This window comes from Platalea leucorodia (assembly GCF_965183815.1).
Source record: "Platalea leucorodia genome assembly, chromosome: 7".
Classification (NCBI taxonomy): domain Eukaryota; kingdom Metazoa; phylum Chordata; class Aves; order Pelecaniformes; family Threskiornithidae; genus Platalea; species Platalea leucorodia.
Window position 1 is genome coordinate 17,036,210 of NC_138829.1, and position 144,179 is coordinate 17,180,388.

General features: G+C 40.2%; 2 protein-coding genes across 15 annotated transcripts in view; both read left to right on the forward strand.

The window, feature by feature from the left end:
* Positions 1 to 947: 947 nt before the first annotated feature.
* CLMN (calmin) lies at positions 948 to 73,522 on the forward strand (the record flags this gene model as incomplete). Its single annotated transcript, XM_082316865.1, has 13 exons — positions 948 to 1,052; positions 53,355 to 53,416; positions 56,025 to 56,120; positions 57,655 to 57,738; positions 60,496 to 60,588; positions 61,851 to 62,041; positions 63,252 to 63,445; positions 64,426 to 64,508; positions 65,951 to 67,264; positions 68,303 to 68,484; positions 70,026 to 70,086; positions 71,146 to 71,207; positions 73,369 to 73,522. The coding sequence occupies exons 1-13, from the start codon at positions 971 to 973 to the stop codon at positions 73,520 to 73,522; spliced, it is 2,658 nt and encodes an 885-aa protein (XP_082172991.1). The 5' UTR covers positions 948 to 970.
* A 13,647-nt stretch (positions 73,523 to 87,169) lies between these two features.
* DICER1 (dicer 1, ribonuclease III) overlaps positions 87,170 to 144,179 on the forward strand; it is a 69,101-nt gene continuing 12,091 nt past the window's right edge. For 3 of the 14 annotated variants that reach the window (XM_082318247.1, XM_082318248.1, XM_082318249.1), the window contains exons 1-25: positions 87,170 to 87,337; positions 105,988 to 106,053; positions 106,206 to 106,228; positions 106,996 to 107,096; positions 114,997 to 115,189; positions 116,141 to 116,303; positions 116,738 to 116,868; positions 116,996 to 117,130; positions 117,965 to 118,125; positions 119,527 to 119,695; positions 121,841 to 122,313; positions 125,865 to 125,997; positions 127,079 to 127,321; positions 127,417 to 127,571; positions 128,987 to 129,119; positions 129,631 to 129,706; positions 130,830 to 130,969; positions 133,369 to 133,548; positions 135,423 to 135,636; positions 136,016 to 136,169; positions 138,390 to 138,572; positions 138,918 to 139,023; positions 139,122 to 139,297; positions 139,588 to 140,371; positions 141,804 to 141,959. In XM_082318247.1, coding sequence (XP_082174373.1) covers positions 115,046 to 115,189; positions 116,141 to 116,303; positions 116,738 to 116,868; positions 116,996 to 117,130; positions 117,965 to 118,125; positions 119,527 to 119,695; positions 121,841 to 122,313; positions 125,865 to 125,997; positions 127,079 to 127,321; positions 127,417 to 127,571; positions 128,987 to 129,119; positions 129,631 to 129,706; positions 130,830 to 130,969; positions 133,369 to 133,548; positions 135,423 to 135,636; positions 136,016 to 136,169; positions 138,390 to 138,572; positions 138,918 to 139,023; positions 139,122 to 139,297; positions 139,588 to 140,371; positions 141,804 to 141,959 — 4,209 coding nt within the window. In that variant the 5' untranslated portion in view covers positions 87,170 to 87,337; positions 105,988 to 106,053; positions 106,206 to 106,228; positions 106,996 to 107,096; positions 114,997 to 115,045. Of the gene's footprint in view, positions 87,338 to 87,394; positions 87,560 to 88,106; positions 88,316 to 102,901; positions 102,950 to 105,987; positions 106,054 to 106,205; positions 106,229 to 106,995; positions 107,097 to 110,205; positions 110,354 to 114,996; positions 115,190 to 116,140; positions 116,304 to 116,737; positions 116,869 to 116,995; positions 117,131 to 117,964; positions 118,126 to 119,526; positions 119,696 to 121,840; positions 122,314 to 125,864; positions 125,998 to 127,078; positions 127,322 to 127,416; positions 127,572 to 128,986; positions 129,124 to 129,630; positions 129,707 to 130,829; positions 130,970 to 133,368; positions 133,549 to 135,422; positions 135,637 to 136,015; positions 136,170 to 138,389; positions 138,573 to 138,917; positions 139,024 to 139,121; positions 139,298 to 139,587; positions 140,372 to 141,803; positions 141,960 to 142,985; positions 143,014 to 144,179 lie in introns of those variants that run through there. The other 11 variants (XM_082318252.1, XM_082318250.1, XM_082318256.1 and 8 more) reach the window with 11 other exon arrangements.

Below are 144,179 nucleotides of genomic sequence, written 5' to 3' on the forward strand. Positions count from 1 at the left end.
GGCACAAAAGTGCAAATAGTGGTACATTGTAATGAAATGCCTTGTATGTAAAGAAAATGCTCATGCTGTTCACCAAGTTTGTAGAGCGCAGATCTTAGTGATATTGAAGCACCTTGATAACAATTACTGTCCGATTTTGATGGAAAATGGTGTAAATTAAGATATTCGATGTGGAAATTCACCACAAAGGAAATTTGACAGCCTAAATAGACTAGCAAGAGCAGGCTAAATGAGTATGCAAAAGTATATTAGTGTTTTAATTTATAGCGGCGCTTATTTCATCTCCACAAGAAAAAACCCTCTGCCGTTCCTACTTTCTTCTTCCATTTCTGCCTGGGATGCGTGACCCTTATCCCCGGGAGGACACGTCCCCCGTCCCAGCAAAGAGGAAGCGGGCAGGAGCTCCGTATTGCGTGCAGACCCCCGCCGCCTCAGCAAGAAACCCGCATGTATTTACAGTGCCAACAGGCCGCTCCCGAGCGGGACGGGGCGAGGGGCAGGGGGCGGGCGCTGCCGCCGGGGGCAGCGGGCCGCCGGGCCGGGGGTGGCGGGGGCTCCGCAGCGGCGGGGCCGGACCCGCCTGCGCCCGAGGGGGCGGCCGGTGCGGGGGGGGCGCTGCCGCCCACGCCGCGCGCCGGGGAGGCGCTGCGGGAGCCCCGCCGCCGCTGGGAGGGGAGGGGAGCAGGGGGGCGGCAGGCGGGGAGCTGCCCGCGGCGGGGGTACGGCCCGGCCCGGCCCGGCCCGCTCCGCTCCGCCCCGCTGCGCGCCAGCGCTCCGCCGCCCCCGGCCGGCGGAGGGAGGCGGGCGGGCGGGAGGGGAGGGCCGCGGGGCGGGGCGGGGCGCGGCGCGGAGAGGGGCCGCCCCCCCCGCCCGCTCCGCACCGCTCCGCGCCCGCCGTCGGTGCCGGTGAAGGCGGCGGTGGCGGTGCCGGTGCCGCCGGCTCCCGCCGCCCCCCTCGCCGCGCGTCCCCATGGCCGGGCAGGAGTGGGACTGGTTCCAGCGCGAGGAGCTCATCGGGCACATCAGCGACATCCGAGTGCAGAACCTCCAAGGTAAACCGACACCCCCGGAGAAACCCCTCCCTCCGCCCCCGCGCCGCCCCGCTCCCCTTCCTCTCCTGCTCCCTGGGCCGGTCCTTCCTCCTCCTCCGCCTCGCCCCGTGCCCTGCCGCCGGGCTGCCGCGGGCTCCCCGGGCCGCCCCCCCGGGCCGCCCGGTGCGGGCTCCCCGAGGCGGGGGCGGTGCGGGGCCGGAGCAGCCGAGGGGGAGGGCGGCGGGGCCGGAGATTCCCCCGAGCGCGGCGCCGGGGCCGCCCTGCCCGCCGAGAGCCCCGGCGCTGGGGCGAGCGGCGCCGGGCCCCGCGGGAGGGACGGGGCGCGGGGGCTCCGCGGGCGCCGGGGACGCGGGGGCGGCCCAGGCGGGGTCCCGGGCCCGGGGGGCCGCTGCCACCCACAGCCTCCTCCCGAGGGCCGTCGGGGAGGGGGCTGCAGGCTCGGGCTCAGCTCGCTCCCTGCCGGGCGGACCTGGGCGGCGCGGGGGGCGCGGTGCCGGGGAACGGGGGCTTTGCCTCTTCTTCCCCGCGGAGCCTGGCAAAGGCGCCCGCAAGCGGGGGCAGAGCCCGCCCCGCCGCTCCCACCTGCAGATCTGGAGGTACACGGCCGCAGTCAGGGTACGGCTCTAGGTCCGTATCAACGCAATCTGAAGGGAAACTGATGGCTATCTGAGTACTCGATTCGATGTACCTTCTCATAAGCCACTGTTGAATAAACATGGGCAGAGCTTTCGGATAAATCATCTACAAGATGCTCTCCTGTTCTGCCACGGGCTGTGCTGGCGGAAAGGATGCAAATGTCTAGGTTTGACTGTAGTCTGGTATCAACGTAGTAGTTCCTCCAAAGTTGTGTTTGCTCCTCACCAGCTAACTCTTCGTGATTGGCAAGGACAGCAAGAACTGATGAAAGAAGAAAAAGCAGTAGCGGTTTATGGGAGAACAGTTCATTTAATGTACCTTACCAGTCTTAATCAACAGCTCGCATTATACTGCAATGTATCTTCATGTTCCATAAAAATAATAGACTTGAATTATAGGTCATTATCTCTTCCTGTTTATGCATAATGATACTAAAGCACTGTCTACTGGCAGAGGCAGTGCAGTTGCTAGAAATTAGTTTTGGTTTGGCTTGATTATAGAAGATGTATAATTTATCAGAAGAGAGACTCAAATTAACTGATCTTTCGGCTCCGATGTTGTATTAATGCAGTTAACTGCTGATGGGGTCACTCTGCAACATTTTCACCTGCATCATCATAACCTCTGAAATTCAGATTTTGAGTACAGCCAGGGCTGTTGATTCCAGGTTGGACTCCCCTTGGGTTCTGACAGTCTCTCATTACAGTGTAATTCTACATTTCTGACTCCTCGCTCTGTCTCTGTCAATTCTCTGTGTTAGCATGGATGGCCTGCATCTAATGACTTGTCGCTCAAAACTGTAGTGATTAAACCAGGTTTAATCGTTAATTCATGGGCCTTCTTTTGAGAAGGAATAGAAAAGAAATCCCTTCTTAAAAAGAATAAGATGTTTTTCGTTTTGCCTCTCATCATTTGTGTAAGAAGGAGTTAAACTCATTTCCCTTTCTGGACTTAAAATGCATTTATACAGATGCACACAGCCTTCTCTAAAATTCCAATAGTCCTGTAGGAGAATGTCATCCTACAGGGCAAATTCCTTTGAATAACATTATGTTCGTGAAAAAAACCGCCTGTTCCCTTCTTACTATGTACAAGAGGAATTTTGAGAGATATATTAGTTGTCACCTTGCTTGCACTGTTAAATAGGGTTTTAAGAAGTTTTATGCCTGGTGTGGGCTATTATAGGGGAGAAAAAGCATTTGTTCGGAGGTGCCGCTCCAGAGCAAGTGATAATATCTATCACTTACAGTATATATGATTTGTAACACATAGTTCGCACATTATCTTCTGGAGATGAAAAACATTTTACAGATGGTGAGTCTGATACTCAGGAGGGTGTGATTTTTGTCACTCAGGAGCTCGGTGGCAAAGCGTGTTGCTTCTCTTCAGGATAGTTTCTTGCAAAATGGCAGCATATGCTCTATGTTCATACGTAGTAATTAAACTCGCTCCTGCCTTCTAATTCAAAATTCCTTCTCTCCCCTCAAAACAATGAGATCTGAATCACCACTAGTGTCGTTGTCAGTTGCAGAATCAATAGCTGTTTTGATGTGCTAGAAAGTCGTGAGTCTAGGATGGACCACTAGCCGAGGATGGCGCAGGGTTTCCAGCAGCACCAGCAGAGCTGCTGCTCAGGGCCACATGAAGGACCTGGGGTGGTGAGGGTCCCCGTCTGCTGCTGCTGTGTCTTCCGCTCCTACGGCGCTCTCTTGCAAGACCAGCTGTGTTTGGGGGCGGTGCTATGAAGCTGATGGTTTGCCTTATTCCAGAACGCTTCCTTTCAATGGGGCATTTTACATACGTGAAGGTGCTTCCCAGCCTGAGGGGACCCTATGATAGGAATACAGACTCAAGGGGGAGTATGTTGTAAGGAGAGGACAGGAGGCAGCAGCTAAATATTTGCAGATATGAACAACACGTGAAAACACCGGCATGTCTGCATGCAGAGATGGAGACTGACCACCTCCTTCTGCTTGATGCACAGAACCAGCCAAATACGAGGTCTTTCAGGTCTGGAAGGCAGATCGGGGCATTACTGTTACGCTGTGTGTGAGCCGTCCTGCCCAGCAGCTGATGGAAGAGCCCAAGGAGATGAGCCCAAGTGGCGATGACCACGAGAAACGGTACCACTAGCACCTGAGCAGCCTACCTGGTATTAAAGTTTCTGCAGGCATCATATAGCCATCTGCTGTAGCAGTTTTCCATACCCTTTCTGCCTCCGTTTTTAAAAGCTAAAATTGTTCATTTCTCTTGAAAAGTTCTTCATTATGTCTTAGCTAAGCTATAGAGCACTGCTGGCATACAATACTATTTGAAGATGGCATATGCTGTTTCAGTCTGTTGCATCTTCCCTCTCTAAATTGGTAGATCCACATCCAGCAAGGATCCAGGATGCCGGTTACTGCGAAGTGTCTGCTCTCACTGGGGTGCTTTTGCAGTGGTATGATCCCACTGAATTCAGGAGTTGTTCTAGGTGCATGTGCTGGGTGCAGAAGTAGCCTCAGGAATTGTATGTTCTGTCATGTAAGTGATGGGTGAAATTATGGCATGTGTGGGCTTTTCAGCTTTTTTCACAGGGAGGCTAAAACTGACAGCCAGGGCTGAAATTCGCTAAACTGACTGGACATAGAGGAGAAAAAAAAGGATGGTTTTAAAAATGGAATTACATCTGGATATTTAGATATAATTATATGATAATGGGCTTTTCTTTTCCCTTTCCATCAAGATCTGAGATTTTCCATTTTATTTTTTCAATGAAGGAAGTGATAGTTCAAAGCTGTCACAGGTAAGTGATGCTAAAAGCCAGGCGCACTGCTTCTGTTCTCGACAGAGGTAATTTCAGAGAAGAGAAGCAAAAGTGACAATCTGATGGAGGAGAGGAGAGGGGAATGTGAAGAGTGAATAAGCGCCAGGTGTGGTGATGCACAAACCGAGTTCCTCGCTCCAGGTCTGTTCGGTTTCTAAATGCATTTAATAAACTGATGTTCTTGTGTTCTTTATTCTGTTTGTATATTCTCCATAGTGAATTTCTCCACATACTGAAAGAGAAAAATGGAAAGCCTGTGCAGAATGTAGGAGCGCATCATCAAGCAGAGGAATGCTTAATAATTAATTTCCTGCCAGGAGATGGGTTTTTTTTCTCTTTCTTTCTTTCATTACAACACCAGCGGGAACATTTTATTACAACGCAAGAATATTTTAAAATCTTCCCTACTGGAGGCTTGATTTAGGATCATCAAAAATATACTCCCTTATGTGGTGAATCGCACTCACTAGAAAGAGGCAACCTCCTCAGCAGGAATTATTCTCTTTTAGATGATATTTTGGTCCTGTGCTTTGCAATATTCTGAATATATATTTAGTAGTATGTATCTTTCCTTACATTCCTTGGAATGAAATATGTGGAGATGAATACTTGTGCAGTCAGATGTTTTGTCCATCTCTGGCAAATAAGTGCTGTTACCACCATTTTAAAATAATTATGGTTTGAATGTTAATTTCGTATATATACATAAAAAAGAATATATGGGCTGGGATGGTACAAGTCTACCTTTCTTCTGTCAGAGGCTAGACAGGGAGCCCGAAGTCCTGCTACTTGTCATTTCGCTACTCACTCAGGGTTTGATCCAGAACCCACAGAAATCCATGGATGTTTATTCCTTGATTTCAGTAGATTTAAATACTTTCCTGAGTCTCAGGCTTGCTTTGCTGAGGGTTGCATGGCCTTCAAACATATTTGGAGGGCTACACAGGAGTATACTGTAGCATTGTCAGAAGTAATGCAAAAACCAGTGACGACAGGCTGAAAGAAATAAACTAAGCAATACCAGCCCCACTGGCTCCCCATCCTTGCCCTAGTTTGTACCTTTGGGTGAATCACTTAGCCCTAAACTCCCAGCGCGCTCTGATTTTGCTTTTCTTCCCGTTTGGATGCTTAAGATCTAGACTTCTATAAGCTTTAGACAGTGGTAACTATAGTTGTTACTGATATGAACCTCAGCTTTCTCTGAGATAACAGGTTCTGAAGTCTATGTCTTAAGAGGTAATATGGGTCCTTGACTAATAATAGTTAACTCTCTCTGTCAGTGAGAGTATCTGCCTATCTTTACTTTGGGGGGCTTACGCATCTCTGATGGACATCCAAAGGCAGGTGCTCATAGTCAGTCAGGAGCTCTTGAAAATTTTTCTCTCTGTATTTTTGTTCATCCTTTTATGTATGAAGCATAATTCTTATGACTGTTGCACTGAACTACAGAGAGTAGTCTTTTTTCTTAATTACAAGTTACAGCAGCATTCAGCCTGTTTGCTATAGTTTGACGTGCCTTTCGAACACATGGAAATTTTATAAATGGAAGGGAACCTTTTTTTAATGGATCCATTCATTCTGACAAAAGTAAGGTGCTGTAACTGTTCATTACTTTAACTCTTCCGTAACTTGTGCCCATATTCAGCAGGATTTCTTTCTGCCTGTAGACATGTAGACAGTGGAGCTCCTTGTAGATTAAGGTGACATTTGGAAAGATTATATTGCCTCGAGAACCTTAGATGAAGCCCTGTAGAACCACAAAGCGATCCTATTCTATATAAAAGTGAAGTTAAATAAGCCTGAGGGTCATAAATGCAAACACCCAAAATAAAGATTCAGATCCAGGTATAAGAAACCAAAGATAATGCTGGAAACATAAGTCTTCTGGTGGAGATGGTCTCCATAAGGGCACTCATACCTGATAGTGTTTGTCAGCAATCGAGGGAAGCTTTACCTGCTCCAGATGTAGCAAACTCTGGCAGTGAAAGAAAGGAGCAGTGAGAGGTAAGCCAAAGTACAGATTGCATGTTTCAGCATGCAGTTTGAACAAGGTCAATGCCTAATTTCTCTAACAAATTAGAAGTCTGAGCTCTCTGTCCCATTGCATGGATGAAATTACACCAAATTCAAATCATGCCCAGTAGCTCTGCAGTCAAATGAACTCTTACACCCGCGTGTTAACACTTCATCATAAGAGACTGTTTGTGTTTGGCACCCAAGCATGGACCTGACTCGAGGCATGGGGTTGATCTGCTGTCGCTCACCAACATCACCTCGTTCTTGCCTTGGCGAGCTGTTCAAGCACTGACCAGCCGCGGCGCTGGGAGAGCTGGTGACGGCTCAGACTGTATCACTTGCCTGAAGTTGAATGGCGTTAGTTTAAAAAGGACAGTCTTCAAAATACTGTGTTAAAACTAATGCTGGTTTGAAAATACAGTGTACTTCTCATAGTTTCTCCTGCTTGTTTTTTGTTTTGTCCACTCAGCTGGGACAGAATTTCAAACAATTTTCTTTCTCCTAAAGACAATTTCAAGGTTATGTCACTTGCATCCTGAAGTATTTGTAGCATTTACTTTGAAAATATTACAAAGGAATGACTTTGTTTCCTTTTTCCGTTTTAAAGACAGCTTTCTGTTGGACTAGAAAAAACAACCTTGGGCATTTTGGCTTGTCAGTGTCTATTTAAACATGATTTGTTTATGTCCTGTGCTGTTTAAACTTACTGTTATTGCAGAATGATTGTTAAGGGCATATGTCTAAAGGGGAAGAGCCAAATGTTATCTGTCTTGTCATGCAGAAGTCAAAAAGATTCTCAAAATTATGTATTCAGGAGAAGAAATTACCAGATAAGCAGTCACATCTGTGTCAGTGCTGGGGTGGTGAAGGGCATCACAGCACCTTTCAGTGTGTTTTTCTACGTGTCTCTTTACCTGCTATTCTATTTTTATCTCTCCCCAACTGGTTAAATACAGGGACTGTAGGTGGAGGATTGCAGGATGGATTTTACTTCATTATAATTGCTGCATATTTCTGTGCAAACAGCTGAGCTGTATTTTAGCTGTAGTTTGAGGCTTTATAGCCACAAACACAAGTTTAAATCTGCACCTTCTAAGGAGGCTTGTAGTAGCAACAGCCTGGATGTCTTACAGAGTGAATGCCTATGGGCATGTAACCTGCAAGCAGAGAGGATTTCTTCCTAAAGCCAGAAATCCCACTGAATCTGAAAAGATGTTATCAAAAACACTTAAAAGGTAACACTCATCTCTGTGCTCATTACTTAATTCGATGGCATGATTCAAGACATATTTGTTGAAATAGTGTAACACTTTGAGGGATTCTGTTAATTATTTTCCAAGAATTCAGACATATATAGAAACATATTTTATGCTGTAGTATCTTGAAAGTTACTTCTGATATATATCAGTGTAACTCATATCCAGTGAATCTATGAGCAACGAGTTACCCTGGTTTTATACTTTTTATGTTAGCATCTTTTGCTGTTTCTAATCAGAAACGAGGCCTTTCTAGACCAGTGTTGTTGATTGCTTCATTACGGAAATTTCAATGTTTTTCTCTTTTGGTAGTATAATTCTAGTTGTTTACAAAATAAATGCTCACTAAATATGTGCCACAGGATTAATTTCAAATAGAAACATTTATATTGCAGTCCTTGTTGTCTTTAATGCATGTATCCCTTTGGAACTTCATCCTATCCTAATTAAGACTGGGGATGAGTGCATCTTGTAGTGTCCCAAGCTGGGCAAAGAAGCCTCTGCTCTTGCGCAGTGTCCATTACCAGGAACCAGGGCTGTTCAGTGGTGCGTTTAGATTTACACGCCAGCCAGACCCCAGCCCTCCATTGCAGACCCCATAGGCTGCGATGATGGCTTGCACACTCCGGTGATGCTCCATACATCTGAGTCCATCCAGAGCCCTGCTAAAGTCAGGGATGCTCTACCCATACCCACCAAATGGCCCAGCTAGAGCAGATTGTGGCACCACTGCCTTCGTGTGCACAGGGATTTTAAGTAGAAGACCAAATCTTGTCTGAAGGCAGTAAATCATATTCTGCTTCTCTGTACTGATGGGTTTATGGCGTTTTTGGCAACTGGACTTCTCAGTTTTCTGTTTCATGTTTGGGTTGGGTTGGAGACTCTTGTAGCTACCTGGCTGTGAAACAAGCCTCGAGTGTCTAATTAACCTCCATCATGGTGATGCCATGGTGCCCGTGTTCTTATACTGGGACCCCCAGGGCAGGTGCGCCACGTTTTAGCCAGACTTACATGGAAGGTCAGATTTAGGTCTTGCACCTGGGATTGTCCCTCAGAGGGACCGAAACTCTCTCGAGCAGTTGTCTGATACCTCTGAAAGGTCTCTGATGTGCACTAATCTTGCTAGTGCCTCGTAAGTCTCAAGTGCTTCTGGTAAGCTACATTTTTATTCTTCCAGCCTGTTTTTCCTATGTTTTCTTAAAGAAATCCAAATAACAGTACAATAAACCCCTTGATGATGAGGCATCCATGCATCAGTTGTATGTTGTGAGAGCCATATCGCAGCTTGAACTGTCTGTTTCACGGGGCTCCAGCTGAAGCTCTGCCAAAGCGCAGGGGCTGGCTGCCTGCACGGGCTGTCCTTCTCTTGTGCAGTAATGCTCGGAAGTACTTTGCCATTTTGTCGTAGTCTTTGCAAAGAGCCCCCTAACGTCTATCACTAGGTGTTTTGCGTATGCAGTCAGCGTAGTTCACAACTAAGGGCTGATTATGCTTCTCTTGGCTTAGTGAAAAATGGGGAGGGCAAGAGAGTCCTGGCACCACGACAAATGAGAGCAATGCCAATGAAGATAACTTTGTTAAAACTGATCCTTCATGTGACTGTGTCTGGACACGTGATTAAAGCTTTCTGGCTCTTACTGATGTTTATGATAAACATGAACTGCAGTTATAACTTAATATAGTATTTATAAATAACATAGTATGAAATGTCCACTTCAGACTTATTGTCTGGGATATATATAAGGAAAGAAACATAAATCTGTTTGGGCTGTTTGCCCAGGGAGAGTAACAAGGCAAACAAAAGTAGGCAAATGGGGAGGAGCGTGGTCCTCAGAAACCGAATGATAGCGCAGGAGGGACTGCGGCCAGCATCTTCATGTGATACTTAAAATCGGTGAATCATAAAAATCCTGCCCAAATGAGAAGACGAGGTTTCAGAGACAAAACTCGCATTGACTCTCCCTTTTTGACAAGGTACTCAGTAGGCCTATTTCTGGTACAAATCCTGAGCGAGTCCAGCAGTTACTGTTCAGAGTAGCTGGGAAGCATTCGGTCCCTGTTCTTGTTCTCAGGTTCCACGCCAGGTAAGGGACTTCCCAGCTCCGATGATTAATACCACTGAACAACATTTAGTTCCTGTTAGGGGTTTTTTGTCCTTTTTTTTTTTTTTTTTTTAGATCTCTCTGGATACATGACAAGGAGTGATTTGAAGTTATAGGGACTCTTGCGTGAGTTTTTCCATTTCTGCCCATTATAAAGAAAAAAGTTTTTAAAGGACTGTTGGTTAAAAAGCACTCGTGCTCAGCCTTCTTCCAGAAGTTAATACGATTATTGACCTTGGCTGAAAGAAGACAGAGCATGAATTTTTGCTGGCTAAGCTGCATTTCTTCTTTTGAAGAGATGGTCTTTTTGATGTATGCAGTGTTGGCCTTTCAAAACTTTAAAACATTGTGTGTTTATCAGAAGGGTCAAAGAAGATAGGAGAGTTAATTGTCTTAAACTATGTGTATCAAGAGGAAGCACCATGTTTTGGTTGCTAATACAGCTAAAGGACGCTATAAAATCCTCTGTCTGTAATGCTAGAGTCGACAGTATCACTCATCATGAGTTTATTTTAATTTAAGAACTTGGAGGTCACACCAGTGTGACTTCTCTGAGGCCAGGAAGCGGTTGTGACCCTGGTGATGGTGGCCCGTGTCTGCAGGAGAAGGGCAGCGCGCGCTTCCCGTCCAGTCCCGGGCGTCACTGAGGGGGCCGTCCTCAGGTGCCGAGAGATCCAGATGTAGCCGCTGAGGTCTGGAAAGCTGTACCCATCCGTCTCTCAGGACTATTTTGAAACTGATGAACACAGCCAGTTATATTCAGTTTTGGTTCAGCTGGTCAGTCTTGAGTACCTTTCAAATCCTTGACTTCCTTTAATTTGGGGGGGAGTCTAAGCATTTTTTCATTATCTATCCCACAGCTGGCTCTAGAGCAAATTTTTTTCATGTATATTGAGTCTTTCACTTTTATGCTGAGACTGATGATGAAAGCTGGTTGCAGAGGTGGTCTGGATGCCTACAGCCAGCTCAGACGAGACCCTTATGTTGTGTCACTCAAGCCAGTAGACAGCTTTGTCATTCAGGTGCTTAATTATGAACCAAATGTTCACTTGACCTCTTATATTCTCATTTCACTAATGAACCAAAACTTACAAAGAGTGACTGACTGCAGAGTTGCTGCAGTTTGGGCTCTATGAGCCAAAGTTTTTGCTCATTTAATTTATCAGACCAATGATCAGCTTCAGAGCCTGAACACAGGCTGCCTCTCAGGAGCTGCATGGAAAACACAGCTTAATGTGCTAACGTAATGTCCACGTGACAAAAAGATTGGTGTGGACTGCCCACTTCATTTTGGCTTGTCGGTCCTGCTACGCGTGTATGTTCTTGCGCGCTGCATCCTTACAGAAGAATGGGGCTGCTCTGGCTGTGGAAGTAGCATTTAATGACTGTGGTTTTACAGAAGGGGTTCAAGCTTGAGTTCTGGTACTCATATAATATTGATGCACGTAGGCTTTCTTTCCCATTGTTTTGTGTTTGTCTTGACTAAAATTCAAATGTGTTCTTTATACATTCTAGCAGGGATTTATTTCTATTTCTTTAGTATTTGAGTGTCTCATGGTTTTGATGTGTTTCTCTAGATGACACTCCTATGTTAGGGTTAGGGATCTGGCACATGAAAGCTGGAGGAGTTATTTCAAAGTTATCCAGACAGCCTAATGACATACTTTTCTGTGTGTGAACATGGGAAGTTTTGGTGGAGCAGGCCTTGAACCTTGGTCTTCTCTTTCCAAGGTGACCATTGTAACCACCTGACCAAATTCCTCGCTTCGCACCTTTTTCTCTCCTTCACCATCTGACAGCAAAAGCTAACGACGTCATCTAACAATTCACATGACCTGTAATACAACTATGCTGCCTTGTCTATCGTAAACTTTTACAACTTGATAATTCACATGAAGCTACCAACCCATCTTTCGTCCCAGCATGTGGTGATCCCGTGTTTGGCAGCAGGCAGTTTCCTTCTGGGTTTGCTCGTGCTTGTTGGTGTTCTCTCCAGCACACCCCAGTTGGTGTGAAGGCTGACTGAGTGCAATCAGATTCATTTTGGCTTGGCTTAGGGTTTTTTTTCATGCAAGAAGAACAAAATGTTTGTGGAATGGGATCAACCTGCTTTCTTCTACTTCTCCCTATGTGTGAAGATGTATTTTTTGAAATCTCATGTTGATCATCTTTATAAATGACTATTTTATCATCTTCAGGTAAAACCCTTTTTTCTCCAAGTGCTTTGGAATTATCTCAGTCAAGATCCAAATCAGCTGTGCTCCCTCTGCCTCTTCTTACTATGCTTTCAGTTCACTGAGTTTGTTCCAGCAGTTTTGTTTGCTTTGCTTTGAGTATGTGTTGCTAGAAAGGAGATAAAGTAGAGCTGGGGAAGGAAAAAAACTTGCTACTAGAAGCTGGAAGAGGGTAATTCATGGTGAACATCTCCAGGAACTATAATTTGTTTTCTTTGAGGAATGTATGCTAATAAAAGCTTTCTATTTGCATGCATAAATGAATCAGATTAAATTTTATCCCAGGCTGAACTTGCTGTCAAATCATACTCTTCAGTTCAGTTCTCCAAATCATCCAAATGTTATTTTAACAGGGAGCAGTGCTATATCCACTGTCCTGAAACCCTGTCTCCTTTGTGCATGGGTCTGAAGAGCTCGGCGGGGTAGCGAGGAAGACCAAGGGAGAGCTTGCCTAGGGCACGGATGAGACACATTAATCCTGCATGAATGTAGAGAGAGATCTATCTAAAGATGTCTGTCTGCCCTGGATGATTATAAGGATATGTTCTGCAAGAGAAGGAACTCAGAGAGTTAACAGAAAACAGGAGAGCAGTCAGGTTCTGTTTTTCCTTTCTGCAAAGGTCATAGAGGAATGAGGCAATTAATTGCCTCACCTTGAAATGCGGTTTACAATGGAAGCTCTGCGATACCTGAGAGCGTAAGCTGCCTTGACTTGAAGCCAGTTGCAGCGGTGTCTTGTGGAGTTACAGCTTGATAAATAAGCCATTCAGACCTGCTCCTGGAAGACGCCTTTTCTTCTTTGTTTTCTTCCCAGTTTCTCAAGCTCTTTGGTATTTGTCTGGTGTTCTCCATCTAGGCTTGGCTTCATGGCATGAGCAGAGGAAAGCATTGTTATTTAGTCTCATGATTCTTAGAGATGAATTATTAATACGTAAAGGAATGAATAGATGACAGGTGCTTTGCTGAGCCCTTTCCCCCCACTTTCTCAATCTTTCCTCTCACTGGAGCATGGGAAATGCTGAGACCTGGTAACTCCTGAAATAGCCCCGAGTCTTCCCTGGGCAGGACCTCCCCACTGCACAGGGGTGCTGACTTGCGATCAGCATGTGCGTAGGAGCTGATCCATTGCTTAAGGCTTCTTTGGGAACCCCAAAGAACAATAATATCCTGTTGACTAGGATTTTACTATTTATATCCATCAGCTGAGCAGCCGCCTCCTCTGCCTGCTCCCTAGTTACCAGTCTGTAAATCTCTTTTTGGACCACGGTGTCTGTTGCATGGTTGACGATGTGATTTTTGATTTCAAGACCAATTTGCTTGAGATACTTAGAAGGGCAAATGCATTGATGAAGAAGGGCATCAACTTTTCTTGCTTTATTAACTTGTTAGCTTTTTGGACATCAGACAAAGAGACTGGCAGGAAGCTAACCTAAAAATACGGGGTATCATTAGAAAACAGTACAAACCTATATCATTGCAGAGAGGAAGACAATTAGATCCCTTATAGGTATGTTTGTGGAGAAGTGCTGACATACACCTGTCAGATTAAAGACTGAATCCTGCCACCCACATACTCTCCCAGCAGTTTATTCCGTTCTTTTTTCTTTTTGTCTGTCTTCTTTTTCCCCCCTTTTTTTTCTGCAGCAGATTTTCAATCTACTTGAGTAGAAAAGGTGTCATCTTCTTCCAGAAGAACCCTTCCCTGGCTTTGAAACATAGGGAAAAACATGTCAAATTTAGCCTGATATTTTCTAGGCTGCTTTTTAAAGGTGAGCCTTTTAAGAGAGGCTGTACAATTTACTTCGAAGAGAAAAAATACAGTCAAACCTGTGGGAGTCTGCTAGGGTGAAGTGAAAAGAAAGCAATTATTTCACTGTGAGCTTTTTATGAAGATTTTTGAGGCTCGTATCAGAAATGAAATTGTGTTCATAATGGGACTTAGTTATAAAGTCCAATTGCTTTGGCTCCAATATGGATAAACCCCATCACAGAGGGAGGGGGTTAAACCTGATCTGAATCAGAAGCAGCCACCGCTCCTAGTTCAAGCTATTTTTGACACTATGAACATGGGTCACGTAGTTCCCTAGTTTTGCTGCGGTGCCATCCAGCATGCAGGTCTGTGGACATGCCTTCCAGAGACCAGGTCTCTTCTGATGACCTTGCTGGTGTATCCACCAGGGAAGCACCATATCGCTTTTGGCTTCCCAGTTCCTTCTTCTTCACACTTTGGGAATGCGATGGTCCTATACAGCTCCCCTCTTCTGCGCTACTGCTCCCCAGCACTGCCTTTTGAGGTTTTCTAGTGCATGCGCCTCCTCCTTGTTAAACCGCTGCAAGCAAAATACAGGGCATGTTCAGCAGTTAAAAGTGAACTGGGAATACTCAGAGAAACCAGTATATTTTCTGAAACCATTTTTTAATTATAGTGAAAGCTTTGTGCTTGTAGAAAGTTTGGAGTATTTTTGGCACCATCTGGATACCTAAGCTTGGACCACAAATCACTTCTGACATAATGACGACAGTGTATAATACCGTGTTCTTCTAACCCGTGTCTCATTAATGTGGAAGCACATGGATTTTCCTGCAAAATGTTGATTCACCATCTGTGCCTGTATTCTTTGTATGAAGTGAAAGACTGCCCTTTGTGTTGCAATTGCAATGGACCCATTCTGCTTTTAATGACTTTTCTCTCTTGGACCAAATGAGTAGGTCACAGAACAAAATAAAACACCACCAAACAGTACTTACTGCTAATGCTTATTTACATGACTTCCAATGTGGGAGCTATCAAAATTTATTAAAGGTGGAACTCACAAGATTAAGTGACATTTTTCTGTTGTTCTCACTTTCTCTTTCCCATGTTTTGGCTTTAATTTCTTATTTGGGCTGTAAACCCCTGGTCTTGGGGAAACTGTGAATTCCTTGTCTGCCCCTTGTAGATGTCAAAACCTAAACTGGAGAGTGTGTAAAGGACAGTAACATTGCTAGAGTTAAAATGGTATAGGTAGATTTAAAATTATATAGGTGAGAGTTGCCCATTTAATGGTTTGCAGCTTGATTTGAGTCGTGTTGCTGCTCAATTATAAAATAGCTTAGAGGTTATTTACCTTCAGAGCTAGGCATTGGCATTTTGAGTCTGGTCTAAGTCTGGGGATCCTCAGCTTCACTGTACTTCTCCACTGATGTTTGAACTGCCCTTTAAATTCTTCTGCCTTCATTGTGAGGCCTTTTATATTTACAGATTAATAGTTAAGATTCTTATATAGAAGGTGTTGCAAAGCAGTCTGTCTCTTCACTATCATGTGATTTGAAATATCACAAAAAGGATGTTTAACTTGCTCTGAAATTTTATTCCATTATCATATAATCGGTAGCTTCATTTATACTACTGACTGTCACAAGCCTGTACTGATGGCTTCCAGATGAAACCAACCAAACCCAGGGATCTTTAATCATCTTATTTTTTCTTAATCTCTCTCGAGTCTTTCTGCTTTTCCAGATTCTTGACCCTGAGAAATAGATGGAACATCTTTAAGTAAGTAAGTATATTAACAGTAAAAATTTAATCTGCTTTAGTAAATTCATGAACATAGTATGACAGCACAGTACGATTAAGGGACAGATTCTGTTTTCTTGCACTTTCAGTAGTTTTACTTCTGCAACCTCATGGAGATAAGCTGCTTTATGGAAGATATTGATCTGCATTTTATTAATGAGTTTTAAAGGTAATTTTGATATATCAGTAAATAATACCAAAGGGAAAGAAAGGGCTTAAAAAGGGATTCTTTCTAATGTGTTGTGAAAGGGATGCAGAGTATCAGTCAAGGGGTTAGACTTCTCGAAGGATGCTGCAGGGGAAGATGGTTACAACAGGACACAGCAAGAGGAAGACTGCTCTGGAGGGGCTGGAGCCAGAGAAGATGGCGGAGCAGGGAACGACTGATCCCCATGCTTTAGAGGCAAGTCCATCTCTCTTCAGACACAGTGAATGACTCTAACTGGATTCAGTAGCAAATTGGAAACAGCAATAGCAAAGCCTTTCTTAGCTCCTTGAGGCTAACTTCTGGTGGGGTCTAACAAAGTAGAAGCAGCAGTGGCTGGCGGCGGTCGGCAGGATATTATCACAGAATTGGCTGGAGTAGCGTTTTCTGAAGCTAGAGAATGTGAATCGGAGAGCCTTGAACATGTAGGTAGATAAAAGCCTATGATTTTGCCTGCTGGGATGAGAAAATCCAAGAGTGTTCACTGGGGACGTGGAGGAGGAGGAGGAGGAGGTGGTTATGGCATAGGAAGCTAAAAGATATTTTGATGCTTTGTTCATGACTTAGATCCACCAAATTATGCACATGCGCAAACCTCTGTAACTATAAGCCGTTACACTTGCCTTCATCCTCCCTACTTGTCATATTAATATCTTTGCCTGCAACTGGGATCTGATCTTGCACCCACTGAAGTTTTTGCCATTGAGCTCAGTGGGGCTAAATCAGGCTGCTGCAGTGGAGGAGCTGCTCATCTCTGCCGGTCGCATGTGCATGGAGTTGCATGCTAAGGCTCTGAGCACACAGTGAGGGTCCTCCAAGGGCTACAGTATGGCTGCAGGCAGTTTATATAAATATATCTGCCTGCAGTCCAAAAACCTGAATGTACAGAAATGCGTACCAGAATTAGATCCAGATCCTCGGATCAGCCTGATACCCCATGCAGTTGTCCTTGGTTGGCATGTTGTCAGGTGGGCCAGCAGCACATCTGGGCAACAGGGTGATGTGGAAGCCCCTAGGTAGATGTTACAACAGCTTTATGCTGTATTTGCCTAGGTGTAGGAGGCATTATTATGGCTTTTGGCCTACTTCTCAGCAAAGCAATTAGCAAGTCCGAAAGGTCTTGCCTCAAGGCTCTCACAAGCCATGAATTATACATTTAGTTCTGTATCCTGCCTTCCATCTCTCTAACACGCTCTTTCAGAAGATTGTGTACTGTCTTATTTTCCCCTCACATAAAAATTCGACAGCCTGGTGCCCAGAGCAGGGGCACAGGAAAGCCTTTGCGTCATCTCTTTGCAACATACAATTATACAATTTCTTTTTTTTTTTTTTTTTTTTCTTTCAGGTGGTGTTTATGAAAGAAAATGCTTGTTGCCAGACAATAATATCGTAAGGCTATTCAGTACCTTCCCTGATGAGAGTCCCGAGAGCAATAGCAATCTGCTGGGCATTCAGCAGCAGCAGCTGCTGCCTGCCTGATACTATTAAAACACAGATTTAGCATTTATTTACAGTACCATGCAGCAATGAACCTGGCCACTGCCACTCTGATATGATGTAGCTAAGGAATAACATAGAGTACGTCTACATGAGTACACTCAAAAGTTAATCCAAATTAACGTTCCTGAAAGTTGATTAACTAAACCACTCTGGTTGCTGGCATGATGGTTCCTCTGCAGAACAACGGTGGCTCTACTTTAGCTGTTAAATTGAATTAAGGATGCTTTTTTCCAGAGGTGGATTACCTCTGCTAGCGTTTTCCTTGAGACAAGTTCCCAGCTGTTGGTGGTTCGGGTCCCTCGCTGCCTGTTTGAAGTCGACCAAAGCCCTGGCAGCGGAGGCAGACGCAGGGCAAGCAGTGAGGGTGGCAGAGGAGAGGACCCTGACCTCTGAGTTCGGACCATCGGGCCAAGCGTGTGCTTTGTAGCAGGATCAATACGTGTGGCGCTGGGCTCAGTCACAGCCGCCGGTGCTGGAGGCTGCGCCGGGAGAGGTAGGCAGAGGAGCGGTTTAGCTGGAAAGGCTGAATGCAGAGCCCTGTCCTGCCGGAGCATGGGGCTGAGGCTAATTTGTGTGTAATTCTTGCTTTTGCTTTTGTCGTCGCCTTGAGGCAGTGAGGAGGAGTTGTGTGGCTACTCCAAACAAAAACAGGCTAGAAAAGAAATTAATGAGTATTTCCCTGCATTCCTGACTCAACAAGAAGCTCACTGGGGATGCCTGGGCTCTTCTTAATAACAAGGATGCTTAGAAAGGGCCAGATGCCTGTGTGTGTGTATAGGTTTACTGTGCAGTTGACAAGGCAGAATTATATACTTTAATGTGCTTGTTTCCTGAAAGCAGTTTATTAATCCTCTCCAGACTTTGAGATGCTCCAGGGAAACTTCTGCTTCCCTAAACTGTCCTGGGTATCCCTACACTGCCCCATGGCTATACATTACCTGTTCATCTGGTGATCCATGGGATACAATTATTCCTCCAGCCTCACAGAAAATGCTCTCCTAATTCAGTGCCATGACAGTGAATGTGGAACGAAAAATGGCTTTCAGCCGCTTCAGGAGCTCGCTGCTGCTGCCGCCTCTCAGGAGTCCCCGAGGAATCCTGTGCGCCTGCAAGGGAGCCAGCTCGTCTCTCAGATCAGTTATTTGGGATACAGACCCACCCACACTAGCGATGGTAATTCCGGGCAGTGTCAGCTGAGAGGTAATTTGGTCCCAAGGCCCATCGTTTTGCCTCTGGGGATTCTCCGCAGATGCCGGGATTGCAGCATGTGGGGGTGGAACTTGCAGATCCAATGCCCACGCTGGCAAAATTATACAAGCTTTGTTTCCAGTACTGGTGTTCCCGTGCTCTCTTTGCCCTTCTGCACTGAAAATCTTGTTCAGTTACAGAAGTAATTTATAAACTGAGACTGGAAGTCTCTGACTTCCAGCAAATGTAAAATTTAATTGTTAGGATGAGAAATGTTTGGGTAGTGAAGTTGCTGCCATGACATAAGCAAGGCAGGGTTTGTAGGGAGAGGTAATGTCTTTTATTAGGCTGGCTGATAAGTTGCTTTGTTGTTTTTCCAACTCCTGTTTGTTGGCCTAATAAAAGCTACTACCTCACCTCAGACTTTTTTTTTGTGGCACATTTATCTGAGTAATAGAAATCAATGAAGTTAGCCTGGTGCAAGTGGTCATGTTTCCAGACTGCAAGCTATGAAACAAACAAATTCAAGGTTAATTTGTATAAATCCAGATTATTTATTGCATTGCATATGTTGCTTTTGTTCTCTAATTTGTGACCATTGAGAAAAAAATATGTTCTTTCATTTATACAGAGTAATCTTTTGAAAATACATCATTCAGTAGCACAACTATAAATAAATAAGATTACAGCAGTGACTGACTGAGAATGACAAGTAACCCAAAAGCACAGCCAGGGCCTAGCCTGACTGCAGTTGCAAAATGTGAATTTTTGGCCTTGATAGGTAGGAAATGGATGGATCAAACTAAAATGGTAGGTGGGCGAACATTGTTTAGCTGTGCTGCCATAACCTGAGTTTGCTGGGGTCTGCTTGGTCCCTGAACAAAGTCACGCAGCAGTGTTTCATGGTAAAAAGCAATGCATAAAAGGCACCTATCCAGTTTGCAGTCTTGTTAGTAATTCCAGCATGTATAATATATCAAAACAAGAAGTTTTATTGCTTGAAATGTAAATACTACAAATCATACATACATTTTCCCTAGCTTATTTGACTGTGTAGGGCGAGGCCTATTTGAAGTTCATCCTACCTTAGTTTATTTATGCATGGAAAGCATTGGAGGAGTACTCCAGGGAGGGGGTACAAGCGAAGGCTGGGAGATGCCTGAGTGTTTCGCAAGCCCTTGCCAGGTTGTCGACGTTGTTCCAGGATCGGACGTTCCCGGGAGCAGCCACAGCGTTGAATTCATCTTTTCTGTTCTCGTGATGGCTAGCAGAGCAAAGTGGAAAGGTGCTTTAATTTATAAAGCAAGATTCGATTTACTAACAAAAGAACCACGCTTGGGAGAGCGTTGGTGTAAAGAGTAGGGAGGTTGTTTGGACTGCCCGCTTCAAAACTATTTTGGCAAATGTTTCCTTGATGAAAATACAGTCTACTCCTATCTGCAGTCACCAAAACTGCTGGTATTACATGCCTGGAAGGTCCCTCGTGTTGACTTAGCCCTCAGTAAAGCTGTGCATTTTTCATAGCTGCAACTCTTAATGACAAACACCTTGAATCGTGGCACTTTGCAGTGGCTGGATGTGATTCCTGAACCTAGCTGTCCTGTCTCATAAGACCCCCGGGACTCCCTTTACAATTTTGGCTTAATGGGTGGGATTTCTCTCCCTTAAGCCCTAGCTGTCTGGAAGCTGGATCCCCTCAGTGAATCATGCAGATTTCCTCTGGAGCCATGATTTTTCCCTGTCTTTGATGGTTGGTTGCAGTGAGAATGTGAAATGCTAAATGCTGGGAAGAAGAAAGGACTCTCATTTGCTGTGAGAGAATTAGGCTCAATTTCTGCCTCAGCTGTAACTCTGCAGACACAGAAAAAGATTTGGGGTCAGCAATGTAAGCACTGCAAACTACAGTATAAGCCCTGCTGGTACCGGGCTGGCAGGAGCGGCGGGGGAGGCAGAGGTGGCCCCGATCTCCTTTTGACAGAGTCGGCAAACACTAATCCTTCTCTGCCAAAGGGAAGTTGCCCCGCTCGCTCGCGGGGAGCCCTCGGTCACGTCAGCCCATGTTTATGCGCTGCACACAGTACGAGAGCAAATAAAAGGGCAGAGTGTTCTCAGCTGAGCCCCCCACCCTACATAAACCCTGCCTTGTTTAGGCAGCTTGGCTAGTCATTTTTGTTTCATTTTGCCAGTGCAAGCTCCTTTCCTTTTTTCCCCTGTGGTGTTTATAGAAGAGTGTGGTCCTTCTATTAATTGCATGTGGTCCTTGCTCTCCGTGTCTGCCTTGGAAACCTCCAGGCTTGCACATCTGCACTGCCCTGGGTGATGACCGTAACGTTACCAGCGAGAGTCCATTCCCCCCTGCCACTGCGGATTCTGAATTCAGCCTTATCTGCTTATCCACATTCCTTGTTTTCCTTCCTAATGCAGATTGAATATCAAGTGGTAAAACTGTGTTTGTTAGCATTGAGTCAATCAGGTTAATGCTGAATTAACGGTACAACTGAGTGAAAAAATACCTGGGTATGGTTGGGATGTTCATCTCTGAGCAAGGCAGGGTGCTCTGACTTACTTGGCAGAGATCTGTCATGTTTTATGTAGGCCCAAAGAGCATTTTGCTGTGGAAAAGAATAAACAACTCTACCAAACTCTACTGAGTTTCTGTTAATCTAAAAAAAAACTTGTCAGGTGATTTCAGTTTTTGGTCTTTTTTCCATGCTTTTACATTGTTCCCTTGGCCTCTTCTTCCCCATCCCACCAGCCTGAAATCATAAAATATCATTAAATAACTTCTGACAAAATCGGAGCTCTGATGGTTGCAAACCTGTCCTTGCAGAGCTCATTGCTTTTCATAGCAAAGCATGCAAGTGTGGAGCAGAAGGCAACTCTAGTCCTTCCTCCTTGAAAAAAACCTTTCCCAGGTCAAAGAGAGAATTTTCGTTTGCAGAAAAATAATACTCAAAAAGTAACTTTGTTCTAGTGATGTTAACTGTTTTTAAACAACTACTGAAGTGGTATTGCAAAAAACAACAGTGGAAAGCCCCCACAACACCCATCACGTAAGTGCTAGCTCTTTTCAAGAGCCACCTGGCTCCGATCTCCCTGTCACTTCTACCTTAGCGTGGTGTGCCACCTTGTACATGTCTAAACTATGTTGAACTTGTCTGGAAAGAGACTGGAAGTGCTTCGGGGTAGTAGCTTTGTGTGCGTGTGTGTAGCTATGCAGTCTGGATCAAACTCTCTTTGATTTTAAGCTCTGCTAATAATTAACCCTCAGCTTGTAATAACTAGGCAGCATAATGATAACCACACCGCTGGCTCTTGTCCACAAGGTTATTAGGTGTGTACTGCACAGCATATCCCTTCCACTCCGTGTCTGAGAGCTGATGTCTGTGAATGTGTGTGAAATCATCTAAATTAGGGACACTTTCCAGTATCTTTTTCCGAATTCTGTTACTTTATAGGTAGATGCCAGTTCATCTGTCCTTTGACCTGTTACGTCAGGCTTGGGGAGCTTTCTTCTTGCAGAGACTTCATTAAAGCTCTTGAGCACACATTGTGGGCTATGCTCTCATGTTTGCATTAGTGATGGTGCTTTTCCATGTTAAACTGGTTTGACAATAAACTGTGCGAGATTAAGTCCACATCTCTTTTATCTAGATAATTTTTTCGTACTTCTGTTACGTGAGGGTCAGTAAGCAAAGTAGTAGTTGGGTCCCTCTGTTTCTAATCCCTCTTTCTCTCTGACTCCTTGAGGTACGGGAGATGCAAACAGGCAGCAAGCATGTTTGTTGCTGCCAATCACCGATGCTTTGGCAGCTCACATAGAAAACATTACTAAGAGGTGCAGAAATTAATGTAATTTTTGCTTAAAATATCATCTGCTTTAAGTATCAGCTGCGCTTTCTTGTCAGATGCTTATTTCCTTTGCCCTAGCTGCATTCCCTCAACCGACTGTCATCAGAGCCGAAATCCTGGCACAGGCGATTCGGCTGCGGAGCTGCATGATTGACTCTCGTTCTGGCGGCTGAAACTCGGCGAGGAGAAACTTTTCATTGCAAACCGAAGGGAGCTGGCACAGCCCGGGAAAGGGGCAGGGGAGCAGAAAACTTGCCTTTCCCCCCTGCCTGCTGCCTGACCTGGCGCGGTGACCCCGCGTCTCGCTCCGCAGATGGACTGCCCTGAGTCTCCCAAGTAGCCGATTTACCGCCTCTCCTTAAGTGCCTGTGCAAGGAAGGGGAAAACTGAGCTGTAGTTAATGCCATGTTTCTAAGCAACCAGGTAATTCTCTGCAGCCAGTCCCTAAAGGGAAATTCCTGTTTTCCTGCACCCCTGCGCAGCTGCGGCAGAGGACACCTTCCCCTCTGCCTTCTCCAGCTCCAGCGACCCGGGGACCCGGGGCAGTGGAGTCCAAGGACGGTTACAGCTTCTCAGCGTTTTTCCAAAATGTCATGGGGGAGGGCGAGGAAGCACAAAAAGGGAGCTTTGTTAATGGTTTGTAACAGGTAAGGGGTGTTCATTGCAAAATCAGTAGAATAGAGGGGGTGTGAAAAGTTTAAATGTTTTACCCAGGGCTAAACTGAAAATCAGTAGCAGGTGGGGGCTTCCTCTGCTCCAAAAAGCATCAAAATGTCTGAATACTGTATTGCAAATCCTGTTTACAGTGAAACCTCTGTTTGCTGTGAAGTGATAAAAATGACTGAATTCTGTTTTGAGTCTGTTTGAGCTCCTCAGGGTGACTATAAGGGATTAGCCTTTTATTAATAAAAGATTCCTGAACTTGAGACTGTATAAATAAGAGTTAGAGGAAATAGAGATCAAATGAGATCTCTGAGCTTTTCCACCCCCTGAAGAATGCAGATGCCTGGTTGGGGCTCCAGAATAATAATGGTTAGACCTTTTTTTTAAGGAAGCCACATGAACAATACACATGCAGTTATACTGCAGGGGCCTAAATCTGCTCAGCTCCACTCGTGAAGGTGATGTGTGGTGAACCCAGAAAAGTGCTGGGATGGTGTGGGAAACTGGGCAATTAACCCGAGCCCCAGCTGCAGCCCCAGCGGGGAACCTCAGTGCCTGCTCAGTGAAGCAGGGCTGGAGGACTTGATGCTCCTGTGCATCTGGGGACATGTTTCTTTCATGCTGAAGGCTGCCCATTTGACCAAATATAAATGCTGGTTAGACTGGGAAAGAAAAACCTGAAGGAATACAATGGTAGTCAACAGGAGGGAATATAGTTAAGAGAAACAGGCATGCCTTCGCCATGTAGGACAGATGCATCACTGACTCGGGGTTTGGGCTTTTTGACTTGCTTGGTGTTTGATAATCTGAAGCTCAACTGAGAACCAGTCCCCGTTGTCCTTTGTCCTGTGTATTGACAAATATGTGCTCTCAGCAGATGAGATCCTGGGTCAGATGGACATTTAGGTCTGATCCAGCCTTAACACTGTCCAGAGAAATGCACACTAAACCACCCTGCATGAAGGTTTTATAGCTTGGTTAACCAGATGCTGGGAGCACACTTCTTCAGAATAAGTATACAAGCCTGATGCATTTAAGCCTGTAACAGGCATGCGCTTTTACAGGGTGGAGTATTGGAGTAGGTAAACTTTTGACCATATTGCTTCAAAGTGCTTTGTATTTTGAGTTGTAACCTGTGGGGAGGGTACTCGTGAGATGGACATGCCTTTGGCTAAAGTGCTGACCAAGCACAGCGCCTCATCTCACGTACCTCCTCACGGGCCCCAGGAGAGCCACACAGCACACTTCTGCGATGGCGAAGTAGCTTCTTCGCCCACCCATCGCCCTGGCACCTCACTGGTTTGCCTACTTGTAACGCAACTGGAGGTTCAACCAGACACAACCGACTGAATGGCTGCCCTGCCCATCGTGCAGCCGTGCACGGGCTCACCTCGCATGGGGATACGCGGAGGAACGCAACCAGGGCTGCCTGGGGCTGGATGTTTTTTTATTTCAAGACAGGAAATGTTGTCAGGGCAGATTACGTGAAATGGCCAGGAAATCTTCCAGCAAACTCATTTTAATCTTGGGTCTGGATATGTTGATCTGTTTTCATGTTGCTGTAGAAAAGCGTGCATCACAGAACAGTGTGGTTCACAGGCTTCCGCTCCAGGTTCAGTTGTGTAACTACTATCAGCGTGGCAGGTCCTGTGCCATTACATGAGGCTACGTGTAGATACCAATGAGTAGCGTCTGGCTCGTATCTGGCAGCGTGTGTGGAGTAATAGGAAGCGCAATGAGTTTCTTCCTCTCTTGTACCTTTGTTGAGGATCTGACCATGGTCAAAGGGAAAGATTAATGGGTAGGAAGTGCCTGAGAAGACAGAGAGATAAAAGCTGTTGTAATTTTGGTGTGGGAACACGGCAGAAATATTCTAGCTGACACCACTGGAGCTGCATTTGATGTAGCTGTTTTCTGTCAGGCGTGTCTCCTCTCAGCACCAACGTGGGCTTTCATCTGTCCTTAAATTAGTGTTAATTACAAGTCATTAATTTTTTTTAAAAACAGCAAAATGCAGCTGAAAGCAATTACCCCTAATTGCTAATTTGTGTACATACACCCAAAATGGTAATCTCTTCATCTGAACAGCCAGTTCTCACTGGAGTCAGTTGATGTGTTTTGCTACCATTTTTTACTTTAAGTTTGGATCGCGTGATAGTTATTCGTTTTAGTGGCATCTCTGAAAGCTATAAAATCTCTTCCCACAAGTGCTGTGATCTTCTTGAAAGTGTGACCTTGTTAACTGTTAATGAATAAGGCTACAGTAGAGAGAAGATGTTCTTTGGTTTTGGAAGTAAAGCTCAAATGGCAGTCGTTGACATTGGGAATTACTCAACTGAATTCTTGCAAGTTGTGCGTAAAATGCACCTGAATTTCTGTTGGATCTCAATTTCATTTGTGAACAACATCATCCTTTTTCAGTAAGCTAAAGGCCACACAGACTGCTGTTCTTGTGCTGATAAACTCATGGTACAGTTCAACGCTGACCTCTGCAATCCTAGGTCTCAGATTGTTTTGGACTTGAAAAATTCAATTCAGAGATATCATGGCTTCTCTTTCCATCTGTGTGTTTTCATCCTTGCCAGTGTAGGAGAGATTCAAAGCTGCCAAATTCTGCCAGTGGGAAATGGCCTTTCTGATACTGCAGACACAATCTGGTGGAACAGATTGTTAGGTGGGTTGAAGGCTGATGGGACCACCTTTGGCTGGACTTCAGGAGATCAAAGGGCTGACATCCAGCTGGCACCAAGTAGTGCGCAGAGTACTCTGGGCTCAATGCTGGGGTCTATGCTGCTTGACATTTTCATCAGCAGGCGGGTGAAGACACAGAGCGTGCCTTCCCCAAATGTGTTGATGACACTGAATTAGGGGGAGCCACTCACGTGGCAAATGGGAGAACCTAAATCCAGAGGGAGAAACCTGGGGACGAGGCCAACATGAAGCTCATGGAGTTCAGTAAGAAAAAGAAAAATGGTTTGCACCTCAGCCAGAACAACTGCTTGCATTGGTAGGGGCTGAGAAGTGACTGTATGACTTGCAGCCCAGCTGATATGGACGTGGGCATTACTGTGGATACCAAAAGATGCCAGTAGATATGAAAGTTGCAAACAACCCAACAGTGCACCCTGACTGCGAGTAAGGCAAACCCTCTACTAGGCTACATTGAGGTGGTCACGGCCAGCAGATCGTGGAAGTTATCATGCCCCTCTAGTTGGTTACTGGGGAGGCCACAGTTGGAGGGCTGTGTCCAGTTTTGGTTGTCCCCCCCCACCTGCCCCGCCAGGTCAAGAGGCATGTGGAGAGGGTCCAGTGGGAGACTACAAAGATGGTAAGATGACTAGAGCACGTCCTAGGAAAAGATAATGTGGGATATGGGCTTCCAGAGGTCCTTTCCATCCAGCATGCCTGTGACCGCATGAGGAGTGACCCCATGTGCATTTGCGTGGTCTGTGTTTTCACACTGTTCTTCTTGAACACTGCCTGTTCGCAGTTCCAAAGGAGACCTGAAAAATTTTTAATATGCTAAGGCAGGAAAAATGTTAGTGGATAATTACCAGTCACTAAAACAATGGCTTTTCTTTGTCTAAAATAGCCCAGCTTTTAAAAAGAACTGAAGGAGGAAATACAAACGATTTTTATGCCACCTAATCTTAGTGATGTTATAGAACCCCCTGCCGTGTTTAGAAGAAATGCAGTGTTGCAAGTGCTTAGGAATTTCTTTCCTGATGCCAAGACCTGTACCTGAGCCCAGTGCCCGCTCTGCACGCTGCCCTTCAGGCTGCCATTCCCACAGCCGGCAAATGCCAACTGCAATGTGACCGCTCCTCGGAGAATACTGGTTGTGGCTGACGCTGCAACACTTCATCCTGTAGTAGTGAGGACACATGCGTAAGTGGAGGCAGACAGAGGACTCTTCCATGATCTATCTTCAGGTGTTTTAGTTCAGTTTAGTAAACTGAGTATTCAAAGGGACTTTGTCTTCAAAAGCTGTTCTCTGATTTTTCTTGTTATCACATCCTTGCCCCAAATAATAGATCCACCTCTTAGCCTGAGGTATATCCATAGTACTTTTCCTCCCTCTAATAAGGATAAGAGGACTTCTGACTGCCACTGGCACTTCAGAGCTGTCAGGACATTAAGGAGGACGGTGCAGCTGCTGGCTCTACTACAGACCTCGCACGTGTCTGTGGGCGGCAGAGCCAGCCTCCGTCGCCCAGCTGTAACACAAAGATTCCTGGAGCAGAGAAGCATTTGTTGCACCTCTCGTCCTGCCTGGGTCGGTGTGGATCGCGCTGTGTGTGCCCAGCCGATCTCAGTGAGCCCTGGCAGAGCTGGCAGCACTGAGCCCCTTCGGAGGGGCTGCCAGGACGGCAGCTAGCAGCAAGCTTTGCAGCTTCAGTGAGAGCGGGGATTTTTGTAGGCTTCACCTATGGAAAGTGATTTTGCAGGCATGGTCTATATTTAGCCAGCTTCTGTTTGTGCAGCATTAAGTCATTGGAACAAGATAAGTTTATTGTTTCATTTCCAGTGATGTGGCATCTTGCAGCTAATGAAAGTCAAATCCCACAGCCTAAGCGCAGCTCATGTTTAACCACGTGGCACGTTTCATCCTGGAGCAGCTTATAAAATTAAACTGAAAAAGAGGGAATCTTCATCTGCCTGTAACATGCCACCAGCGTGGGGAAAACAGGACAGTTGTGCGAGTCCTGTGCGAGGCGGGGACATGCCTGTGCAATGAACACGCCACCCAGCCGAGAGCCAGAGGGACTCAGGACCAGCGGGAATGCGCTTTGCATGCCAGCCCTCCGCTGCCAGCCTGCTCTGCGTACGCCTGAGTGATTGATCTTTGGCTCTTCTAAGCTTTTTTTTAATATGTGAAAGTCTTGATCTGTTAGATGTTGTTCTGCTCCTAACTAAAGATTTAATTCTTGTACAGAAAACTTACTGCCTTTTAATTATTCATTCCTTCAGATATGAAATAACCAATATAAAGGATCCTTTTATGGTTAGCTGGATTTAAAAGGTAGCAGCCCCTTGTGATTCTGATATTTAATGCATGAGCAGGGACTGAATCCGGCTATCAGGCCTCCTGAGATGGTGCATCAGCTGCTGCCTTTGGGCAGCATAATGCATAGATGCCTGAGGGGCATTTTGTTCATTTTGTCGTGACCTCAAATGTTATAGCTGGAGTGACTAGGTATGTGTAACGCTCCTCTGACCACAGCTGTCTCAGAGCCGCATCAGAAATAGGTTATGGATCATTCTGGTTTTCTAACTTGTTGTCTGGTAAGGAAGGGAACTACCTCTGTAGATCTGTGCTACTTTATCTGCTGTGAGGTGGAAAAAGTAAACAGAGAAGGGAAGAGGAACAGATAACTGTGTACCAAGATTGCAGACAAGATCAAAGACTGAATGGGGAAATCAGCACCAGCAAAACAGAGAGGTGGGAAATATAAATGCAAAGAAGGCAAGGAGGAGGGTGGTGCTTGATGCTTATGTCTTCAGCTACTTGTGAAAAACAAGTTCTGCCATTTACATGGTTGGGAGTAGGATTCGGATGAGCAGCTGACAAAATGTGCAATTTAACTCTTCTAAGTCAACAGTACATGTACTTTATTCTGTGGCTTACCACAGGATAGGTAGAGGTAAGGATTAGGGACAGAAGGGAGGGAGAAAATGAATGAACTCTTAAGATAAGGGCTTCTCTTGTAGTGCAGGCATGGCGTCCCATAGCAGCCCTGCAAATACACAGGAGGGAACAGAGAGCCACCCTGTTAACATACATACACTTATTTGGTTTGTATCACAGCTCTATGTTACATTTTTTAATGCTTTTAAGAATCTCAAGAATCTTAAGTTTTTTGTCCGTTATTTTCTCATAGACATGCAATCAAAAGATTAGCTCCCATCCTGAGACCTTACCAAGTGCTTATGAAAGATGGTGACACCGGGGCATGGAGACAAATTCATTTGCTTCTCTCATGCTGGTGGCATATCTCAGCAATCCTCTGCTCTAGGTACTGGACTACAAATATTTCTGAGAATACAACCATTAGATACAACCATCAGATCGCTGAGTATTTGATTAGACATATCATAATTTTCCATCCTGTGTGAGGACTCATGCTTTGTTTATGAAGTGTCTCCAGTCTGGACAGCAGCGAAAATCTGTGTGATGTATGTGTGACTCAGGAGACTAAATAAAATGGCTCAAGAGCTATTAAGACATACTTTTGCATACAGTTTAAATAGAAATAAGCCAGTGCTGCTGCCAAGACAGGCAGAGCTATAACACACCCTTTTCCCCCTTGGCTCGTACAGGCACAAGTGTTTGTGTGACTGTGCAGTGAATTGGATCGAGTGGCCAAGTTAAAATAAACCCTTTTGTCCACCAGGTTAATTTTATCTGGCATCAAATCTTGCGTCTGGTTTCTCATAGAATCACAGAAGGATTTAGACTGCTCTTCCCTATCTCCCACTTTCCACAGGCCGTTTGAGTTTGTGAACTGCTGGAGAACATTAAGCAAATCTTTGCGCAAGGGCTATCTGCATGCCCTCATCGAGTATGTAAACTTTGAATCTGTGATAAAGGTAGGGAAAAACTGATGTGGCACTACGCGTCGAGTTTAGTCATGTAGGACTAAAGGACGAAAAAGAAAGCAGGTCGTCATTCTGTTGGGCCTTTTCTTCCTGATGAGATACCTGATTGGTATTGCAGACTTGCAGTTGTGGAATGAGATACATATTACGTGGCTGATGAAGCCTGTTGTAGGCAGTTATTTCTCCGTTTCTGCATTTCTGCTTTTGATTGCTTTCCAGGATGAAGATTTGAATCCATCTACATTAACATTTCTAAGTTAGAGAGATGATAGTTCAATGTTTTAGTTACAACCGCTGTTTCCAAGACCAGGTAATAATGAATGACATGTGATTGGGTAGATAAACTTCTTTGCTTTTAAAGACTGTCTCTCACTGCCTTCCATGAGAGTATCCCTTTCCTTGCAAATAAGCTCTGATGCAGGCTCTCCCCAGCCAGTATATTTACAGGTGTAAGGGCTGCCAGACCTTCATTGGCAAGGAATTGAGGGCAAAGTGGGACAGGCAGAATCTGCTCTTCTTGCTCTGCGTTCGGATACCCTCAGTGGGTATAAAAGGAAGTCTGAGGCTGTCCTGGGTTGGATCGCAACTGGCTGTGCTGAAGTACAAAGTGAACCAAGAGCAGACTCGACATTAAATTTTTCCCTCCTCTTTGATGCCAGGATATGGTGCACAGGCTAATGGGTGACAGCCTAACTCTGGAAGGAAGTGTTTCCTAATGCCCCAGCTCATTAAAACCAGTGTTATTTTAACACTACCTGGCCCATAGCTGTTAATATTGAATATATATTGTTACTGTACGATAAAGCAACACAGGGGTGATCGAGATCACACGTGGGCTCACAGTTGCTTCTCTGCCGAAGCCACCAGAACGTGCAATGACGAGTTTGGCAGCTGTACGCTTACATGCTGGCTGCAGGAGACCAGATAATAACTGATGTGGTCTCAAACTTGGTGGTACAAAGTTAACTTGCAACTTGTTTTAAATAATAAAGCTGCTAGGTTAAGTTCATATTAGTTCAGCATTTTGTATGATGTGGGTTTAAAAAGAAATCTGGTTCTACAAGCTTTAGGATGGATTTACTGTACTCTTGAACTAGTGTTGTTCTTTGCTGCTTATGCTATTAAGTTACTATGTTTATCTCTGAAGATAATGAAAATGAACTCAAAATTGACTTTGCTTTGCAAAGCTTTTAGGAGGCAAACTCTTGGCTAGGGAAACCAGCCTCAACCCAGCGTTAAGAGTATCTTTTTGAATGATTTCCTGGAAAAATTATAAAACCTACATTTGGGATCCAAATTACTGTGGGAAATAATAGAGAAATTGAAGGCATATGGGGAAAAATCATGCTGTCTCTAACTGCTTTTCTTGTCATGTGTCTTGGAACATCAATAAATGTTTAAAAAATGACATTTTTTATAAGGGTAGGGGTGCATTTTTCTGAAAGCATTAAGCAAGTACTTCAGCTGTTTCAAAATGCAGCATAAAAACTAAGCTGGCAAAGGAATAAAAGATGATGGAAGTAATCTTATTTAAAAAACATGTCCAGAAAACACTGGCAGCTTACTAAAGAAATATCCACTGAGTCATTTCAACAGTTTGTTAAACAACAGGTATATTGTTTGGGCTCCTAACATGTAGGTGACCTGAAATCTCCAAATAATGCTTCGGGCTCCGGAGGTGCACCAGGATATCTTTCCTTTCCCATGAACGCCACCAGGCTCCCTGTGGCACCTTCTTATCTCATTTTTTTCCAGCTTCTGTGCCAGCAGAGGAGTCTAAGGTGTCTCTCTGCAAATGTGGCTGCAGGGCTTATATACTGTTCACAGTTTAACAATATTTTGTGACTAGCAGGATTAGATTTTGGGTTTTGTAATAAAAATGTTCCTTCTGATAGGTAGAGAGAATAAACTAGTTAAAAATTGAACAGATCTTTTCATTCCTTGTGATTCAATAAAACTCAGTACACTTTGCATTTAAAAAAAAAAAATCGGCAATGCAGTATAATTTCAACCAAAACTTACAGAAACTTAATGCTTCAATGAATTGCAGTTGGATTGGATAGTCCTTCTTCGGAGCTACAGCAATATCTGAGATGCTGACACCGATACGAAGACAAAATCTAGAGACTGATATATACTTAATAATGTGCATAAATCCTTCTTTTTCTCTCTTCCTTCCTTTCACCCAAAATCTTTTTGGCACAGAAAGTGTTGTTTTCCATCACTTTGCGATTGCGTAGCTCTTTTTGATGCATCCCACTTGCACACTTTCCACAAGCTCTGAGCTGCTGATTAATCTTATTAAGGAGTCATACCCAAATTATACAACAGGAGTCAGTGGTCCTTTTAGAAATCTTAATAAATAGCATTTAGTCAGCTGAGGAATAATGTGCTTACTGATGAAAGTGATGCTTTTAAAAGAAAGTGGCAGACATAGCTGTTTCCTAATTGTTGAAAATATTTAAACTGAAACCAGCTTAAAACATAATGATGCTTCTGTGGCTGCTTCTGTAGAGGAACCTTTCATGTCCCTGCATTATTTACAATGCTGGTCTGCTGTGCTTGCTTTTCTATCTGCTTTTCATATGTATACAGAAAAAATGAAATAGAAAATGCTTGTGATTTGCATCCACATTTTTTCCTTGCCCTTGAATAACAGGAGATGATTTTTTGTCACAGTGGTGTAAAGGGACGTTCCTACTGGAGGTCAAATTATCTAACCTGGAGAAAGAGCCAGTGAAGTAGTATGTCTATAGGGAACCACAAGAACTGCTAAAAAGCAAGATGAGGCAATTTGCATTCAACTTTGAGGAAGAAACACAGGTTACAGAGGGGAGGAATTTGGAGAGCACCAACAAGAGTCTGTGTGCACCTAGTGAGAGACAAGCTATCCTTGCAGTGCTTCCATAAGTTAGTCTTGGGATTAGCTCAGGTCTTTCTGAAAACATCCTTTTTGATCTTTTCTGAAACGTATTTTCTGGTACTTGGTATGTGTAATAGAGTTGAAGTCATCAATTTAGCAAATAAAGAATAGAAAAGGAAAGCAAAGGAACAATAACTAAAAAGACTATACATCCAGCAGAAACTGCCTACAAAAAGGGGCTTCTTGACAAAAAATACTTGCATGCATGTGGAAGGAAGAACAGAGCCTGAGTGCAGAGAGGACCACAGGAAGAAAAAAAATTAAAAAGCCTTACTTAATTCTATTGTCTAGTGGTAGAATGGTGGAGCAGATGACAAGCTGGTGAATCTGCGGTATTTCTGCTGTTTGAACTATACATTGCATCAATTTTTAATGGGATAGAATGTACTTTTTGGGGAGAGAGAAGTATACAGGTTGTTTTTTCTTTTCTGACTTGATTCAAGAAGCAGAAGAGGGATGGATGGTGGGATAATCTGTGGAACATGTGACTTTATATCCCAGGAAAAACTGAGATTCAACCCTAGAGAAATGCCTGTAAATAGCAAAGGCAGCTGAACTCTTCAGGGAAAGGATAAATTAATACCAGCCACTAGTGTGGAAAAAGCTTCCAGGCTGCAATTAAAGGAGCCCGAAGAGATTAACAAAGACAGAAAAAGTAGCATCTTATCCACCGTGCGCATTTTAGACAGTGGCACGCCAAGTATGAAGTAAAACTCCTCATTGTGGGTTGGGGTGAGGGAGGGCGGGAGGACAGCACCACACGTGTCCCAGGCTGGCAGAAATCCCCACAGGGCAGCACTGGTTGTCTGCAGGGTCTGGGGAACCCAGCTGTGGGCAGGCGTGGTGCTCCGGCCACGGCACTGCTGCTCCCGCGGGTCTGCCCTGCCGTGTGCCCGGGACCTCCTGTCACGGCTTGGCCGCTGTGGTTGCGCAGGTGGTTTAGCAAACGGGGATTGTTTCGACAGAACTGGGTTAGCAGTGAGCATTTCTGCAGTTTTGAGAATAATTGGAAGGAGGGTACAAATCTGGGACGGTGATCTGGGACACTGACGGTAGTGACGTGGAGCACAAGGGCATGCGTCTACAAACGGGCACCCAGCAGATATGTGGATAGTTGAATTAGGCCTCATTGGGTCTGTAACTTCATAATGAGGAAAAAACTTCTTTCTTCTGTCTAAAATGACCGAGTAGAGGACAGAAATTATCCATTTCCAAGGACTGATATGCCTGGTACTACTCATACCACCAACTACATTCAAGGCAGAGGGTTTCCCTGTTTTAAACCAGGAATGACTATACTGGATTTCAGACCTAGCTGAATGTCGTGGTTTAACCCCAGCCGGCAACTCAGCACCACACAGGTGCTCGCTCACTCCCCCCCGGTGGGATGGAGGAGAGAATGGGAAGGGCAAAAGTGAGAAAACTCGTGGGTTGAGATAAAGACAGTTTAATAGGGAAAGCAAAAGCCACACACACAAGCAAACCAAAACGAGTTCATTCACTCCTTCCCATGGGCAGGCAGGTGTTCAGCCATCTCCAGGACAGCAGGGCTCCATCACACATAGCGGTTACTTGGGAAGACAAATGCCATCATGCCGAACATCCCCCCCCTTCCTTCTTCTTCCCCCAGCTCTGTATGCTGAGCACAACATCATATGGTATGGAATAGCCCTTTGGCCAGTTGGGGTCAGCTGTCCCGGCTGTGTCCTCTCCCAGCTTCTTGTGCCCCCCCAGCCTGCTCACTGGTGGGGTGGGGTGGGGTGAGAGGCAGAAAAGGCCTTGACTCTGTGTCAGCACTGCTCAGCAGTAAGGAAAACATCCCTGTGTTATCAACACTGATTCCAGCACAAATCCAAAACCTAGCCCCATACTAGCTACTATAAAGAGATTTAACTGTATCCCAGCCAAAACCAGCACACTGAAACACCTGATGTCACTCTTGAGTACAGACAATTGTAGACATTAACTTGGTTTCATGGATGTTTTGGTACAATTTGAAGCAAGCACTGGATGGGCATCTAAGGAAAAAGCATGAGCTGGTGCTTCCAAACTGATGGTGAAAATTCAGGTGTGCTGTACTGGCCATTGACTTCTCATTGATCCATGTTACAACCTGAGAAACTATAAGCAGTTAAAGAAATGTCTTCTTCAAAATATGAGGATTCCTGACAGTGTTCTTTGGTGTGGAACAATTCCACCTTCTCACCTACATGTCTGAAGTGGATATGGAGTTGCAAAGCAATAAGAAACTGCTGATGAGTGTGTCCAGACTGATACAGATCATTTGAGGTTTAAGGAGGACAGAGTGAGAAGTTCCTGCCCAGAAGCTGCAAGTGGTGGCAGATACACTGAAGGGGACATGTCCTTGGGAGTGCAGCACAGGTGGCTTTGTGGAAAAAGTGCTTGGATGTGCATCTTATGTGTAGGTCATGAGACGGGTAGCTGCAGTGCTTGGGGACTGAACTGCTTCCTCAGTAAGAACACAGAGTCCTTCTTGATGACGGTGGGGTTCTTCTCTTTTGCTCCAGGTACAATCCCTGAAAACATACTAGTTAAGAAACACTTCTTTTTTTCCTCAGAAAAGAACACAGGCAGCAATGAGATGCTTTGTATTAAAAGAGTATTCTCATGTAGCACCACACCGGCAGAATTTATCAGAGTCAAATTCTTAGCTTGGTATTTGACTGATAACTTCTCTGCTCAGAGCTTATTCCAAAGTCCCAGGACGCTCTTACGGGCCAACAGCAAGTACATTGGACAGTAGGTGCCAGCAGTCCTGGAAGCCACGGATTTCTTTAAAAATACTCAGTTGATACTGCAATGTTTCCTTTTTAAAGTAAGTAAATACAATGGTGACCTTGTCTGTCAAGGAATTACATTCTTAGGGAAAACCTCTAACAGCAGCATTTTCCATATCCCTACCTGTTCAGCAAACCTACACTTCAGTACAAGAATCTCTCCTGATGAAGGAAAGGGAAGAAGAGGGGTGTTCATACAGCCTAGTTAGCCCAAGGCAAAGCAGGCAAAAGTGGCATTTGCTGATCTCTGGGATGCAATTAGGGGGCAGGCTGAACTCAATAGATATGCAAGGGGATGGAGAAATAAATCCCTAGAAGGTGTTGGCATCAGTGAAATAGTGCTCGCTATGTGGGTAAGAGAAAGTAACTAACTGCTCTTTGCATTCTACTCTAAATCAAGCAGAGTTTCTGGTCTAAAAATATTCTCTGTGGTGACCTGCCTGAGAATAATTTTGTGTCGCTTTCCTGACTTTATTTCTGGCTTTTGATTTCCCAAAGAGATCTGGAGTCTGATGGATTAGACTTGTTTCTGGGAGTAATTGTGGCAGTCCTGTCTTGGCAAGGAAGGGCCCCGTATCTGGAATGTGCTTTCCTTGGCAAGTGCTGGGTGGTGGCAACCTTTGGGTTGTGACAGGAGACCTATTTATTTACTTTGGTTCTTATTCTTACTGTAGGGGTTTTTCTGTGTGTGTCCAACTTCAGATGCAAATACTTCTCTCCCACCCATGGGCTCAGTGATAGCTACGCCCTGTAAGACACACACTGTGGAAATTTTTCATGGCTGTGTTATTAACAGATGGCTGGTTTAACAAGGCCGGCTGTTTTTTAAGTAGGGTAATACATTTTAAATTAAGAAAGTAATTTGTTAAAGCAGTTGGCTTTAACAAGGGGCATTACTTTTTACCAGTAAAAGTGGGTGAAAAGCTTTTGGAGCAGGTAGCCCAAAGGGTTGTCTTATCCAGGTCCTTCCGCCTCCCTGCTTTTTTTTTAATGTTTCTGTCCATCTAAGGGTGGGTGGGACCATCCAAGATCATTCAAGGAAGACTGTAAATTGATGTCAAATATAGTAACAGTCATTTACTTATCTGCAGTGGTGGAAGTCCTACTGTAGATTGGACAGAGTGGGCAATAGTAAAAAAAGAAAACCAAGCCCAAACCTCTCACCTTCCCATGAGCCCATGGATTGCTATATGAGCATGAAACTACAAACATTTCTCACGTCCTCTCAACCTCCCAGGACCTTTTATCCAAAGTGATTTTTTGCTTCTGCCTAGCAATATGACAGAGTGCCTTCAGGCCAGGTTCTCTCTGGCTTGTTCCACAGCTGCAACTTGTCCACCATAATACCTGATAGAGAAATGTACTGGAGGCCATATGGTCACACAAAAGGTCCGTCTTTTCGAGTATCGCTATCTGACAGTGGCCAAAAGGGGGTATCTAGTATAAGAACAGGGCAAGCAGTTTTCACAATTTCTTCATCATCTAGTCTGCAACCATTTGCAAACCAGGGACTTCCAGAGCCAGAAGGGAGTTCATTGTAGTGAATAAGCATGGGTGGATTTCCCTTCTGTGAATGTGCCTCCCCTTAAGCCCTCACTAAGTGTGCTGAATCCATAGTATCTGGCTGTGAGGACTTCCACAACGCAACTATGTTGTGTGTGAAGGGGCAATTCCCTTAATTTTGTTTTTAAACCTGTGTCCTGATGTTTTCATTTGATGTTACCTAGTTCTTTTGCTGGGAGAGACAACAACAAATTAGTCTCTCTCAGTGCCACTCATGATGTTACAGACCTCGCACAAAGAGAAAAAAAATCCTGTCAAATCTTAAGTCTTCTTTTCTTCGGACCAAATAATCTTTCTCTTGCCACCTCTTTTGTGTCAAAAGATAGAAGAATTGTTTGTCACCAAAAAAATCCATCTGCTGGTTAGGTAGTCACAAGACATTAGTGTGATGTCTTCCAGCACCTCTGTTCTGGTAAAGCATAAAGAAGACAGGGCAAAGGCTGGTATCACCCACCCACTTTTTTTCAGAGCTGGCTCTTCCCAGGCAGAGACACAAACCAGCAAACACTCTGCCAAACCCACTGCAACTTGGAGATCTCGTTAGGAAACATGCCAGGACCAGCGCTGCCTCGTAGCTGTAGGTGGATATTGGCAAGAAGTTCAATGCAGGGTAACCAGAAGGGATGCTGGAAATACGCAGCTCCTTCTTTTTCTTGCATTTTCACAGTAAAGTATTCACCAGCATTTATGCTTTTTTCTTGAAGAAACTAAAACTAGTTTACACTAGTTTAAATTCACACTAGTGCCTGGGCAAGGAGAGAACCCATCTCCTCTAAACAAGCACCGTGGTGACTTCACAGATTTGCTCCGCTGGTTCCCAGGAGCTCCTCAGAAATGTGTGTTTCATCCTGGCTTAGCTGGGGCAGATTTGGATCTTTTTTATAAGTGATTGGTGCTCCAGTGTGCCAGGCACGGTGCAAAGTCAGGATACAGTCCCTTTCCTGGAGTGCCTGCGCTGCCTGCTTAAGCACCAGCTGTCTCAGATTTGAAGAGTGTTTAGCAGTAGTGCATCTCTATTTCCGCCAGAGGTCAAAAATGCATTAGGGCTCCTCCTAATGCATGAGGACTTGCATCCACTGACTTTTGGAAATAACTTGGACCACAGGTGACTGTTGTTGCTGTCTCAGCTATTAAAAATAGATGGATCCTGAGAAATTATGAGATTTGACTACAGCAGGCAAGTTTCAGGGATACTAACTCAGCACTGAGTAGCCCATCTCTGTACTTGAGGAACAAGCTGTTAGTACAAGATATGAGTGGAGCAACTGTATTTAGAAACATGTTTCCAGGGAAACATTAGTTTCTCTGGAAGACAACCCTGAGATATGAAATTTTATGTGACTCTTGGGACAAATGCAAGTTTGAAGACTTTTTTTCCCCCCCTTCTTTTTATAGCGAGTACATTCTGCTCCAGATTTATTCACTTCAGACCTGTATGGTAAAACCTATTTTAACCGTGGAGTCCAGTATCTCAGTGGATTTCATTAAGAAAAGGGCCCACACAAGCTGCAGTTTAAAGATCTGTCGCTTGCGTAGCAACTGAAATCAAATCAGCACTTTCTAAGCATATCCTTGCATACCATGCAAAGTGTGACTTCAAGAGCAAGCCTGAAGGTGTAACTTGGCTTCTTGTGTGACATCAGACAAGTCGATTAACTGTAACTTGTTTGTAAAATCAGTATAGTGATAATTTCTTACCTTTGCCCCCAAAATTGCAAGGATCAATTTATTAAGCTTCCAGAAATCTAGAGAAAAAGGGCCAGTTTATACTGGCTGAAAGTTTTTCCTTTGACTTAGCTCTTCCTCCTGAAACCAGACCGAGTTTCACCTCTTAACCCCTTGGCAGCTTCCTTTCCAGGCAAGTTCTCTAGAAGGCTGTTGGCTCTCACTTACTGAGCAAAGTTTATGTTCGTTATATCAAGCGGGTTTCTGCTGAAATCGCAAATACTGTGAACTTGTATAAATATTTCTTGTCATTATTTTGTAAATTGCAATTTACTTATTCAGAAACTCGAAGTTTTTTCTTGCCTGCATGTTGTCTGTGACAAAAATATGTCCTTTGCTGTATAACTGTACTTCTGTACTAGATGATTGTATAATTTTTTATTTGGTTAGTTTTTTAATGGAGAGAGTGGTCTGGAAGTATGTAAGTGGAAGGAATTATATAATTAAGCTTCAAAATCCTATGTTCAGTGGACACAGAATTAAATCAATTGGTTATCATTTTTCCAGCAGAGACATATGAGCCAATACTGGCATTTGTAAAAGTCAGCATTTATCTCCATTTTTAGTTTTCTGGCCCAGGTAGGAGAGGGCAGATAAAGTTTGCCTTGTGAGTTTGAAAGGCACATGGTCCTTGCATCTCATCTGTTAATGTCAAGAGTCTTTGTTTGCTCGCATGTGTGAGGTTTAATGTGAACATCCATAAAACAGCTATAAAATTAAACCTTGTCAGTGTTGAAAGAACAGAGTAACTATTATTTATGTCATAATAAAATGGACTATGGATTAAATCTGCTTGTTTTAGCAGACAAATAAAAGCTAAATCCTGATGCCTATCTTTAGCTGCGGGTACTGTCAAGGAAGAGTCTCTGTGGGACACGGCTGTGCCCAGAGCGCTGCAGGACGTGAGATGAGCGAGGGATGAAGGCTCTCCGGACCTTAGAGGTGCGCAGCACGTTGTGGTGTCATAGCATCAAATCCTTATTAAATTATGTGCTTAGGGATTTCTGACAAGCTTGTCCTACTTAATTGCCACCCACATGTTTCATCTGGCATAGAATTGTAAGTGATTATATTGCTGTCTTTGGTCCATACTTGCTTGCTTTGTTTTTATCACCTGCTGATCTCCGGCGAAGCAGGAAGAGCCCTCTTCTGACGATGCGTCTCCACTCAGATGGTTCCCACCTACTCTGCACACACCACAGAATGTGAAAACGAAGAGTGTGCATGTTATTGGTACTGCTGTTGCTGACCATTTGAAAACAAACAAAAAGTGAAATAACTGGTCTGGCAGCCAGACGCAGCTGTAGTCAATAGTGTGAGCTGACTGGCAGTAAAGCAACATGGAGTGAAGTTATTTTTCAATCAAGTTAGGCTTTACCGTACTAATCCACTGAAACTGCAATGGCTGTTTTCAGTAAACTTGTCACTTTATTAAATGGGAGCCAAAGCCAAAGGAAATCCACTTACGAAAGAAAAGTTAAACAATGTAATTCTGCAGCTGTAGAAATAAATTGAAATAGAGAAGGTATAGTTTCAAAGCCATTCTTACAGCTAAATTGCAGTCATTATGCTTAATGGAGAAATAAACTAAAAGATAATCATAAAAAGTTCCACTCTCTTCTTCCAAGAGTGGAAGAAGTTTGTCAAACAAAATTCCCATCCTGACTTTTCTGGTGACTTGCTTGTAAATGTTGGTGAGCAAGAGAAGAATGGTCTGCTGATGAAGTTCAGTTGTAATTTTTTCCCCTCGGTTACTTCCGATATCATAGGGTTAGTAGGTAAAAGGTTTTGCTGTCTTTACAACTTTACTGCACTGGGATCGAATTTTTTACAGGTGCAAGAAAAACTAGCACGAGAGTGGCACACTGTTGTATCAAGTCCTGTTGGCGTTCCTTTCTTGGCCGGGTAAATGATGTAATCGATCAGCAGTTGTGATATTGTTACATAGACGCATCACAAAAATCATCTTACGACTTACTTATTTTCTAAACATCAGGGCCTGACTGTGTAGTTGTCACTGAAGTAGCTGAGTGCCTTTGCAGTCAATGTTTGTGCGTTTAATTTCAAGATCCTTTCAAAGCGTGAATGATTCCACTGTTAAAGATGAGAAGCACAGAGATCATGGAAATTTGCCCAAGGTCTGAAAGGGGTTCCTTCAGACATTTAAGACTTTGAACCTTCTCCTCACCATCTTCTACGTAATGTTTTTAATAGAGTTCATACTCTGGTATCCATGCCCTTCCTGGCAATATGTTGTAGTGGAGTCTAAATGCTGTTTGGCATTGAGAGTCCTTTTATTTTTTTTTAATGATACCTCAGTTTCAAAGTAGCATCTTTTGCTTAAAGACTTACTGTTTCTCTCTTGCCTTGCAAGAGGCTGCAGTCAGGTAGCTGCGTTCCTGATTATTTTTTTTTTTCCTCTATGAAGATTTCATTGTGTTTCTAATCCTGAGGGGAACTGACTGCACAATGATGTTTTAGTCATGATTACTCAGTCTTCTGGTCTGACTTGGCTTATGCCCTGTATGCTGTGAGTGCTTTGATGAAGTTCATTGCCATGCACACTTCAAGGCTGGCAGAGTCCTTGGAATACTTTATAATGTCTTTCTATGGCCCTAAAATGACAGACACTGGGGATATATGGCTCTTGAAACCGATGAGTCAGGTCTCATATTCCTGCAATGTTTCGTTTGCCTTAGGTCATTTCATATAGCTGTAAAGAGCAGAAACTTTTTGCAAGAGTTAAGCTTCTCACCTTCAAACCAGGCTCTCAAAACTAAGCAGTTGCTGAATGGTGTGAGCAAGGCAAGGCACTGATTGCTGAGCAGGACCTTTACCATCTGCAAAAGCTTCTCAGCTTAAAGTCTCTAGGTCTAAGCATAGACATGGCTTTAAGAGAATGTCTTGTCATCCTCTATCACCCAAAATTCAATGTCCATGGTTGTACTAGCTCAGCTGATCTCAATGTTGTTAATAAGAAGGTGCTGCTGACATCAGAGGCTGCATGGAGGGCAGCCTTCCTGGTGCTTTTGGTGTCTTTTCCTATTTTACTGGATTGTCCAGCTGAGTTGCCGTAAGGAACTGGAGTGTGTAGTCCTGAAAGCAGCAGTGGCCTCACTGTCCTCTTCCATTGCTCATCTCACATCCTACAGATGAAGAAAATTGGAAACCGAATAGTGATTTTTCTGTTAGAGAGCATGCACATTCCAGCTCTGTAGGTACCTGCAGGCCTAAAGGAGGTGGATGTGTCATCTGTTAACCATATCCAGCACATACCAGCCGTCCTCTGTGGTGAAACTGGCAGGTGTGCCTGTGACAGTGAGAAAAAGAGGCAGAACAGGAGCTGACTGATTAGACCTCTTCTGACTCCTACTGAAGTAGGAATGCTGTCAGTCCTCATGCTCCATGTTACTCCCATTGTACAAAGTTCATGGTTTGATGTGGCAAATGGATAAAAAATGCAAGGAACACACATTAACCAGAATCCTGTCATTTGGGCTTGAGGGGAAAGATGCAAGGCAGGGCAAAAGGAACGTGGGGCAGGGCGAGTGAGCTAATCTGATAATGTTTAGACATCTGAGTGCTCTCAGGCCAAGGGCTGAGGTACACAGTAGGCCAGCTCTGCTGCCAAAACGCTGTTGGACGCCCTCCCTTGCGCTGGCCGAAGTGTTTGCTAAGCCTCTTAGTGGCAGTGTGGATCTGTACTGGGTTAAAGGGTATGTGAAACTACACTTCTCCATGGTGCAACTTTGAAGTCCCACCAAGCACACTGCAGTGACTGAACGTTTCCTTGTCTTCATCTCTCTAATAGTCTTGGGGAGTGGCCAAGAGCACCAGGAAGCTTGGAAAAAATCATTTTAATTGGCATTAAAAGGAAAATAAAAGGAGAGAACTGATTCAAAGGGCTGTAGAAACCAGACCCTCTGACAGAAGCTCATTCTCTTTCCAAGGTGGCTTTATTCCTCTTGTGCTATGGACTATGACATGTATTTGAAGGTCCGCCTTTCTCCGGAATGTCTGATTACCGTTTGTCTGAGTACAAGCTAACGTAGCAAATAAAATGGCTTACGTCCCATTTTGAAGTATATCTCTTAAATCCATCTCAGGAGGGATCGTTACGCATGTTGAGCACAGTTCAAAGCAACAAAATACGTGTTCTTTCCATGAGCTTTTTTTTTTTTTCTAAATTTGCCTTTTGGAAAGGTGTGATGCCTTATGAGCACCATTGAGTATATTAAAGGAAGGGCTTGTTGCTTGCATGATAATTAGTCACTAAAGTTCTTGATGCTCCCATTTTCTCCTTTGTAACAGGAGACAATGCTATATCTTGTCCCCAAGGATATCAAAGTCTGATAAGGAGGATCACAGAGCTCATCGGGTTGAAGATACTGTGCGAAGACAGAGTATAGCTATGTAGTAACAGGTTTTTGCTTGAAAGAAGATTGTCTTGCTATGAGTAATACTGTACATCAGGAATGCCTCTCTGCTAAATTTTGGTTCTGGAAATGTCTATAAATAACACAAATATTTGCTTGACACTTAAGTCCAAATTCTTTTATATTTGCTTTTTCTTACGGGTGGATATTCCCTGTGGGCCATGAAGGACAAGGGGTGAGTTTTCATGGTTCCTGCCATATTCTCATTTGAATTTTGCAAAAAAAAAAAAAAAAAAAAAGACAAGTAGAAAGGTGGTTGTTGTCCTGGAGGTTACAGATGAACTATTTAATGAGAGAGTCAGGAGGCATGACAGAGTCAGTGTTGAAGATGCATGCAGTGCATGCAAGCTTGTGCTCTGGTCTTTTGATGGCATTGATTTAATGACATAAAATGGTACTATTTTAGTGTTGGATCCTCAGAGCAAGAGAACCTGTATACACATTTGTTTTCCTTGGGTTTTCATCCTGGCAGATTTGCTGAAACCTGCCTTCAAGCATACAGCTAAAAATTTGAAACTCCATCAAGAGCTTCAGTCAGTCACTTGAGGGATGCATTGCCACATTCTGGGAGACTCTTAGGAATAACTGGGATCCTGAGTGTTACAGCAAGCCTCAATCCAAACCCAGTCCAAGGTTTTGTCTAACACCTTCTAGTTTTGATAATCGGTAAGCTGTGCCGGTGCTATTTCTGAACAATCTTCACACGTTATAGCCTGGTTTCAAAGCCTACTGGAGCAAAAGAAAGACTGCTGCTGACTTCAGAAAAATAATTTCTCTGCTAACTTTTGGCAGCTGGATAGCATCACCCAGAACAATGCCCATGACTTCCAACTCATGGTTCCCTGCGCTACCTAAAGCAGTGCTCATCAGCAAGCAGAGGGGACCAGGCTTTCTGCTGTGCTGCCCACGAAGCCTGTGTTAGAGTTAGAGGGGGGCAGAGTTAGGGTCAGAGTCTCGTCGGGGAGGCTACATGATTGACTTCGCTGAACACTCAGAAGGTTGCCATCCTTGATCTGCTCATAACTTCTTCTGTGGCAGCTACCCTTCTCTCAGAAAAGCAGGTGAAACTCCCTTGAAGCATACCTCCTAGAAGGTCATTCAGACAAATAGCAACTCCTCAGGGGTATCCACTGGTCCCTGCTAGACTCTTGCATTTTATAATGCATCTTAAAAAGGACTTCTACTGTAGTTCAGCTTTTTAGCCATTTTAATCTAACTTTGACGACTTACACTCTGCCTTCATCCATTTTTAAATGGCAGTTGCCTTGCTCTACGACACAGTACCTTGCAGTGTAGCTCCTATCTCTTATGTTGTGTTTTTGCTTTTGTTTTCCTCTCCATAACTCCAAGAACGGTCTCATACCCTCTACTTCAGATCACGTGTCCGGCGCACAACGGACAAAGCATCTGCTTATTCCTCCCAAGCCACAGGATTTTGTGCTAGTTAATATTAATCTCCGTAAATCTCTTCAATCTTTTGCTCTTAGAGTTGCATGTATTTCTGCATGTTTCTCATATTCATCTGACTACCATGCTCCTCACTCTATTTCTTCTGTGCTGCTTAGTGGGTTTGATAAGGACATTAAAGGGATGGATAAATGGGAGAGAGGCAGAATGCAGTGTGATTCTGTATATTTTTCACTAGGGAGACCTATCTGAGGCCCCTTCCTTTCTTGAGCATACCAGTAGGTTTTGGTGGTCCATGCAGTGCATTACTCTTTCTGGCTTATAATACTGTTTTTGCAGTACTGCACATGTATAATTAAGTTTTACTTCTGAACCTCTTCTAGTGCTGCAGTGTCTTGTTCAGAAGGCTTCATAAGCATTTCTTGGTTTAGATAATGTACTGGCTGGGTAATGACCCCGAGTTCTTCAGGGACAATAGGGGAAGCAGAAAAGAGAAATCCAGAAGCCACAGGCACCCCAACAGTCAATTCTTTGTCATGCCATGGCTTCTGCAAGGTTGTTCTGTGTCACGCCATGTTTGTGGTTGCCTTTCCTTACCTGGTTTTAGAAAATGATACTACTGTCTTCAAAGTACAAGCTTCCCACAGGTAAAGGCAAATTCCAAAGAAGATTATACGTCTCTGGCAGTTGTTTCCTCAGTCCTTCTGTACCATCCTGTAGTTCTTTGAAGGTCCTGGTTACTAATTGTGAGATTTCAAGTTTTGTATTAAAGACTGACTCCTGTAAAGATGCTCAGGAAGCTGCCCGGGACTTCTGTTTGGAAGTGGACGTGTTATTGGTCTCCGGCACCCGCATTTTCCTCCTTTTACTCACAAATTCAGTTACAATGGTTTCATATGCACAAAAGTACAGTTAACCACCACCCTATTAACATTAACTGATGAATACAGGAAGCAGTGGGAATCTGGGCACACGCTAGTTCTCATCTGACTCTGAATGTCAAGAAATAACCCTGACACATAGTGTGGGTTTTGTTGGGCTTCTTCGCTCATCTCAAATTATTCAGGCTTTAGCACTGTTGTCAGAACTGATGTAAAGCAGAATATCTTGTTGCATTTCAACTTTTGATGTCTCAACAAAATTAACCAGCCAAAAGGATTTTTTTTTCCTCTCTGGAAGGAAAAATCATAAACAATAAGGAATGTTTCACAGTCTAGGCTTTCTAGGTTTGCCACAGCAACTAAGGGTAAATGCAGAGCAGTGGAGATGAAACAGACTGGACTTTGTGACTAGCCCTTACTTGGTTGAGGTAGGATGGCTTCTGAAAGTTGTTCTTTTCTTCTTTGGTGCCACAGGACGAGCACCAAGATCTTCAGTTAGGAGTGGGATATAGATATTGGTGCAGATATTGGTATAGGTACGAGGTGTTCTTCTCCATGTTAGTGGGAGGGAAAGGGCTGTGCTAGGGCTGGCAGAACCACATTGGTGTGAAGTTGATTCAAGAGCCATTCCTCTAACTAACAAGAAGATATGGCTAACTGGTACCTGGCTGAATGCAGTGACTACAATTTTGTTATTTTCAGAAGGGCACTCCTGATTTTATTTTTGAGCAAGTGGAGAGAATCGGAGCTGATATATATATATATCAGCTATATATCAGATATATATCTACTATACTCAAGTAGGTAGAAAAGGTGCAAGAACAGGCTGAAATTGAAGTTGAGCATTGCCCTTTGAAGCAGAGTTCAGCACTCCGGCAACGGCAAGGGTTGGACATTTTGCCCACTGCAGAGCTGGGGACCTAAATGCCCCCAAGAAACATCAGCAGTCCCAGGAGATGAACTGTTTGTAGAAACCAGTACTAGTGCAGCAAACAGCATTGGAACACAGTGAACCCTGAGCTAGGAGCAACTCTTGAATCGAGATGTTGTAAATGTGCATTGCTTCTAATAGCCATTGCTGGTAATAGCAAATCCTCTTTATTTTCATGTACAGAAGGAGGTATTATGCTCCTTGTACACCTGTAATATAGCACAAGAGGTGGTGTGCACAGTCTGAAAACCCCTTGCTGGACCAACACTTAAATCACTTGTTAGATCAATTCCAAAGCCATTGAATTTAACCTAATTACTACTTTGTTGGGTCCAGTAACATTCCCAGTAGACACTGATGTTCGTTTCGTTCAGTGTGTTCAAAATAGAATTGTATTTCTCTTTTTTAAAATTGTCACATTTTGTTTCATAAGAACATTCCTGGTATGTAAATGACAAATTTTGTTAATCCGTTCAATAACATTTTCCATGTGTATAAGAAGGCATGAGAACAAAGATGTTTGCTTTGTGATTGAAGGGTGCAGGGAGGGGAATCTTTACCATCTGCCACTACCAAATTACTTTTCAAGGGGGAAAAATAAATCCCTCTCATTGGAAGCTGTTTTGATCAGCTCTAATAGTAATATTTTATGTAGGATTTCTCTTCCAGAGTCCAGTGGAATTTACAAGTAAATTCATCTTTCTAGTGCTTTGGTAAGAGGAACATCTGTCTCAGACATTGTGAGGACTGAAGCACTAAGAGTTTTTCAGATATCTCATATTCATCCTGCAATATTTGTCTGGTGTATGTAATCCTAATATACCGATTGCAGCAGTAAATATTTTGCTATAACCAGACACTGAACTCCAAAAGAAACCTGGTCAGCTGCAGCTAATGAAAATGTAATGCCTGTGATCCTGTGATGTTTGTGTTCTGCAGCACCAACGCAGAGTTTTAAAGAATTTTGAACCAGTAAGACTCAGACTCTGCAACTTTGATGGAATGAAAAAGCCTCAAGCTTTCAACACCTGCCATAGAAATTTAATAAGGACCCTAATAAATGGGTCAGTTTCAACAAACAATTAACTTAACAACTTCATCTGGAAGGCTTAGAGGCCCTATTTCATAGGAGGTAACTTGAGAGCAGTCTCATGTTATATAGTGTTGTTAATGTTTCCTTTAGAAAACCAGAGTTTTTAAGATTTAATATTTCATGTGCTCCAAATTACATCAAATTGGCATTTGGTACACAACAAAGCCTTCAACCCCTGTATAGATCAAAAACAAAATTTATATTAATCTTCTAAGCTGTTTGGAGGTTTCTTAAGCACAAGGAAAATAAACAATTCCCGGGAATTCAAAAGCTTATAAAAGGAATTTTGTGGGCAATTTGGATAATTTTTTTTTCTTATTCTTTGATTATGCCATTAAAATTCACACTCATACAAATATGGGGATTTTCTTGTAAGTACGGAGTACTCACTGAGCAATGTAGCTGGACCGCACCATAGAGACTTGAGAGGAACTCTGTTTTCCTATGTGTTGTCTTATGTTGTGAGCTATTTTTTCAGCCTCTTGTAAAAACATATAACAGAGATTAAGTCTCTGAGGGTTCATAGTTCAATGTGTTTAATGTAAGTCTGTGTTGAGGTGAAGCAAAAGTAGAAAATTTAATCGCACTTTTCCCTGCCCTGCTTTACACATTTCATCTTAAATTCTCCATTTATTTTGCTGTCCGTTGCTACCCCCCGTCTCCCTTTCTCACCCCCCTTTTTTTTTTTGTTACAGCTCACCTCTAATCACTCTTCCCATGTCGGATGTGTTGCTTGCATGTGCCCTGTCTTTTGTCTTTGCATCTGAACTTTGTCCCACGTGTTGTGTTTGAACAGCAAAAGGTCTCCTGGACCAGGATCTGTGCTTCCTTACAGCTGTCGATATCCTGTACCTAACATCAACATCCTCTATCTAATGTCTGACTGCTTATTGTAACTAATGTGCTTATATGGCATATGCTATTACTCGCATCTATATAGGCAAAAAGGGTAGAACAGCATGCTAGGATTCACGTGTCCCTACTGCATTGTATACAGAAGCTTATTGAGGCAGATCTTGGTCAGACATCATGCTCTTTTTGCTGGTTTGACACCAAAATTCAACCTGGTTACTCAGTGCCATCAGTCTGGGTCTATGCAAAGATACAATTACCTAATTAGAACAAAAGCCCAAGAAGTTCTCTTTAGCTAATGGAATTGCTGCCAACTTCATCATGATGTGTAAAAACAACATCAGCTTTCATGTCTTGAAGCACACGCTTCAGTGTTTGAGACATAGTAGCACAAGCTTGGAATATTGTGGGCAGCAAATTAACAATTTTAGGTAAAAATCCATTTTCTAAGATATCAGTCTGGCTTCCTTCATGAACATTAAGTTTGCAGAGAAAACAGTATTCAAACTTGATAGTATGATGACTATCAATAATCGGAAATACCCAGGCTGAGTCAGTGTAGGAACACCGTGAAGCCCAGTTTAAAATCCAGTTCTCGTTTTCTCTGGTGGCCTGGAGTTTGAGTACTTCAAAATGTTCAATATGTGTTCGTTAGAGACTGATTGATTGCTTGGCTGTATGAGCTGGGGTTTTGGGGTGAGGAAGGCAGAAGGAGAGGAATTTGCATTCCCCAAGACTTAGGGTGTCTGAGCCACATGTTTCATTTTGGAGTTAGGCTGTAGTATTTGAATATCATACATTTGCCTATATATTTTTGTTTTTTAATAGGAAGTGCCATTTTCTCATGGTGGCCAAAGACTTTGGCAGATGCTCAGATACCTCCAGAGCCATACAAGTTATGAGCTGGTTCTGTGGTGGCCATGGGTTACTGATGAAGTGGATACGGGATGATTCTCCTGGCAGGTTATTGCCTCTGAAGCCAAGGGCGGTCAAAGCATCCTCTTTCACAGTCAGGTGGCCAACACCACCATTTCTGTCTTGAAAACTTGCTTCATGTTAATAACAGGTATATCTTGTATCTATAGAGGTTATAACCTGTGGTAGAAACGAGGAAGCTGGCTTTTGTTCATATTATAAAACTAGTATTTAACAAGATGTCTTGAAGGTAAGCTGCAAGTGGATCTAAAAGCCGGCTTGGCCTGTTGTGAAGGTGTTAACATCATCTGATGATGATATCCTGGATGAAATGCTAATAGCTTTGGAAACAAATTTAAGTGACCTTCTGCTTTGCTTTGGGAGTAATACCCATACATGCATATCAAGCAGTTTTCTGAAGCTAGGTAATTACACACTGACAAGTGTTCCACTCAAATCAGCTTCCATGTTTCATAGTGCCTTCATGTGCCCAGCCCTGTGGTGGTGTGCCTCAGAGGATTATTCATAACTGGTTCTACAACAACAGAATAAATAGTATTTAAAAACAAATCAATAGTTGCTATCTCCAATTTGTTGTTGACCATAGAGGCTGTTAGGGGATTGGCTTCTTGTAGGTATTGCAGGGGTAGTGACCTTTGAGGAGATCTGAAGGAGGAAGAAATGGCATTAGCAGTAAATGCCTGAGGAATTTCTAGGCTGGTGGGGAAGGAAATAGTGCCACAAAGGGAAGCAGCCAAACTCTCTTGTCCATAGCAGCTTAACCTTGAATTTCCCCAAGGGGTTTTTGAACTAGCTTAGTTTTACTCTGTGACAAATTAGTTGCCTTTACCATAAGATTTGACAAACCAGAATATGTATCTTTGTCAATGTTTATTTGCAAACTGACTAGGGTGCAGATATTGTGTCTGAGCCAAATTCTGCTGTCCTCTAGAACACAGTTGTAGGGCAAAGAAGTGCATGTATTAAAATAGGCTCATCATCCTACCAGTACACTTTTTCCTTCTCTAGGGTTTTTTTCCCCTCTAAATTATTGCAGCTAATGCCCATCGGTGCCTTACCTGTGTACTTTGATGTGAATACTGTGTCTCTGCAACACTGTAGAGCCTACTGTGAAAGCATGTTGCAGCTGAGCTTATTGGAAGAGTATGGAAGACCTAGCTTCTGTGTGGTGGTCAAAATTTCTTTTTATATTTTTTTCTCTTATGTCAAAGTCTGAGCTGAGCTGAACCAAAATGGCAATTTCTAACTTTTTACTACCCTCCAGCATTACATCTTTGAATCCAACCCTCACAGCAGGCATCCTTCTTTTCCAGCATAGGATTTGTGTGCAGGCCAGCCATATGGTGTGTGTAATTATTATTTTATAATAGTGTTATTGCTCTCTAGCTGCCCAGTAAACCCAGTGCAGTTTCAGTAAACTATATACATCAGCATAGGAACTTTAGACTTGAACGATTTTCTTCACTGTTATACAATAGTAGGTGCGAAGGAGAAAAAAAGATTCCATTTAATTTATAGAAACTGTATAAAGTTTATAGAGTCTCTACAATCATCTCAAATGAAAACATTGTGGAGAAGAGGGGTTGTACTGAAACTGGGAGGTCCACAAAGCTGGAGAAGAATAACAGTTAAAGGCACACATCAGTAAATACCTGTGCTGAACTTTTCCCATTAACTCCACCGGCGAGCATATGGACTGCATTAGGGGTCTGTCTGCCTTAGGGATTTTATAAACACATTTCCTCCCCTTTCCTCTTCCCCATCCAGTTACTATTGCTTTAGACTATTACAGAATCAAATAGTGTCCATTCTGGGGTCATCGTTCTTACTGGTATGAGTCTGTTCGCTGTAGAAACGTTCACTGGGTGGTGTCAGAAGCCTCCGTATATATGCCAGTGCTTTCCTGAATGTGCCTGGATTTTTTTTGGTGTGTGAGCTTCCGGAAGGAAGCAGTAATACCAGCTTGGCTCGCCCATCCTTTCAGGCATATGTGCAACTCTCATTTGCATCGATGGCAGAATCTCTGCAGCAAAATTAGGAGCCGATGTGTGCTCAGTTTTATGGATGATCTGTAAATAAACACAGCTCTCTTTTGCATCCTTATTTACCCTGAAAATGAAGGTTGCCAAAGTGACTGGTGAAAAATAGGACTCAAAACCAAGAAACCAAACCTCTGATGAAATCAGAAAACATTAATTTTGCTTCTATGTACCCTTCCGTACATAGAAGTGTTTTGATAAGTCTTTGATTTTAGTCGACACTGGAAGTCTGTAGAGCCAGGCCATTTGATAGTGTCTGCTGTCCTCCCCAACACCTGGCACTGCCATCTGAGCATTTCTGAGCATTTCAGACAAGCTTAAGAGAGAGGTGGCCTTGCCGCTGGCTCCTGCACCCGTTCTGCCTTCCCCTTTGCATCAACACATGTATTTGAAGAAAACAAAGTGTATCTGGGAACAGATCTGGCTTAACATTAACCTCCACCCACCCTCAAAAGTTAATTTTAACAGATCGATTGTGGCAGTTACACCCTAGGTGACACATAGCACTTCTGCCGCTCAGCCGTGGATGTGTGAGCGCATGGAAAGCCAGTCCTGGGGTCGAGGTGCTGAAGGAAGTGAAGCCCAAGAAAGATGTGACACGTCTCTTCATTTATTGTACTTTGAGATTTGTAGGTGGTAAATGCTGTGGGTTTTTTACAGATATTCTGGAACCCTAATATAATTTACAGTTTCATTTGTAGAGAGCTGTTTCAAATCTGTGCACATTCTTCTAAGATATTTTAAAAAGAAAAGCCAACAGCAATAATTAGTTTGGCATTTTCCATGTTTTCTGAAGCATTTAAGGGGTAATGACTTTTTTTAACCAATCTTACATAAAATCAGGTTTTACAGGAATAAGAGGACTTAAAAGGCCTGAATGGCTGTCAATGACAGATGTAATTCATGCTGAAAGCTCTAGTCCAATACATCAAAATAAGGAAAACAATTATACATATGATTAGAGGCTGCAGACCCTTCAGTTAAAATGATCAAAAAGAACAATATTTAAATTTGATTTACGGAAGCTACTACTTAGCCTACAATTAGTCTGACCAATAAAAACAAACCAGACTTCTACAGAATGTGATTTCCCAGTAGATAGGTTAGCTATTTTTGTAGGACTGAAGAAACACAAAATGGTTTTAAAATATATTTGATATGCTCTATGAGTAAATTGAAATACAGCATATAACTAGTTTTAATGTTTTTTGTTCATAAATTGCCAGATTTCCTTAATTCAAGTGAAATTTGAGAACCACTTGAGGATAATTGTCTCTAAAATGAAATATTACTTTGTCAGTCTACTTCATTTGTATTAAATATATGGTTTACTTTTTATATTAGAAGGTAAATGGAAATTGGTCAGTAATATGATTCCCCTTACACTTTTGCTGTAGTTCACTATGGAAACGGATTCAGGAAATGGCAGATGTGATTAAAAACGCTTCAGCTGGCCCAAGAGCTGTTTATACAGCACCTAACATACAGCACTTGTGGCAAGGAACAAGCACTCCTCATCTTATTGCAATATAAATAAAATGATTCTTCAGTGTAGGGGCTTGGAATTTTGATTTTAAATGCACTAGTTAGGAGATTGGGAAGATGAGATTTGATGAGGCTTTTCCATTCATAAGAATGAAGACAAAATTGTTGCGTTGGCTAATGCAGTCCTGTTTCCTTGTGTGTGCAAGTAAGTACATTGGAATCCGCACTAGCCCAATTTGCATGTGGGTGTCACAGTCATAATCCTATAAATTGACATAGAAGGGTCAAGCTACCTGCTCAGAGTCTAACATCACTGGAGAGCTGCGCACAACACATAAATGTTCACCTCTCAAAAGCTACATTGAAGACTGCACAACTAAGAGAGAGACTTCTTGCTGCATCCTTTAGAATGCATCTACAAGCATATAGCTCATGTCTGGGCAAAGAAATTGAATAAAACACCCTTGCTTAACCTTATATCTCCCGATTTGGAATACATTTGTTTTATTCATAGGGCTCTCAAGAATTCTGACTTTTTTGTGCATCAGTTTTTGAAATTTCCTACCAGCTTTCCTTCTTCTGGAAACTTAAGTGCTGGTTTTTGTTTCTGATATTCTAGTGGAACGGGAAAATGTACAGAAGAGGACCTTCACCAGATGGATAAACCTACATTTGGGAAAGGTAAGACTGACAAACAGTCTTGATATTGAGATACAAGGACACAACCATAGACAGACTGCAGTTAAGTCATTTTAAAGTAATTAAAATTTGGAAACAAAAGTTGACTTCTGTTCATGTGGGGAGATTTGGAGGAGAATGAGGGGAAGGTGAAAGCAAGTTTCTGGGTAAATGAAAATTGCTTTTCAGGCACAATGAATGCTTGGCTGGCTTTAGTTTATCTCAGGTGCATTTAAGTCTTTAATCCTACTGACTGTTACCATGAGGCTAGAATTTTCCCACAGAGCGTACCCACATAAAATCAAATGTGGTTTAGGCTGCTCTGAGGTGATGATGACTCTGTTCTTCCCTGGACTGGAAGTCTGAACATCTGAGGCATCATGGCCAAAGACAGATGTTCTTCAGAGCCTGGCTTCATCCCAGAGCTGCAGATGGGAAACGTTAATTCCCTGTCAGTCATGTTTGGGGCGGGTATATGATGGGATCTTTACATACCCACTTATGTTAGAGAACTGATTTTTGGACATCACTTTATATTTTTAAGATGTAATTGTTTCTTAATCACACCATAATTCGGACATTAAACCTAATTTACTGTTCTTATTGATAGTAGATAAGTGCTAACTCTCCTGAGCAGTCTGCCATCCAGAGAATGATTTTCCTGCTGTTGAGGATGAAAGGAGAAAAAAAATCCTTAATATTACTGAGACAGCAGCAATGCTAAGTGTAGGATCAAGGAATGAGACCAGCTTCCTAACCTAGGCCAACAGTGCTAACTTGGACTGGAGTTCGGGCTTCACAGTGCTTTTAGTATCTGTGGCTAAATTTCATAAAGTACAGATTGGGACTAACTTTGGGCTACAAGCTGACTCTCAGTCTAGCTCCTGTAGTTCTTGGAAAGTGATTGCATTTCAGACATAGTAAAGCAAAGGGGTTTTAGAAGAAAGGCATCACATATATAGTTGCTTAAGTCCACTGCTCTGCAATGAGTGTTGCCTAAGGAATAAAGGGATCCTCTTAAATCTCACTGGAAAATCAGAATAAGGCTAGTTGGAAATGTTTTGACTAGCAATTGCTCCCAAAGGTCTCTCAGAACGAAGACAGTGTTACATGATTCCTTCGTGAACGAGACTCTAGGGCTTTAAACTAACTGCAATTTTGGAAGTTGTCAAAAAGGGTTGTCAAATACATGACTGTAGAGGAGGTCTTTGATTTACAGAAGGAATTAGATCATGAAAAAGGCTGTAGGGTGCTGTTAATTCTGCTGTGCCAAGCATATGAAGTCTTAGAAACTTTGTGGGCAGGTGAACTGTTTTCTCTGGAGAGCATACAATTTTTTTTTCCTCTCTGATTCAACAAAGAAAAATGCTTGTCTGAAGAAAGGGCAAAAATCTGCTGCTGTATTAATGTTTTTCCTGGAAGTGGCAAAATAAACATACCCCTGTAAATAATGAGAGCTTCACTAAAGCTCTCTCTAGTTACAGGTGATTCCCCAAGGGCACCCACTGAGAAAGGTGGCTTCTGCCTTTATCCTCAAAGAAGCACTTCTTGCAGAGCGGCTTCATTCTTTTAAGGGCAGCAGTGAAGTCTTCTTCTTGTACTTCTTCAGGAAACTTAGGGTGTGGTGTGTCCCCTTTTGGAGCAGACCATCCCATTTGGGTCGTCTTTTGAGAGGAGCTGCCTCTGCTTGTCATGGGATAGTTGGGAGTAGTCTGCATCTTCTGAGTTCTGGTGGTTCTTGTCTTAAGTCATGAAAGAAAAAAAAATAGGTTTGGGTCTGAGGCTTTCAGATAGGTTATTTAATCTTGAAATGAATGATACTTTTGTTTCTTTCAGTATGGAGCATTGTTTAGTACTCTTGGCTAGATTAAAGACTAGTAACAAAAATGTATGGTCCCAGTTTGCCAGAAGCAGTGCTTAATCAAACAGTAGTGCATTGCCCAACCAAAGATAAAAAGATTTGGCTCTTTAGGGACACGTGAGTGAGTGACACCTGAACAGAGAGTAATTGCTGCAGCTGAGACTACCCCTAAGCGCTGAGCTGACTTGGCTGCGTGCCTCACAGCACACATCATCAGACACCTTGGTGAAGTGAGGAGATGGTTCCCTTTGGAGGAGTTTGCTGAGAAGGGAGAGACACAATACAAGAAGCTGCTATTTAAAGTACTTCAAAAATACTGGGAAACAGAATGGCACCACCAGAAACCTTACAGAGGAGACAGGACATTGGGCTGGCTGGATCTTGGGCTTATTTCAGGCATTAAGTGGGATTCGTTTCCGCTGGACTTGCCTTAGTCTGAGGGATCAGCACCCAACCCTTGGGTGGTTGCTTCCTAGGCAGAGTATTTAAGGTGAGATTCTGTTAGGGGAAATCTGGAACAAGTCCTTGTCTGATCTCAATTACGAGTACTATATCTCAGTTTTAGCTCAGGCATTCTTAGGATAGGATTGCCACTGACGTGAAGAAAAGTTGGCCCTTTCTTCCTGCAGGCTAAGATTTACTTCTAGTATCTCTGTCTTGTACAGTTCTCCTTCTTGCTCTCTGAAATCATGGTGACGTACCAAGCAGTACTGCTTTAGAAGCTATCTATCTGGTTTCTTTTCTTCACAGTGCAAGCCTCCTCTCAAAGTGAAAGACTTGTTTATTGATATACAAGATGGCAAAATCTTGATGGCGCTACTGGAAGTCCTGTCAGGACAAAAGCTGGTATGTATACAAGAGGGAGAAACCTCCATAGGTATGGAGCTCTGTATGTTACAAGCAACAATGTCTGGACATCCAAGGAATAAGGGTGAATTTGGTCCTGTGTCTTGGGTATAATGATAAGCATTTCAGCAACTTCACTGTAATTTCCTTATGTTACAGGCTGGTGTCCTGAGTTGTAACTTAAATTTCAAGGAAATATGTAACTATGGTGTAAACGGTGTGTGATCAGTGTAAATGTTCCTATCCCTCAGTTTTTTTAAGGCTTTAATACATTAATGCTCACGTATTCCGTTTAGAGATCACCCAAGTCACGTTACCAAGAAAAGATATATTTGTTGTATTATTTTTTAATCCATAAATTCTGTTTTTATATTGTCGTAAGATCATTATGACACTTAATAGGTCTCCTGATGCTTGGTGTAGTTGTGAGTTTAGTTCTGGTATCCTGGCTCAGGTTTCATTAGTGTTACTGATATGGTCTAAATCAGAAGCACGAAGTTTCACTTATCAGAATCTTTTTGTCTCATCCTTTCTCTGTAAGAGCTGTATAAAGTTCCACATACCAGAAATGGAAACACCCAGTGCAAATATAAATGACTAATTACAGTTGACTTTAATGTTTTCTTTCTACATCAATCTTGTCAGCCAGTACTCTCTTCTGTGTGGGTATCAGACTTGCGTAAGAGGAGAGACCTGTTCTGCAGCCGTCTCACCACTGCAGATGCACTTGCAATCACCTGGTGATGCTCTATAGGGACCGAACCATCTGCATACTGCAGCATGAATGGCCACTGTGGTCACACATTCAGAACCGCTTATTTTTTAATATTCTTGCAGTTTTAGGGAGCTGTAGCAGAAGCAGCAGTATCTCTGTGTGCATTCACACAGACTGCATTGACAACCAGGCTGGAAAGGAATTGAAGGAGGAAACACATCATGGTAAACTCTAGGCTATGCCCGGGGAGGTCAGGGAGAATGGCAAGGAAGGAGGCAAGGTCAGTTGGCCAAACTTGTGCTGGCAGTTAGGTGTCCCGGCACACACGTGATAAAAAGAGTGTGCCAAAGTGGAATTGCAGGGAGACAGGCGTGCAACAAATCTGTTTCATTTCTGCCAAAATGAAGGCTTCTACCTCCCACCCGCCGGTGCCTGCTATGGAAACTGTGCACACTTCCTAATTAGGATAATTTAATTTAGTTCAAGAAAAAAAATCTATTATTACAAATTTTCAGGTAAATTTTATCCTGTGACTGAACGTGGTTGGGGAGTGATTACATAAATAATCAACGTGGCAGGTCCAAGAGAGTGATAACATCTGGAGAGCGGGAAAGCTGGTTGCTCACCCTGTTTTGCTACAGCAAGGGCAGATAATGTAGTTGAAGCACCTTACTGATCAGAAAAGATGGCAGTAATTTTATATAGGTAGATTTCCTTAGCTTTATTTTGCTTCTCTATTTGTATTTTTTTTTAAGCTTTGTATGACATGGTGAATAATTCCACCATTTTTAAAAACAGCATGTGTCTTATTTTTTCTAGATGCACGAGTACAAATCTTCAACCCATCGCATTTTTCGTTTGAACAACATAGCCAAAGCACTTAAGTTCTTGGAGGACAGTAATGTGAGTATTTCCAAAGGCTGGTCTTAATATCTCCCCTTGATATATGTTGCAAATTGTAATTGTTGTAACTAGTCTGATGCGCTGCATGTACATAAAAGGAATGCACTGCTTAAAGGCACTGTGACTTACCTTAGCAGCAAGGCTGAAAAGCCACATAAAAATGCACAACGAGAACACCTACAGCGTCTAAAACAAGGGTTATTTGTTCATTTTACGATATAAAAGTTCAACAGGATTAAAGGATCAGGAACCCAATATTAAAAGAAAATAAAAAGAAATGCACGTAATCTTTATGAACTGGGTCTTAGTGGCATTACTTCAGTTATGCTGAAGGTAGATGACTTTCCTTCCTTTCATCAGAAATACTTTTTGTATTAAAAATCATGTATTTATCTAGTAAACTGCTGCAGCAGCTGATCGTGAGTCAAAGGCAAGAGAAAATGAAATCTGGGAACATGACATAAATGCATAATTCCAGGAATCAAAACCTTATAAGGATATAACTTCCCTCGTAGTCAGTGTGGCACTGTTGCAACATCACTTCCTAAAGTTTTAAGTGACCAAATCAGATCAGACCCTGCAGCTTGAAATGATTCAATCCTTTTTTTCTGTTTTCATTTATCCCATTAGGGCTTTATTCCAAAGCCCCATGGATGTGGCCTGTGTCTTGAAAACTCTCTGCTTTTGAAAAGTGTTGAGAAGTAATGCTGCCAAGAGAAGTCCCAGCCATATCACAACTCATACACCTGGTATACCCAGATCTTTCAGAAAGAGAAAACTAATATTGGACTACGTCCCATAAAGGACTGCGGCATTCTTGCTGTACTGAAAGATCTTTTTATCTAGTATCTGAAATAAAGTAAACTTCTCCGCTATACCATCTGGGAAGAAAATGTAATTGATGATCCTATTGCCTCCAGAGTGCAAGTACTCCGTAGGGTTTAAACTTTATGGGTAAGGGGGGATCTGGTGTGTGCATAGGGGCAAAACCCTGCTTTGCGTGGAATGACACACCAGCAACTGATGGCACTTTGCTGCTTCCCTCCAATGAGCGTAGCTCTTGCTCCAGAGATCCTGCAGCAGTGCTAGTCATGCAGGAGAGTCACGGCAACCCCAGTGCAGGAATGGGCATGATGTGAGGCCTTAGTGGATCTCTTACGACCTGGTAGGTGTGGGAGGTTTAACCTCCTTTGCCTTTTTCCCCAGGAGAGGGTGTGAAAGGTCAAGAAGTTGTCCGGTAACTTCCAGGTGTTCCAGTCTCCTTTTGGAAAGTCCACCAGTAGGGGCTGCTCTGGCCCTAAACGTGTACGTCAGCACGTCCTCCTATAGAACTGCTAAGAAATATTTTACAAGTTCTCAGGGTTCTTAACAGTTTCTCAGCTGATGCCTTCTACCCATATCCAGCTAAGGCCCACTGGCAGATGAGATTTTTTTCTCTCTGCTGGTATCAGCGCATTGCAGAGCTGCAGCTGAAGCACATCTGGTTGCCAGGACCTTGCTAGGGGACAACCTGGAAACTCAATGAGCAAGGCCAGACAGGAGGAGCCTTGGACACAGACGGCCTTTTAATTAGTAGTGCTAAAACACCTACTTTTCTATGGATTTCTTGTTTCCTTAAGAGTAAGCAGCCAGTATCTTATAGCCAGGTGTCTCTCTCTACTGGGCTGGGTGACAAACACAAGCAGCAGTAAGAGGACAGAGCTGACACTGAGAGCAGTCTAATGTTAAATGCCACTTGCTCCCCATTTTGGAGAAAGTGCTATTAAAATGTACTAGGTCTTAAAGGCTTTCCCGTGCCAAGTACTCTGGAGCTAGCAAGAAATCTGAGCCTTGAAACATGACAGCTAGAGGTGTCTTCTTGCTAAGATTAAGAACTGTTGTGCGAACCACTAGATAAAAAGTTATTTTGCTTTCCTTTTTTCAGTTTAACCAAACCAGTTAGTAAAGAGTGGTGATGAAAGTGTTGGCAAACTGCCTTAGCTGCCAAGAACTTCAGGGTTAGATATTAAACCACAGTGGGTGGAACCTATCAGCGTACATTTCTGTGGAACTGGGGCAGCAGGGTAATGTGCTGCTAAGTGATTCATCATGTACCGGATTTCTAAGTGATAAATGGGCTGTATGCTGGGCTTTAACTCAGTGTGGGTGCCATGTGCAGTACTGACAGCTTCCTTGCTCCCTCCCTCCTCCATGACCTTTGCCAAAACCAAGTCTGTGTTGTCTAAGAGAATAACATCCTGGTGCCATCAGGTGGAAGAAACCTCAGTGTGGGAAAGTCGAGTTTGCTTGGATTAGGCAACTCTATCCTTTGCTAACTGATTTAATTGGAACTCTGTGACAAGCTGTGTAAGGTGAGATAAGCAAGGAGAAAGGAGATGCATAGCAAAACAGAAGTAAGCAGATCTTACTAGGATTTTAATTTTTGTACAAGAAGTTACTCTACTTTTTAAGAACAGGATCCACTGGAGGGGGCACCATCTTGTTCCATTTTTGTATGGAGGAAACACATTTGTGGTCCTGAGGATGCAGAATGGGGCTCACTTCTGTTCTGCAGACTATGCTGGGGGCTTGAGATAAGAGTTCAGTGAGCAGGGTGGTTGTGATCAGGGAAAATTATCATTAACACAAGATTTCAGTCTTGCTTTTTGGCTGGCCAGTCAGTGGCAGAAGTGTTCTGGAGATATCCAGTAGTGTCAGTGCATTTTTTGCATTTACCTTGCTTTGAATTAGGCTCTGAATTTATGATCTCTTCTACAGGTAAAGCTTGTTAGCATTGATGCAGCAGAAATAGCAGATGGAAATTCCTCTCTGGTACTTGGACTAATATGGAATATAATCTTGTTTTTTCAGGTAATAAAACTTGAATACTTTATGTGAACAATCTTCATGGTATCAGTATATTTTTAATTTGATTTTTAGTCCTAAAGAACATAATTAAGCATGCTAAACCTGAGCTTTTCCCTCTTAATATACACTAATTTTATACCTGCAGCTGCTTTCATTTTACTTCATTGGACCTATTTTGGTGTAAATAGGACACAATTTAGGCCCTCGTTTGACTTGGACCAGAATTAGAGCTTCATATTACTACTTTCCCTTCTCTCCTGTGCCTTCTCAGTGTTCTGCTCCAGATTCCCTGGATCTGAACCAATGTCTCGGGTTTGGTTCCAGGTCACAGTTTATTTTCAATAACCTTTTCTGGATTTGGTCCAGTGTGGTGGGAAATTCCATGTAGAATCACTGATCTCCGGAGACTTACTCAACATGGCAAAAATTTGCAACTGATGTAGAGGGCCAAATGAAAGATCTTGAAGGGCTTGGAACTGATAAAACTGATTTGAGCCTGCAAATTGATTTAGCCCCAGGCTTAGATTAAAACTGCTCCCTAATCTACACATATTTTGAAAATGTCCTTCTAGACAATACCAAATTCTAATAAACAGAGAAAGATGGAGGGAGGGTTTCTGCAACTCTCTGTGAGGCTCTTTCATTTGCTTGGACTCATTTCTAAAATGGCTACAGGTGTAAAAAACAATCTCGAAGTTGCACTGGGGTTTCTTTCCCTGGCTGAGCTCCTCAAGCTGAACAGTGGTGCACAGCACCAGTTTGGCCAGACGGACTCGGGGGCAGAGATGGTGCGACCAGAATCTGTCGCCCCGGCAGCAGAGGGCATGGGGGGCCTAAAAGCAGCAGAGTGGGTAATTTGGACTCAGTATCAATGCTGACCAAGGCCAAGAGTGCTGCTGCAGTCACCATTTCTTGACTAAAAATATTTCACTCAGGCGAGTCCCGTGAAGAGAAAGAATGATTTCAGTTAAACTAACTTTTCTTTCAAGGATATGTTTCTCTGCTTTTTGTTTAATACAAATTTGCTGAGTGCAGCCTTAACCGATACCTTGCCCTGTCTGTCTCCTGGGGTTGCCAAGCTGGGCTGCTGCTGGCTGTCACACCTGCGCAATACAAGTTGAGAGTTATAATGGACAGGCCTATAATTACCTCTTAAAATTCAGTTATGGCACTGTTATCTTTACAGTTTGCATGAAAACAAGCACTGAGTTCTCTGTGCAGCCAGCGTTAAACCACAGCACTGCGTGTTTTGCCTTTTTTTACAGATTAAGGAGCTGACAGGCAACCTCAACAGGAACTCCTCCTCCTCCAGCCTGTCCTCCGGGCCCAGTGGTCCCGAGTCAGACACGTCCCACCCCAGCACTCCCAGCGTGGAGAGAAACGTGTCCGTTACAGTGAAGGATCAGCGGAAAGCCATCAGAGCCCTTTTAATCTGGGTTCAGAGGAAAACCAGAAAGTAAGCTAACAAACCCCGGTGGAAAACCGTGTTTTGCTGCCTGCACTTTTGAAGCTGTAACTCTTTTCTCTCTCGTGCCCCGTGTGTGCACTACCATGCGCCGTGGCTTCTTCTGCTTTGGAAGTTTGCAGGCGCACGTCTCTGCAGGGGGGTATATCACTACGGCCCTGTCTCGACAGCGGCCATCTGACCTTGAAGCCGTGCACATTGCTGGCATCATGATCTGAGTGTTAAATGTTAACTTGCACTAATCTGCTTGGTGCTGTTTAAAACAGGATTGTTCCCTCCTCCCCCTACCCCCTGGCTTTTGTGCAGTCTATTTGATATCTTTTGCTAATTAAAGGGTAAGCATAAACAAGGGGTGAACCGAAAAAATAAATGTATTGAAAGACTTTAGGAACAGCCTCTTAAAGTAAGCAGCAGGCCTGAGGGAGCTTCTCTGTGTGCTGCAGAGTGCCTTGAAGGACAGAGCCCGTATTAGAGTGAGGACCAGAGGAAAGTGAGGACCAGAGAAGTAAAGGCCATGGACTTTTCAGTCCAGTCAAAGAGTTCAATTGGAAAATACCTAATAGGAGAAACTTGTTCTTGCACCTGCACTATTAAAAACATAATAGCATCCTGTTATCCAATGACCTGTGCAGAATTTTCTATTCTGGGGCTGTATTTCATTGCAAGTTTGATGGTTGTTTTTTCCTCCAAAACTTTGGGCATCTAACAAACTTGTGGTTTATACATACATTGACACCATTTGCATATGGCAAAGCACAATTTTCTGCTAGAGAAGGCCAAGTACACAGGAATGTGAATCATTTATGCTTATGTTTTTAAATACTTAAGTGCTGGCAGTCTTCCCAAGCTTCTTCCCAAGCTATGGCATTAAAATGCTGGAGAGCAATAGAAGCAGGAATCACAGAGACATTTGGTTTTGTGAATGTTAAATGTGGTTGCTGAGTTCTTGAGGGCTTTGTTTTTACTAACTACTTCCTACAAGCAGGTTGATGTCAGCTGTTAGCCACACCGATTCAGTTTGTGAGTCCTTGTGTTTTATGGACGTATTTTGTGCATTTTGAAATCCAAAAAGATCTCAAATGTGACTACTGCAACTCAGCAACCTTACTTCTTACTTTCAGGAGTCTTTGAAAATGATGATGCCTTTACCTTGGATTTTGTAACACAACCACCCACGTAAACTGTATGTAATTCTGTTCAGGTACGGCGTTGCAGTTCAGGACTTTGCCAGCAGTTGGAGGAGTGGCCTTGCCTTCTTAGCTATCATAAAAGCAATAGACACTACTTTGGTAGACATGAAGCAAGCACTGGAGAAATCAGCTCGAGAAAACCTGGAGGATGCTTTCAGCATAGCACAAAATAAGCTGGGTGTTCCTCGGCTCCTAGAACCAGAAGGTAAAACGCCTATATCAACTTTGTTGGGTAACTTTCAAACTATAATGAATTAATGAATATTGCATTGTGATACCTATCAAAAACCTCCCAGAGATCAGGGTGTTGATGTGATCAGTCTGTTGGGCTGATTGATAAGAAAAATAAAAATGAATTGGTCACTGGCTTGTAGTCGTATACTTCCAGTCATATTTGTAAGCTCCTTGGGGGCAGAGATCTTACCATAGTTTTAGCTATGTACACTGGTCTTGGTTAATGTCTAGATGCTATGTGACATCTGCATTACTAGCAGGCATTGATCACCACCCTGATGTGCTGAGAGGTGTCTCAATGCATTAGCACCATTTCATAATGCCTACTAAATGTCACCCCAGCATGAAGTGTGCGAGTCTGCTATACCAGGAAAATGGGTAGATACCTATTCAAATGTATCTGCATCTCCCAGTTTTTCCTTTACAATGCATATATACACATATATATATGTGTGTACACAAGCATATATGTGTGTATATAAATATATGTATATAAATGGCGATGCTTCTTGCAGTCTAAATTTTTTACTGAACTCTACTAGACAGGTGTTAGGCCTTGATTTTATGATTGAAAGCACAGATTGGTTATTTGTGCTTTCATGAGTCACCTGTTGAAAGACTAGGCCATCCTGCTAAAAGTAAACCTCTGTGCTGTCACTCAAAAAGATTACCATCTAATAACAGCATGAAAGTGGATGAAAAGGGACCCTGGTCAGGGTTCGGTGTGTGTTTGGAAATAGAAAAAAAATAATGTGAGTAAGATCTTGAGAACTCTTTCAAGTACCATCAACAGTGAAAAGGATTCCAGCCTCTCTGATCTGTCAGAAAAAAAAGTATTTGTAGCTGTTATTTCTGTCATCGTAAAGGCAGGATAAATGTCTGACGATCTGTTCCTCTGCAAGAGCGTTTCAAAGCCATGTGCGCTCAAGCCCCTTCCGTCTGTCTCCATAGATATCATGGTGGAATCACCCGATGAACAGTCAATTGTGACATACGTGGCGCAATTTCTGGAACACTTCCCGGAGCTGGAAGGGGTATGTGTTTACTCCTACATCATGTCATTTTTTTAATTTGCTTTGGTGTACTTAATGAAGTCAGATATTGCTGTATTTATCTTCTAGGTTTCTTTCTGAAGTATTTAAAATAAACCAGGAACTCAGTTTTAATTTTTCACATTTTTGTTAAATCCAGTCAAATGTGCTTTCATTGGCGATTGCTACAATGCTTTAGGTAGACTTGTGCTTTTAAACATTTGGATCCAATTATAACTTTCAGAGGTTAGAACTGGTTACATAGGGCTCCACTGCTTTGATCAGAATAAGGCTGAAATTTATCCCTTCATCTATGATGATTCATTGGACTTTGAATTTCATTTTGACTTCTGTCTTCTCAAGTTTGAGGGCCACAATCAATCTGAATTTAGCAGGTATCAGACACAAGATACCAGAGGCTGAATCTTGTCAATGCAGCAGTCAAAAGCACACATTGTAAGCATGAAATAAACTGCAGCTTAAAGAACCAGAACTTTAATGCAGCCTTTATCAAAAATAAAGAATTGAGGAGCAAGCAGGGACTGACAGTGTCAGGGACTGACAAAGGTCTTTTGGAGAAACAGAGGGTAAACTTACAGAGGAATTAAAGGATAGGAGACAGAAAACTTGAGGAAAAATGGGAAGTCCCAGGAACTGGAGGTGTGCATAAGTTGAAAAACTGTTCTGGAGGCTGCTCGTACTTCCAGACAGACCTAGTTCAACATAGTCTTTTTGGTTTGAAAGGCTTCCCAAGGGACTCAGTGTCCCTGGAGTATCTGGGTAAGTTTTTGTGCTAGAGTACATGCACATAAATGATGGTTCCTACATGAAAGGCATTTCCTCTCATTTCTTGACTGAATGTTCCAGTTGGTATGTATTTTGTAGCTTATAAAATTGGTGGGCATTACTAAAGTCACTGGAATTAAAATTATTGTAATAATCTAATTATGATTATTAGATTAGATGAGCATTAAGATCTGTTGGCATTATGACTTGTGGGCATTTTACTGGGCAAAGAAAAAGCCTACTTTTTTTTTAAATACAGTTTCTTGGAATGGAATAATCTAGTATATGAATATATTTCACAGTGGATTTAGTGGACTTGTTAGATTTATTTTATTCCCAGGGTTTGGGATTGTGTCAAAAAGCCAAGTCAGTTGTCTCCACAGGTGCAGCAGGGAGAGATTAATACATTAACAACTGAGGAGGAGGCTTGTCTGCGTTCTAATCTTACTGTACGAGTGGCTTCTTGACATTAAGCTTTGTTCAACTCACTTGACTTGCCAAATTGGTTTCCCTACTTTCAAAATAAGTGAGTCATTAGCTGGCCATTCACAAGGCAATGAGGTGATGGGCTAGGTAGTTATTCTTTCTGTAGTGTTTGGGAAAAGTAAAATGCTATCTGAGTTATGATTTGTCTTTTAATGGTGTATCATCATTTATAGGAAGACTTTACAGATCCTGACAAGGAGCTTCCAATTGAGTCCACGTACGTCCACATCAAAGACACACCTTCAGAAAAGGAAAGCAAAATCCTGATTTTAAGTGAAAGTGAAGAAAACATGTATACCATTAATCACGAAAGGAGTCATCCTGCTCCTCCAAAGGTTCATATTCATGACACACCTGAGAGAATCCCATCAGAAACCGTTCCTGAAAACTGTAATGGGAAATTGAGTCAAGCGTTAGGTGATGAACAGGAAATGTCTGAAGAGGAGCCTCAGAGGCCTACCTCACTGAAAATTACAGGATCCGTCAGTTTTGAATCCAGTTCCTCTTGGGAGGTTCTAAGTGATAAATTCATGCCAGGTGACAGGGGCATATCTGATGATCCTCTGAAACAGAATGATGACCTTTCTCCAGCTGTTCTGACAGATCAGAAAGATTCTGTTGACTCTTTTGAAGACTACTCTGAAGAATTAACTAAAGAAACCTCTACTGAATATGACAACGAAACTAAGAGCCTTTCAGCCAATACTTCTTCTTTGAGTCCATTATCCTGGACTTCAGGTATACTTACAGATGAATCTATAAATAAAGTAGAAGAGAGCAAACCCCAAACTTCAATTCTTTTACCAGAAGATACCTCAAAACAAGAAGATACGCATAAGTATGTTCTTCATCTTCTAAATGAGGAAATACTGAAACTTCCACAAAATGAACATACAAAGCAATCACCTGTCTTTGAGACAATAGAAACTAACCATTGTTCACTGAATGGTTCTAATCTCAAAAGCCAAGAACTATCTATACATGAAACATCTGATGACTCTCTCTCGGATGTACCTAAAAATCCAGAGGACCTGGACAGCTGTGATGAAGTTGAGTCTGCAGCTGAAATGCTACCCAGTTCTTCAAAAGTATCTGTAATACCCCATGATCTCTTTTATTATCCGCATTATAATGTTCCCATATCAGCAGTTTTGGATGCTTACCTTGAGCCTTGTATTGAAGGATATGATACTGGAAATGACAAAGCTTCTTCTGAAACAGTAAGGGATGTTTTACATGAGAAGGGATTACCAGAACAGAACTACAAGGAAGATGCTCCAGAGCCAGACTTAGGGAATAAGCTAGGTGTCCCTCCATCAGAAATGGATACTGAGAGTCGCGAGGAGGAAACAACAGATATTAACAGTCACATGAATTCTTCCAATGAAGAAGAAGTGCCATTACTAGTAGGAGAAGAGTTAGAAATTGAAAAAGATGGCGAAAAGGCCACCAACCATCAAGATTCCACTATTCCACAACATCCTGAGGTATTTTATTATTTTATTGGCAGCATTTCTTTGTGTATGTATGAAGGATTAGCATCTGACCTCAATGGTTTTTGCTTTCATTTTGCAATGCTTTGGAGAAATATCTAAAATGTACTTGGTTTCCTGTCCGGTAGCGCTGTTTGCCACAGCCCTCTACTGGAATGAATGGAATTGCAGATCCCTAAGAAGATCTGACATTAAAAGAGAGAATAAGCCCTAATACTAATAGTACTGCAAAAATGTGAATTTTAATTATGTTTTAAAGTAGCTTGAGGCTCCTGTATAATCCCTAGGCATAAAAGATTATCACAGAGGGTATTTTTAATAATTTGTAATGAGATGAACAGAAAGTAGTATTGCTGATATAGAAAGGATACAGGCAAAGGTAATTTTTGTCTGAATCCAAATAAGCTTGCCTATAAAAATTTAAACTAATTTGAGTAGCATAAGTTACATGGGTAAAATGAAAGCTTGTCTACACTGGAGGAAGAGAAAGAGGGGGGATTTTTGGTAGTTATTCTGTGTATTGGAGTTAGGCAATTTGCTACTGCATCTCTTCTTGCAGAAACTGATTTTTAATTGTCTTATACATTTTCCAGCGCAGTAATTTTAGACAGTGTTTTGCAGGAATGAGTGTCCAGTTAATGTTACTCTACATGTTGCTTAGACAAGTTGCTTGGACATGTTTTGGTCCTGACACTTACTAGAGTAATGAAGTCAATCTTCTGTTAGCTTCAAAGACTACTTGGGGATAGATTAAAAAAAGTCTTAGCGGATGACTTCAAAGAGCCATGTCATGTCATGACTTCTTATATAAAAAGAACTGACAACTAATTGTATGTATATTGAACTGATGACACTTTATAGCTCAATGTATCCAAAATGATTTTCAAGAAATGAATTGCTTTTTATTCTCTTTAGTGAGACTTTCAATCTTGTACTACATGCAATTTAGCATCTGAGTAGGCTACACCACTATTTAGAAGGGTAGGGAAACAGTTTTGTTGTCTAATGCAAAATGTTTCTTAATTTCAACAGGCCATAGTAGAACATCTAGAGGATTTATCAATAGCCATAAAGAGACCAGAAAAAAGTAGTAATAGGGAGGAAGAAGGGAAAAATATGATCAAAGTAGAAGACTTGCAGATCTCAGAAGGTGCCACTACTGCTCTGTCACAAAATAAACTGGAAGAAATTGCTGATTATCAGGAATTTACCAGGTATTTCACATTAACATTGTCTTAAATACACCTAACTGATATGAATGCCTGGTCTTTTGAAGTGTGCCCTGTCCATTGGATGTTTCTTGTAGACTTCTTTTAGGAGCAGTGTATTGGGACTCATTGCCTTCTTCCTGTGTTTATCTTAAATGTGCCAATGGGACTTGATTTGACTTTGCTATGCAAACTTTGTTATGCAAAACCCAACTGGAACCCCAGCGTATTTTTAACATGGCAGTGTTTTAACTGTTTTTCCAACAGAAAGAGTGTTTTGTAACGTAGGTGACATAATTCATTTGCATTGTGACACTATGTGGAAGCGTGATACTGCTTCATTCCAACAGATATTTCTTGGCCTCTTTTTCTGTTTTTGAACAAGCGAATGAGATTGTGGTAGGTTGACCTTGGCTGGCCACCAGGTGCCCACCAAGCCACTCTCTCACTCTGCATCCTCAGCAGGACGGGGGGACAAAATAAGATGAAAAACTCATGGGTCGATGTAAAGGCAGTTTCATCAAAAAAAGCAAAGGCCACATGTGGAAGCAAAAGGAGACAAAAAAAAAAAAAAAAAGAAAATATTTACTCTCTACTTCCCATCAGCAAGCGATGTCCAGCCACCTCCTGGGAAGCAGGGCCTCAGTAAGCGTAGTGGTTGCTTCAGAAGACAAATGCCTTAATAACGAGTGTGTTTGTGTATGTGCGTCTCTCTGCCAGCTTCCTCCTGTCTCTTAGTTTTTATTGCTGAGCACAACATCATATGGTATGGAATGTCCCTTTGGTCAGTTTGGGTCAGCTGTCCCAGCTATGTCCCCTGCCACCCTCTTGCCCACCACCAGCCTACTGGCCTTTGCGGGGGAGTTGGAGAGACAGCCTTGGTGCTGTGTGAGCACTGCTTAGCAATAGCTGAAGCATTGGTGTGTTATCAGCACAGTTTTAGCTACAAATACAAAGCATAGAACTATAGGAGCTGCTATAGGGAAAGTTAACTGCACCCCAGCCAGACTCAGTACAGAGACACTCAGCTAATTTTACTCCATTCACTTCTGTTCCCTCTTATGTTCTCATTTAGTTCTTAGGTAATGTATTTGAGTGGGACATGAACTGTAATTTGTTGATGCTTATCGCTATAACACTGTAATGAATTTGAAAGACTTTGCTTAGAAAAACCCATTATCTCCTTCAAGCTTTCTGTTCCCTGCAAGGTCTGTCAATTTTTTATTTATATAGACAACCATAAAACCTGGGGTGTACTTTCACTTAAATGTCAATGATGTCAAAGGTGCCAAAACCCTACCAGATACCATTTTTCAGAAAAGATTCCAATTTGAGCATATGGATTTTTTCATGGGTCAGGTTTTCTGAAAGTGATTTTTTATCATCTTACTGATAAATTCAAGTCCATATTCTACTACACGCAACAATGCATATTTGTGGTTTTGCATAGCTTAAAACTAGCATGTGCAATTGCAGTGGCTCTCTTTGAAGTCAAAACAAAACTTAGCTTTATGAATTTAAAAACTTTGCTTTTACATACATTTCAGAACCAGTGACAGTGATTCCAACATTTATCTCCGAAAAAGATCTCCTAATACTTCTGAGGAGGTAAGTATGTGGAAATTCACCTGTCGCTGTTTCTCTGTTTCTCGTAAACTCCAAAAGTTCGCATACTGTAAAAGGGTCTACTCTATATGTAAAGCTAAGTGACAATACAAAAGCCCCATGACTTCTAATAATTTTAGTGCCAAAACCAGGCATAGCTGAAAAGCTTTACTGAACTCTCCTAAATAGATGGAATTGAACCTTGTTGAACCTTGACCAAACCCACAAAGGAGTACCTAATACTACAATTAAATCTATTGTAACTTTGAGGCTTACTTCCTCATAACTGTATAGCTGCAACATTTTGCTTCTTTGAAGCTGCCTTTATTTGCTGCTCCAGTTTCTTTTAGTTTGTGCATTCTCTGTATGTATGTTGGTGTCCCGGTCACAGCCCTGCAAAAATGCTGGGTGTATCCTGAAGTGCACTTTTTATGACAGATTGGGCTCCTTCCTTCTCCTTCATAGCAGCGGTGTATTATATTATCTCAATAGCAACAGCTAACCCTAAAAGAATTTTAGTTGTAATGTGAAACTGCATCCTTAATGGCAGATGGAAGTCATATTGGTTTCTTGAGAGCGCACTATACAGCTGAGCTCTGGATTTCTAAGTCAGAAGGAAGGGACAACGTCAGCAATCTGGGCACACTGAGTAAGGATAGGAATATGGCTCTTTTCAGCACAAAATAAAATCCTGACCGTCTTGGAGTTTTAAAGAAATGCTGCTGCCCATGTTCAGTGAAACTGAGGTTTCACACAGATGCTTTAGTTTTGCAATGCTGTCAGAGCTACTAGAAATATATATCAATGAAGGGAGCTTTATTCAACTGAATGAAAGCAGTTGAAAGCAAAAAAAATCTTCTTTTTTCACAACTTTTTTCCTTTTCTGTGTGTGTAGCAGACTGCAGTGGCGGATGTGCTGGCAGGGAATAAATTTATAAGCACATTTTCATTTTATTTAAGCAAACATTAGACATACTCTGCATAAAATACACACACAATTACCATCTTTGTGAGATGCTGAATTTTATTTTTTTTATATAATCTATTCCTGTTTTGTTTAAGGAAACCTATGGTGTAAACGAGCAGAAGATGACAGATATGGGTGAAAATCCATTGATCATCAGGTGAGTCGTGCTTATTCAGACAAAGCCTTTTGCAAGGAATCCATAACTCCCAGGTGCTTCTAACAATGTTACAAAGGGAAATGAAAATTAACCATAATTGTAGAGATTGACTGGATGTCTTGTGTAATGGCTTGGAGTTCATATTTCCCATAGGTGTAAGACACAAAACTTCTTTATTGCTCGATCTCCCCCTTGACTAAAATGCTTTTCCTTGTCTTGAGAGGAAAGACTCAGCTGCCTAAGCAAGATTGTGAGCACTTTCTCCACATAGTGGATATTTCACACCAAGAAAAGAATGGGAGGACTTCAAATATGAGGCCCTCCGGCAGTCATGATTCTTTCCATGTTTGGAAGACTGTCAAGACAATGTTTAGCGTGGTCAGTGCTAGACCATACTTCAGTGGAGTTCTGGCCTCTGTTAGAGCACCCATGAATTTTTATTATTTGTATGTGTGTTTAGTTTAGACTTAGGGTGATGGATCCTGAACGGAGAGTGTGTATTCCTTTGGTATTAGGGTCTACATATCTATAAGAAACAAGGATTGCTTTAGGTTTTCTCTCTCAGTTCACAGAATCATAGAATCACAGAATCACTGCTGGCTCATGTTCAGGCGGCTGTCAACCAACACCCCCAGGTCCTTTTCTGCCAGGCAGCTCTCCAGCCACTCCTCCCCAAGCCTGTAGTGTTGCATGGGGTTGTTGTGACCCAAGTGCAGGACCCAGCACTGAGCCTTGTTGAACCTCATACAGCTGGCCCTGGCCCATCGATCCAGCCTGTCCAGATCCCTCTGTAGGGCCTTCCTACCCTCCAGCAGATCGACACTTCCACCCAACTTGGTGTCATCTGCAAACTTACTGAGGGTGCACTCGATCCCCTCATCCAGATCATCAATGAAGATGTTGAACAGGACCGGCCCCAGTACTGAGCCCTGGGGAACACCACTGGTGATTGGCCGCCAACTGGATTTGACTCCGTTCACCACCACTCTCTGGGCTCGGCCATCCAGCCAGTTTTTAACCCAGCGCAGAGTGCACCCATCCAAGCCGTGTGCAGCCAGCTTCTCCAGGAGAATGCGGTGGGAGACAGTGTCAAAGGCTTTACTAAAGTCCAAGTAGGCAACATCCACAGCCTTCCCCTCATCCACTAAGCGGGTCACCTTGTCATATTCAGTTGAGACTGAATAGTACCTCCCAGAACTTCTAGTTAAAATGATGGTTGCATTTAAATGCAGAAAACACACAAAATATTATCAGGATCCAGTGTCCTGGTCTCACTTACACTTCTGTTAAAAAAATACATTAATAGCTATCACAGTTATGCCTGTTTGCAGACTGCTGATATTGAGCAAGTTTTGTGTAACGCTCAGGTATATATCCAGTGTAATACCTGAGCAAGTAGGATGCTCCAAGCCAGAAGACGGACTCATTAAAACAGGCCAAACCACAGTTTTCTACAAAAGTAGAGTAAAAAGAAGTGTACCAGAGGGTGATTCACATAGTAGTATAAAATTATAAAATAAGTGTATGGTCTTGTGCCTTTTTAAATAAGACCTTTTCTTATCTTTGTGAGTGCTCAGTGGTGCTGGCAGAGTCCGTTGGGCTTTGCCCTTATGAACCACAGCTGGAATTTTGGAAAGTTGGCATTTTGGAGTTCTCCTACAAACCCCAACTGCTAGTTGGTTTCTGGAAGTCTTGGGCTTTTTCTGTTTAATGTTCTGGTGTCTGACATAAGAAGCTCTGGAAGTAGATGATTCGGGGAAAGCGTATCAAGTCAGATACAGTGTATAAGTAAAATTGTGAAAGTGTGATATGTGTTGCCCAGAGCTATGTTTACTGTTCTGAATATAAAAGGGCATCTTTTTGACTGATGGAAATCACCTTATGTCAAAGGACTGTACTGTAATGGCATGTATTTAGACTATCTGAGAATTTGTCCAAAGTTTTCAGAGGATTAATTGCCATGTACATTGGCTTCTAAGGGAACACACTGCTAAAGCCCATTATGCACCTCATAGTCTAGCTTGGACTCCAACTGACTAGACTGAAATGGTTCATTAAACTGCTGTCTTTTAGTCCACCCTCTAATCTTTACAGTAACTATTAACCAGAAGGGTTTTTTCTTCTTCTTCCTGCCTCTTATCAAATTCTCTCCTGTTTTCAGGAAGAAAAAGGACTTGGAAGCAAGTGAGACTCCAGCACCAGCTCATGAGATTACGATTGTTGAGCAGCCAGAGATATTCTACTTCATCATTTTCTTCTGGGCGCTGGTCTACTGCCTTTTACTCCTTCCACAGCTTCTTAGCAAGAAAGTTTGATCTCTGTGAGGCGTAGAACAATAAAGGACGGTGGCTGGATTGCTTTGTGTATCTGCATATGAATATGTTCCTTCAGGTGAAGCACAACCAGATATGTAGGACCTGGTATTTGTGTTTATTATCAGGTTGTCCTCAATCCCTCTACTGTTGTGCTATGACAGTGTCTAAGCACATTTTATATTATGATAATTCTGTAAATATATATAAAAATGACCTGATTTAGTAGACGCGATTTTGTACATTTGTGCCTTGCTTTATAAGATGCTAAATAAAACCAGATAATTATCAGTAGAAATATGAACAATTCAGAGCTCTAGTCTTCAAAAATGATTCTTCTGGCTTCATTTACCTATGTAGGGCCTAACAGCTGTGGAAGAGGGGTGGTGTTGACTTGCCCATGAATCTGGCCCACCTGCAAGGGCAAGGCTAGAAATGCTTTTTCCCATTTTCCATGAAATTCTTTGAGAGAGCTGGAGGCAGAGCAGAGCTGCAGGTGGTGGAACATGCTGACCCCAGGAATTGATTACAATTCCAATGGCAATCCAGTGGAGCAACAAAATCAGACTGAGGGTTTATTTGGGTAGGTGAGTTTGGTGGTTTAGGATTTAAATTCATTTTTATCGTGCACCTTTTGTTATGTTTAATTTGCAGGAGTAAATTGGGTGTGGAGAAGTGTGAAGAACATACATGCTAGCTGCTTCTTAGGAGGGATCATAGGAGAAATCTTAGCCCAGAAACTTCTGTAGAGAATACCTGAAGAAATACACTTTTTGTACATTACTGATGGTGGCCATCTTTGAAAAGATGTTCAAGAAGCTTAATAATTTTATCAGGAACAGATACCCTGGTTCTGGTTTTGTATTTTTTTTAAAAAGTACCTCACTGCTTCTGAGGCTGCTTCTGCTTCCTTTTCTCTGCTGCTTTTATTTACCAGACCATGTGAAGATTTCTCTTTTTTGAAAATAGATACAAAAAATAATAGGTAACCTAATTTGCTGAGGCTACTGTTAAGGCACAAGTGCATGGTAAAAGGATTACAAATATCCTGTAAGTGCCCATATCCGTAGAGAAAGAAATGACAGATGTAAAACTAAATACAGAGAAATGTTGACAGCCAGTATTGACTTTCTAGTGCAACTGAAGAGACTCCTGTGGCTTGTCCATAGACACAGTTGAGCCACTTCTGCATCTTGTAACTTTTGTGCACATCAGTGATCACTTTAGGATATTTGATTTAGGATTTTTTGCCAGAGAAGGCGTACCCGTGCATTACAGGACAAAAGAGAAGTCTTCAAATTCAATTTAATAGCAGTAACTTTTCTCTGTGTGACTTTTAGTGAAGTCACCATTTTTCATCAGCACATTTTAGTTTCATAGTATGCTTTATGAGACTACGTCGCATTGGTGCTTCCACCTGAAAATTTGTAAGGTTGACTGCACTGTGCTTCATAAAATGAGGGGTTTCATAATTTCACATTGAGTGAAAGTTACAACATATGGCCATAAGTTTTACACATTTTGTTTTAGCATAAGGTGTATCTCTACCCTGGCTTAGTTTTCAGCTGAACTAATAGTACCTGGGATAAGGACACATCAGAATATATAGCGATTTATTTGCAGGTATTTAAAACCTGTTTGTAGTCATGTTATCTGATGGGGTAATCCTAACTGTCCATCACACTTCATTCTTCTTTATAAGCTTTTTGTTTCCCTGGGATTTTTATTCCAAGCTGCAGTTAGAATTCAAAAGCAGCAGTGCATGGCAGGAGATCTTAAACATTGAAGGTAAAATTCTGAACCTCTTTCAAGTCAACAGAAAGCTGAAATCTTTCCTATTCTGTCCTGTCACCATTGACTAGAGCTGGATTCACCCCATGAACCTAAAAGTAAGATCCTTTGTGCTTGGTGAGGAACAGATCCAAACTTCCCAACTTAATTCAGTGTAAATCAACATAAGTAAAAAAAAATAGTCTTTCATCTTGCTGATGAAAATAGTCAACATTTTGAGTCATCTGATTTTGTGATGCATGAACTTGTTTGTGCTTGTTGATGAAAGACAGTGATACGTCCTTCCAAAAGAAAACCTATGTTAGAATTTTTGAAGATGCTTTCTTGAAGTAGGCTAAAATATAACATTGAAGGGCTAGTGCTTTTTCTCTGAAAGAATAAAACTTAATACAAAAAACTTTATATCCTTATCCTGAAAACCAGTGAATACCAGGCTGGGGCATGGCAGCTATTTAACAGCAGCAGGTAGCAACATACATTAGTTTGGAGCAAAAGTGTTGACAGCTCTTCATTATGTGCCAGTCTTCATAGGCTCCTTTGGTTTATGACAACTTTTTCTGAGCCTTTGTATCTTTCTGGTTCTTCCATGTTTCTTAGTCTTCAGCAGAGATTATCTGTAGTTGGATTACAGTCTCTTCATAGACCTTTACAGTTTTCAAAGTTCAGTCAAGTAAAGTAAGCTCCCTTCTGTCTTCTCTCCTTCCTCTGAAGAAAATTAATCAGAATGAGGAGGTCTTTGGATGTCTCATCTGAACAACTGACATCCATAAAGAACGGAAAAGTGAATGGGAATGCATGATGCTGGCAATTTCATTACACAGTATTTTCTTCTAAGAGGGAGAAAACCCAGGGTTTTCTTTCTTACCTCCCACTGATGAACAGTGACTGAAACAGTGAAATGAGCAGTTTAAATGTCAAACAGCATCCAGCAATTGTCTTGACCATCTCACCCAATGTTTAACCTGATGTACGCTTTCCAGCCTATCCCATTAAGAGATGGAGATTGTTTCTTCCATGCAAAATAGATGAAAAAAATACTAAATTAGTCCATGATACTTGGTATTAAGTTGCTTTCCATGTTTGGGTTTGTTTGGTTGTGGTTTTGTGAGAACGGAAGCAGTTTACCTTACTCAGCCATGCCATGGGTAAGAAGATCCAGGGTAAAGAGTTAAGGGTGATTATACTGGTATGGTCAACTGTGCATGAAAAAAGAATGAACTCTTCAGGAGTTTTGCCATTACTTGGAACTGCAAAAAATGACATCTGCATAAGCAGCAGCTTCCCCCACTTAAGTTGACTTTCAAGCCTGCATCTCTTCTTCCACAGCGCAAGACCCAGTCCCTCAATGCAAGTGCCCTATTCTGAAAACATTGCTTGTTGTTAGACTTTGTGTCCTATTCTGAGCTTACAGTCTAAAAGCCTGATTGTGAAGCATTCACTATGGCAAAGCCTGTTTTAACTTGCTGGCTAGAGGACTGGCTTGAGGTAGTGGAGGTTTTAAAGGCTGGTGGGCAATCTATCATCTCTCCGTTTTTCAAGAGAGATGTGCACCGTCTGAATAAGGAAGTTTTTCCTGAATTTTTGCCTGGCTTTTTGAAAAATGCTAAGCTTGAGCCGACCACATTTGGCGTCTTGATTTAGCAGCACAATTCAGATACGCAAGGGTACCGATCTGTTAAGACCGTTTCTAAAACCTGTTGTTGTTGAGCAAATGTGTGGGTAGCAGAGTATTGTGACGTGTGTCAGGAAGTGCTTGAGGATCACTGGATAAAGGATGTTTGGTGTTCACAGAAGGACCGTTAAAGACCAGGAGACAACTATAATAGGACGGCAATGTTATTGTAGTCATGTAACTTAACTGCAAAGTGTTTCATTGTGATTTTATAGAAAGTGCAAGAAAAGATATGCTATTACAGACAGAACCAGGCTAGATGTTTATGGGGCAGATGTCTTAGAGTTGAAGAAATGAGTTAAACAGTCACATAGTCTACAAACTGAATTGAATATAGCCTTTGCCAAATTGTAGGAAATGATCAGTGCAAAGACAGGAAAAGCACAGATTACAGTAAAAAAATGACAATCACTTTCAATGCCATGAATATTTTTGATGGATTGAGCTCTAAAATGTATTTTTATTGAGTTTCTAGATTGTAATGAATGTGTCTACAGAATTTTATGCAAAGCTTGAGAGTTCAGCTGTTTTAAAATGATTTTTTATATAGCAGTGATTATTTTATCTATATATTTAATAGAACTGTAAAACCATTTTAAGAGTACCTGTAAAATTCTATGTCTGTGATATTATTTATTCATTATGACTCATGAGAATGAACATTAAGCTATGCATCGGTTGTGTCATCCATTTGGAAACTAGAAACTGCAAACAGGAGAAGAGATTTTAATGAACAGTAGACTTGAAAAACATGGGAAATGATTGAATACAATTGTGCGATTCTTAAAGCTGCATAGCAATATGTCATTTTGTGATGTTAAACTTTCAGCTGAAGTTGCAAAATATACTGCGTGATTAAGCTACTTTCTTCCATTAAAACTTCCTGAGGCTGAAATTTCTACATGTTGATATTTGGTGTCTAAACACACTTAAATCCTCTACGTCTTCTGGAGCCTCTCAATTTACTCCAGCTCAGCATGACTGTAACTTGTTTATCCAAGTAGTGCTCTATTGAGTTTATGGGGGTACCATGCAATACCCAGCAAGTTTTTTTAGGGCTTTCTGCACCAATCCCCACAGAATCAGAGCTTCAGAAGATTATTTTGGCCAGTGTATGTGGTATCATATTCAGCCATCTAACAAGATAATAGTTATAATAGTGCATTATCACTTGTGCTAGCTTTAAGTACTTGGGAGTCCCTTCTTGCCAAGCGCAAACTTGAATGCATCCAGTGATGTGTTCAGTTCCTCTACTTCTGTGGAAGTCAATGCAACACATCTGTGTGCTGAGCACACACTACAGGATCTGGCCCTGAGGGGACTTAAATCGACGTTAATCACATAGGCCAGGACACAGCCAAAGCCTATGCACTGCCCTTAGCACTGGATCCCCTCAAATCCAATGTACACAGACAATGCCACTGACTTCAGTTAACCCCACTGTACGCATAGCATTTGTTTGCCTAAGTTCTGCAGGATCAATCCTCTCTTTCTTTTAGGAAGTCAACATCTACTTCCATTTCTGATTACAAGAACAGCAGCAGGGGGATGAATGGCCGGCAGATGAGGGTGAGGTTACAGGCTGGAACGTGGCCTTGAAAGTTGCCAAAGCGCTACAGCTGAAAGCTCTTACCCTGAAAATAGGTTGCCCGCTGTTTTCATTGAGCTAATAGGTAGTGGATCTGAAGGGAGGTAAAACACCCATAAGTTTTTGTATTTCCACATTGTGCATTTTTTTGTCAGGTAAATAACATCTAATTCTTCCCGGCACACCACTGATAACACTAATTTACAGCTGCCCAACTTAATGACTGTTCACATTCCACGTTTGCATCTAAACAGGACTTGCAGTATGGCTTGTTCCCAGCCACGCCACCCCAAGATCGTGAAGCTATTCGTGCAGGAGGATGGGAGGTATATGCACATTAAACGATATGGAAAAGTCATATTCTGAATGGGATAGCTTGCTTACTCTGTCCATTGCTTGACACAACTCTAGAGCTCACAAAGGGTGAAAAATCAACCCTTTTATTTTCAAGTGCCATGTCCATTTCAGGGTTACATTAACTGAAATTGTGGAACATCAAGTATTTCTTCCCTCTTCTAAATGTGAGACATGGAAAACTTCCTTCCACCTCAGTGGCACTTTTGATGACTCCTTTCCAGGCAGCTGCTACTGCTGATATTGGAAAACAAGACCTGTGTTATTTTCTTACCATGAGAGGAATGTCTACGTTTATGTCTCTGGAACATAAATTTGGCCCCTGAATGATTAATATACTTGTTTCTTCATGAAAAGGTTAAAAGGGACGATAAGAATAATTAATTTTACCTTGGTGAGAAATACTAAAACCTACCATTCCAAGAAAGGCTAGATCCTGGCCTTCACTGCTGTGTTCAGGTCAGGTAATATTTTATTCCAAAAGTAGTTTCATTACTTTCACTGGGCCTTCCTGGAATCTCTTTGATTCCCAGAATAGATTTGCTCTGTGTCCAAGGACCAATTCGTACAGGCGGCTCCTGATCCACGGCCATTATTAGGCTGTAACAGAAAATCACCAGTGTATAGTTAGAAATAACTGGTCTGATTTAAGTCACGTAACTTTCAAATTATATGCTGCTTATTTTTTGAGAGTCATTTTTTAATGCCAAATAACTTACACAAGTCAAATAAGTCTATTTTTATTGTAATAAAAAAAAATTCAAATTCTGCTTTTGTCTGGAACAAAACAAAACGTATTTTAATAGGCATACCACTTTGTGCTATTGTATTCTTCTGTGTAGAAGTTGAAGAAACTGTTTTACCCTTCTTGTTAAAGTTCTCCAGTTTAAAATGTAATCTGCAAAGTGCTAGTTTGCTAAAGAGTTAATGAGGGACTTCTAAGCTGAAGAAATAATTTGTAAGTAAGGAATGTAATATTTAACATCCATGTTTCTCTTTGGCAAGTGGTGAGGAATGATGCTTATTTACATGCGAACAAATGCTGGGAGGATTTGAGTGGTATCAAAAGATATACTGAAGGAGATGCATTTTTGTGTACTTTCAAATACATTTCTTCTGAATGCTTTCAATCAGTGGTTTGTATTGAATGTTTGCACTTGTTGCTCAAAGCTAATTTTTGTGAGAAAGAAATATATTCTTGTGTATAGCTGGTACACTAGAAAAGAAAATGTTTTTAGAAACTGTTACACTGTAATAAGAATAGTATTTACTAGCAAATAGTTCCACTTTATTTTATAAAATCTCCAATTTTGAAATAAATGGACAGGCTTCCTGTATTAATCTGTTAATCTGTGGGTTTGTCCTTTTCCTCCTGAGAAAATATCTTCAAACATCTCAGTTCAGGAGAGATCACCATTTTGTTCTTATTTTATTTATTTATTAGTTATTATCATTATAATATATAATTTATATAGTATGTAATTATATAATATATAAATTATTTTATATTATTTTTATTTATTCATTCATTTTCATATCCAGAAACAATATTCACTTTTTAGCAGGGAAGACCTCAGTAAACAGAGCAAATTCATGAAGTGCATTGTTTCCCCACCTACCCAAAAAGTTACTTTTAATTTTAGAGGAAGAATCTAAACTTTTATTCTAGTCAACAAACAGTATGAGTTTGAATTTTTCATAAAGGTGAGGATTTAGTAATTTATTAATGCATAGAAATTGGCATTATAAAGGCAAGCCATGGGAAAGCTTACAAAAACAGTTGTGCTGAATTGTATACTGTTCTTACAGTTCAGTTTATCTGGCCCATTTCTACGTAAATGTTTAGACTTGTGTATCAGTAAGTTACTAGGTGTGGTACTGATTCATATTTACGGTGTTCCTCTCCCTACACCTTAATTCCCTTGGCAGTATATAAGAAAAGGAAAATTAAGTATGACAGAGATGCAATACAGTTCAGAATCAGCCCTGTGATCTGTCTCCTGAAAAAGATACCTGAACTGGGTAACCACAGAGAAAGAAAATAGCACATGGGGAATGGAGTAGGAGTGCTTCTTCTCTAATTAAAGTTTGGTAGGTATCACGCTTTAGGAATTGTAAATGTTCCTCTGTTCCTTCTACAAAATCAAATGTGCTTCTCGCCACCCCTGCAGTAGCTGGTACCTGTCTATCAGACCGTCCTCCCCCACACCTAATGCTTGCAGGTACTAAGAGAATATTCATAATGCTGTTGAGAATTTGGGGTATTTAATAAGTCGGTCACGTTAGCAGTGCTGACTTCATTGCCATAACTTTAAATCTCCAGATAAAATCTGAGACCAACAGCTTTTATTCATGTCACGAATGATGGTTAAGTGGAAAATAAAAAGTTTGTGACTTTTTTTTTAATTGGGTTATTTTTTTGCAACTGACACTGTGATTAGGTATTTGCAAGTGGACTGGGGCGGGGGGCATGAAATTCAAATACGCAAGATGGGGCAGCTCAGAACGTGGGAGTAAAGTTTTTACAAGAGTATGGGATCCAAACTTTAGTTCAAACTTAAGCACAGTAAGAATAGGAATTGTTGGACTTGATTTCTTTTCACTGCTCTGGGATAAAAGTAATTCTGATCAAAACTGCGAAAATAATCATCTCCCTTATCATTGCTATGTAAACACAATTTTTGTAGCTTAAAGAAGATGCAAGTGCAGCATAGGAAACATACCCATCTGGATTGTGGCAGCAGGGTTCATTTCAGAGGACCCATATACCAGTATGCTCACCGAGCAGGCACGCTTTGGCTGGGCAGGGGCCCAGACCTCCCAAGGATAACCGGTGGATGTCAGGCATGTATTCCAGTTGCTGGTGTATACTGAAACCTTTGCTCTCTGTTCAGGGCTTGTTTTACCTGATTGGTAAACGGAAGCCAGCAGGGGCCGGAGTACCTTCAAACTGGTGGGCAGATAAAACAAAACCTGAGACGTGAGCCGTGACTTCTATTAAGACGCTAACATACAGCAATAACCTTTTCTTGAGTTGCTATTTCTAGTGATGTTACAAGGATTATTTCCAGGAGCGTTAATTGCAATAATTTATGAAATGCCTTCCAGTGACTAACTCCATTCCTTGGTGGGACAGTACCACTGGCAGTTCTCTGTCCTTGCCAAGCTGCACACTTTACCTTGGAATATCATGTAACATATGATCAAAGCAAAATGTATAGCTCCATCTGCTGTAACTACTTTGAATTGATTATTTTTGCATTACTGTTTTACAGCTGATCTGTACCCTGGGGAACTGATTTATCACTTTGCTGATACATATTTTCTGCATGTTAGCAAGAATCAGCATAAATACAGCAGCAAAGTATGTCTATACATTGTGAGGTGGTATTTCCCAGTTCTCAGGCAAAAAGCAGCACTAAAAAGTGTGTATTTCAAGGCCATTAGGAACTTTTGTTAATTATTCTATTATAGATCTTCTGTACTGTGTCATTGCAGCTGCTTGTGAAATGCAGAAATTACATGACTTGCTTAAGTCATGGACGGATGAGAAGAGATTCCCAGTTACACTTCTGCTAAGCGATGGCTTTCCACAATTGGGAACTGCAACATTTTTTTCAGGCAGTAGTCATCAATGCTGAGTCCCTGCATAGGAAGAGTGAACGTGTTGATATCCCATTTTTTATACTGATTTAAAAAGGTAGGCCAGCAGCTGAAAGAGGTCAAAAAAGACACTAAAGCAGTTAAAAATATCAAAGTTTCTCTTGCGCTAGGGAAAAAATCCTTACTTAGAGTTATGAAGTCTGGGTCACTGAAGTGCGAAAGCACGCCAAAAGATTTTTTTAAATAGCATCTGATGGGGGAACAAAAAGTTTGTGCAACCTAACACCTTTTTAAAATCTCAGCTCCAGTGTTAGGAACGGACTCTGTTCAAAATAGGCTCGTTCTTTCTTTCTTCCAACTTCCTTCTCCATAATCATACCTGCAGCTTTTTCTCATAATACATTGCAGATGTTATTATTAGCGCTGTGGTTTAAAATGTTTGCAACTGCTCTTTCCTGCAGCGATTCACAGCTATGAAGTGAAAAATCTGGTAGCCAGACTAGGGGCCGTTTCAGAGGAAAGTCTCAAGCTAAATTTTCTCAAGTGGGGTGCAGAATAGACGCCTCATTTCTTAGGCAGAAACTTGAATGCAACGCTTCAGCCCATATTTTCTTGATCACTGCCAGCTTGTTTCAAAGTGCATTATTGAAATAGCGTGTGATGCGATGACAAAATAGCACCATGGCTGGTATCAACAGGAGGGAACAACAGAGGTCACCATTGTCTCGCAGGAAGGAATCTCCTCAGAGTCCATTTTAGATCCCGATGAGACACGTAGAGCCAAAAAGCACAGAGCCTGGTTTCTGCTGGCGTGATTACACAGTTCTAGAGCGTGAACAAAGACAATTACTTGTGAGACAGTGATTTTTTTTTTTTTTTAAATTGCAATTTTCCTCTTTTCTAACCCAAACACAATTTTTTCTTACTCTTACCCAACAGGAAAAAAACAGAATCAACCCCCCCCATCCCTTACTGATACGATTTTTTAAAAAGGGGAAGGGAGACAAATGTCTCTGTTTTCTTGTTGTCTTACAACAGTTATCCCATAGAGTGACGCATCCGTATTTCCAGTACTAAAGATATGGGGAAAGCTGTAATTTGGCACATTATTACTTATTCTGTTCTGGATTTTAATTAGTGGGGCTATTCTATTCTTTTTGTCCAACGGCCTGTTTGCTTTGGGTTTATTGTTGGTTGCGTGGTTTTCACCAAACATTGAATGCCAAGCAGTGTGAAATATGGGGAATTTTTGAGAGTTGTGTATCACTTACTTACTTCATCTTGCTTTTCTTTAAAAATCTTTCTAAGGTTTTTAGATAATGTAAGGTAATGATTTGTGAACTCAACATAAAAATATTTTTTTTTTATTTGGGCTTAAATTAGCTGTCATTATACAAGCATATGACATAAACCACCCATTTCTTACAAAGGAGAGAGGATAGTGGTGATGATAAAATAATAAGGAATAGCACAAATTTTATCCTAGCTGTGCTTTCAAATGAAAAACGCCTGTGAGCAGGCAGGCTCAAGGAGGAAGGAGCTGTGAAGAAAGACACCTTTTTCTTTATAAGAAAATAACTTCCAGAATTCTCCTGGCATTCGTGTGTTTTGTTTTCCGTGTTTTAAGTATTCTGCTTGCCTTCTCTTTGAACCTACTTGAATTGGATAAAATTCATTATTTAATCATGGCCTGCAGAGGATTAAGGAGGGTTTCTTTCTGCTCTATTTTATGTTAGAAAGAATCAAGAATGCCAATTTCCTTCGGTACTTCAGCTAAAATTGGAAAAATAGACCCATATGTTCTGACAGCTCCCACTGGATAAGACTCAACAGCTGCTCTTCCTAAGCTTTTGTCACGGGATATAATTATTCTTCCATCCATAAAAAACCAGAAGGATGCCCCTTCAATGCTATAAAAATACCTAATAATGTAATATTTAACAACATGGGCATTACAGAAGACGTGCTCTAAGTAGCAACAGAGGTTTGAGCCAAGAAAACACTTCCTTTGATAATACCCTAGGCCTCTACATCACTTTTAGTCTGAAATAATTCTACTAAGGTTGGTTTAAAGGAACCTTAGAGTGCTCCAGTTAGCTTTATCTTCTCATACTGATTTTGTAGGCAGTTATATTAAGGAAGATGGTAAGTCCCGGAGAGAGTGCAGACGGAATGAGGGAGGCTGGACCTCCAGTGACAGATCTTCCCTCGCGTACGCATTGCCTTCAGCACAACTTAAAAAGGGAGTGGCTGGCCAGAAGTGGCTTTGCATTGCATTTATGGTCATCTGCTTCTTCTTTATTAGGCAACAAGGATGATTTCCAGTCTCTGTGTAAGTATATGTGATCTTAGGAGACTCCTAACTTGGTCACCTGGCCTAACGCAAGCGTAACCGGTGCTGTACCTGCGCACCTGATGCGTCTTGCAGGGTTTCGCAACTGGGCAAACAGGATCAGCGAAACACAGCACACAACCAAAGCCATCCACCGTGGAAGGGCGGTGCCAGGAGGAGGCAGAATGGGGCCAGCAATGTATATTTACGTTATTTAAAGATTTCCTGCCACAGGAGTGACCACATTGCCCACATGTGGCTGTATCTTCACATTTTGGTGTGGTGATTTGCATAAGCAGTCAGTCCGTAGATCTGACCACTCATTAGCACTATAGGTAGGCCTGTTCTTCTGAACTTTAAGTGTGCGTATCCCATCAAGATGGTAAATTATGGTAAAATATAGTATTTTTTTTTCTTGCACAAAAAGTAAGAAAACTACTGAAAAGTAATAGAGCTTTAGGACATGTGTGTGAGTGAAGGACAGGAAGGAAGAGTTTGGCTTGAAAACTGAATTGTGCATTTACCAGTTAAAATGACACCAAAGCAAACTGTGGTCCCTAACAGTAAAGATTTTCACCACTCATGTCCATCTTTCGGCACAGTTCTTTTTTCCATGCTCAGGAAAAAAAAAAAAAAACACAACAAAACCAACCTGCAACCAAGCCCTTTCTTGTTGGTCAGCAATTTCATTTCTCTGTAATGTAAATGAAACTCTGAAAAGAAGGGCATCAAGACAAAAAGGATGAGCTATTAACTCTGTGGAGAGTAACAGGATAATCTTACAGCTGAACATTGACACTGACAAGCATGCACCGACATTGCAGAAGACGAGCACAATGCGTTGAAGAACAGGTAGGGTGATCTGAGCCAGACGCAGCTTTTTCATGGTCATTTCCAGACACAGCTCTTCAGGAGTGAAGCAGCAATCTTGTGCTCCACCACTACTGTAATTGATGACTAGATATTCAACAGGACGATTCCTCTCTGGTTGCATAAAACTGCCATTTATTTGGGGATGTGACCACTGCATTTCAGCTCTCCGATGATCCCTCAGGACTTACACTAGGCCACGAGACTTTCAAACTTCAAACTTGACAAGAGTTATCCATTTCATTACTTGCCCTAAGCACCTATCTGGTCCGGGCTGTGGCTATGGATCTAAGTCATGTGGTAATCAAGCCTGGAAGTTTGGTTATTAGCTACATCTCTGTGAGGAGGGTTCAGTCTTCTTACCAGTCACAAAGAGAACGGTGTTGGCAGGTGATGGCATGGGAAGTGGGAACGAGGGAATTAACATTAACTGAGATTGGAATTAAAATAAACTGTAAGCTAGCGCCGAATGTGCTAGTTCTCATAAACTAATTCACTCCAGTCCTATGCCCTACCTTAGCGACCAGTTATTCACATTTACAACTGAACCTTCTCCTACATCAGGCATTGTACAGCAGCCTTGTTGTGCTACAGCCCAGGTTAGGTAAATAATTTGTACAGAGCTTTTTCATTGTCTTACGTTTCCCCCTAGTTTTCCAAGGACGCAGCTTCCAGATTTTTATGTCAATTGTAATGAAAATAAAAACTGGAACATGGCAGCATGTGAGGCACAAGACAAATTGTGTTCCTGTGTTTCAGCAACACACATTTCCCTTCACTTCTTCATCTGTGGCTGAAGGGTTTTGATGGTGGAAAAGAGTTACCCTACATCACATAAACCCAACCACCTCCGGTGGTCCTGTCTTCCACCTTCTGGGCCTAGCACCAGCAAGGCCTTATTGCACCAGCTCCCTGGTGCAAAAGCAGCACTTTGCCTTTGGCAGGAAGGCCACTCCTTGTGGAAACGATGGTCTGAGCATACGGAAAGGTGGGATTTCGCTACACAGTGATGAGAGAGCTCAGCGCTGCTCTGCCCAGACTCGGGCCAAAGTTACGCAGCACTCCCTACTGCTGCCAAAGGGATGGCTTTTCTCCCAGGGCTTGCCTGGAGCCGTACGATAGGACAGCCCCATTCCCTCAGATCCGTCTCTCCGTCACGGGTCCCGCCTCAGAGGGAATGAGCGGCGCCCGGGGGGCGGCCTGGGCAGCTCCGCACCCCCGCAGCCCCCCCCCCCCCCCGCCTTCCCCCCAAGATGGCGGGCGCCGCCCTCGCCTCAGCGCAGCCGCCCGCCGCCTCCCGCGCGCGCGTCCCGCCCCAGCGCGTGCGCGGGAGGGGGAGCGCCGGGGGCCGAGAGCCTCGCGCTCCTCCGGCGGGGGGAGGGGAGGGGAGCGCGCGCACACGTGAGCCCCTGGACCACCCGGCGGCTCCCCGGCCGTTGCTGTATCCTGCTATCGCATTGGCTGCCTTGTGAACGTTTCACCTTTTACCCGGCTTTCGCCGCCAATCGCCCGGCTCCTTTCATAGCGTGGGGATGTGGAGCGTGTGAGCTGCGCAGGGTGGAATTCTCGGAGCGGGCTTGCGTTGCGGACGTTGGGCGGCCCCCGTTGGTACGGGTGGGAGGGGTGGGGGTGGTACTCCGTTTGCGTAGGGCCGGCAGCGCAGGGGGAAGGGAGGGGGAGGAGGCGGAGGCTGTCCCGGGCCCAGGTGAATGGAGGAACCTGACAGTTGGGGGGAGCGAGGCGGCGGCGGCGGGGAAATGGCGGCGGCGGCAGCACAATGAGACGCGGCCTGTAGTAGGGGCAGCGCCAGGCTGGGTCCCGTCCGAGCAGGTAGGAGATGGCGGCCCGGGCGCGCCTGCCCCTCGCCCCGGGCGCTGCATGGCGGCCGAGCACGGGTGTCGGAGCCCGCCGCCTGCGCCGGCCTGAGCTCCCGCAGCCCCGGCGCCGCCGCCGAGCGGGGCGGGATGGCGGCAGTAGCTCCCTCCCCGCCCTCCCGCCGCTGGGGCCCGGTGCGGTCTGCCCCGCCTCCGGCCCAGCGGCCGTCCCTGGCCCCGCCGGTCCCCGGGCCGCCGGCACCGGCCTCCGGGCCCCGGGATCGGCCTCGGCAACTTGCCGCGGGCCCCGACGCCGGCAGGGCCCGGGCCGCGCGTGTGGGGCGGCGGCAGGGCCCGCACGGCGGGGGCCGCGCTCCGGCCCCGCGCGGCTTTGTCTCCTTTGGCTCGGCGCCCCCGGGGCGGCCGCGCAGGAGGCCCGCCGGGGTGGGCGCTGGGAGGGCCTGCGGTCTGCCGCCCGGGGCTGGGGCCTCGGGAGCCCTGCTGCCGGCTTGGGGTGGGCTTGGGGAAGGCGGTGTAGGGTAGGGAAGGAGTTCCCACTCTGAAGCGCTCATGTTAAAGGCGGTGTAAGAAACTCGTAGCTCTTCGCTTTGCTTCCTTTCCGTCCTCTTCCAGTTTAAATGAAGGCAGCACATGGAGTGAAAAAACGTAGTGGCGGCGTGATTAAGGCAGACCTTGTGCTGTGTGGTCTTCAGTTGAAAACCAAAAGGTTAAAAAGGCACTGTTTTTGCACCGGAGTTTGTTGCTGTGTGAGGTAATCTAAAAAAACCCGAATGAGTAGAAAATGGATGGTGATACAGACATCTGGGGAAAAAAAAAAAAAGATATTTTTTGCGTATTATCGTTAACCAGAAATTATTGTTTCCAAAAAGTGAATCTCTTAGTGGTTCAGTTCACTTCAGCTGCTAAAAGTCTGGAGGATGTTTGGGACTTCACGTGATCAGTTATGAGGATTTTTGATGCTAAGATTTTGAACTTAAGGTTATGTGATGAGCTCAAGTGGTGGAAGTGTGTAGGCTGGGGGGTGATTACCACATTTAGAGAAACAAGACAAAATGGAAAACCAAAACACAGTTGACTTTTCAGACACTCAGTTTACACTATGTTGTATTGCTTTATGCTTTTACTTTTTATAAGCCATTTTGGATGCTCTGTTGAAAGTGCAAACTGCATGTGTATGTTTAGTAAGTTGTGTGGTGGCATTTGTTTTAGCAAGTTGATAGAGACACAAACTGAAATTGATTTGTATTATGCCATAATTATTCTCCTAAGTCCTTCTCTTGAGAGAGTCTTTCCCATTGTCCGTGTCTACAAGGTATGTTGTAGTGTATTGAAAATCCTTGGAGATGCTACTAGAAGTTTTCAGCTGGAAGGTGCTGTTACATGTGTAATCATTGGATTGTTACCTCCTTATATGTTAATCCATAGGACTAAAATGCATATAGGTATTTATTCAGAAATGATGAACTCTGAATTAGCTAGGCTGTTCATGAAAGCATCTTGGTGTACAGTTCTGTGAAGGTGGCAGCTCAGTACTCAGCAGTCAAAAGGTGAACTAACAATTAATTGAGAAGAAAATGGCATCAATATGCCATTGTATAAATCCTTTCTGGGGCCATATATTTAATACTAAATGCAGTTTGGGTATTTTCCCTTTATCTCTCTTCTGCCTCAAAAAGGTTGTATTAGGCTGAGAGGAAGGTAGATCGAAAATTGACTAGGGCTTTTCACCCAGGGAAAAAAGATACCAGTGGAGGGATAAGAGACATTATGAAATTTACAGTCATGAAGAAAGTAGATAGGGAGCTGGGGGGTTTTGTTGTTGTTTCCCCTGTGTCTTGGTTTAACCCTAGCCAGCAACTAAGCACCACACAGCTGCTTGCTTACCCCCCCTCCCCTGTTTTTGAAAGGTGTCTGTATTCTACAGATTCATAACAAATGAGATACTCCTTTACACCATGTGTAAGTAAAATACCTGGTGCAGCAGCATATTGGGAATGCCAAAAGTTTACAAGGATGTTGAAACAATTAATTTGTAGGGAAAATCATCAGAGACTATCAAACACAGGAGTATCTTCTCAGGCTCAGCAAGCATCAAGGTGACTGGTCAGTGGAAGGTATTCCTACTTGCCCTGCTATTATACTTCTTCATACATGTCCTCCATTGGTTACTGGTAGAGGGAAGCGAACAAGCTAGAAAGCTATTTTGTCTGACATAATATTATACTAACATTTTTATAGCAGTTACACTTTTTTTTGAGAAATACTTTGATCTTCTGTAGCCTACAAGAAGAAAAAAAGCAGAACCTGCAGTTAAAAAAACCCTGTTGTCATGGTTTTTGTGTACTCCGTAGGTGTTTCTCATTTCCCATTTAAAAAATGTCTAAAGTACTTTTCCCGTTTTTCAGAAAAGTTAATGGATTGCACAAAGTTGCTTTAGCGTAGCTGATTAGAGTCTGAGTGTCACTACTTCACCCATGTTCACTTTCAGTATGAACTGACTAAATGTGCATTGATCTGTAACTGAATGCAAATTACTGGCAAAAACAAATATAAAAATGTGTATCCTTCTTAGAAGAGCAAGGAGCCATTTAGTAAAATGAATATGGTAAACTTGGAGTTGAAATACTCTGATTTCTCTTTGGATAAGCTGTAGAATGTAAGTGAGAGCAAGAGTTCAGGAAGATTTTGAAAAGGATAGTATGCTTTAGGGATGACGAGCATTATAGTAAGTTCTAAGACTACAGACAGGAGTTTTATTTCGGGTCATAATCTGCTCTATCAGGCAGCAGGTAGAACATCAAAACATTCTTTGAGATGGGTTGTTCCGTTATTCCCTAATTCTCTGTGAGGAAATCTAGTTATTTTTTTCTCTCATGTAAGTAGTGCAAACTAGGGAGTATACTGAGCTTGATAGATTGTTGGCAGAACAGTGAGATCGTGCCTATGCTCCACTTCCCTCCTGTCCTAATGCCTAGCTGTGTAACCACTGACCATCTGTATCCCATCACCTTCATATGTTCAACAGTAATTTCTTCAGGCTGATAGCACAGAAGTCTGATTTTTTTGTTTGTTTGTTTTTTGTTTTCCCCAGGAAGTGGCTCCCTTTAAAGAAAGTAAAGTATAATTATAGTATTGGATGGAACAGAAGCCTCTACATAATTGTGTGCAATGTGCTTTTAGAACACTCTACCCTGAAGGCTAAAAATGATTGGAGTAGAGGAGAAAGCATGATTTTTTCTTTACACCATCCAGAGCTCTTTCTTCATCCTTTAGCCTTTCATGACTTCCATATGTATCGTGATAAACGAGAAAAGAAGAAACCTGATATGTGTAAAGAATAAAAGTTCATTTTTTAGCTGAAGTTACTGCAGTTTTTGGTTGGGAGTTGAAGATTTGGTGTTCAAACTGTGTTGGTCGTTTGGGGGGATGGATGGATGTAGGAACGTCATTAAAATAACCATTCTAAAAGACTTAATCTACAGGACAAAGCAGTGCCCGCTTTAATGTATGCAATGATATTATATTAGGTGACCTCTTGGTTTTGGTAGTTCTTGCATGCCTTACCTAGTAATGTAATAATTTTTCAAGTTTGAATGTTGAGCAGTGCATCTCAAATTCCCTTGTTATTTCTGCTCTATATTGCAGACTGCATTAATTAAGTAAATTTTCTGTGATGTTTGTCACCTTCAAATTCCTGCAGTTTTTGGAGTCGTGAAGCAGAGAACTGAAACTAGTATCAAGGAATTTACTTGTGTTGTTGCACAGCTGGAGGTGTTGAAATGTCCTTCTTTGGTGGGGAAAGAAGGAAGAGCAATATGCTTCAACTTCTCCTTGCAATAAATACTCCTGAATCCAAGGAGATTTTAGTGCCTTTTGTTGTGGCTTTTACTGAAGTGCAGCACGCTCATGAATCTGTGATCCTTGTATTGGTTGGCACAGGTGTTGCCTTTGGGTCCCTTCTTAGCAAGGCAAAAGAACCACAAGTTTTCTCTCTTATCCTTGCTAATACATGGTAGTATTGTAGAAAAACTTGTTTTGCTGTGCTTTTTTTTCTCTTTATGTCCCTGTCTCGGTATTTATGCTATGTAAGGTGGCATGATCAGTTTCTGCCCATGTTTTGCATCTTCTGTTACCCTTCATAAAGGATCAGGTCCTTTGGGTTCATCAAATAAGTGTGAATTTATATCTGAGATGCAGCAGAGGGGCTGCTGACTTGAGGGATTGGTTGCTGGAAGCAGAGGTGGTCAGGTTGGGATTATTTTAGCTGGCATTGGGATTTTTTTTTGTTTGTTTTGAATTGCTCATCAATATCCTTGTGTTTTTTTCATTTGTACACAAAAAACCCCCAAGCCCAACCCCCTTACTGTTAATTATTGAACTCTGGTTTCCAATGCTTGTCTCCTCTTTAGGAATCTGATTCCTGATAAATTGTCAAGCCATGTAGCAGTCTTTTCCTCAGCAGAGATGCTAATAAGTAGCTGGGTAGTAGTAAAAAAATTGGTCTCCTTGAAAGTGTAAGAATTTACGATTTTTTTAAAAAAAATCTTTAGTTTTTGAAAACTGATTGGGAGTTTTAGACCTGCCCACTTACTGATAGCATAGATTTCCTTTCCTTAGGATGTGAGGCAAATACAGCTTGCTTTTTAAAGTTAATTTGTTTAACTCCATTGAGATGATTTGGCTATGCAAGCATGTCTGGGCTGGCTAACTTTGCAAATGAAAGAGAAACATGAATTGCAAAGTCTGCTTTGTTTCTGATCCAGATCAAGTTTCTTACAGCTTTCTTGCAGTTGTTACTGCCTCTTTATGATGACCTTGGCTGTGTATCTTCTTGTTCAAGAAGAAATGAACAAGGCTTACCTACCTAAAGGTGAAGTTGCTTCATAGTTGATAGTAAAAACTCCTAGAGGTGATCTAGTGGTTAGGACGTTCTCTAGGCTTCTGAAGACTGAACTTCTCTCACTGACTCTGAGTTTTGGCAAGTTAATTCAGGTATCTCTTTTCACCCCCTCCTTTGAGTTTAACTTTCAAGTGCTTAAATCAAAGAGTTTTTAAATGTTCTGCCTCTGCATATTAAGACATTTAGATATATTTAAGGTGACATTAATTGTGGCTTTATGAATTCATAATGTTCATTGATTATATTTCACCATCTTTTAATCAGGATATTAGTGCCTGGGATCAATCTCAAGTAAGACTTTTAGTTTCTCACTTAAGCTTTGTATTTCTGAGCAGGCAAACCTGTCTGCCTTGCTGTCTTCATGGTCAATGGCTAGTAGGTTTTCCTTTTTGGAAGAGGACATAAAATGAAAGAAAGTGCTGACAATACAAATAAAAGCTTTGGCCTCTCATTTTTTTCAGTGACCCACAACCTTTTCCCATCTTTCCACTGAAGTTAAATGCCTATATTGTCAATGTGCTATGTAAAGTTATTAAGAAGTGATATGAGGTCTGTGAAAATTTTTTTGGGAAAAAGGACATGCCCCTCCTCCCCCTCCCCCCCAAGTTACTGAAGATAATTTTTAGTTACTCTTGCTGTCTAACGTAGTGCTGTCTCAATGATCTCCTAGACCTTAGAAACCAAATGACTATTTGAGGTGGATAATGGGCATGAAAAAGTACACTCCTTCTTAAAAAAAAAGTTATTTGAACCTCTGTTTCTACTGTATGTTCTGTGAGTCCCCGGGAAGATGTATGTGGTGTTACTCATTTATTCTTCTTACTACTTATGCTTTTCTGTTTCTGTGAGGCAAAATAAGAGGAAAATTGACCCTAGGAAATTAATAGTTTCTACCAGTGTAGTGAACAGAGTCAGCATGAATGGCAGAGACTGTAAAAGGAAAGTGACAGAAGCATGTTACTAGGAGCCATGGGGTTATCCTTCTCTCTTTCTCACTATTTCTACAGTTATTGTAAGCAAGGTCTGCATTTTCTGTTAGCTTATGCAAGTTAAACAATATCCCATGGACCACCTTAAAATTTTTTACTACTTGTAAAAAAAAAAAAGGGGGGGGGGGGAGTTTTTCCTTTCTTCATTGTTTCCAAAGAATATTGAGCTCTGTCAGCATCAGCCTCCTGAGTTGACTTATTTTGACATTAAAGAAACATAGCAAGCTGTAACTGAAAGGGCAAGAAAAAGCTGTCTGTATACTTTCAAAGATTATAGATAAAAAATTAAGAAATGTATACCCAGGTATTCAAGTCCATAGGTTTATATGCTGAATAGATCAGTTGATTTGTTTACTGTGTAATCAGAAAGGCTATGATTTAGTGAAGTCTTCCTCTGAAGAAGTGTGACTATGCCATGTACTGAGGAATTTGTCCTGGGATTTGAGAGGAAAGAGTTTGCGCTGTGACAGGTGACAAAGCTGTGGAGGAGGAGGTGTAGGTTTTATGAAGGTAACAGGCAGCGTAGGCCTGCATTTTTTTACCTTGAAGTAGTTCATTGAAAAAGGACTGGGAGAATGCCAAAAATACTTACGAGCTTCCTGGGTCTTTGAAAGACATACAATCAACTTCCAGGAGATGAGTAATTTTCCCTATGGTAATCTTTGCATAGTTAATGCTCTGCTATGTAGAAGTTGAGAAGTGAAACCTGCCTTGATTAATCCTGAACTGTCTGGAAAATGGCCTTCTCAAGACTGTGTTACCTAAACTGAATAGAAGGTGAGTTTTCAGTGACAAAACTAGTGATTTGTTAAAACTGTCTACTGACTGGTTATTATCTTGGTGGATGAGGGTCTACAAGGAATTACTGGGTGATTTTAGGGCATGTAGTGACTGGCATAATGATGAAGCAGGTGCTGATTTCTGGCAAGCATTTTTAGTAGCATGCCAATAATGCTACGAATGTATACGTTGACTGCCAACTATCAGCAGTTGTTAAAATCTTTTATTGGCTCGGCCTGTTATTGCTGTCTGTGCCACTAGGTGTTTCCTTTTGCTGCATTCAGTTAGTTTCTTGACTAGACCTTAGCAAGAAGTTTTGTTTCTGGAACTTTTGGGTTAATTGTCACTAGTGTAACACAGTTCAGCAACAGTTGGCAATAGAGAAGAGAAGCTGATGTCTGGTTTTGAGTGACAGTTAAGAACCTGTTCAATCCAATTTGCTTGTTTCCTGTAATGTAGGCAGTCTAGTGGCTGTCAGAATGGATGACAGCTGTCTCCTCACGCCAGCTCTAGTACCTGATCCCCATCAGCTACTTCATTCAGCTTGCTGAACCAGAAGAAAACTTGCCCGGGTCAAGAAAAAAAAAAAAAAAAATCACTTGGTTAGTGTGCTGAACTATTTTTCTCCCAGAGTTATGCAAGTGTCAAAGCAGTTTAGGGAAAGGAAGGAGCAGTGAGAGTGGGGTTGCTTCATCTAGCACTAGGTTGCCATGGGATTGAATCTGCAGTCTCGTGAAGTCTAATCCCAAAATACTACTTTCCACTTGATTCTCTTCCTTATCGTATGAATATTGATTTCTCACCTATTAATTAATCATTTCATATTTTCCTCAACCTTCTACTTTCTCACTTATTGTTAATAGCTGCTGTTATAAACAGGTGAATTATTACAGTAACCTGTATTCTGGGGCTTTAACAGCTTTTTAACAAAGGTAACGGCCATCAGAAAGTGCAGTAATCAAGATGGAACATTTAGGCTCTAGCAATTAGCTTGGGAAATTCAGATCTGAAGTTACGCCTAGTTTAAAACCTCTCATTTTTATCTAGTGATAATTTGTAGTCGTGACTCCATAATTAGGCAGCTGTGGAAGAAACTGCTTAAAATTTTAGGACATCTTTTCCAGTTTTCCTCAAATGCAGTGATTAGGTATTCCAAGATAGTAATGTAATCAAATGCAAATCAAAGCCTAATAACCTAAAACCCAAATGTTTTCTACTGTCCAGTTTTCCATTTTTCTGAAAGTGATGGAGTGGGTTTTTTTGGTAATTGTTCAAATTCTCAGGCATACTTTGGTTAGCTTTAAAAGCTCTTGAAAGCAACGTGGTTAGGCTTCAGTGGGGGAAAGGCAAATCATTGTTCTGATTTTAAAAACAAAACAAAAAAAAAACCCACACCTAAAAAACCCCACAAAGAAACAAAGCCCAAAACAAAAACAAACAACTCCCTAGTTTGTTTACCACCAACATAGTAGAAAGTTGTAATCCTTAATTTGTAATCAAAGCTTTAGGACCCCACACTATCCACAACAGAAGTCTTTAAAGAACTATGTAGGAAGTTCAAAAGTAACAGGTTGGACTAGTTGAGAGAGGCAAGTCACCTTTGTAAATCAGGAAAACTTCCTGATTTTTCTTTTTTCCCCCAACTTGAGGAAGGTTCTGTTTCTCCCCACCCTATAAATTTGCTTTCGGAGTAGAACTGGGGGTAGGGTTAGGCTATACAAATTTTCCAGACTATTTTTTTTTTCCCAATAGGCTAAACTTGTTTTTTTGGTGAAAATTGACTGCAGTTTTTGTTAAAAAATGTAATTGGTGATAGTACAGTTAAGATACATTAAGTCTTTGAGCAAGAATATCTGAAATGTAAACAATGTGCCTTTCAATGTTAGGAGTTCAGTACTTAGTGTGGGCTAAACTTTTGTATCCTGTTGGATTTATGGGATAAACAATATTTACGAGTTTCGATTTAAAGGCATACTTCTAAGAATATTAGTTGGCTGTATGTATAATTTTCATATGAAGTAGTAGCCAATATTTAATGCAGAGGTATTTGCAGTTGATGTTATGATACTGTCTAGAGGGTTAATTAAAAAGACAAAAGCAGAAAAGTTTAATATAAAATATTAACATTCTTTAAAAGTTTGCATTCTGATTAGGGGATATATGATCATGGAGGTACCACTCAAAACAGTAAATCCTTTTTCCTGTTAGGCATCCAAAGTGCATAGGCTGTATCTTGGGCTGTAGTTTGACATGCATTTTAGATGGCATTTCTGCCTGGGAAGAAAATACCTGTGTGTCCCCAGCTAGTGGTATTTGTTGTTCAGTTTTATTGGTGCAAGCATTTCTGAAGTTGTATGGTAAAGTGTATTAAGAAGACTAATTCATCTAAGAAACAATTTTATTCTGTGTGATTTCTTTATTCTGTTATGGTCTGTCTCTAGATGTGGTCACAAGTTACCTGGAAGCAGTTGTGCCAGCATAAGAGAGGGTTGGAGGTTGTAGTTTGAAATGCTCTTGCAGTGCCATATTAAATGTGTGTTAAGCTATGATCTGGGAGCTTTTATCATACAATATTTTGTCTCACTGACAAGTGATAAAATAGAAAGTGACTTTCCTGTATTTTGTCTACACCAGAGATCGCATATTTCTTCTGTGATTATTTTAGAAAAGTTTGACTGTACAACCAGACACAGATTTTTCTGAGCATATTTGAGAGCGCTAAAATGAAATATCAATCTGCTGAAATTATGGTATGTTAAACCTCTCCGTATGCTCTGTGTTTAATCCTACTAGAAGAGGAATAATAAGGTCACTCTGCTCAGTGACAGCTTGCCCATAAGGGCTTAAGGCACTTCTACTTTTTGAATGAACTTCATTGCCTTAGTTGATTAGTCTCAGTTTCTCTAAGGTGTGTTGTCGGTGCAGCAAAGTCAAACTTTTAAAAACAATATATCTTTAAAATTTCATGTCAAAGCTATTTTTATATTGCAAGTCTTAGAGGCCTAGACTTGTTGCCTGGGATTTTTTTGTTTTGGTTTGGATTTTTTTCATCAGTTGGTTTTAGTATGTGTTTGAAAGATGCTGAAGTAGCTTGAATTTTAAATTATGGAAATGGCCATTTTGTAATGAATTATATGTAGTTATGGAGAAAAAGAAAGCTTTTGAGTGGTGGAATCGTATCCTACCTTCTGTAAGTATCTGTCTATTCAGTCTTTAAAATGGTGAAAGCTAACTATTCATTTTTCCAAATAATAGTACTTCTAATTTTTGTTGTGCAAGAAAGGTGTTGTAATTAATCTATTAACTAAAGAGAAGTTAGAGATTTCCTCTTGTTCAGGGTTGAGAAAGCAATGCTGAGGAAGAAGTGGGAAATCTTTCAAATCTCCATTGAAAGTTATGTACATAATCTGCTTAAATCATTCCGAAAGTCATACCAATCAATTATCTCCCTCTTTAGGCATCTTAGTGCATCTGTTTATGCCTACTCAATAAGTCATCTCATTAACTATAGCTGATAAAAGCAAATGATTAGTCAATGAAATGGAAAGCCAGTTGTGTTTAAATATTTATTTTGCATAATACAAAGTTTTATATATTATTATAACTTTTAAGATATGTTTGCATTAAATTAGTTGTAAGTTCTTTCCAAATACACTGTAATATGCACAATAAGCAGGGGCGGAAATTGTTCTACGTAATGGAATATACGAATTAATAAGCTAAATGATGTAATTACTTGAATGTTAATAATGACTGTGGCACTACCCTACGTAATGGAACATACAGATTAATAAGCTAAATGATGTAATTACTTGAGTGGCTGTGGCACTTGTTTCTAAAGAAAATTATAAAAACAAAATAAGTTTCTAACTGATAGAAACATTAGTTATATAAGAAACCTTATACATAAGGTTTCCCCAATATAGATCAAGATTAAATTAACAGGTGTTAATGCCTTTGATTTAATCAGACATTGTATTGGGATGTTATGGTGGAGTAATTTACCTTAAAATGCTTCATTAGTCCCCCACTTTTAAACCAAATTATTTGGTATCTTAAGACTTTTGGTAAAGTATGGTGGGCTTGGGGGTTTGATTTGTTTTTTGGTTGTGGTTTTTTTTGTTTTTTGTTTTTTTTTTTAAGCAGAAGTATCTCTACTTTTCCAAGACTTTGCATTCATGTTTTTCTGGTTTGCTTCTAGAAACTTGCTCCTTTCCTTTTATTCCCTCATAACTAGACTGAGTTCTTTGTCATATAAATGCTGGCAGCATTTCTTTCAATCCTACCTAAAAGGTTACGTATTCATTACAGCTGCTCTGCTCTCCATCGCCTTCTGTGCTGCTTCATGGATGCCTTCAGAGAGTCTGGATTTGATTGACCTCTAGAAAACTACAGTCAGTCAGTCTGACCTGCTGGAATTGGTCATCTGCAGGGTACTGTAAGGATAAATGAGGGCAAGAAAGTACTTCTAATCCAGTACTCATCAGAAGTGAAAGTATTGAAGTATTTGCAGAGCTGCCCAACAAAAAGGTGTCAAGGAATGTTTCCACAATGTGCCTGCCCTAGAAAGAGTCCTAAGATGTCAAACACTGGATTTCCTCAAGTTAACACAGATTGGAAGAATGCTGTGGTGATAACCGCAGAAGATCATGCGTGAATCTGTGTTTTCTTTTCCCAAATTCAAAATGGTGGAGATGTGTTCTACTCCTTATCTGATTCTCGTGTCATCTCCTGGTCTTTTCTTGTCAATCACCAGGATTTCTGCAGTGAATGTACCTACTAGGCTGTCACTTTTTTTTGTAGGTCCTAATGTATCTAGAGTAGAAGCTTAGGACATGGGCAGAAAGGGGAGATAGTCCAGACTCTGCTGATGCAGCTGTCAGGTAGACCTCACAGAATTTGGCTGCATTTTTTCTGAAAACTCAGAACTATTGAAATAGTAAAACACTTCAGAGTTTTTGCTGATAGTTGCTTGATGTTGGCTGCTTACTGTTGCTCCAGTCAAGCAACCTGTAAAATGTCTGCTATTATACTTCTGGTAATTAAATGATATTAGACATACCGATAGGTGGTTTGACAACTTCTGTGCAAATTGCAAGTGATGTGGTAAGAACAGGACAGAATTCTTTATTTTGCTTCAGATTTTCTATGTTTTTTTGATACTACTGTTATTTGATAATCAGTGCTATGGAGCTGGTAATTCAGGTAAAGCAAAATCTGCAGTGATATTTTTAGAGAAGAGGCTCTACTGAAACTAGTATATCTGTGTTCTGTCCTGAAAATGCAGTTCACAACTGATTGAATTACAGGACTATATTTTAGTGTTACCTAAGAGAGGAACTCCCTTCAACTGATGGCTATGGACAGGATCTTGTAGGTGTATCAGTCTTTCCAGTGCAATATTGTATCAGTTATTCAGACACGGTATGGAATTGAAAGAACCATAGGATATATTAATTCTGAGTTGTGTTCAGCAGAAAAGTTAATTGGCAGGTGCAGTACTACATTAATTTAGTTATATTGCTTCCAGAACCCAAACTAGTGTCGGAAACCCTCAACTGCACGAGTTACAAGGATTTAACTCCTTTAAAACATTATTTCTCAGCTCTGAGTGGTTTTAGATGATAATATAGAAAAAGTGGAATTGTTTAGCAATATTCCATTATCTGTCCTTCTAACCTGCCTCAATAATCATTAAATGAGTGATGCAGTATTCAGTAAACCACAACTGCTTTGATGTCTGGAACCATCCTTTCATTTGCATAGCTGGGAATGCTTTTGCTTATATGCAGAAATAGCTTTCACTCCATTCTGAGAAACGAAGGGTAAAAAATTAGCTTATCTCCCCTTCTCCCCCTCCCCCGCTTTTTTTTTTTAATGGTGGCTGTAGTAAACCAGCTTATTTCAGTTTTTGAAGCTTCTTTATCTTTCAACAAGGAGGAGCAACTTGGATACTTTTTTTTTTTTTAGCGACATAGTGTAAGTATCCATTACTATATATGTAAAGTGCAGAGTTAATGTGAAAAATTGGACTGATGCTGCACTGGACTGAAAAGATTCCTAGCTGTAATGTAGACTTGGCGTTATGTAAAGTTACCTATTAATATACATTCAGAGAAATCTCTCAAGGATACCTATTTTATCTCGAGTTATTCTTTTTCATCTTGCAATCATTCTGCTACTGTGGAAGATTGACAGATGGTTGAATTGGGAATGGGTCTGTTTTCTGATTTGTGTCTGTGCACTCAAAGTGTTACTGGTGCTTAGTTACACCAGTACTGGAGCGAAGGGACCCTTTTGAGCGGGTTATGTCACAACTCTAACATGGTAGGCTGTTTTATCTGTTTGACCTTGTGCTATCCTTCATAGTTGATTAGAATGTGAAAAGGAGAATAAAAAAGCTTTAAAATTTAAAGCTCCTCAGTCAATGTTTAGACACCTGTGACCCCACATATTGGGGAGAGAAAGCTGTTACGGTTTTATTTCATGGATCTTGAATATTTTTATTTTTTTAAGTCAATCAGGATTCAATATTTACTCTTAAACCTAAGACTTCATATAAGGCCTCTGTTAAAGGTTTTTTTCTTCAATGAAAACTTTTAAATTATACAGCACAAGATGAAGTCCTCAAATCTGCAAACGGTTTCAGTTTTTCTTAGCTATAGTTCAGGAGTGAGAATATACAAAACAAGCATGTCTCATCACATACTGTTATTTTTTGCCACTTTACCTCAGATAAGGACTTCAGCTCTCCCATCGCTACCTTTTCCCCAAGCTTAAATATATCTGAATCAGTTTCAGTATCGTGTCAGTTGTTCTTGAAGGTAAACAGTGCTACAAATAACCTGTGATATGAAAATACTACATGAAGCTTCTAGCTTTATACTGTTAAAATATAATATTTATGGCTTCTCAGTTTTAAACCCTAGTCAGTATGCAAATCTATGTGCTTTATTGGACAATACTGAAAAGTGAAGATTGATGTATTAAAATAAGGAAAAACTGTTAAATTGATATGACCTGCTGAAGCCTTACATTCTTTACAGTTAAACAAACTAATATAAAGGAATGATCATGTTCTATTGTAAATGCATATATTTATGTGGAGGGAAATAACAATATCTATAAAATGCTGTAGCTTTTTAATGTGATGTTCATTGTATTCAACTAGGTATGTATGGTCTAAGTACCTGTTTCTATGCTGAGGCCTAACGATTCAGTACGATATAAAAGCCTCTGCCTTAAAGATTGCAGTTCTTTTTTAGTATGACTCAAATAGGAAGCATTAATTACTAGTTTTAAGTTAAAGGTTATTTTAATTGTTATAAACAGAAAATTCAAAATACCTGAAATCTATGTGAAGTGCTTCATGGTGCAAAAAGTTTTTTAGTATTCGTCCATTAATACTGCAGAATGCACTGCACTTGTTGATTTGAGATTATCATCACACAGATAATTAACGCTGGCCTGGTTGATTCTCAGCTCTTAAAACAAGAAGTGGCTCAACATAAAAGCCTTTTCTGGCTGCTCTGCACAGTAAGTTGGTTAGCCAGATATGTAGGTTAAGATACTAAAAATTTCCTTTTCTAATGACCTTTTCAGTTTTGGAATTAATTCAGATCATTTTACAATCATGCACATGTATTCTTTTCTTGCAATCATAACATGGGAATTTCTGTTCTTCACATCTTGTGTGAGAGCCCTTGGAACACTGTATTCCATAGAGCATTTTCATCTACACCTTTAGACATTCTTACATTTTCCAAGAAAAAATTGGTGGGCCTATGGAAATGTCTTACTAATGACTTTTTTTTTTTTTTTTTCTTCAGTAAAATGAAAGAATGAACAAATTATGTTTTGGGTTTGTTCCCCCCCCCCGGAGATTTGATTCTGTGGCAACTGAGCAACTTTGAATGTCTTCCGAATTTGGGAGCAAACCCAGTCTCTTTAAACTACATATTTTTATGGACTTAATATTGACTTCATCCCAGCTTCACATAAAAGAAAATTACAGCAGTGTGCCTGCAAGTTCTGTGCAGGGCAAGAACATGTGCAGACATGTAGTGTAACTGGTGAGAAGCCTTTCTTTTTTAGGAAGACAGATTAAAAACTACAAAGCCCAAAATGTAACTGGAGTAAATAATGTGCTAACCAGTACATAATACTTCTGTATTTTAAGGTTGCATTAATATGAGTTAGTTTGATGCACTGCTAATAATAAATACATTCTTTTTTGAAAATAAGCCAATTGTTTGTACACTGATTCCTGGGTGATACATAAATTGATATTATGACCAACTGTAGGAGATTTGAACCCTCATTTTAGACTTGATGGAAATTCTAGAGGGTGACTTAAAACCCAAATATCTGCAGGTCTTGCATCATACAATTAATGACTTCACAGAAAGCCTTTTATAATGTAGGACTCAGTAATTTTGGATGTTCTGGCATAAAGATAACAGAAAACTGTTGAACACCCGTGTTTTGGGGAGCTTGACTTCTTGCCACATGGAGAGAAAGGATTTATGTTTATGCAAATAATGGGATTGAAATCCCCACATGGGGTTGTATTCAGGGGGCAGCTGCTGCTTTTACTTATCATAAGCAAGAATAATTGGTGCTTTGGAACTGTACTTGCCTCACAGCTTGCTCCCGGATTGGGGAAGAGAGAAGTCCCTGCCATAATGTCTGCTTAATTGCCTTCCTGTCGAAATATGTAAGTGCCTGAAAGGCTTGAACATAAGCTTTTAAATAAACTAAATAATCAGAAGTAAATAATTTGGTACCCAAGTAAAGGACCAAATGATAAATAAATTCACAGATATGGTGAGTTATCCCTTCTTGTGATATTGATATAATGATGGTGTAGTTACCTACATAAATTAGGATCTATAAACTTAGCTGTGATTTTTCTGTGGGTTAGTTTTCAAGCAGCAGCTTGAAAAAAAATAATTAAATATTATGTGAGTACTTTAATTCTAACTGCTGTTAAATCTGTTAAATGTGTTTCAGAGTGTTCATATAGCTCAGATTTTTTTTAGAGAGATGTATCCTGACTGTAATTTTTCTTCCTGACTTCCATGGAGAAGGTTTAGTTCCTTGGATGCTAAGAGAATTTTGTTTCGGAGTTAATCTGAGGCAGTAGGGAGTTTGTACTGTGGTTTCTGAGTAACTTTATTGTTTATACTATAATAAACCAAAGAAAAATATTTTAAATATAAGGTTGCTGGAATAACACATGGAAGAGAAGGATGAGTCCTGTTTTATAGTCACCCCTTCACCCCTGCCCCCCCAGCATCTGCGACCAGCTGTAATTATAGAGACACGATGCCAGCTCAGACAGACTTTTTCCTCCCAGCCATAATGGTGGTTTTTACCTTACCCCCTCTGATGCTGCAGGACTTTGATTCAGGGTGGAATTCATTTGTATTTGCATGAAGATAATTCACTTCATCATAGCTCTTTTGTGAGCTTGAGAGTCTAGCTGCATAGATCTTGCAAGATAAGAACTTAATTTTCAAGTTGTTAACAGTTTGAATAATGGTTTAATTAAATATTAACATCATTATTGGGAGTAGTTGTTTAATTTCAAACTGTAGAAGATGTTGAAGAGCAAGAACGTTGATAGTCTGTGTTTCAGATTCAGCCTGTTGCCTGTAGTGTGTCAGTAGGTCTTCTAAAATTTCAGTCCTCCTTTTTCTCACAGTCTTTTTTAATAGCGACAATTAGGTATCACATTAACATGATTATTTTCAAATACTGAATTACAAAGCCAGGAAATAAAAATAAAGCCTGTTGATTTATTCTTCTGTATACTCTTTGATATATTTGGATACTTGGTTTTTGTATTAGAAAATGTTTAAGCAGCAAATAGCCAAGATACTTGAAGATCTTGGCCAAGATTTGCAGAAGTAACTAGTGGTTGCTTGCAGGTTGCTGGAGCACTGGAGATCTGCAGAAGTGGCTGGTGTGTCACTTCTTGGATGCTTCTCTTGATGTCTTTACAGGAACTGGTGGTTTTTTGTCACATTCCTGCTTTATTCTTTGAGCATTTGATGTGTTTGTGGTGTGTCTAGTTAGACAATCCAAATGGCTAGTTATCTTGGAACTCTCACCTTCTACCTGTAGATAAAATACATGAATGTTGAGCTCTTAATAGAGACCTTTTTTGTTTGTTTGTTTGTTTAAATGGTGGTGTTACTGTTCAATCAAAGACATTCTAGAAGTCTAATTTTAGCAATGTCAATGTCATTAATTGTTGCTTTTTGTCCCCTTTTGCTTTCTTTTAGCAAGATCCCTGGTCTTACTCTACTCTGTAGAGTAAAATGATATAGAGAGAGATAAAATTTTTTTGTTTGTTTTAACGTGGTAAGAAAAGTCTTATCAGATTGGACTCCAGTGTTACAGTTAGTAAATGCTGGAGGAGCCGGTTATGTTACTCGCCATGGTAGCCCCTAGCTGTGTCCATTGTGTGGCTGGGATCGTTGGCAAACTGCGGATGCCTTTGGCCTGCAGAGGGGAAGGACTGGCTGTCTACTGCAACAGGCTTTTGTCTAAGTGGGTGCACCAACACCATTTAGATGCTAATGTGATATAAGCTCGCTGTTTTGTACTAGAACTTGACTGCACCTCAGGAATGTGGCCCGTCTGGTTTTATGTTGGCTTCGGCATTAAAAGGGCCTACTGTAATTCATGTCTGCCAATCGATTAAAGCTGCAATCTTCTGTTTTACGGCTTTGATGTGCCAAAGGAAATTGTTAGTTGGTGGAGGATTACATACTTCCCTCCCCCCCCATCTCACCTGCTGATCTGTATGCTTTTTATTTGCCATCTACAATTAGGGAATAAAGTAAATTTGTGATGTGAAGCCATATATGGCATTAGCTTTACCAACGGAGTTGAACCCTTTTTTTCTTCCTGTTCATCTTTGTTACATGGTGGGGTAACTAAAAGCTATATTGTTTCGTTCCGCTTTTCTTGCAGATGTAAAGTGGAGTATATTTATGTATTTTTACTGGAGATGTGACAGTTTTCTGTTGTTAGGCTATTTTCTGGTTCAATGGAATACGTATTCTGGTTCGTGTTTTAGAGGTGGAGAATAAATGAATAACCTAGGCATAACAGGGACATGTTACAATACATTTAAGTTCTAGTCTCTGAGTCTTAGCAGCAATTTGCTGTATTAGCTGCAAAAAAAAAAAAAGGATGTGTGTATGGTGCAAAGGCAAATTTAAAAAGTAGCCCTGGGAATAAAATTTTTGTAGGTCTATTTTGTACATGAATGCAGTGCTCATCAGATTTTCTGTGCTGCGCTCCCTACATATTCTTGTTGTAAAATAAAACAATAACTGTTTGGTTTATTTTGTTTTCTCGAAACACATACATTCTTTAGGTTATTTTTTTTAAATGTGTTGAATGATAAGTTTCTTCAAGGTTTCATTACTGTATTAGGTGAAACATGCATAGACGGAGCATGGGGAGGAAAAATAAATCTAGTTGGACTCAGCTAGCAATTACTTTAGCAGATAAAACAAAATATGCAAATATCTCTTGAGCACTCTAAAGCTGATCTTTCAGACACTGACTGTCTGTATCCCTGGCCAAAAAAGGACATATGATAATTAGATTTTGAAGGACCATGTGCTGTTGCTACAGAGCTAAATATTAAAATGCAAGAAAGCAGACTACCACATGGCACAATTGATTTTTATGGCAGTTCATGTTAAAATGCTCTCTTTTTATATTGCCTTTTAGGTTACCTAGGGTGAAACAAAATTACAGGCTTGGAGACTCTGGAAAAGCTCAGCATCAGCATTTGAGGTAAAAATGAACATACTGAAGTAATCTTGGGAGTGTCCTTCTTGTTAAGTTTATGAAACTGATTGGAGTAGAAATTTTCATCAAGAGCCATTTTGCATTTAAGTTTTCAGTATTGATTTAAAAAAAATTGACTTCAGAATCTCTCTTTTTAGGTCTGGGAAAACTCATACTTCAGGTGAATATATTGTGTAATTTTTTTATTTTAGAGCTTTGAGAACATTGTAGATCTGCTTAGATGCAGTATTTTTGGTTTAAGCTGTAGTTTTATAGAATGGCTAATATATCTATGAAAGTCTTTGTCGTGAATTATTATCTTTCCTAATTTTATTTGTATAGCTAAATGTATTTTTATGGAAATCACCATCTTAATTGCACAATATTTTTACTTTTATTAAAAAACACATGTGTTAATGTACTTAGGAAGAAATGATTTGTGCTTTTTCATGAGTTTACTGTATTATATGCAGCTTCAAATTGAAATACTTTAAAGAAGTTTGGATTCCGATTTTAGGTTTGGTTTTTTTTAAATTATAACTCAAGTGAAATGAAAATACATGTGCATGGAAAAAGCAGTACAATTATACAGAAGATAGCAAAATCATGTAGAACATACTACTACTGTATTTGTCACATGAACTAGTTATTAACATTAATCATAGTAACCTGTTAAATAGGATTAGGGAAGTACACTTTACTTGCACATTTAAACTACCAAAAATTAGATTTTAAATAACTTTTTAAAATTTTTGTTTCTAATACTAAACTGAAATAATTAATGTTCAGAATGGACTTAAATAGTTCATTTTCTGCCAGCAAGTTAGTGTAGGGCTGACACATTTAGATGTTTATAAGCAACTGAATTGCCACAATTAACTCTGCTATTGTAGTTCCCTTTTCAAACCATTTTTATAGTTCATAGGTTTTGTTGTTGTTGTTTTTAAGAGCCGAAGCTTGCAAATTATGTGATTAATCTACCAGCTGATATCATGATGTCAAAATGCAGTTCGGGAAGCATAAACACAGAGACTGTGGAAATTAAAACGGTAAGACTATGCTTTGTAATATGGGAGAAGCAGGTTTTTATGTGTCACTTCACTATATATTGTGCTATTTTATATTTAAAGCTTCTTCAGGGCCATAGAGTAAAGTAACTTCTGTGTGTGAGGTTATAGAAATTTATTGTGAATTTCTTTGGAAAGAGTAATGAAAGTAGCTACTTTATTTTATCCATAGATGGTTAGATACAGCAATGGCATAGATAAAAAAGATGTTTGTCATGAAACACGTGCTGTGATATTTCATATGAAGCTGAATACTATTAGAAATGTACTCAGCTTTTTAAAGGGGGGGTGTACGTGTTTAAATATTTTTTGTGGATTTTATATGCAAATGTGGTTGTCTTGGTGAAATACAATCAATTTAAAAAAAAAAAAGTGGGAAGAGGGGAGAGATGAAGGGTTGGAATTAGAATTGCATTTATATGTTGTTCCAGATAGGAGAGATAAAGTAAATGGTGAGGAAAGTAAATGGCAGATAAATTGTTAAGGCCTTAGTTTCAATAGCATGCTTTGGTTTGAATTATGAGTTCAGCAAAAAGAGGAAAGGAGGCCATCGAATTAAAGCTATGTAGAAGAAAAATTGACGTGTGCTTTGGTAACATAGTGAAGACAGAAATGTATCTGGTTTCACTGGTCCTCACCTTGCCTTGCGTCTTAGGTGCCATACACTTCACGTTTTATCTTTTGTCCTCCGTGTTAAGGAGGTAAAAGAAGAGGAATCTGCATAGCACCTGTTCCGCACCACTGATTAAGCAACTATATAGTTAGGACTGTTGCACAGGGCCTTATATGCATCGTTTTAAAAAATGAAACAGTTTGTTCCAGAATCTGGCTGCATGTCTGTATTTATTAAAGGAGAAACATCCCTTTTCTAAACCCTTATTCTGTATGCCTCTTGTACTGGTGCCACTATTGATATGCTAGAAAACTGATTTTTGTTTTCACGTTTTATTTCTGTGCTGATAAATGCTGTACAGCCCATGTATGTTATGCTGATACATAGTGGTATAATCCTTCTGCTTTAGAGACTGTTGCAATGTACAGCAGCATAACTTTGTTGGTGTGATCTGTGTCTTGCTGGCTCTGATAGAGCTAGAATAATTGCAACAGAAAATGTTTATTAGGCTTTTGCCTCAAATCCAGGTTTGGTCATACTGATGACTGAACACTAGATGAAGGACTTAAGGGGTTGTGCGTTTTTCTGAGTCTGCTAAGTGTCATGTTGTACTCCATTCCTCTCCTATATACAGATGTGAAGAGGGGCCTGCCAGGAATTCCAGCTGTTAACTATACTGTATTGCTTGTAGAAATGCTTCAGAAGCAGCTCATTCAAATGTAGAGCCTCAGTGTAATCTTCATTTAATAAGCTCTTTAATGAAACTTTTCCGAACAACAGAAAGCAGCCTTTGCTGCTTTGGTATGTCTTGGTATGCTGTTGGAGACCAACGTTCTGCTCGCGCTGTTAGACTGGTTCTGTATCAGAAAAATAGAACAAATAAAATTCTTCTAGTTCAAGATGAACATTCACAGTGGATATGGATGATTGTGCTTGGGAAAACAGGGAAGCTGCTTCTTGTAGGAATGCTTACATTTGAGCTTTGTAAGCATTTATGCATTCTGTTTGCCCTTCTTGAAAGGGAACAGATCTGAAATATGATTTTTTTTTTTTCTCACTTTAAGAATATTCTAAGACCAAATATAAAAACTGCTGTTAGGCAATGCATGTGGTGAAGGTCTTTGAAGGATAACAGATAAGGAGTGTCTCGTGCAGCTGTATTGTATGTTAAAGATAGCATAATATAAAAGAGATTTCTGATTCATCTCATTGAATAATATTGTTTGACAGTATTTCCTTACTTTAGACCTTCTGGGCCAAATGATGTTCTCTAAGAAGTGTTGAATTTTGAGCTGGGAGCAGAAATCTCAATACTTAATTTTCAAAGTATCCTAGATATTGGCTGCTAAATGAGGGGGGAAAAATCCTTTTCCCATGAAAATGAAACTTTCTCTTGTTTCTGAGACGTTTGAGTTTTGGGCACTTTTTTCCCAATTAAAAACTGGATGTGTTTGTTTTGGTTTAAGTTCTCTAAGAGAACTGAAGTTACAGGCGTAGTATTCACAAAATACACTTTTGTAATGCTTTTGGACTATCAGAGGAAAAGTCTGATTCTTTTAAAAAGTATACTTTTTAGAAATCAGACGATGTAAGAATCTTGTATGTTGACCTTCACTTGAGCAAAAACAATTCTTGCGATTGAATGCTTATAGTGTAAGTAGAAGTCACTTTACTGCAGACTTCTGCAGTAGTTGGTATGGAATGTCCTCAGTGAATATTTTACATTTTGTAAATTAACATTCACATTCATTTTCTACTCTGTATTTTGTATTTGTAATATTTTACAGTTTTCTTTTCATTTGTTCCTCCATTACCCAAGTAAGAATTTTCTGTCTTAGATCTTTCAGCAAGTTAATGTTTCATGTAGCATTAGGACATAAAACTTACTATAAAGAATGCAATATTCAGACTCTTTAGGTGTTCATGTAAGAGATTATTCAAGCAGCAAGATTCTATTCATTTTTTTTTTTTATAGATTGTGGTTTATTTACTTTAGAGTAAATTGGATTTTTTTTTGTCCACCCTTTAGGCTAACTTTTATTTTGGCTGATGCTGAGAGTGTTTTTGGAGAATAAATTAGACATTCTTGGACAAAGATTAAGACCTTCAGCATTAGAAATAACTTTTGTATCACAAGGATTAGATTGGGTACAGATCTACATTAGTGAAGAAATCAGATTAAATACATCGCGTATGGCACTAATAAATTTTTGTTGTTAACAGGAGATAGTTGTAGTTTTGCATTAACTTGGTATGAATATAGCACATACTATGCATGCAAATGGTGGTAAAAACTTGAAAGATGTGTCCTCAGGGCTCTAGTCTCTTCTCTGTTTACTTGAGAGTATCATTGCATAAATGTTTTAAACAGTCCTTGGAGCAGGACTCGATCCAGGATGTCTTATTCCAGGTGAGTGCCCTACTTGGTTTGGCTTGTATTCCTTAGTGAGTAAACCTTGAAATTTTCTTGTGCACCAGGGGACTGCTTCAACTTGGATATAGTCCTGTGACTGAAAAACCTACACCACAGTTCCAGAATTATTACCGACTGGAAGAAACTGCTATTAAATGTTGCTGGCTGTTCATTCCCAACCTCATGCCCTTCTGAAATAAAGTTCTTTAAATGGTAGGACAAGGGATTAGTTTTAGCTCTGCAGTTCACTGTCTGTTCGCATAAATGTACGTTAAAGTAAGGACATCAAGTTGTGGATTTTGCTCTTAAAACTATCAAGATTGACAGCCGTAAAACTGGACCTTTCAGTATTACTTTAGCAGAACGGATAAGCTTAGGCACTGTCCTGCTTTGTCCAGTTTCTGTAACCTAGTCTAAAGCCACAGGGAGCAGGACTTGTCTCCTGTGTTTCTCCCTCCAAACTTGGCTTCAGCAAGTTCTTACAGTTTCTTGTTCTGTCAATTTTCAAAATAACGCAGTGGATAAAAATGGAACATCTTAGCAGGCATCGTTGTTACTCACACTGCCTGAGCAGGACTAGTTTTTTTTCTGCTTCCCTGTAAGCTTGTTTCAGTTAGTGAGGTTCAGTTGACTTCTGTCCACAAATTCCGAACACATGTACTTACATCTCAAATGTTTTCAATTTAAAACCTGTTCTTCAAATAGATGTGTGTTTTCCCTTTTTATTTCTAGATGGTCCTGTACTGCTTTTCTGTTATTGAAGAACTTGATATTTTTTCCTTGCTATTGAAATAGAGACTTCGAATGATACAATTACTTCATTATTCTGGCTTACCCCTGTAATAACATTGACATTGATCTTGTCAGATCCTATATACATCCAATACAAATAATACAAAGGAAGGCCAGGACTAGGAAACTTTAGCACAGCAGGAAGTAGCACTGATGGTTTAGGGAGGAGAACTTTTTCTTTTTACCTGAGTTAGCATACAGTGGGAGGGAATTTAAGCTGTTTCAAGTGCATTCTGCCTCATGTGAGCTTAACTCTTATTTTGCTAATTAACTGTGCCGTTTATCATAGCTGAAGTCTTTTTTTTTTTTTTTTTGGTCAGATTGCAGGGTAATAATGGTATGGTTAACAGTGGCAGGCAATGCTATTTTGCTTGTGCTTGCTTTTCAAGTTATGAATGTGCATGTATTTTGCACTTCAAAGGTTTTGTTTGAGAATGCTTTTTGAGCTCGATGAGATGATTGTACTTTAGGGCAGGTCTTTCATGAAGACACACAGAATCCAAAACTGTAGTTTAGAGTATATGTTGTTTCACAGCTCTTCCAGATCAAGCTGGAACCATGTGTGAGTATAAATCTGCTTGATTTTTGCAGTAGTGTAGGTAACCCAGTACCACTGTCATGAAGTGTGTAGCAAAGGAAGTATGCTTATTAGATCCTATGCTTGTTTTTTATTAGCAGCCTTCTCAAATAAGTTTGTTTTTCTTTCCTTAATTCCCTCCTGATGATGTGATATAGCTATTTTATATATTCCAAAGGTTGTACTTAGATTTGGAAAAGAAACACAAAATAGGTGGAATAGTAATCAAAGAGGAGACACTGCTGATATAAAGTGATTTATAAAACTGAAGTGGCTGGGCTTAGATACACAAATGATTGGGGAATCAGCCTTAGCTTTTGTTATGCAAAAGGTTTGGTTTTTTGTTTTGTTTTTGTTTTTTTCCTGGTCCCTTCTAGCCTTGAGCAATTATGATGGCTGTGACCAGGTCTCATTTTAAACAAAGCAAACACTAATTGATTTTCCACATGAGTTGCTATATGTAAATAGAGAAACATGCCTGAGACCGTTTCTATGAAATATTGTAGTCATGATAACGGCTTTTGCGTTCTTAAAAGGATTTTTTGTATGTGTTACAAACTAGCATGATACTCGTTGGAATATAAAAAGAGAAGCTAGATATATTAAAGGGGAGCTTCACCTATAAGTTGGGGGAGGGGGGAAGTCAGGGATGACACACCTTTCCTCATGTTTTTTCCCTTCTCCCTTGCTCTCATACACCTGAGCTGTCATTTCATACAAAAGCTTCACTTACGTTAGCAGTGCCCAGACTTTCCAGATGCTTTCTACCAGTGGCTGGGGAAGATTGTGTATCATGCTACTGTCCTTGCTACATGACTGATTTAATTTGATTAGTCATGTAGTGATTAGCATCAGTACATTTGATGTGCAAATACTCAGTAGATCAGAATGTCAAGGATGATCTTCTTTGCTACATGCAACTGTACAGCACATAGACATTTTTCGCCCTGGTTGTCTCCTGTGACCCAGAGCTGTGGAGTCCCAGTGGAAAAACGGCCACGAAGCTGCTAGTTCCAAAGAGAGATTGAACCAAAATGTCTTTTAGTTGTGCCAGATTTGAACACTCCATAAAGTTACCAGTTGAATTGTTAGAACAGAACCTGCATGTGCTTGTATGCATTGTTTGAAATGTATAAAAACAATTTGAAAATCTACAGCAGTCTTCTTGTATTATAACTGAAATGAATAATGACGTATTACTGATTTTGGTGTGTGTAGACTATGTTGTTTTCTATTTGCAGCTAAATAAAGTAGTATCATATTGATCCATTTTATCTATTTAGATAATCTGAAAGAGTATCTTAAGAGGCTGAAACAGTAGGTTAGGTTACAGGACTGAAAAAGTAAATGAGAAGATTTGCATGAGTTTGGAGATTTATTCAAAAGCAACTGGAAAAAAAAATCAGATAAAATGTCAAAAGCATACTTTAGTATGTCCTGTGAAAATGTACATTCATTGGTTTTGGTTTTTTTTTTTAAACATTTGAATACATCTTGTCTTCCTGGAGTCTTCTCACCCTGACAGTTTCTGTGAAGCTCAAACTAAAATATCAGACAAGATTCCAGTGATATCAACATAGTTCTCTTAGTAAAGAAATACTATTTTTGATGGAGGGGAAAGTACATTGACTGCTGAGCCACAGACCAAGAAGTTACGTTTACCCTCTTTCACTAAGTAGCATTTACTGCTGAATGTTTGTCTTCAAAAGAGAAATAATTTTTATAATGGAACAGAAGAGTGTTACTTCAACTTAACCACACTGCCCTTCAGGACTCCCTCTACCCCTTTGGAAAAAACTGGGACAAAGCTTTATCTCTGACTACTTTCTATAAAGTGGCATTACTTCTACATGAGTCTGCAAGAAGAGTGGTCATATAATTCAGTGTATTGCCTTCTCTTTATTTTACAAGATATACCTGAGATGGAAAACTAGAGAGAATTGGTTTGATCTCTCTTGTCAGAGCTTCCCATAATTATTTAATATTAGTTAAGTTAGAATATAAATCAGTGTTTAGACATGGCTCAAATTATAATATTTAACTTTTAAATGTGAATATACAACAAAGAACTACATTGTTTTATTAGTTGAAGACTATGGTAAATAAAATAAAATTCCATCTTGGTATAAAAATAAATGAATAACTTTTTAAAAAATTGCACTGCTTTATTTGTAATATCTCAAAGCAGTTATTTCTTATAACCATTACTGGTTAATATTTTCTATTAGATACCATATCATACTTTTCTCAGCTTTTTTTTTCCCTACTGCACATTTGCAAAACTTAACCAACTTTCCTGTTACATAGAAGAGCAAGGCCATTTCTATGCAATAGGATGACAATTAGCTTTTCCTCATGTATTTCTAATGAATGATTGATTAAATTTGAAAGCATTATCAATTTTATGCATTACTCATTCTGAGATTGATACTAAAATGAGTATAGAGCATCTATGAATTTTGAGGAAAACTAACTTTTGAAAATATTGTTTTGTTGAATAAGGTCTCTATCTGATTTGAAGGGGGGAGTATTCAAAATTTCTTAGATTTGATGCAGTATGTTTGTATTATACTTCAGCAATATTTTTCTACATCATCAGGCTTTAATCAGTTTCCCTGGGCAAGGTAGAATTGGGGGGTTTTTTGGTGTGTTTTTTTTTTTTTAACCTTGATCATTCCTGACAGATAGCAAACACTTTTAAACCACCCCACCCCCACCCCGTGATGAGGACTTCATAGCCTTAGTAGGAAAGTGTTTTCCAGTGCATAATTGTCATCAAGTTGTGAATGGTTTGTTTGTTTATCAATTAGAATATCTTTCTGGAAATTGGTGGTTAACCTGATCAGGGTCCCTTTTTCCATTAGTCCTTATCAGAGTCATCAGCAATTATTTATAGTACTTCTGCCAGTTCCTTAAATAGATAACCTTATCAGAATCTGTTGATTGGAAAATACTGAGGTTCTTGTGTAGTTCCTGTTCTTTTCCCGCTGATTAGAATAAAGTTCCTGTTGCGTGTGTTTATGTAAAGCTTTAACTGGTCATAGGGACTTTTTGGTTGGAAAGAGAAATGAAAAATGTGATGCTTATTTATGCCTGTGCTCTAGAATATCAATCCTTTTCTTTCCTGAAGTAAAGCTAAAACAGCTTTATTTTTTAAAATTTGTTCTTAAATATATTTCAAATGAAATTCTGTCAGAATATAAACGGGACTTTATTCTGAAATGTATGTGCATAAATCCAAATGCCTAGAATGAACTTTGCCCCGTAAAGTACAGTTCCTTTTGAATTTCTTTGGTACTTTGATAAACACACATCTTTAAGTGGAAAAGTGCCTGTAAATTTAAAATTAACATTTTCTGCTGAAAATAGTATGAGATTTAGCACTTACTGGAAGTAAAATCAAGTAATGTCCTTTTCTTAGAACAAATTTTCTCTTCTTGCTTTATATTGTGACTGTATCTAACACTGTTTCTTTTTCTTCTTATAGTAGGCTGTGCTGGAACAAAAATGCAATGAAAGAAACACTGGATGAATGAATGAAAAGCCCTGCTTTGCAATCCCTCAGCATGGCGGGACTGCAGCTCATGACCCCTGCTTCCTCCCCAATGGGTCCATTTTTTGGACTACCATGGCAACAAGAAGCAATTCATGATAACATTTACACGCCAAGAAAATATCAGGTACTAGTGATAATACTAATACAGTGACATCAAAAAAAAGTACTATTCAACGCATTAACTTAATAGAAAAAGAACCAGAGCAGCTGGAGAATGTGCAGTGTTGCACACAGTCTAGGCATGTCTCTCTCACAGCTCCACCTTTTGGGAGTTAATTGTATCTCTCTTTCTTTGGCTTGGCTGTGTTCCACATTTGTAATATCCCTCATGCCGTCGTCTCAGTTTGCTCAAATGAGCAGAACAACTTTTAAGCTGAGTATTCTCTTGCTGCTCGCTGCAAAATGCTCTTAAGGACAAAAACAGTAGACATTATACTGTGCATCTTGATTGTATGCATATGATCATGTCTCCTTCCCCCTCTGACCTTCTGTCTTCTATATGGTAAATCTTGATTTTTGGTTCACATACTGGTCAAAGCAGCGCAGTAATGTCAGAAACACCATCAGGGCACTCTGATTTTCATTTTGTAAAGGAAAGCTGTTTCTGAGTTCTAGAATTTCAGTTCTCTTTGCACTGCAGAGGTACCTGAAAGCTAGCATTTGATTAGAGTTACTGAAAAGCTTAGATCACCTTGAGCTAATATACTTGCTTATTTGGCTGAAGTGATGTATACAGTTAGATTTAGAAGCTCTAGCTTCTTTCTTCACACAATGTATCTAGCAACAGAATTGTTTATTAAAAAGATAGTTAAATAAAGTTACTTAAAATAGCAGCAAATTGTGATACTAAAGGATTTTATATTTAGAAGCTAGACTATATATAGTATGTATTAATATTTTTGAAAGACTGTGACAATACATAGTTATGAAAGAGACGTGTTAATTCTATGGCACTGGAAAGATCTCTAGAGATACTACTGACTTGTCTGTAGTTTATTTACCACTTGTGCTACTTTTTGTCAGCTTTTTCACTGCATTGCTGCAAGTAAGGACATGATTATTTTTTTAAACCTAGGTTGAACTGCTTGAAGCAGCTTTGGATCATAATACAATAGTCTGCTTAAACACTGGCTCAGGGAAGACTTTTATTGCAGTACTACTCACTAAAGAGCTGTCCTATCAGATCAGGGGAGATTTCAACAAAAATGGAAAAAGAACTGTGTTCTTGGTCAACTCAGGTAAGGGGAATAGTATACTGAGTTCCAAAACATGCTGCTAATATTTCTGTTTCCATTCCTTAATAGAAGTTGTGTGAAAGCAAAGTTGGGAGAAACTTTTGCATAAAGTCTTCCGCAGCAAGGATGCTGTACTGATTAAAGAATGTGATACCTTTCATCTTTTGCTTAGAATCCATTTAATACAACCTGTTTATCTCTGACATCTTCTGTTTCCTGTTTTAAAATTAAGACATTGAATCTGAAGTGCAGTGTACTTACCAATATGTTTCCTTGCTGTGGTTTTACATGGAGGCAGTTGCTGTGTACACCCGGTTTAACATTAGTCTAAGCTATGTTATGAAACACGGTGCTAGGTAATATGACACACATCTTGAAAATTAATGTATGAGAAGACCTTTATGTAACTGAGATTTTTTTTATATGTTTTTCTTAAGCAAATCAAGTTGCTCAACAAGTGTCAGCTGTCAGGACACATTCAGATCTTAAAGTGGGAGAGTATTCCAGTTTGGAGACAACTGAATCATGGACAAAAGAGAAGTGGAGTCAGGAATTCTCTAAGCATCAGGTAATGTATTAACTATAAACTAGAAATATAAGCAGAGCCTACGTAAGTTAGGCTTGATCAGAAGCTTGCACTTTTCTTATACTGACAGATTGTGTGGGTTTTTTTTTTTTTTTTTCTTTCAATCTAGGTTCTGGTTATGACATGTCATGTTGCTTTGACTGTTTTGAGAAATGAGTATTTATCCCTGTCAAATATTAATCTTCTGGTGTTTGATGAGTGCCATCTTGCAATCCAGGATCACCCATACCGTGAAATTATGAAGGTGGGTTTCCATTGCATGAATGTTTTAATACTTGGTTGAGGTGAGAGGGATGGATAAGTAGGAACCATTTAAGGCAGCTTTTGCTACCAAGGAAAAATAGCAGTGGAACCGTATTTTAGCGTGTTCTGGGACTGTGAAATTACTGTAATGAATTAAGACTTCAGTGATATTATGAGATAGAAAAATAGTGTATTTACTGGATTTTACAGTGGGGATTAAAGAAAAATCTGGCATTAACAGAGAAAAGAAGCTACATCTATGGATTTAGGGGAATTTTGTAAATTCATTGAATAAAATATTATTTGAGTTTGGGAATGGGATGTACTAATCAGTTTCTATTATTCTTAAACATCTTTAGAAACCAGTATTTTATAGGTCTCTTTCAGGATATTCTTGGCTCCATGTTGTATTTACCTTATACAACATGAGAAAACTCTATAATAGATGTCTTTCCAAATCTCTCAAGTTTAACCAGAGCATGTGTCTTATTTTTTTAGGTGGTACTTTAGTTTTTAACATGGTGTGGAAGTATTATGATGTGTGTTGTAAATGTAGCAAGGATATTCTGTGCAATGCTAACTGTTTATTTCTTTATATTTTTCCACATTGTAAATATTTACCTTTAAAGATGATTGGCGTTAAATGTTATGCAATTTCTAGTGTAACTCCTACTCAATAGAATAGAAAATACTTATTCAACGTTTGGTTCCTTTTTCAACACCTGCTGTTGAAATACTAGTTTCCAACAAAGCATCTAAGTTTGCAGTTTGCTAGCTTGATGGTAGGTTTGCAGGATAACTGTCCTAAGGTGTTTCATTCTCATTTACTTCACAGATCTGTGAGGATTATCCATCATGTCCTCGAATCTTGGGATTAACAGCTTCCATTTTAAATGGGAAATGTGATCCTGCTGAGTTAGAGGAGAAGATCCAGAAACTGGAGAAAATTTTGAAGAGCAATGCTGAAACTGCAACTGATTTGGTGGTCTTAGACAGGTATGTTGTACAATTATGGCTGTTAAATTGATGCCTGCATTTTCATTTCGGATAGGGGAATAAACCTGTAGAAGTATTTTTTCTTTTAAATTTTAAGAAAGTTTGCGCGTATGTTATGCCATTACTTCTATTTGGGGTGGGTAGGGAGTGTTAAATAGCTTGTTGAGTAACCAGTGTTGAAGTACATCTTTCCTTAAAGTTAAGTACAAAGGCTGATTGTCCTTGATATTCAGAGATTTTCTGTAGTTGCTAGAAAAAAAAAAACAAACCAAAACAAAAAGACCTAACAAAACAACTAAAAAAAAACCCAAAAAACAAACAAACAAAAAATACCAACCAACCAAAAAAACCCCAACACACCACCAACCTAGAAAATTCACATTCCACAGCACATTTCTGAACTTGTAAAATGCACTGTCTTATGTTTGGAGCCTAACTGGTTCATGTTCAGCGTATGCTATAATGTTGCTATTTAATTTAGAAAAATGTTCTAATATCCACAGTACAAGATGTTCTTAATGCCAGAAAAGTTGCATGATTTTTTCCTTTTTAAAAAAAAAAAAAAAAACCACACAAAAAAACACAAGTAGCCTGGATTTAGAGGCTGATGAAAGGCAGAGGGAGATGAAAGGAAGTAGTAAAAACTGTTAAATAGCGGAGCAAGTGGGTGTTTTCCTCTGTTCTTACAGAATGTAGAATCCTGTGAATGTTTTTTAAAATAAAGGTGGTGGTAATGTGATGATTTGTTGTAGAGGAGAATTAGTGTGAAATCATTCATATGTAGCATGTTTTCTTGCACCAGCTGTACTATGTTGTATGAACTGAGTTTCAGACAAAGTCAAAGATGGTTATTTCATGTTCTGGAACAGCTGTTTTGTTGGTGTGTTTTTAAATGCATTTTTCTGAACTTGTGTGAACCGTGTGCTTTTAAGAATTTCTCACTCGTAGCTCTGCCATTCAAGAACACTAATTACTTTACTTATATAAGTGTATATATATAGAGACCTAAATTTACATTATGTGAATCATATTTGTTTGGCATATCAAAAGAGTACACTTTGGAAAACCAAAAGTTAATATGGTGGTCGAGTGAATTCAATTTGCTTTGCCTTAAATTTTCCAGTATTTGAAATTAAGATAGTGATATCAATCTCATTTTTAGGGACTGTATTAGAGAGAAAAGTATTTTAGAATGGAGTAGTTTAGTATTTGGGGTGGTGGAGGATTTTTACTTTGAAGTATTTAACTGTATAACTATTCATTATTAATTCATGATGGTGAAAGAAATGTACTTGAATATACTTGATGTTGCTGTTGTTATTTGCTGTATAACCTTAACAGGCTGAAACAGCTCTGACTTTCAGAAGCTGTGTTTTAACTTGATCTTTGCCCTCAATTAAGATATACTTCTCAGCCGTGTGAGATTGTTGTAGACTGTGGACCATATACTGACAAAAGTGGGTTGTATGGAAGATTATTAAAGGAATTGGATGAAGCACTTACTTTTCTAAATGACTGCAACATATCTGTACATTCAAAAGAAAGAGATTCTACATTAATTTCTAAGCAGGTAAGGACATTAAGCTATATGAAAAACCTGGGGAATAGAAATCTTACTACTGTTTTTATTTGCCACGTATGTTACATTACTGAAACTTTCTAAGCTACCCAGCCTAGAATATCTGAGCAAAAAGACTTCTGATTTTTGTACTCACTAACAGTGCAAGTCTTTTCATAAATGAGTGGGGCTTGAATGTCAGCCATTGATTAGAACTTCATCTGGTTAGAGAATCTTGTATTCAAATTTGCTTAAGGCTGTAAAATAATTCTGCACCCTGTTGTTGTGGATCCTTATTTTTGAAGTCAAGAATTTGACGTCTTCATGATCTCCCATGACCTTTGAATAATTCAGTACAGAAGAGAAAGTAATGCCTCAGGAAGTATTTAGAAAAACTGTACTGAGGTATATGAAAAGATGATAAAGTAAGAATTCAGGCAAAAATTGCAGCCATAGATGTGCAGTTTCTACAATTTATCTTAGAACAATATTGGACTAGTGCCACACCTTGCTGGAATGGTATTTGAACCTCAAGCTTGCCCCTACTTTTCTTATGTGTTTGCCCCTATCTTGTCATGTGAGATAGCAGAGTAGAGTCCAGAAGGCATGGCGTACTGAGCAGGGACCTGTCACACATGGGATCGGGGCCCAGGCAGCTTTTTTTCCCTCTTGGGCTTTGGTTTGGAATTGCCTCCTGAGGTACAACTATGTAGGTATGTAAGTCGTTGTTTAACAATAAGTCAGTAATGAGTCACATTTCTATAATAGTCCATGAGGAATTTTAAGAACATATTTCTTTCTTTAGCCCAATTTATTCCATTTTCCTTTAACGTTCTTAGAAACGCAGCACTCTGATGCTGTCCAGGAAAGGATGATTTGGGCCAGAGGGAAGGATGATACATAAGGTGGCCTATCACAGCTACATGGCAAAAGGAAGTCCTGGTTACTTTTGTGCTAAACTTAAAATGTAATAAGCTAAAATATATAAGGAATACTGGCAGCTGGGGCAATCCCCAGGATTTGCATAGTCCAGAAGAGTGGGTTAACTGCTCTGCTTCTAGTGCATGTCACCCTCTATGCTTGTTTTCTGATGCAGTAGCTCTACAAGAAGATGAAGGCACCCCTATTAAGAAAAAGAAATCAGTTTTCAGCCTGAGGTGCCTTTTGTCTTGCACTGGAGAACATCAAGCCTCTATGTGCAGTTACAATTAGTTTAGATAAATCTTGCCCTTAATTCTTACAGCTAACAAACTTCAGGGACGATAGCGTAAAGAGGGTGATAACCTGTTCTTCACTGCCTCACAGAAGGGAAGAAGGAAGAGAAATTAAAGCAGCAACTGAAAACTGTATCATCCTGACTGTTGTTATAGTTCTGTCATAGTTCATGTGTTGTAATATTGCATCTAAATCATGAGTCTTTTTAATAGTATTATCAATGTACCCCTCTTCTGGATTCCTAGCTTATTGTTTGATCATTTGACTCTTCAGGAGGAAGCAACTTGCCATCAGATAAAGATGTTGATGGTACTCAAGTGCCTGTGCTGTACTCTCTGAGTAGGGTATAGTTCTTTCTGCTTTTCCTATTCCACCCACACATACAAACTCCTAGTTTTTTTTTTTTTTCTTTGAGAGGCTAGACTTGCTAAGATTACCCTAAAGCCAATGTACAACTTTCTGGTTAGATACTTTCGAAACCCTGACAAGTATCAGTAACAAATAAAGTAAAAATGCCCAGCAAAGCGTTTATTTTATTACATCAATGTTGAATATAAAGGGTAATAACTTCTGCTTTGTTTATCTAGCTGCCTCAAGAAGTATTCTCATTTTTAGCATAGTTACCTTAAGATAAATTTCAAATTACAGTTCCACAAAACTGTAAAATATTCTTTAAACTTGTTTTTTTGAGATTCAGAAATGTACAAAGTTCAAAGTTTAGTTGTAGTAATTTAGAGGGGAGGGGGAAACTTGCCACATTAGAAACACCAAAGTTCCCAAGGTCATCTAAATAACAAAAGCAGACTTCTAAATATTTTTTATAATAGAGCAGTTGTCATAATCCTTACAAAGATTGTGCTGTATGAGAAACAAGATCCCAGTCTTAAATGAATAGTTCATGAATGTACTCTTTGAACTGATATTTGAATTCATTTGTTGTAGATATTGTCAGACTGTCGAGCTGTGTTGGTTGTTCTGGGACCCTGGTGTGCAGATAAGGTAGCTGGGATGATGGTGAGAGAGCTACAGAAGTATATCAAACACGAACAAGAGGAGCTGCACAGGAAATTTTTATTGTTTACAGACACTTTCCTAAGGAAAATACATGCACTCTGTGAAGAGCACTTCTCGCCTGCCTCACTTGACCTGAAATTCGTAACCCCAAAAGTAATAAAGCTGCTTGAAATCTTGCGCAAATATAAACCATATGAACGGCAGCAGTTTGAAAGTGTTGAATGGTATAACAATAGGAATCAGGATAATTACGTATCTTGGAGTGATTCTGAAGATGATGATGAGGATGAAGAAATTGAGGAGAAAGAGAAGCCAGAGACTAACTTCCCGTCTCCCTTTACTAATATTTTATGTGGAATTATTTTTGTGGAAAGAAGATACACAGCAGTTGTTCTAAATAGGTAAAGCTTTTTCTTTGAAAAAAAAAAAAAATATTTTTTTTTCAAAAAAGAAAAAAGGCAGGCTCAACTGCCAGCACATGGGTGTTAATATTATGAATATGTAGGGATTGTCGTGTATTTTCAGAACTCTATGTTAAAGTTGGTTTAGGAGATCGTACTGGATCTGTGTGAAGAAAACAAACAAAAACTTCAGGCTATTTGTATATGGGGTGGATGGGAAGAGCATGTGTCTTTGAAAATTTTACTCAAAGGCTTGTTTTGGACCTGAGTTTGTAATTTGATTTCTTTAGAAGGCAAAATGTGAAATACTGTACTTAACCTGTAAAATAGCTGTATACTGATCTGTCTTAATCGGTCTTTAAATTTATATTTGCAATGAATGCTGGAAACTTCTCTAACCTCCTGAGTGCAATACTTCTGGATACCTCTGAATCTGACCCTTCTGTTACCTTTTTGCCTGAGTCAATAGTTTGACTGCATAATGTATTCTTTGATCTGCAGACGTGCCTGTGTGGGTTTTGTGAACTTCATCTTTTTTTCTTTGCCTTTTTTTCACTTTTAAATATGTTTGCATAAATATGCAATATGATGCAAACTAAGCCATTCAGTGAAATGGACATGTTCTGTTAATAACTCCTGAAGAAATAACGTTAACAGGTTCTGATAAATTTTTGCTGAGCCGAAATGAGTATTTTGTTATCCTACAGGGAGTCAACAGAATTGTTAAATTTTTTTTCTTCTCTGTTAAGTTATGAATGTGATTTAAATTACACTCTTTTTCCACTGTGTGGTCTTGTAGACTATGTTTTATGCACTATACTATATCCTAACTGCTGTTGAACCTGACAGAATATGATGTCTAGATTGAATAGGTAACCATCTTTAAGCTTTCGGCACCTTTGGTACAGGTTATTGGCAGCAAAAAATAAAACTATATGTAACTTTTTATCCACTTCTTGAAAGCTAGCTAGCAGACTCTCAAAATGCTCCTTTACCTCATGTAACACACCTGGTCTAAAATATGTGGATGATCAATAGACCTGAGCTGTTGGACAGAAGACTGAAAGCCTGCAGTGGAGAACCTCACTGCAGGCTCACTTCAGTTGAGTGGATTTAGTTCAAGGGCCTCTGCTCATTGTAACTCTGCTTATGCCGTATATACAGGTGGAAAGACTGTCTCCTGAATAAGGAATTCACAAGTGTTTGAATTAATATATCAAAACCACTCGAGCTTCCACTAGTCCAGTATGGATCATTAAACAGAACTAAGTTAAAGCAGAAATATATTTTTTTTCTTAAAATATATTTATTATGGTAATATTTGGAGACTAGAATCCCATTTTATGAAGTCCATAGTTCATGATGACTGAGGAAGGGCAGAATTCATGGCATATGTTGTACTTTCTGGGAGAAATGGCTAGGAATTTTCCCTGAAGCAGTAATTAGAGCTAATATCTTTCTCTAGAGATCTTTAGCAACAGCCACTTCACATATTGTAAATATTACAGATCAGGGAAAAAACAAACAAAAATCCAACCAACCAAAAAAAACCAAAGCTAGCTTATTCTATTATTATTATTATTATTATTATTATTATTATACACACTGATGAACTGACTCATTTACTGTTTTATTTGGTATATACAGTTGAGTTCTGGTTCCTGTAAGCTCCTTTTCAGAAGAGAAAACATTTTCTAAAGCCCAGTTTCCTTCCACTTTCATTGTGATGCATCTCAGCTGCCTTAGAGAGGTGTCTGAAAGCAGAAGTTTTTGTATCTATTTGAAAAACAACCCCTGTTATCTACCACTAATAATACTTTTTTTAACCACAAGGTTGAAGTCTTGAATGTTTCTTAAGAACTTGCCAAAGGTGCACAGTGAAATGTTTATTCAGATCTTTTTAATTGTCCATTTCTAGAATAGGTGAGATAGCATAAGAATGCTTGAGATGCTTAGTAGGTACTCAAACTGAAGCTATATGTCTTGACAAAAATGCCATGTGGAAGAAATAATATAAAAAGATAATTAGGGGTTTTGTCCAGTTATTAACCCGTACTTTCTTAGTATGTCTGTCTCAAGAGTCTAGACTGCATACAGAAATGCAAATCCATTTGGCCTTGAACTAACAAATCACATGCATTCTAGTACAGGAGGATCCTTCTAGTCTGTTTCTGTAAGGACACCAAGCTGTTTGCCACTTTTCCATTCTCTTACCTATACTCCCTGTCCATTCCAGTTTTAACAGTTTGCAAAGGCAGGAAGTCTTCAAGGTGTTTTGTGTTCCCATAAATCTTGTTTAAAACAGTGACCAGGTGAAGGGGAGAGACTTCACTAGTTTTCCAAGGGTAGAAGGGTCAGGGAGAACTTTGTTGTTTGGCAGCAGCTCGCTGGGCAGGTGGTAGGCATGTAGCTGGGGACTGGCACAGCACCCATCATCTTACGTGTGAGGCAGAACTGCTAGAGATGTAATTGGGAAAGGTTTGAGTTACTGTTGGAGGTATACAGAGGCAGGCTGCCCTTTGGATATTGGGAGCACCTGGTGATGGACATGATGGATATGCTATGAGCAAAGTGGTATGGGGATGGCTATAGTGACATGTGCAAGGGATGTAATTTTTTTTTTATGTATGATCCCTTGATTTTTATTGGCTCTGCTGCTCAAAAACCTGTTGGGGTTGAGAAATCCCAGGTTCTGTCCATGCTGAAAACAGATCAACTAAGGATGCTACGGCATAATTACTTTGATTGCACAATGTAATTATGCTTTTAAATCCAAAAATTCCTAGTTCTAGATTCAGTGCATTATTTACATACGCAATCTTCGACCTTGTCTGTGAAATCAAAACACTGCGGAAGCTAGCCTTTTCTGCTTCTGTAAGCTAAAGGAGGATGTAGGGGAATAAACTGAGAGCCTGGATGATGGTCATCTTTCTGTTCAGTGTTCCTTTTAAAGAATTGGATTAAATCCTCCAATTGTAGATACATTTGGGTTAATTTCAAAAATAGTAAACAACTCACTGGCTAGGCTGAGCATCGCTCTTCAGAAAAACAGGTCAACATTTTGTCATTAGTATACCCGAACAGAATATGTATTTTAAAACATAGATTGTTATTCTCCTTAATATTAACCTAAAAACTAACACCTTATATTAGAGAAACATACTTTGAGGGAGCAGTTACAGGTCTTTCTGCTAAAATCAACCATCATTTACAGAAAATGAGATTAACTAAACCAGTTTTGAGTAGGGTGCCTTAACAACAGGGAGCCTTAGAGTAATAGATTGGTTTAAAAATATCTGGGTTTACCATGATAGGGCTGAAATGAGTGTGATGCATGCACACTCATGCTGTGTGTGTATGCAGTTCTGTCCTTTATTATCCTTATAGAGATTTTCACTAGAACTAGTGTTTTTAGAGAAGACTAAGGTCAGTTTATGTGTTAGCATGGCTTAATTGTCATGCTTCCATTTTTTTATTTTAATGTGGGTCTTGCAAACAAAAGATTGTCTTCCATTTTTTGGGTTGTGTAAAAACACATGTGATGTTTTTAGGTTGATAAAAGAAGCTGGCAAGCAAGATCCAGAACTGGCTTACATCAGTAGCAATTTTATAACTGGACATGGCATTGGCAAGAACCAGCCTCGTAACAAGCAGATGGAAGTAGAATTCAGAAAACAGGAAGAGGTAACTTGAAGAAAAATAATTGAAACTAGCAGTACCTTCAGAACCTTTTGGTGGCTTTATTTTTTGTTTGGGTTTTTTTTGGGGGGGGTGGGGGGGGGTGGCGTGGGTATCTTTAAAAACAAACCAAACCAACAGGCAGAGTCTGGGCACAGTCATTAGAAGTTCAGGGAATACCGTTGGTTTAACAAATATGCATAGTTACTGGAGATGCAGATGTTCTTCATTTAAAAAAAAAAAAAGCAAAACAAAACAAAAAAACCCAAACAAAACCACCAAACCCCCATGTTTAGAGACATTACTGTCACATTACACAATCACGAATTAAAACTTCATATAAAATCATGTTTGTGTCTAGTCAGATCATCAACCACCTAATTTTTCACCATTGGGTTACTAGTAGTACAGTAATACTGTAAAGAAAATCCAGGTTCCTGACATTTTCAACAGTTAAGCTAGTTTTAATATTTATCTTTGCTAAAAGTGAATTTGATAAATCATTAAATGATACAAATATAAAACTCTGTGATTTTGACCTTACTTAAAGCATGTCAAGTATTTTGAAAGCAAATGCATTTATTCATCCCCCTCAGCCCTGGCTGGGTTGTCCTTCTGCCTCCCCCCCCCCCCCCGCCCCTTCCTTAGTACTGTTTAGTAAATAGTATAAACACCAGATGTACTAGCTCTCGAATGTGCTTCCCCTCTCCCCCCTTGGATGTTTCAACCTCGGAAATGGTTGGAAAAGATGCTGTCCTGAAAGCAGCATTTTTTTTTTTTTTATACTATAGCTGCAAAAATCCTAAATAAATAGGTGTGATCCTCTCCATTGCTAGTGGCTGTAGTAGGTTCTTAGACTCATGTAATTCCACATACCAGATTTGATTCCTAGAAGTCTGCCTGTTCTGATAAATTGTCTTGCTGTGTTTCTGAAAAGACTTTTTTGTAATAGTTTTATGTCTGCATATTTAGACAAGTTTTTGGAATGTCTGATCCACTCTCCTTGTTTTTATTGGCTTTTGGTGAATCTGATGATGGAAACAGGTCTTGGAATAATCTCTCAAATTTGTCTTCATTACTTTTGCAGGTTCTTAGAAAATTTCGTGCACATGAGACCAACCTACTTATTGCTACTAGTATTGTAGAAGAGGGTGTTGACATACCAAAATGCAACTTGGTGGTGCGTTTTGATTTGCCCACAGAATACCGTTCCTATGTGCAGTCAAAAGGAAGAGCTAGAGCACCAATTTCCAATTACATCATGTTAGCAGATACAGACAAAATCAAAAGTTTTGAAGAAGACCTTAAGACATACAAAGCAATTGAGAAGGTATGAGGTCAAAGGAACATGCCTGGTTTTGTTAAACTTATCATAGTATTTTAAAGGAAAAATCTCTCATTATGCTCTGTTCTTGAAATATTAAGATCCTGAGAAACAAATGCTCAAAATCTATCGATACCAATGAAACGGAAACTGAACCCATTGTTGATGATGATGATGTATTTCCACCCTATGTGTTGAGGCCAGATGAGAACAGTCCAAGAGTTACTATTAACACTGCTATTGGACACATAAATAGGTAAGAGGCGTATTCACTTTTTACTTCTTGTCTTCAAATAAAAAGTTTCTTCGTCTGTCTCACAACATGGAAGCGTAGGCTGGGACATTGTACACATTTCCTCTTAGGAATCTTATAGGATCTTCCCTCCTAAAGAAACTGGTTACAGCAGTTTGAAGGGATAATTGGCTTTTTGTCTCTGTGTCCTACAGAGGTTCTAGCTCTGGTAATAAATTTAGTGATATCAATTCCCATTTAATTAAAAGCTGCCCTGAAAACATTCCTTTTAAAAATGGGTAGTAATTTTTTTTTTTTGCTCTTGGCAAGCTAGCTTTAAAAAAAAAGTGGCTTGTTAAAATTGTAGTAAAATCTTCCAGTTCTAATACTCACATTTGTAATAATAGTGGTCTGTTGTCATGTTTAAAAAAAAAAAAAAAAAATCCACATAATAAGTAAGCTGAACATAATACAAGTCCAGAAGACAGGATGTTATGCTTCCAAGGGAGCTAGGCAATATCATCTTTGCAAGGCCATGGCAATTAGAGGAGGTCCTGAGTCACAGGAAAAGGTAAATGTTATGACACTTCAAAAAAGGCAAGGAAGAAGATCCAGGGAGCTACAGACTAGTCAATTTTACCTTAGCCATATGGAATATTATGGACCAAGCTGTTTCCAGGCACGTAAAGGAAAAAGTGGTTGGCAGCAGCCAACAGGACTTTTATCAAGGATAGGTTTTGCCTGACCAGCCTTGTCTCCTGTGTGATGAAGTGCTTGCTTGACTCTGTGAACAGGAGAAAAGCAGTGAATGTCATATGCTTAAGTAAATCTTTCAGTGCAATTGCCATAGTACCTTAGTGGCCAAATTCATGAGATGCAGACTATTTCGGTGGACTGCCTGGTAAATAAAACCTGGCAAAGCAGTCAGATTCAAAGGGTGTAATGGTAGGCGATTCAAAGGCTAGCTGGCAGCTGCTTATGTGTGGCATTCATTCCTCATGGGCCATTAGGAGGTCCAATACAGTTTAGCATCAGCACGTTTGCATTTGACACCAAGTCGGGAGAGGGGGAAGTGAGTGCAGTGGAGGTTAGACTATCATTCAGAGGGGAACCATGACAAATAGGAGGAATAGGACAACAGTATACTCAGGAGATTAAACAAAGACAAATGCAAACTCTGCTACCTGGGATGGAATAGTCCTGTGCATCATTACAACCTTGGAACCACCTTTCTAGAGACCAGCTTTGTAGTAAAGGACTTGGAGGTCTCCTGCTTGGCAGTTAGTTGAACATTAGTTAGCAGCATACCCTTGCAGTGGTCAGTATGGCCTGAAATAATCTTCTGTAGCGTTTATACCAGTAAGTCAAGATTCCATTGAAATGTCTTTAGGTTTCAATTTGCAGGTTTTGATGATTTGTAAAATGTTTTGTCAACTTAGGTACTGCGCTAGATTACCAAGTGATCCATTTACACACCTAGCTCCCAAGTGTAAAACCCGAGAACTACCTGATCACACGTTTTACTCTACTCTCTACCTGCCAATCAACTCACCTCTTCGAGCTTCAATTGTTGTAGGTATTTGGGGAAGGAAAAGCATAGAAATAAGTTAATATGTTGGTGTAGGTGTATGTATGCGTGTGCCTTTTCTAGAATTAGTTTGTTTTGTTGTTGTAATGAAAATGGCATTTTTCTTTTCCTGTACTGTGCTCTGTAACTGTATTTAGATCCCTATTTTTATCCATTGTAATCTGTTTTCCAGCAGTTACTGCTTATTCCAAAGGCAAAAATATTTAGAAGTTCTTCCCAGTGCCTTGTTTTTTCACCCACTTAGGTATCAGTTGTAGGAAAACGTCCTTTATTGCTTTTGATCGATAGTATGTTGAGTTCAAAAACTTGTAATTTTGGCTTCTCTGGAAAAAGAACATAAGTCTGAATATCTGCACAAAACTGTCATCAGTGTAATATTTTACGAGGTTTTGCTTACCTAATGTTTGTGTTAAATGAAACTAAGTGTTTGTAACATGTATAATAAGTAATGTGCTAATCAACCAGAGTTTTAAAGAAATATTTAAATGTTTATAGGGTCCTCCAATGAGTTGTGCAAGACTGGCTGAGAGAGTTGTAGCTCTGATTTGCTGTGAAAAACTGCACAAAATTGGTAAGAACTGGAAAAGCAACACCTCTTTGGTAAAGAATATTTTATAATTGAGAAACTGAACATGGTACGGATGTTACGCATCTGCCTGCATTTCTGCTATAGCCATCTATGATAGCTTCCTTTCTCTTGCCTTGCTTTGTGACATGATCATGTACTTACTAATTTAGCTTACACCTTATAAACTAACGTTAAATTTTCCAGGGGAATCTTGTTATTTAACATATTTTGTCTTAAATAGCAAATGCAACGTTAATACAAGACACAGATTTTGGCATTGAATATACTTAATAAAGGGGAAAGGAATCTTGTTGTCTAGAAGATTTTGATTATAGGTCAGGGACTACATCCTGCAGCCAAAAAATAACTTGTTTTTTAAAGTGAATTGTAACAAATTAAAATATAACCTACACAGCCCTAAATTTATTGTATTCTCTACTGTATCCTAAGTCATGTTCTGAAAATAGGACATTGCAGAATTATTTCACCTCTTTTGTCTCTAGTAAGGATAATGGAGCATATTCTTTATTGTGGAATGTTTTAAAGAGAATTCCATGTTATGACTGCTTTGATGAAGTACCAAAATATTTATGTATCTTTTAAGAAAAAAAATTGTAGGTCTGGGGTTTGTATTTTTTTCTAAGTTAAACCTTTTGATCTCTGAATTCATACTAATAAATGTATCCAATAATAACACCATGATGGCTCAACTCAGTGTTGAAGGGTGCACGTTCAACAGTAGTAATTCCCTCTTAGAATGATACAGAAATGTAACTGTTCCCTCTTCCTTGGCATAACTCCATGTGAGTAATTTTTAAATAAGTATTTCAATCACTGGTTGGTTTTTATGAGAAAAAAATTTATTTTTCTTTGATATGTTTGTTACAGAATTCAGGCTTTTTATTAAAATTTCAGAGATTTTTACTATTAAATATTTTTGCTAAAAATTCAACCTTTATCACTCTTTCCCCAAAGTTACACTTTTGGAGCCTTGCAGTAGTAAGTGTATTTTAAAAACTTAGGTGAGGTGTTTTCATGAGAAATCACATCTACTGCGTACTATCTGAAGGGATCAAGATTTGATTGTTTATAATGCTATTTCTTGTTACTCTTTCATAATATTCAGGTGAACTGGATGATCATTTGATGCCAGTTGGTAAAGAAACGGTTAAATATGAGGAGGAGCTTGATTTACATGATGAAGAAGAAACAAGTGTTCCAGGAAGGCCGGGCTCTACAAAACGAAGACAGTGCTATCCTAAAGCTGTTAGTATCACTCACTGCTGTCCACATCTCCAATCAAATGCTTTATGTACTGATAAGAAGACAAAATTACCAGTTCTTAATGTTACCTGATAAGAATCTTTTACAACAAATCTTGCATTTATAGTGGAAATATTTTGCAGTTCTAACTGTATGGAAACTTGCACTAGTATCTGAATGAGCTTATGCAACCATATGCTTTGGAAGCATGCCTGTAGTTCAAAGAGTGGACACTTTCTATAAAGCTTGTTGACTGTATTTGCCTAGTACAGAAATAACTTGGAGGAAAAATTGTCCTGCATTAATAATCTGTAAAAAATTTTAAGTTCTCTAGTAAATATACTAGAGCAAGGAAGAATTACAGGCTTTCTAGGCATATAATTGAAGACTGAAGGAGATGCCCAGGGAGTCAAAAGTTATGTGCCAGGCGCTAAACACAGAAACTTTAATTTTTTTAGATGCTTGGTTTAGTTTGGTGACTTTACTGGTCAAATACAGAATTTCGTAATTTTTGGTTTAGATCTTAGAATATCAAATAAGTATACTTTTAATATTTTTTACTTTTAAAATAGTTCTAAATATTATTCTTAATATGCTAAGGGGGTCACATAAGATACTTACTATTGCTCTGCATTATTAAGTAACTTATCCATAGATCTGTTACAACAGGTTTCAGCCACATCAGTTTGTAGAATTGGACTTCTTAGATAGTATTTATGGGGGAATGTCAAATACTTTAAAAGTAAGAGGAAATGGAGAAAAGCAGCTTTGTCAGAGTATTTTGCAACTACTCTGGGAACCTTCCTTCTTCCCCTGCAGTTGCTACAGGTTCTGTCTAAGGTCCTTTGAATAGGACAGGTAACTCGTTCAGAATAGATTGCATAGTAGCTTCTGATAATCTTTGCATTTCATGAAGAAACTGATAGCCTTTGGTTACATATAAGAACGTCAGCATGTACACTCACGGTGGTGGGCTACAGTGCATTCACATGCAGCCTCAGTTATGGTGATAGCCCTTAAGTAATTCCATTCTTGGCACCCTCCACGTGCCCCAGTTTTATTAGTAGTTTAAATAATTGTTTATTAGGAAAGCTTAGGAAAGGATACCGTGGCATTACAGAGTATATTGCAGGGGGAATGACAGATGAGAAAACCTTTTTCTTGCAATACTTCACAAATAGTTTGAATCTTTGCACAGTGTTTCTTGGTGCTTTTTGTTACAAGTGCCTTTCTCAGTCCTCTTACCTCACTAGTGATTTTTGGAATAGGGGTGATTCGTAAAATGCACTATTACAGTGTCTCTTATTCAGAGGAGTTGATTTGTCAAGTGATGCATCATTCTTTCTTGGTTATTTCTTTAATACAGAATCCAAGAATACTTTCCCTTGCTTTTGTCGCAACTTTTCACATCTGGAAAAGAAGCTTTGGCAAATGTTTAAGGTCTACAAGATCCTCTAGGGCTTAATATAGTTATTAAACTTATGAGTAATTTTCCATTAAGCCAAGGCCATAGTTTTGCTACAGTATGACTTTAAAATCCAGGACTACATGTATTGCAATTTAGTTTTAGATAAACACGAAGATCATTTTTGAGACCTACAAAGTAATGAACTCCTACCAAACAGGAAGTATGGTTTCTTAAGGTCTATGACAAATACGAGCAGCAGAGTTAAAAGTGCTTGTGGCTGTTGTGAGTATTCACATCTGCAACCTAGAATTATTGTAGAACTTACATAGTGTAGTGCTTGGGCAAAGGGGCAGTGTATCAGATTTTGTTTGTGTGTTTGTCCCATGTATATAAAAAACCATTTTTGATACTTTTAAACACTTTTGCTGGGGAAAAGAATCTGGGTTAATGAAGCTGTAAGTTCAGCCAAGCTTATATGAAAATTGAATTACTGGGATGTAGGTTTTTTCCTGTGCGCGCACATTTTTCTTTTATTTCCTCCTCCCCCCCCCCCTTCTACTGTCAAGGTCCAAAGACCTTGGACATAAAGCGTACTCCGGAGTTACTGGCTAAATATGGAAATTAGCATCAAAACTTCAGTTATATTTATGGTGAAACGCTGTCTGTGTTCTGCAGTTAGACTTGCATTTCTAACACAGGGTAGATGCAGAGGAAGTAATGGAAGTTGCCTCTTGGCAAACAGGAAGATCTGGGAGCATCGTGCTCCCTTCGTGCAAGTGTTTGGACAGATCTCATGGCTGCCAGGCCAGGCTGCTGACCAAATGTTTTTGCTTAAGAAAGAAAAAACTATTTAAGTATAGATTAATTTTTTTTATTGTCATTTTTAGCAATACCTTTCCAAATAAACGTGAAGGTTTGTTCAAAGAATAGTCTTTAGGTGAATTTTGCTGATTTTTATCATGTTAATGTTTTTTTCTTTTTTTGTTTTTTTTAGATTCCAGAATGTTTAAGGGATAGTTATCCCAAACCTGATCAGCCCTGTTACCTGTATGTAATAGGAATGGTGTTAACGACTCCTCTACCTGATGAGCTCAACTTTAGGAGACGAAAGCTATATCCTCCCGAGGATACAACAAGATGTTTTGGCATATTGACAGCCAAACCTATACCTCAGGTAATGAATCTAGCTCCTTTCCTTATTCTACATGCCTTACAACCCGTCATTTTCCAGTTATCCCTCACCCCCAGACTGAAGAGTTGGAAATGACCATAAGTGCTGCTTGTATCGGGTAACCTCCAGAAAATAAGCAATAATATAGAATCATAGAATCATTTAGATTGGAAAAGACCTTTAAGATCATAAAGTCCAACTGTTAACCTAGCACTGCCAAGTCCACCACTAAACCATGTCCCTAAGTACCACATCTACATGTCTTTTAAATACCTCCAGGAACGGGGGCTCCGCCACTTCCCTGGGCAGCCTGTTCCAATGCTAATATCCAATCTAAACCTCCCCTGGCGCAACTTGAGGCCATTTCCTCTTGTCCTATCGCTTGTTACTTGGGAGAAGAGGCCAACCCCCACCTCGCTACAACCTCCTTTCAAATAGTTGTAGAGAGCAATAATGTCTCCCCTCAGCCTCCTCTTCTCCAGAATAAACAACCCCAGCTCCCTCAGCCGCTCCTCATATGGCCTGTTCTCTAGACCCTTCACCAGCTTCGTTGCCCTCCTCTGGACACACTCCAGCACCTCGATGTCCTTCTTGTAGTGAGGGGCCCAAAACTGAACACAGTACTCGAGGTGCGGCCTCACCAGTGCTCAGTACAGGAGGACGATCACTTCCCTAGTCCTGCTGGCCACCCTATTTCTGATGCAAGCCAGGATGCTATTGGCCTTCTTGGCCCCCTGGGCACACTGGTGGCTCATATTCTGTCAGCTGGTGACCAGCACCCTCAGGTCCTTTTCTGCCAGGCAGCTCTCCAACCACTCCTCCCCCAGCCTGTAGCGTTGCATGGGGTTGTTGTGACCCAAGTGCAGGACCCAGCACTGAGCCTTGTTGAACCTCATACAGTTGGCCTCAGCCCATCAATCCAGCCTGTCCAGGTCCCTCTGTAGGGCCTTCCTGCCCTCCAGCAGATCAACACTCCTGGCCACCTTGGTGTCGTCTGCAAACTTACTGAGGGTGCACTGGATCTCCTCATCCAGATCGTTGATATTAAACAGAACTGGCCCCAGTACTGGAGCTCTGGGGAACACCCCTTCTCACCGGCCGCCAACTGGGTTTAACTCCATTCACCAAAACTCTTTGGGCCCAGCCATCCAGCCAGCTTTTTACCCAGTGAAGGGTACACCCATCCAAGCCACAAGCAGCCAGTTTGTCCAGGAGAATGCTGTGATAATCCATCCAGTCCAGTCACCACTTCATTTTCTGTGTTTAGTGATGGAACAATCTGTTTTATTTTGGACAAACTTTTGTTTTACAGGGTTTTTTTTTAATTATTTTTTGCAGTGGCAAATTCAAAATGTTCCTGCTTTTTTGTATGAGGTGTGATAGGAGTGGCATGTCAGTTAGAGATGGCCTGCAGCACTCCATTATCTATATGAAAGCTATGGTAACAAGTCCTCTCAGCATTCGTAGTCTGCAGCAGCAGAAAAAGTAGGCCATGTTAATTGAAATTGGCACCTCTTGCTTAGGAAAATTTTTAATAGAAAAGCATTTTCTGTGGATGAGATTCAGCTGAGGAATATTGCTCGTTTTCACATTTTTTCCTCCATAATGGAAGAGACTTTCATTTTTACTTGATGTTATATAAAGAGAAGAGCTGTAAAATACAAGAAGTATTAAAAAAAAAAAAATAAAAATCAGTCATTCTTTAAGCCTTCAAAATCTCATATATAATTGAAGGTCATCAAAGATCAAAATTCTGATCCAGTTTGCTGTGGGGTCAGGAAAGTGCCACCTTATCATCTGAACTAAACAACTGGTACTCTGTGGAATCCTACTCTGGATTTTCTCTCTTGATTTCTTTTGGTTTTTTTCGTATTTAGATTCCTCACTTTCCTGTGTATACTCGCTCTGGAGAGGTTACAATATCTATTGAGCTTAAGAAATCTGGTTTTACGCTGTCTCTGCAAATGCTTGAGCTGATAACACGACTCCACCAGTACATTTTTTCACATATTCTTCGTCTTGAGAAACCTGCACTAGAGTTCAAACCCACAGAAGCTGATTCAGCCTATTGTGTTCTACCTCTTAATGTTGGTAAGAACAGAGCTCTTGTTTTTTAAATATTCACTTTGAATTTCTTTAGCAACACGTTTGTTAATGTTTATGTTAAATTTCAAGTGTTAGCTGTAGAAATATTACCATATGTGGTAGGATGAAAATTTGTCAGTTATATTTTTATTACTTCTTCACAATTCCAAATTAGTTTTAACTCGATGATGTGAGTTGATTTATAGTATGTTTCAGCAGACTCCGTAAGGGTCTAAAATCATACATGTCTCCTTTGAAATTTTTTTGAAATAATCAAATATATGTATAGAATAAGAAAAAAATTTTGTAATTTACAACTTCCCAGAAAAGTTCAGCCTAGAAAACTCTCCCCTGAATAACTGAGTTATGCATTTTCCTTTTTAAGTTGATGACTCCAGCACTTTGGACATTGACTTTAAGTTTATGGAAGACATTGAGAAATCTGAGGCGCGTACAGGCATTCCCAGTACCCAATATACAAAAGAAATGCCTTTTATTTTCAAGTTAGAAGATTACCAGGATGCGGTTATCATTCCACGGTGAGTACTGTATACATATTTTAGGTATGTACCTGTTGTACTTATGCAAACACTTGAATAAGGGGATGTTGGTATCTGCGACAGAATTGCTTGTAAGAAATGTATGCTATTAATCTGAAAGTATCTGGTGGTGTCTCAAGTAAAAAAAGATATTTTTTAGTCAATAGTTAATCTTATATAGTAGGATTTAAGTGTTTAGGCCTCCCAAGATTCATTACCTTTTTATTAGGAATAGTAGAGTTAACCACAAAACTTAAGTAGTATTCTGATAAAACATTGCGACTTCATCAACAACTGGCCTACTGAAACCAGTTTTAATTTGGAAGATTGGGTGGGAGTCCTGTTGTCTGGCTACTGCTTATTCACACCAAAGGCCTGCTAAAGGAAGCTATGCTGCTGGTAAACAGAAAATTAACAAGTGAAAAAGACCAGTTAAAAGAATCTTTCTATTGAGTGGTATTTAGAGGAGAAATTTACATCATTTTGTGTACTGGATATGCAAAGGTTCTCCAGAATTGGTAGGTTTTGTGGAGACTTAGTTATTCCCCATGTCATGTTTGGCATGATGTGAAAAAAGAAAATGGACTGACTGCCTTGTGCTTATACCTAGTATATTGTAAACAACGGTAGTTGCAGAATATGTACGGAAGATTAATATTAATAGTTTGTTTTGGCCTCATCTGTGTTAGACAGATAGTCTTTTTTTTTTTTTTTTCTTTAAATGTCTTCCTACCTGTGCTGATGACTACTGGGGTAAAAATGCTAGTGTAAAAAAAGTGGTGACGGACCACCACTGTGTATAAGCTTTACTTCATTGTGATCAGAGTTAATGACATAGAAGTAGCTCATAGGTGGTGTGAATTAGCACAGTTGCTGGACTTCAGTGAAGCTATGGTATCTCACCTGTCTGAAGATCTGGCCACAGTGCCTAAACCAGTATTATTCTTCCCCCTTCCCTCTTTCTCCTCCCCGCCCCCCCCCCTTTTTTTTTTTTGTTGGGGGTGGGGCTGGGATAGGTGGCTGAATACATCTCTTTTTATGAGAACTATTAGTTGCCTTCTGATAGTGCTCAGGCTTCGGAGAAGCCAAAAATTTTCGACCTTGTTTCATACATTAAGAAATCTCAGAATTTCAAGTACCTCTGTTTTCAGTCAGCATAAAAATGGCGGAAATATGTGCTTGTCCTTCACTATCCTGCTTTGTTTTAAACTCCTCAGGGGAAGCATAATACAATGACTGTGTATTGGTACAGTTCTGATTGAATTCTTCAGAATAGGCATGGTTGTGAATAAGATAAGAAAAAAGGATTTCCTGTAAGCTCCTTTAACCAGCATGTTCTTCAATGAAGGAGTTTAGACAGCCTAGGAATATGGTTTTCTTGATTTTTGTCTTTGGAAGAAAGGTAAAAAGACTCATTAATAGTGTGGTAATTTTATTTAGCAGTGTCTATTTAGATATTTGGATAGAAGCTTAAAGTGATAAATGCAGCAGATCAAAGTACGAAATAAGCTAATATGCAAATCTGAATATTGAATGTTGATTTAATGGGGTTTTTATTATTATTTTCCTGTGCGTGTTTATCACAATAGTATAACAGTAAAGGTGTTGCAGCATTCTGACTTTATTTTTCTAACATTCTGCCTGTATTACAAGAACTGCATTGTCCTTGGAAGGCTTCTGAATTTACCTTACTAGGTATTTGAGGGCTTGTATTTTAACTTTATTTTGGAGGATGGCTTGGTTAAAATGCCAGTTTAGATGTAAGGTAGTACAATCTCTGTATGCAGTAGAACTTCATTTCTGCTGAATGTAGCACATAGGAGACTAGACATTAAAAAGCCAAATTATCAAGTTTAATTGTTAGGTGTTTGGAATTAAGAAATTATCATTTGCAGATTACTCTTGGAGATTGTTGTCCAGAGCTTGATTTTGTATTATATATTGAAGACATAAATTTTTGCATTTAATGTAAATGTTTCTGTAGAGGGAATTTTGTAGATTATAGATTGACTTTATTCTTCCTTATCTTACAACACATTTCTCATTTAGTTATTTGAGTTAACTAAACAAATGATTTCTACAACAAAAAACTCCACCAACCAAAAACCTCAAGTGAGCTATTTAACAGTTTATCACCTGACCACATTAGAACATGAATAACTTAGCACAAGTTTTACTCTAAGGCTATAACATATGCCAAAATATTTACATTTCTTTTAGGTATCGAAATTTTGATCAGCCTCATCGATTCTATGTAGCTGATGTATACACTGATCTTACTCCACTCAGTAAATTCCCTTCCCCTGAATATGAAACTTTTGCTGAATATTATAAAACAAAGTATAATCTTGACCTGACCAATCTCAACCAGCCACTGCTGGATGTGGACCACACATCTTCAAGGTAACAACAGTCATATCATATTTGTGTCTGATGTTTGTAGTTTGACAATCAAGTGTGCTTTTTTTTTTTTTTTTTTTTTTCAATTATGGGGTAAAGCTGAGGACTTGTGTTTTCCAAAATAATTACTGATTTTTTTTTTTTTTTTTTTTTCCTTGAAGGGTACTTAACTCATGTTATAACAACTGTAACTTGAGTTCATTTTTTTTCCAGAGGTAACTGTGCTGTCACTTCACAGTGCATTAAGCTTGAATACTAAGAATAAGTCATCACTTTAGAAAGCTTAGGCTACTAAGTTCTATTCATTAATTATGTACTTACATTAAAGTATTTTCACATGGTTTTTAGACTTAATCTTTTGACTCCTCGCCATTTGAATCAGAAAGGGAAAGCACTTCCACTAAGCAGTGCTGAGAAGAGGAAAGCAAAGTGGGAAAGTTTGCAGAATAAGCAGGTAAAATAGAAGTATCTAATTCAAGTTGCCTCTCTCAAGAGTGATCTGACAACTACCTTTACAGGTAAACTTCTTTTCTTCCTTCCTCCTCTCCCCAGATACTGGTTCCAGAGCTCTGTGCTATACATCCTATTCCAGCATCATTGTGGAGAAAAGCAGTTTGCCTCCCCAGCATACTTTATCGCCTGCACTGCCTTTTGACAGCAGAGGAACTAAGAGCTCAAACAGCCACTGATGCTGGTGTAGGGGTTAAATCACTTCCTGCAGATTTCAGGCATGTATTTTTTCAGTATGTGTTTTTCAATATGATAATCTGACTTCATTGGAAAACAAGGTGAAAACTTAACCATTACTGCATGAATTTAAAACTGATACCGTTTTTTAACTCATGTCAGTTTCCAGTGAAGCATAGTTTTAAAAAGACTTGATTGTGAGCGGTGAAGTTAAATGCTACAGTCACTGTTCTTTCAGAAGAACGTGGCTTTTTTTTAAACATATATGTGCATATGGAGTCGTCTTGTGATAATATTTTTTTATTAACAAAATCAGCATGTATCTTTACAGATATCCTAACCTGGACTTCGGATGGAAAAAGTCTATTGACAGCAAATCCTTCATCTCTATTCCTAACTCTTCTTTAGCAGAGAACGAAAATTACTGTAAGCACAGCACAATTGTAGTCCCTGAAAATGCTGCACATCAAGGTGCTAATAGAACCTCTTCTGCAGAAAACCATGACCAAATGTCTGTGAGTTACAGAACATTGCTCAATGAGTCACCCAGTAAACTCCAAATTGATGTCTCGGCAGAACTTGCAGCAATTAATGGTGTTTCTTATAATAAAAATCTTGCCAATGGCAATTGTGATTTAGTTAACAGAGACTTTTGCCAAGGAAATCAGCTGAATTACTGCAGGCAGGAAATACCTGTACAACCAACTACCTCATATCCCATTCAGAATTTATACAGCAGTGAGAACCAGCCCAAGCCCAGCAATGAATGTACTCTACTGAGTAATAAATACCTTGATGGAAATGCTAACAGATCTACCTCAGATGGATGCCCCAAAATGGCAGTGACCACCAGTACTTCAAAAGCTATTAATCTTTCAAAAGACAGAGCAGATTCTGAAAAGAACCCTTCCAGTGGGTACTCCTCAAAAACTCTCGGTCCTAATCCTGGTCTCATTCTTCAAGCTTTGACTCTTTCAAATGCTAGTGATGGATTTAATCTGGAGCGGCTAGAAATGCTTGGTGATTCATTTTTAAAGCATGCCATCACTACATACTTGTTTTGCACTTACCCTGATGCTCATGAGGGACGGCTGTCATATATGAGAAGCAAAAAAGTAAGTAATAACAATCCAATGATATTATGTAAAAGGCATGCTGTGACAAGCCATATGTATTAAAATTTCACTAGAAGATTGAATGGCAACAGGTTGAATTAATTCCACAGCTTTACTGATTATTCATTGGGTAGCATGCATATTAGGAATAAAAATACAAGACTACAGGATTAATGTTGCCATAACTGTGATTGATTGAAACTGTTTTCTACAGTTCATTTTGAAATCTAAACCAGCTGATTACCAGCCTAAGATAGGACAGGACTGAACAGAACTGAAAATTCTGAGTTAGTGAGGACGTTGGGTGGAATGAACACTAGAGCTGTATTGAGTAGAAACTGTTTAACAGGAGTGCTTGAATGAAGGCGTGAGAGTTACTAGCGCAGAGCCTTAGGTTGTAGCTTTATTTGACCTTTCCTTTGTTTCCTTAATAAGTTACTTTCCTTGAAAACTTTTATCATGATCTTAAAGGAATACTAAAAATGAAACAACAAAAAATCTTACAGAACTCTTGTATCAAAACTTACGAAAGTATTTTAAAGTAAATGTAACCAGTAGTGAGCAGAGTCTTCAATTCTACTGCTGCTGTTTTTAAATTCTGGAATAATCATGTGAAAGTTTGTTTTGTTTCAGTTTTTTTCCCCACATAATGTGATAACTTGAATTAAATGCTAAGGATTTGATTGTCTACGTCTAATAAAATGCATCACTCTGAGAATTAAATGATTGAGTAGTTTAATCTTGGAAAATAAGGAGGACTAAATAAATTGCACAGTTCAAATAAAGGAAGTGATTGAATATTCAAGTTCAAATTTCAAGACATGAAACATGGAAAATGTGTTTAAAATGAGAAATGAAGATCAGAAGTTGATAGTTAAAAAAAGAAAAGGAATTACATTTGTGTATGTGAGAGTGCTTTTTTCCCTTCCCTTTAAAATATTTAAAAGAATTTTAGAGGCCAGCAAAATAACATCTGGATTATGACTTAATAAATTTGTTATACAAAACTGTTTTAACACTTTCTACTGCCGAGGTTTAGGTCAATCTACCCATAATAGCAATCATTTTTCATTCCAAATCTAGTCTGAATGTTGATTATTAATACTGGTAATTAATGACACTTGTACAGGTCATATTTACTATTATTTTAAAAGTAGCAATAATTTTGTTTAGCAAAGAGAATTTAATCTACCAGATTTCTTTAACTGAAATTGTCACACCTGACATGCTTGGCCTTAAATAAAAAATCTGTATGTTGCTGTGAATTGGTTGTACTATATTAAGAAAGCTGACCTCCTTTTTGAGAACTAGAGAAAATGCATAATGGCGCAGGATCTGGCTTGACATGTAAAATTGTTTTGCTCCTTTTGCATTTCAGCCTATTTTTATATAAATGTATGCCCAGAGCTTTATCAGAATGTTTTTCTTGAAGGTCAGCAACTGTAACTTGTATCGCCTTGGAAAAAAGAAAGGACTGCCTAGTCGTATGGTGGTATCGATTTTTGATCCCCCGGTCAATTGGCTTCCTCCTGGTTACATAGTAAACCAGGACAAGAGCAACACTGATAAGTGGGAGAAAGATGAAATGGTAAGACTTCAAGTATGTCTGAGGAATGTTTGCATATCTGGGAGGTGGGAGGAGGTAGGGGTGAGAGAATACAGACATTTTGGTATGTTTTGGTATCTCAGGAGTTTTTTCTGAAATCTCTCTTGAAATTTTAAATGGAATTATCATGACTGTTTTTTCTGTAATACATATAGGCAGAAGACTCTCTGCTTTTTAATAAATAATGATTTCACCTTTATAGAATATATGAAAAGGAGTTGCTGTTTTTCATAGTGCTGAGGCAGAATGAAGATTAGAAGTGACTTGAGAAAAAGTTCAGTACTGGTTGCTGTTAGCTACACCATGGGTATGACTGAGAGCTACTTCTCATCCAAAATACAGTGCTGGCTTAGACACCCTCACTGTCTATCACCAAAAGCTTCAAAATGAGAGATCTTAATAAGGAATGATTCAAATTATTTTCTGACTAAACTCATTGTATGTCGAGAGTAGAAGTGCATGTATAAGAAATATCACTGGTCACAGCTGTCAGTAACATAATCCTTAAGTGTTCGAGACCGATTTGGAGGTTGAGGAAAGGGGGTGGAGGGATTTCCCCCCCCCCCCCAATTCTGAAGACCACACTCAAATTGTAGAACCACCAGAGGGCATATGAGAGGACTATTAGGTAGATGTAGTGTGCAAATAAATGTTTATTGCAGAATAAAACAACCTGATTATTGTGGTTCTATATTGTGCCAAGACTTCATTTCAAAGAGACTTACTGCTGTACCTTTCTAAAAATAAAATAGCACATTTGGGACAGGAGCTAATCATTGCTTTTAAAAAGCTTTCAGTTCTCCATAACTTTTCAGTGGCCTATTCCTCTTTGCTAGTCAATGTTTACTTGTGAATAAAACACACAATTTCAGACAAAAATGCAGACAATGATGCAACTAAGAAGTGGGATTTTTTTGTGCCAAGTGGATATTTTGTATGTTTTGTATGATTCTAGGCAAATGTTGATTTTTTTTTTTTTTTTTTTTTTTGGGTGCGTGTGTTATCTAGCTTTATTAAGGGGAAAGATCTTCCTTTGTTCATTTGATCAAATAGCTGATTTCCAAAAAGCATGAAAAAAAAGCACTTACATGTATTTATCTTCAGCTTCTAAGTGGCCATAACTTACTCAAAATCAATCAGGTATTCTTTAAGAAAAGCTTCTTTCTTCTGCGGTTCATTGTTGATTTAGTTTTGAAATGCTGTCTAATGATGAAAAAATCAACTATTGCTTCCTGGCTCCTTTACTTACTGTTCATTCTCATCACTTGGAATTTTATTATTTTTTTAATACAAGAAGCAATGTGCAGACAACATTAGGGTAGTTCATGTAACTGTCCTGCTAGTTAAAATTAGTTTTACTTTAAGAAACTTGTGAAAATTGGTCTTATTTTGAGTATTATACTGCTATTAGTATCCAAAATAACTATTTCAAATCAAATTTTTCTATCTCTGATCAATTAAAGTTACAGAAATCCCTGCTGTGTATATGTGAGATGGGTAATTACAGCAGCTGAAATTCTTTTGGCAAAATGTCTAAACTATGAATTTCTGTGACCACTTTTTTTTTTCCTCCCCTCTCGTTATTAAACCTCACTAAGTCAGCTCCATTCGGCTCCATCCTGATGAGGAACGTTGTGATCTGTTTGATCCTTAGATGGTTTCAAGTGGTGCCTACTGCACCTTACAGCTGCCACCCATCCACACCTCTAGAGTTCTGCATTTGGCCGAAAGGAAGAGGTTCCCAGAGGTGGCATCTGGTTCACAGATTTGCAAGATTAAGTGACTCAGACCTACAATATGACATACATAGATTGAGGGCAGATACAGGCTGTTTCACTTGACTCAAAATGGTGTTGGCTTTCAGGACCCAATCCAGAAAAGCACTTTGAATCTGATCTTGCTCCTATCAAATTCAGTGGCAGAATTCCCACTGAAATCAGTGATGCTGGGTTGAGCCTGTGAATAGTCCTTTTGATGTTAGGAAGACTACTTGTGCATTTAGCTAATGTGTTTAAGTGCTTTCCTGGATTGGGGCCATGGCAAATTGTACAGCATTGTATAACTTGGGCGTATCTGTGTTCAATTTATAATTTACATCAATCCATACCGATCTGCTCAATACGAGCAGGGAAAAGACATGAGACATCATTAGTTTTACTGTTGTGGGTATGTGTGTAAGTATTAGAAATTTGGTGACAACTT